This window comes from Kogia breviceps, chromosome 2, assembly GCF_026419965.1.
Source record: "Kogia breviceps isolate mKogBre1 chromosome 2, mKogBre1 haplotype 1, whole genome shotgun sequence".
Lineage (NCBI taxonomy): Eukaryota > Metazoa > Chordata > Mammalia > Artiodactyla > Physeteridae > Kogia > Kogia breviceps.
In genome coordinates, this window is record NC_081311.1 from 181,846,738 (window position 1) to 181,990,916 (window position 144,179).

Sequence of the window (144,179 nt, forward strand, 5' to 3'; positions counted from 1 at the left end):
TGGAAAAGATAAATATGTAGGCAAATAGAAATTAATATTGATTCTTCAAAATATTTACTGTAATATTTTGTAGATTTAAAAATATATATAAAACTAAAATTAATGGCAAAAATAATGCTTTGCAAAAGGAGATAATAAAATTAAAAGATTCTAGCAATGGCAAGGAAGTGGTAAAAATAATAGTCTGTTTTGACCATATAAATCAAGATTGTAATCTCTAGGGAAATCACTAAAAAATAGTAAAAGAATATATTCACAATAGAAAAAATGGAATAATAAAAATAGCTTGTTAATCCAATAAATCAAGAAAGGATAAAAAAATAAAGGAACAGGACACGTGAGCCAAACAGCAAACAAATAATAGAAAAGTAGATATTAAAATTATATCAATAATTACATTTAAGATAGGTTATATTCTCCAAATAAAGGAATAAGATTGCCAGGCTGGATAACATAATACAGATTCTCAAGTTCGTTATTTTTCTTTTTAACTCCAAGAACTACAAGCAAAGATGTTATTGGATCCCAACGTTGGAGGGTCTAGGTTCCATCACATTTGATGTAGTTGATCTAGGATTACAAAGTTGGGAGGTGAAATATATCTCTCAGCCCAGGAAAATGACATCGATCTGAACCAGGTTTAGTAAATGTTTAAAAGTTCACAGAATGCTGACTGTATCTGGCTGTTTGCATTTCTTTAAAACCTAATCTAAGGTATTATTATGTTTTACACACAGAGGAATCAATCAAGAATTCAAAATGTTTAGGTTTATCATGCTATTTTCTGTGAAATTCAACTACTACGTGCATGTTCATTAAGGGAAGTCATGTTTATGCCCACTCAAAAAAATTGAAAAACTACACTAAGAAAAAGATTTCCTGTCTCCCTTTGTATCTAGGAAGACTAAAGAGTTTCCTTGAAGGGGGTATCTATCCCTCACGGTGCTTCATCTGTCTTTTTTTTTTTTTTTTTTTTTTGTCTGCCTTGTGTCTTTGTTGCTGCGCTGGCTTTCTCTAGTTGCGGTGAGCGGGGGCTACTCTTCCCTGTGGTGTGTGGGCTTCTCATTGTGGTGGCTTCTCTTGTCACGGAGCATGGTCTCTAGGTGTGTGGGCTTCATTAATTGTGGTGCGTGAGCTCAGTAGTTGTGGCTTGCGGGCTCTAGAGCACAGGCTCAGTAGTTGTGGCACACAGGCTTAGTTGCTCTGCGGCATGGGGGTTCTTCCCGGACCAGGGCTTGAACCCGTGTCCCCTGCATTGGCAGGCGGATTCGTAACCACTGTGCCACCAGGGAAGCCCACATCTGTCACTTTTTTGACTGTTTCCTGGTCAGATCCAGCTCTGTCCAGGGGTAAGAACTGGGTTGTCTTCCAAAGGGAGCCAAGAGGCAGAAAGGAAGTTGAGAAGGGGGCTTAACTAACTCCTCTTGCTGATTTGGAAGGGTATCACAATCCCAGTTTTCCAGGTGTGAGCTGCCCCTACAATGACAAAGAGGCTGCTCACATATTCCTCCAGCTGACTTGGTAGCTGTCCAGGCCACAGCTCAACCCCACATGGCAGTCATGCTGCAGGGAGAGTAAGGATGTGCCTCTCCGGTTGTCCAGTTTGAAGCCTCTGCAGCCAGGACAAAACCCTCTCGAGACATTCTTCAAATTATAACTTTAAACAGAAGATGGGAGAAATAAGGCTACAAACATTGTTGGGCATTAAATTCAAAGGAAAGCCCAGTTGGTGTCTCAGAGAAAAGTGAACTTTGTCATGTCCATTCAATAGCCTCAATGTAGCAAAGTGAAAAATGGGTAGAGGATGAGGGGAGGAAGTCCAGCCCTTCTAAAAATGTTCAGTATCTTGATGACTATGGGTTAAAGGAATTAAAGAGACACGAGGAAGGCATTTCATTTCCCAGTGGCAGCTCCTCAGTGCTAGAACACCAGGAAAAATCACAAAGGATCTGTTTTTCTGAGTTTAGCAGGTGTGGCTCCTTACATGGAAATGATTGTGTGAATAAAACTGGATTATTCTGGTTAATGTCTGCATGCGTTATCTGAAATGTGAGCATTGTCTCACATATAAATTATTTTATTGTATGCTAATTTCTTAAAAATCAGTAATCCCTCTAACATAAAAATCATATGGTTTCATTTTGATTTGGTTGCTCAGGGAACATACCAAAATCTCGCAATGCCTCACAGATGTTGTCTTGAACAATAGTTATCTACAGGACCAAGGGGGAATATACACTTAGTTAGGCTTTCAGAATCTTCAGATTAATTAAATCTGCATGAGTGTGGGTTAATCATAGTTTATTCAAACATTATTGAATATTCATATGTGCCAGGTACTTTTACCTGTACGTTTTATTTTAAACCTCATTTTTAACTTTTTGGGTAGATTTTGTTATTTGAGTTTTACCAGGGAAGTAACTGAAGGTACAAGGGGTTATACTATCTGTTTAAGACCACACAGCAAGTAATAAGAATTTGAACCAGGGCTTCTGCTTCCAAGCCTAATGTTCTTTCTGCCATTTCTCTTATTTGTCCACAATTTTTGTATTTTTCATTATTGATAACCACAAATAACAGTAGAAATAATCCAGAAAGTGGTACTTCTACATATCTTTCCAGTCTCTGCCAGATGATTTCATTCCATGAATGGATTTCTTGGAAAATGAAATCTGAAATGCCAAAATGAGTTTATCATCACTGTAATGAGTTTATACTACAAAAGAATAATAATGATGATGATGATGAAATAGAATAAGGATGGGGCTTGAATTTAGGCAAGAAGCTCTCCTTTGGAATTTTCTTGGTTATTCTTAATTATCAAGGACCAGTAATTTATTTCGGGGGCAAGGCCAGGAAGCATGCAAATGTGTTTTGGCCTATGGGAAACTATGGGTGTTTATGATCATGTCATTTCATTCCTGTATGTGTGTGAGTGTGAGTCTCTGGGTACTCAACAAGATCATCAATTTAGCCCCATATGCCCAAGAGCTGATTGCAATGATGGTTAAGGCAGAAGGCCACTGGAAAAACAAACTGGAACAGCTGAAGGAAAGATAACTCAAGAGTCAGATTCTCCTGTAAAGTAGCAAGTGGATTTAGCATTCGTGAAAATTTCCAGTGCTGTTTGGAGTCCAGAGGGACCTAGGGTGTTCGTTCAGCTTGCCTCTACCACTTCCTGGCTCTGGCTGGAACATGCATTGACCTCTGACTCTGGCCTGGCACAGCACTGTACCATGTCGAGGTCTGTGCCCTCTGTCCTCATCTGCTCCTCTCAAAGATGCCCCTTCTATGCTGCTCCAACAGTGCCTGCCAATCATAATGCCAGGAAACATAGGCACCAGGCAGAGTGGGTTCAAAGAGACTGGCCAAGCAGAAGCCAAGGAAAGAGTCCGTTCCCTTGTGGGAAGAGAGGAGGGAAAGTCAGTGGGGCAGGATGGAGACAACAGATGGGAGCCTTTCAAAGGTGCCACTCCCTCCTTCCCACCTCCCCAGGGACCCACACCACCAACATGCACACAGATACTGGCCTTTTGTATGTTTTCCCAACTCTAACTAATTACATGGCTCAAAAGGTTCTCAGGAACCACTTAATCCCAGTTTAAAACAGTTTTAAAACTGGTTTAAAGCCTAGATTTTGATCCGGACCCTCCCACTCAATAGCCATGTGATTCTGGGAAAAAAATGTTAACCTCCCTGATCCTTAGTTTTATTTTCTCATATATAAAATGAGGATAATGGGTGTTCTGGATATACGTCACTTTTACTCTTCCAGTGTATCAATCAGAGTTCAGTGAGAAAGACAGAGTTACTGTAAGCGTTATAGGAATAAGGATTTTTTACTAAGAGATAGAGCCTACATAAATAGAGAAGGAGCCGAGGGGTGAAGAGGAGTGTCGGACGAATAGAGATTTGGCCACTAAGTGGTCTGCTTGAGTCAGTGGTGAAGGTGGACACGTCAGAGCTTGCAGGAGAATCTAAGAAGCAAAGTGCCCACAGCAGCAGAAGTGAGACCACTGATGGAGGCTTGAGGAGAGGGCTATGGAACCACTGTCTGGGGGTCCACAGCTAAGTGCTTGGTGGAGGCCAGGATCAAGAGTAGAGAAGACAAGATGGACAAATCTAGAACAAGCCAGGCTCCTCTGTGTCCATCCATGACTGTGTCCGGCAAATGACAACCTTTTAGGGGAGTGGCTTCTACTTAATTCTCTCCTCTTGAATCTTCCTCATTTTGGCTAACTCTAAACTGGTACCATAGGAAACGGTTTTGTGGGAACTTGGTATCCAGCCTTAGATGAATTGAATAATATCTCATAGTCTTTCCTCCTTCTTCTATAACTGCAAATTTGCTTTGGGAACTAGCTCTCTCATTCTCAGTCCTTGAGGTTTGAGGGGGCCTCACTCCACCACCATCCCTTTACCCTGTCTCAGCCTCCAGGGACTGGCGTGGGACTCAGTCCTGGCCAACAGAACACCATACACTTATGGCCATTGATAGGCTTGGGGATGGACTCAAGACCGAAGGATAGCTAACGAGATTCTCTTCTCAAAATTTGTCAGAGCTATGTGAGGAAACAATCCCTTTCTTCCATAGGACATAAGCCTCAAGCTACTAATGATCAACTAGCCACCAAGAGGGAGCCTGTCTGAGAACAGAGCTAACCCAGGGAAAACTGGGTCTAAAGAGTGAAAGTGAGACTAAGTCCTATTTACATCATTTAAATCAAATGTGTCTGGAAATTGAAACATGGCTGCATTCAAAGCCAAAAATAATGATGTGTAAAGTAGCTTGATTAAGGTCTTATCATTTGCAATTGAAAGGGTCCAGATTAATACAGTAGGGTTAATTGGGGATCAAATAAGCAAGAGCATGTCATACAGTAGTGTTCAATAAATATCAGCTATTATTAGTTATAATTGTTACTATTATTATTACTTACATAGATTTCCATTTCTAACCCTTCTATTTCTACCCCCTTTCTTCATGTTTATGTAAAGTTTGTTAAGTAAAGTTCTGTCCGAAGACATTAAACCATATAAAACTACCACGGAAGGTCCCTTTCCTTTTGTTTCTATAAGCTCAGGAGCCATGATTGACAGATGAAGAGACTAAACTAGAGTGAGTGCTTTTACAAAGAAACAGGAAAAGATCTTGAGTAGGAAACTTATCTCATCCTCCAATATTCTGCATCCTGTCATCCTTTCCATGACAGATTCTTCTTGACCCTGAAGATGTCTCTTCATGGCTCTCTGCCTCTGTCCTTTTCTCTATGTCACTACTTTCTCCACCAAGGAGTACAAGAGGAGAGGATAAGCTAACTCAAACCTCAAAAGGGTTTAGATTTCTTTGAAAAGAACACTATTAAGACTCCACTGCCCTTAGGGTACTCTGAGCAAGGATGGGAGAAGAAGGAGAAGCATTTGCAGGTTAAAAGACAGGTAAATGGTTCTTCATTATATTTTCTATTGGAATTGGGATTAGCTACACTGGAAAGGAATGGTTTAGTAACAACTGATTCCTGGCTCTTAAAAACATAAGAAATTAAGATGCACGGAAGAGTAGCCACCTGGTTGGTCAAATCATATAAAGTCCATAGGGTACACAGAATATAGGAGCTGTTCTCTGTCTCCATTGGGTGTTTTTTTTTTTTTTTTTAAACATCTTTATTAGAGTATAATTGCTTTACAATGCTCTGTCAGTTTCTGCTTTATAACAAAGTGAATCAGTTATACATATACATATGTCCCCATATCTCCTCCCTCTTGCATCTCACTCCCTCCCACACTCCCTATCCCACCCCTCTAGGTGGTCACAAAGCACCGAGCTGATCTCCCTGTGCTATGTGGCTGCTTCCCACTAGCTATCTATTTTACATTTGGTAGTGTATATACGTCCATGCCACTCTCTCACTTTGTCACAGCTTACACTTCCCCCTCCCCGTATCCTCAAGTCCATTCTCTAGTAGGTCTGCATCTTTATTCCCATCTTGCCCCTAGGTTCTTCTGACCATTTTCTTTTCTTTTCTTTTTTTTAGATTCCATATATATCTGTTAGCATATGGTATTTGTTTTTCTCTTTTTGACTTACTTCACTCTGTATGACAGTCTCTACGTCCATACAACTCACTACAAATAACTCAGTTTCTTTCCTTTTTGTGGCTGAGTAATATTCCATTGAATATATGCCACATCTTCTTTATCCATTCATCTGTTGATGGACACTTAGGTTGCTTCCATGTCCTGGCTATTGTAAATAGAGCTGCAATGAACATTTTGGTACATGACTCTTTTTGAATTATGGTTTGCTCAGGGTATATGCCCAGTAGTGGGATTGCTGGGTCATATGGTATTTCTATTTTTAGTTTTTTAAGGAACCTCCATACTGTTCTCCATAGTAGCTGTATCAATTTACATTCCCACCAACAGTGCAAGAGGGTACCCTTTTCTCCACACCCTCTCCAGCATTTATTGTTTGTAGATATTTTGATCATGGCCATTCTGACCAGTGTGAGATGATATCACATTGTAGTTTTGATTTGCATTTCTCTAATGATTAATGATGTTGAGCATTCTTTCATGTGTTTGTTGGCAATCTGTATATCTTCTTTGGAGAAATGTCTGTTTAGGTCTTCTGCCGATTTTTGGATTGGGTTGTTTGTTTCTTTGATATTGAGCTGCATGAGCTGCTTGTAGGTTTTGGAGATTAATCCTTTGTCAGTTGCTTCATTTGCAAATATGTTCTCCCATTCTGAGGGTTGTCTTTTCGTCTTGTTTCTGGTTTCCTTTGCTGTGCAAAAGCTTTTAAGTTTCATTAGGTCCCATTTGTTTATTTTTGTTTTTCTTTCCATTTCTCTAGGAGGTGGGTCAAAAAGGATCTTGCTGTGATTTATGTCATAGAGTTCTGCCTATGTTTTCCTCTAAGAGTTTGATGGTGTCTGGCCTTACATTTAGGTCTTTAATCCATTTTGAGTTTATTTTTGTGTATGGTGTTAGGGAGTGTTCTAATTTCATTCTTTTTCATGTAGCTGTCCATTTTTCCCAGCACCATTTATTGAACAGGCTCTCTTTTCTCCACTGTATATTCTTGCCCCATTTATCAAAGATAAGGTAACCATATGTGCATGGGTTTATCTCTGGGCTTTCTATCCTGTTCCATTGATCTATATTTCTGTTTTTGCACAAGTACTATACTGTCTTGATTACTGTAGCTTTGTAATATAGTCTGAAGTCAGGGAGCCTGATTCCTCCAGCTCCATTTTACTTTCTCAAGACTGCTTTGGCTATTCAGGATCTTTTATATTTCCATACAAATTGTGAAATTTTTTCATTCTAGTTCTGTGAAAAATGCCAGTGGTAGTTTGATAGGGATTGCATTGAATCTGTAGATTGCTTTGGGTAGTAGAGTCATTTTCACAATGTTGATTCTTCCAATCCAGGAACATGGTATATATCTCCAACTATTTGTATCATCTTTAATTTCTTTCATCAGTATCTTATAATTTTCTACATACAGGTCTTTTGTCTCCTTAGGTAGGTTTATTCCTAGATACTTTATTCTTTTGGTTGCAATGGTAAATGGGAGTGTTGTCTTAATCTCACTTTCAGATTTTTCCTCATTAGTGTATAGGAATGCAAGAGATTTCTGTGCTTTAATTTTGTATCCAGATACTTTACCAATTTCATTGACTAGCTCTAGTAGTTGTCTCGTAGTATCTTTAGGATTCTCTATGTATAGTATCATGTCATGTGCAAAGAGTGGCATCTTTCCTTCTTATTTTCTGATTTGGATTCCTTTTATTTCCTTTTCTTCTCTGATTGCTGTGGCTAAAACTTCCAAAACTATATTGAACAATAGTGGTGAGAGTGGGCAACCTTGTCTTGTTCCTGATCTTAGTGAATAAAATGGTTTCAGTTTTTCACCATTGAGGACGATGTTGGCTGTGGGTTTGTCATATATGATTTTATTATGTTGAGGAAAGTTTCCACTATGCCTACTTTCTGGAGGGTTTTTATGATAAATTGGTGTTGAATTTTGTTGAAAGCATTCTCTGCATGTACTGAGATGATCATATGTTTTTTTCTCCTTCAATTTGTTAATATGGTGTATCACATTGATTGATTTGCATATATTGAAGAATCCTTGCATTCCAGGAATAAACCCCACTTGATCATGGTGTATGATCTTTTTAATGTGCTGTTGGATTCTGTTGGCTAGTATTTTGTTGAGGATTTTTGCATCTATGTTCATCAGTGATATTGGCCTGTAGTTTTCTTTCTTTGTGACATCTTTGTCTGCTTTTGGTATCAGAGTGATGGTGGCCTCGTAGAATGAGTTTGGGAGTGTTCCTCCCTCTACTATATTTTGGAAGAGTTTGAGAAGGATAGGTGTTAGCTCTTCTCTAAATGTTTGATAGAATTTGCCTGTGAAGCCATCTGGTCTTGGGCTTTTGTTTGCTGAAAGATTTTTAATCAGAGTTTCAATTTCACTGCTTGTGATTGATCTGTTCGTATATTCTATTTCTTCCTGGTTCAGTGTCAGCAGGTTGTGCATTTCTAAGAATTTGTCCATTTCTTCCAGGTTGTCCATTTTATTGGCATATAGTTGCTTGTAGTAATCTCTCATGATCCTTTGTATTTCTGCAGTGTCAGTTATTACTTCTCCTTTTTCATTTCTAATTCTGTTGGTTTGAGTCTTCTCCCTTTTTTTCTTGATAAGTCTGGCTAATGGTTTATCAATTTTGTTTATCTTCTCAAAGAACCAGCTTTTAGTTTTATTGATCTTTGCTATCATTTCCTTCATTTCTTTTTCATTTATTTCTGCCCTGATCTTTATGATTTCTTTCCTTCTGCTAACTTTGGGTTGTTTTCGTTCTTCTTTCTCTAATTGCTTTAGGTGGAAGGTTAGGTTGTTTATTTGAGATGTTTCTTGTTTCTTAAGGTAGGCTTGGAATGCTATAAACCTCCCTCTTAGAATTGCTTTTGCTGCATACCATAGGTTTTGGGTAGTTGTGTTTTCATTTCCATTTGTTTCTAGGTATTATTTGATTTCCTCTTTGATTTCTTCAGTGACCTCTTGGTTATTAAGTAGTGTGTTGTTTAGCATCCATGTGTTTGTATTTCTTACAGATTTTTTCCTGTAATTGATATCTAGTCTCATAGCATTGTGGTCAGAAAAGATACTTGATATGATTTCAATTTTCTTAAATTTACCTAGGCTTGATTTGTGACCCAAGATATGATCTATCCTGGAGAATGTTCCATGAGCACTTGAGAAGAATGTGTGTTCTGTTGTTTCTGGATGGAATGTCCTATAAATATCAGTTAAGTCCATCTTGTTTAATGTATCATTTAAAGCTTGTGTTTCCTTATTTATTTTCATTTTGGATGATCTGTCCATTGGTGAAAGTGGGGTGTTAAAGTCACCTACTATGATTGTGTTACTGTCAATTTCCCCTTTTATGTCTGTTAGTATTTGCCTTATGTATTGAGGTGTTCCTATGTTGGGTGCATAAATATTTACAATTTTTATATCTTCTTCTTGGATTGATCCCTTGATCATTATGTAGTGTCCTCCTTTGTCTCTTGTAATAGTCTTTGTTTTAAAGTCTATTTTATCTGATATGAGAATTGCTACTCCAGCTTTCGTTTGATTCCCATTTGCATGGAATATCTTTTTCCATCCCCTCACTCTCAGTCTGTACGTGTCCCTAGGTCTCAAGTGGGTCTCTTGTAGACAGCATATATACAGGTCTTGTTTTTGTATCCATTCTACCAGTCTATATCTTTTGGTTGGAGCATTTAATACATTTACATTTAAGATAATTGTCTATATATATATATGTTCCTATTACCATTTACTTAATTGTTTTGCATTTATTATTGTAGGTCTTTTCCTTCTCTTGTGTTTCCTGCCCAGAGAAATTCCTTTAGCAGTTGTTGTAAAGCTGGTTTGGTGGTGCTGAATTCTGTTAGCTTTTGCTTGTCTGTAAAGGTTTTAATTTCTCCATCAAATCTGAATGAGATCCTTGCTGGGTAGAGTAATCTTGGTTGTAGGTTTTTCTCCTTCATCACTTTAAATATGTCCTGCCACTCCCTTCTGGCTTGCAGAGTTTCTGCTGAAAGATCAGCTGTTAACCTTATGGGGATTCCCTTATGTGTTATTTGTTGTTTTTCCCTTGCTGCTTTTAATATTTGTTCTTTGTATTTAATTTTTGATTGTTTGATTGATATGTGTCTTTGCATGTTTCTCCTTGAATTTATCCTGTATGGGACTCTCTGTGCTTCCTGAACTTAATTAACTATTTCCTTTCCCATATTAGGGAAGTTTTCAACTATAATCTCTTCAAATATTTTCTCAGTCCCTTTCTTTTTTTCTTCTTCTTCTGGGACCCCTATAATTCGAATGTTGGTGTGTTTAATGTTGTCCCAGAGGTCTCTGAGGCTGCCCTCAATTCTTTTCATTCTTTTTTCTTTATTCTGCTCTGCAATAATTATTTCCACTATTTTATCTTCCAGGTCACTTATCCGTTCTTCTGCCTCAGTTATTCTGCTATTGATCCCTTCTAGAGAATTTTAAATTTCATTTATTGTGTTGTTCATTTCTGTTTGTTTGCTGTTTAGTTCTTCTAGGTCCTTGTTAAATGTTTCTTGTATTTTCTCTATTCAATTTCCAAGATTTTTCATCTTTACTATCATTATTCTGAATTCTTTTTCAGGTAGACTGCCTATTTCCTCTTCATTTGTTAGGTCTGGTGGGTTTTTGCCTTGCTCCTTCATCTGCTATGTGTTTCTCTGTCTTCTCATTTTACTTAACTTACTGTGTTTGGGATCTCCTTTTTGCAGGCTGCAGGTTCATAGTTTCCATTGCTTCTGGTGTCTGTCCCCAGTGGCTAAGGTCGGTTCAGTGGGTTGTGTAGGCTTCCTGGTGGAGGGGGCTATTGCCTGTGTTCTGGTGGATGAGGCTGGATCTTGTCTTTCTGGTGGGCAGGTCCATGTCTGGTGATGTGTTTTTGGGTGTCTGTGGCCTTATTATGATTTTAGGCAGCCTCTGTGCTAATGGATGGGGTTGTGTTCCTGTTTTGCCAGTTGTTTGGCATGAGGCATCCTGCACTGTAGCTTGCTGGTCGTTGAGTGGAGCTGGGTTTTGGCGTTGAGATGGAGATCTCTGGGAGATTTTTGCCATTTGATCTTACATGGAGCTGTGAGGTCTCCTGTGGACCAGTGTCCTGAACTTGGCTCTCCCACTTCAGTGGCACAGCCCTGATGCCTGGCTGGAGCACCAAGAGCCTGTCCTCCACACGGCTCAGAATAAAAGGGAGAAAGAAAGAGAGAAAGAGAGAAAGAGAGGAAGAGAGGAAGAGAAAGAAAGAAAGAAAGAAAGAAAGAAAGAAAGAAAGAAAGAAAGAAAGAAAGAAAGAAAGAAAGAAAGAAAGAAAGAAAGAAAGAAAGAAAGAGAAAGAAAGAAAAAAATAAAGTAAAATAAAATAAAGTTAAAATAAAAAATAATTATTAAGAAAAAAAATTTTAAGTAATAAAAAAAAATTGGACAGACAGAACCCTAGGACAAATGGTAAAAGCAAAGTTATACAGACAAAATCTCACATAGACATACACAGTCACACTCACAAAAAAGAGAAAAAGGGAGTAATATATATATATCGTTGCTCCCAAAAGTCCACCTCCTCAATTTGGGATGCTTCGTTGTCTATTCAGGTTTTCCACAGATGCAGGTACATCAAGTTGATTGTTGAGATTTAATACACTGCTTCTGTGGCTGCTGGGAGAGATTTCCCTTTCTCTTCTTTGTTCGCACAGCTCCTGGGGTTCAGCTTTGGATTTGGACCTGCCTTGCGTGTAGGTCGCCTGAGGGCGTCTGTTCTTTGCTCAGATAAGATGGGGTTAAAGGAGCAGCTGATTCGGGGGCTCTGGCTCACTCAGGCCGGGGGGAGGGAGGGGTACGGATGCGGGGCGAGCCTGCGGCGGCAGAGGCCATGATGACATTGCACCAGCCTGAGGCATGCCGTGCGTTCTCCCAGGGAACTTGTCCCTGGATCACGGGACCCTGGCAGTGGTGGGCTGCACAGGCCCCCGGGAGGGGAGGTGTGGAAAATGACCTGTGCTCTCACACAGGCTTCTTGGTGGCGGCAGCAGCAGCCTTAGAGTCTCATGCCCATCTCTGGGGCTGAGGCTCGCGCCCATCTCTGGAGCTCCTTTAAGCAGCGCTCTTAATCCCCTCTCCTCGTGCACCAGGAAACAAAGAGGGAAGAAAAAGTCGGCAGCTCCAGACACTTTCCCAGACTTCCTCCCGGCTAGCCGTGGCGCACTAGCCCCCTTCAGGCAGTGTTCACGCCACCAACCCCAGTCCTCTACCTGGGATCCGACCTCCGAAGCCCGAGCCTCAGCTCCCAGCCCCCCACTCGTCCCAGCGGGTGAGCAGACAAGCCTCTCGGGCTGGTGAATGCCAGTCGGCACCCATCCTCTGTGCGGGAATCTCTCCGCTTTGCCCTCCGCACCCCTGTGGCTGCGCTCTCCTCCGCGGCTCTGAAGCTTCCCCCCTCTGCCACCCGCAGTCTCCGCCCGCAAAGGACCTTCCTAGTGTGTGGAAACCTTTCCTCCTTCACAGCTCCCTACCAGTGGTGCAGGTCCCGTCCCTATTCTTTGTCTCTGTTTTTTTCTTTTTTCTTTTGTCCTACCCAGGTACATGGGGCGTTTCTTGCCTTTCGGGAGGTCTGAGGTCTTCTGCCAGAGTTCAGTAGGTGTTCTGTAGGAGTTGTTCTACATGTAGATGTATTTCTGATGTATTTTGGGAGAGGAAGGTGATCTCCACGTCTTACTCTTCTGCCATGTTGAAGCTCCTCCCTCGCCACTGGGTTTTAAATAAGAAATGACTTAGCATACGATGTGAGCGTCAGAGTAATCATCTGCAAGGAATTCTAGATAGTGAGCAATTTAATAGCATTAGGTAAACAATGAAATTCACCAAAATACCTTTTCCTGAAAATGTTAGAAACTCAAGTACAATGACTTAGAAGCATGGAGGTGATGACTTTCAGAATCTAGTCCAGTACAAGAATACCTTTTTTTCCAAAACAGATAATCACTTTTCATGGGTCCAGGGATGTGAAGTAGTCATGGTTATTAGTACAGGGAAAGTATAGGAGACTTAAAATGCTCACTTCTTTTGCTTTCTAGCTGAGCATAAAGATTCTCTCTCTCATTCTGTTGTTATCCTCCACTCCCAGTTCCAACTATTTTAGACCCTTCCTCTAAATGGATCTCATAAAGTGACATTTTTTTAATGTTTACAGTAGATGTTCAGGCTAGTACTGATGTAGGTTTAGTACCAATTTTAGCTGTGCTTACCAGTGGGCTACCTGGAGACCCCACTTCCAAAGTCTATTTCCATGAGGCACTGAGAAGTCTCCTGTAAATGAATGAATTCATCAAAATGAATGAGTTGGGAGTAAGAAGTCTGGCCAAATGACCAAGCTCTGAAATTGCAGGGGAGAAAGGATTTTAAGTGCGGCGTGGTTTTTAAGGGCAGAGCTGACAATTCTTAGCAGGAGCCGAAGTGGTGCCCAGCACAGGTGGCAGTACTCAAAGGACCAGCAGTCCCCTGGAGAAGCAGTGAGAGTACTCAGTGGATCCTCTGTGGGAGTTCATCAGACTTGTTCAAGGGTACACATGAAATTATCAACTGGGAGCTATAGTTTGGGGGCGGTAGCAAAAAACAGTGAACTTGAGGTCACTATTGTTTTACACTCTGAGGGATGAAATCTAGAGAAACATGGGTTACACGTATATGTTGGACAACTCGTGTATTGTTACAGATCCCATCCATTTCAGCTCTTATTCCCCCATGGCTATGGTGACCAGTTCCCTGAAGATTTCATCAAGCTTCAGCCATGAATCACCTGATAGCGCCTCACCTCCTTGCTTCATGCCCTGAAGCTTCATTGATGTTACAGCTTGGGATGCCCGTGGCAATGCCTCAGCAGTTCTCATGCACAGCCCCAAAGATCTGGGGGGTTAATACTTGTGGGCGAAACTCTTGAAAATGGGAAACAAAAACTGATGGATAGATGTCCTTTTGCCCCCCCAGAGGACTAGTTCTAAAATGCATTTTATAAGGCTTCTCAGACAGCCCCACAGGCCAAGTACCTAGTCACCCCTAGTGCTTACCAACCCAATGATATATTTTGGATGGCCTGTCCCTCATGCCTGTAGCTTAGGATCAGATTCCTGAATAACCCACTCACACCGCTGCCTTATCTCAGATTCTGCTTTTGGGGAAACCCACAATAAGAATTTGACTTTTGAAGTTAAGCATTGTTTTCATTCTACAAAACTCTTTAAAACTGGGCCTTGAAGACGTATTACCATTGGTAGACAGTTTTGGTGTTCTTCCCCTTTTTCTACCACTACCTTTGGGCTTTGTCTGACGTTCATCATCCAGAGTTCCATGACATCTAGAGCCATTTCTGTTAGAAAAGTAGTTTCATCATGTTTTAAATGGTTCAGCAGATTGTATCATCAATTGGGAACCAACGGAATGCATTTGCAAGCCAAGAAAAAAATATTAGCCAATATGTGTCATAGAATATTATGCCTGGGATAAGGAAAAATATTTGCAAGTGACAATTAACAATACAGCCCCTCCCTGGTAATTTAGAGTTGGAACTAAAGCTTCTCTCTTCTTACAGGTCCTCCTTCTTGCAGATAAAGAATCTGAAGACAGGAAAGTTAAGTGAAGAGCTCAGGTATTCAGCTCCCTAACCCAGTGCTTATTTTTTGAACAGATACAAGAAGCCATGGGGTATGGATGAAGCCATAGGCTCATTTGTAGTTTCTCTGTTGAAGACAGTGAGGTTGATATAAATAAAGGCGTCAAACAAAAGAGGATACTGATTTATCAGCTCCTAGAATATAAGAGTTAGTTAGAAATCTAACCTCCTACTAAATCAAGAATCTATTAGGTGTGTATGTCTAATTTTTAAAATACCTACCTGTGTCAGTGAATCAAGTCAACTTCCATGCTAGTAGAATGCCATTACGGATAGACTGAGTTCATGAAATCAGATTCTTCTTGTCTCCATCCACCTCTATTGTATTTATCCTGCTTCCTGTCTGTTCTGTCCTTGCTTTTTGGTGACCCACTCAGGACATACCTTGCTCTTGGTCCTTGTACACCACTGCTGGCTTTACTGCCTATATCCCTCTTCTTGACACAGGACCCCTTAGGGCTGCTATCCCAGTAACAGGTGCCATTCGGGTTGGCTCAGTTCCCAGGCCTCACCCCTCTCTGGCCCTGGCCCTGGAGGACCAGAGAGGACAAACTCTCCCTACAATATGGCTAAAGGTGGCTGCAGAGCCTCCATCTGAGCTTTTGGTGCAGGGGAACATGCTACCTCACAAGACAGCTGTGTGCTCTGTTTAGAAATTGTTTCTTTCATTGCATGAGAATCTGCATCATTGTAGGTTTTGTGCATCGATTCTGGTTCAGCCTTAGAAATCAGTTAAGCCTGCTCCATGTGAAAGTTCTTGATAGTTCAAGGCATTTCTCAAATACATCCCCATTCTTCACCTCTCAAGACTAATATCATATCCCTGAGCCCGTCCAGATTCCGTATATGATAAAGGTTCTAAACCCTACACTGTCTTATCCACCTGCTCTGTGTTCCATCTCTGTCTGCCCTCCTAAGATACTGTACCCAGGGATGAATTTTTCCCTCCAGGTGACATCTGCCCTGGGCAGTCACCACGAGGTTATTACTTTTGGTTCACATGGAATCTGTGGGTTAAATAAATTCATAGATCTTTATTTCATGAACCAAATCCAAATTAAATCTCTTGCCCTAAATCATTTTTGGAACAAGGTGAGCAATAAGTAAATAAATACACAAGTGAATACAAAAAAATGTTTAAATGTGCTCAATATTTTCAGTCCCAGTTTGAACCAGACATAGCCCATGCTATACATTTTACTGAGAACACTTTATATGTTCAAATTATTAATATTATGATGTTATATTTCAAAAGTCCCCACAGTGTCACTGCCAGCTTCTTCACAAAGAACCCCGAAACCTTCATATTTCTGAAAATCTTAATTCTAATCACAATAGGCAGCCTAGAAAATGGCAAATCAGGATCATTTTAGGCTCCTGACTATAATTAAAATCCTGATTTTTATGGAACGGAATGGGGACTATTCACTCAAAATATTTTTTTGTGATAAAACAGGGAAAGTTAGTAACTTATTCAGAATTTTAGTAAAAAGAATGACATTTTGTTCGAAAAACAATGGCTGGTTCCTTTTTGCTTTCCTTATTTTTGAATTCTAGTGTGGTAAAGTCTAACACAAATGATGTGAAAGGATTCTATAAAACGAATTTATCACACTTATCTTGAAGAATTACCTTTTCTTACAAAATTGGGAAATGGACTGAACAGTAGCATTATGGAGCATCTACCAGGAGAAAGGCACAGAATGAGGCATGATGTCAATGGTTAAAAGTGTCTGTACTTAATCTCACAAAATGTGCATTTTATTAGAGGTGACACATATAAATGGAGATAAGACACTTCAACAGCCTGGATTTGATCATGAAGAGCTTGAGAGCATTTGGAGGAGAAAAGCAAATCTACAATGTTTGGATGAGTGTTCGGATAAGGGAAGGAAGTCACATAGGATAAATGACATCTAACTGGGCTCTGAAAGGGAGGCTAGAATTTAAATAGGAAACATTATGTACATATGGGGTTACCATGTACTTTCTCATGGAGGGGGGCTTCTGAGAACCCCCCACAGTGCTCCCTTTTCTGACCATCCCTATTAGGGAGCATGTCAATTTGACCTCATTCTGTTGAGGAGTAGACTAACAACAGAACCAGAACCAAGTCCAAGGAGAGAGGGTTGTATAGATGCCCACCTGCCCAGTTTCTGTAGTGAGATCCAAGTCACACAAGACTTCCATTTAATTCTTCATGCACTTGGGCTGTGAATTAATGCAAAAATTCCAGGAAATCCAGGTTTCAGGCCAAAAACTGAAGAGCAAAAGAGGATAGCCATGTGGGGAAAGAGTTCTAGACAAAGTAAATCTACATGGACAGGTGGTGATGAGCCTAATTACTCAGTTCTGTTCCATCTTCCCATAAAGGTAAAGATGTGTGTTCTTTTCCCTGGAATAGCCAAGATGATCTTGTCCTTAAATGAAATAATTCACACATGTGTGAGGGTAGCTGTAAATGAATTGCATGGGGGCTTTTGTTTCCTGTTGAAAAGGAAAGAAGAAGGTTTGTGTAAGTAGCAGATGGTGATGGAGAAGAAGATATGGTGTCTAGTACACTACCTGGCCTCATGGACCATGGCTAGCCAGGTTAGAGGCAAGTCCAAGGAAGCTACCACCAGAAGGGTCTCAGTAAGTACAGTTTTATGGAAATGTGTGACAGACAACTGGAGAGTGCGTCATTGTCCTACCTTGGCCAAGGCCATAGCACTACTCTTGACTGACAACCTAGGGTAATGGTCCCCTTGGCATAGACATTGACATTAACAAGGAGGTCAGTCTTAGTGATGGCAGAATTCAGATTCCTCTAAGTGGCTTTGGAAATTGAAGACAATGATCAGGCGAGCAGAGCAGGAGACAGAAAGTGACGGGGTTAAGTAGTGACTTGCAGTTGACAGATCGGTGAACACAAGAGTGAATTCCAGTGAGTACCCCAAGAAATACCTGAGGAGTTAAAAGCTGTGTATGAGCAGGCAGGAGTAAAAGCAGAAGATCTGTGTCATTACTGATCATGTGTCCCTTTTACAGTCTTGGAGAAAATCGTAACTTTCAATATTTTCTTTGGGGCCCAAACAATTCTCTCTTTAAAAATACCAGATTGGAGCAACACCAAGGTCCATGGGTGTTAAAGTAATTTCATGAGACTGAACTGACCACTGAGAGCCAACAGGACCCATTCACTCTTATATTCCCAGCACCTTAAAAGCCATGATTTTGTGATGTACTTGATAAACTCTGCATAGTTTGGACTGCAGGGGTGAAGCAATAAGAATTGTCTCTAAAATTTCCTGTCAGGTGAAGAGTAGCCATCCACCTTGTAGGTGGCTGATTGAGTCCCTATAATAAGATTTGTTCTGATGTTGAATTTTCACTCTGGTATCCAGCCATCCTGGTGTTTAGAGCCCTAGATGGATAACATTTCCTTCTGCAAATCCTAGATTCTCCACTGAGCTCTCTTTTTCCACACATATTCTTTTGGACCTTGATCAAAATTATGCTCCAGAATCTGAATCACCTGAGCAGGCAGTGGGGCCAATGGCAATAAGCTGGAAAGATGAAGTATATATTCAGGGGTGAGAACTGAAGGTGATGGAAATATCTGTAAAGTCATCTAACAGCTCAAACTATAGAGGAAGAATGTCTGGGAGTGAAAGGGAACTAGCCCCTTCATCTTTAAGCAAAGTCAGAGCACAGCCCCAGGAGCACGTATACGGAGAGTTGATTGGAATATGAGCTCTGGGAAGCATTGAGAATCCTAAGAAAATAGCCACCTGCTAACCTAAAATTAAAACTCCTCTGTTTAGCACCCAGTAGAGAGAGACAACCAGACTGATTCAAAGACAAAGGACCTTAAAGGTACCAACTAATGAAGTGAGTCAGGATGCACAAGACATCCATAAGATTTCCTGTGTTTATTACTTACATTATTCCTCTCTATTTACATATAATGCTTAGATTTTAAATACTTCCAATAATCAGAGTGTATATGGTTTTGGAGTTTTTTGGTTTGTTTCATTTTTTTAAAGAGAAGCAAAAAAGAGTGGAGCAGGTTGTGCTAGTTTACAGATGGTCCTGAAAAAGTAGGAATACTAAGAAATCCAAATTAAAAGAGTAAAGCAGGTTACATCCCTGAGGCCTTCCAGCACCTGAACTGTCCCAGTCAACAAGAGGCAAGTCTGTGTGCTTTCCAGTAGTAAGCTCTGCAATATTCCAGGCTGAAGTCAATGAGCAATGGAGTAAGGCAACAAGGAGAGAACAGAGAAGACAGGAAGATACAAAACCAGCTAAAGCCTAGGGACCAGCTTTCATCCATCTTTTAATATATGGTGCCGAGTGTACCACCTGGCATGTAGCAGAGGCTCTGTGTGAACTTTTCAACATCAGTAGGCTCTCAAGAATTTGGGGCAATGCTAATGCAAAAAAAAAAAAAAAAAAAAAAAAAGAAAAACATTTTTGTACTCTTATTTTTGTACTCTTTGTAGGTGAGGAGCTCTATTTTTCTTACTTGTATCTGACAATGAAGAATAATAGAAATGTAAATTCATTTATTGAGTTTTTCTGCATGGATTAGGTAGATTCCCAATAAGGTATCTGAAGTGTTTGCTAAAGGAATGAACAGATGAATGAATGAATAAATCAAGGAATGAATGAACAAAGAATGAATGAATCTTGTTCAACTTTTCCTGCATAGTATTGTAGCTAATGGAGTGGAAAGAGCACTAGATTTGGAATCAGAACCAGGGTTTCTCCTCTATTTATTCTTTCCACAAGTATTCATTGAGCATCTGGGTGTAACGTGGGCTCTCTGCTTCTACTACCATGACATGGTAGGATGCTGGAGCTAGAGTGCACACAAGACAAAGTTCCTTATTTGTGAAAAGGAAGGAAGACACATCATCAACATCATCATCATAAATCAATAATACTAGTCCAGATAGCACAAAGCTATCTGGGTTGGAATTGGAGAGACAGGTACTCTTTTATAAAGGAAGGTTAGGAAAGAATCCTTAAAGATGTGACATTTGAGCAGAAATATACATAATGAGAAGGAGCAAAATAAAGGTCTGGAGTAAGAGCATTTTAAGCAGAAAATACAGGAAGTGCAAAGGCCCTGAGGTAGAAATGAACCCAAGGTAGAAAAACAAAAGACTGTCCCACTGTGGCTGGGGCATATGCCAAAGAGGGGAGCAGAGTAAGACATAAGGTCAAAGTGGCAGGTATGGGCTTCCTTCTTTTATCTGACTGTGACTTTGGGCATAAAAGTAATAGCTAACAGTGTCACAAGTTTAGAACATGTCCATCACTGTTTGGACCATCTTATTTAATCCTCACAACAACCCAATAAAACAGTCAGGTGATATTCAAAGTATTTAATGAGTACATCATAACTACCAACCTGTCAGACAATGCCAGCCTCAACCACCACTCTGGCCATCTAGTACAGACTGGCTTGATATCAGGTACACTACCATGGCTCCTTTTGATAGGTGAGGAAACTGAGCTCAGAGATGGGGTAATCACCTCAAAATTACACAACTGACCATATTAACCCAAAATATATATGAAAATGGCAAGTAACCTACCTTTGATAAATGCTGCTTATAAGACTCAGAGAATTCTTATATAATGGGAAAATAGGTAACCTAGAGATTTACTATACACACAATGGAAGAAAGAGCACTGTGCTAGGAATATAAAATCATAGAACTACTCCTGGTACTGACACTAACTAGCTTTGAGACTTTGAGTAAACCACTTTACCTCTCTCATTCTCAGAAAACCTCTAGCATGGATACTAAATTCACATATTTCTAGGGCAGGAATTCTCAACTGGGGTCAATTTTGTTTCACAAGACACAACTGGATATTTTCAGTTTTCACAACTGGTTGGTGCAGGGGGGTGCTACTAGCATCTAATGGGCATTCCTAGAAGTTAGGGATGCTGTTAAACATCCTACAATTCACAGGACGGCCCTACTGCAAAAAATGATTAGTACTGAGGTTAAGAAACCCAGTTCTAGAGGCCAGACAGGTTACAGACACTGTGAGGAGTATCGGGTGTGGCATTAGGGAGTGGTGGAGACTAGAGCAAATTGCAAAATACATACACTCTTCTAAAGGCATTTCATATAAAAATATTTTAAACCTATGTAGACTAAAGAGAAGACATATGCAAGCCAATTTCAACCTGTGTGTGGCCTAACTGCAGCCCTGGTTACAATGTGCTTTTACAGGTAAAGATGGAAGTGTCTTCTAGTGATCCAGAAGTCTGTGTGTGTGTGTGTGTGTGTGTGTGTGTGTGTGTGTGTGTGTCTACACACAGGCACACACATATGTGTTCATATATATGCACTGGCAAAAAGATTTACTTTTAAGTGCTTTCCAAAGGGAGACCTTTCATCTCTCTTAGAATTGAGTCTCGGTTCTTTCACTTCTTTCCCGGGTCTATACTTTCCCCCTCCTTCAATTATACCAGCCCCTTCCTCTTATTCTGACTTTAGCAAGAGTGAAGTCCAGATGCTGCACGCCATCCACAAGAGAAACTTCTGGTTTCAGTTTTGATCTCTTCATGTTGTTTAAAGCCCCTGGGAAGGAGGTTCCTTAGCTCGCATCACTCCTGTAGCCTTTAGAGACAGACAGGCTAGAAAAGTCAGGCTGGCCCCACATTTACGATGTGCCCACGGAGTTATTTATGGTTTGTTTATCCACTCAGTGTGGAGCAGTTGTGGCCTATGACTTTCAGCTCCAGGGTGCATTAACAGCTTTTGGGGGGGAATTGGCAGTGTCAAACTATACAGTTGCACTGGGCTTTTCAGTCTCCCCGTGAAAAGCAAAGCCAGCATTAATCCCCAGACACTCAGGCATAGTAGCATTTCTAGAAAGACACCAATTACCCCATTGGCCAAGACACTGGGAGAAAGCCTGCAACAGGTGAGAAGCTGATGAAATTAGAAGAATGAAGTTCTCTGTTCATCGTTCTCAGTGATGGGAACAAGCGTGGCCAGCATAAAGCTACAGATATGGAATGTGAGACATCACCATGATTTCTGAGACAGGCAAACTAAAGGCGGATGGGGCATCAAGGTGAAGTCTCCGAGGTGCTAGGAGCATCAGTGCACACTGATGGAGGGTCAGAGCTGCACCAAGGAAGTATATTTCTGCAATGATGTGAATGAATGAATGAATGAAAGAAATATTTCCTCTGGGAACTTGGCACTTTAGTTTAAGTAGTTGTTTAACACCTCTATGTACAAACATCTTACTTGATATTCTGCAAGTACAAAGGTGAACCCATAGGCTACCTGTTCTCTATAGTTTATCAGGGGGATAAATGTGTTCATTTTCTATTGCTGTGTAATAAATTCCCATGGATCTAACAGCTTAAAACAACACACATTTATTATCTCACAGTTTTTGTGGGTCAGGAGTTCCAGCACAGCTTCTCTGGGTCCTCTGCTCAGGCCACTACCAGGCTGTAGGCAAGGTACTGGCTGGGCTGCTTTCTCATCTGACAACTAGACTAGGGAAGAATCCACTTCAAGCTCAATTAGGTTGTTGGAAGGATTCATTTCCTTTGTAATAGTGAGGGCCCCAGCTCTTTACTGTCTTTTGGTCCTTAGATCCTAGAGTTCACAGTTCCCTATCACGTGGCACTCTCCGTAAGCAGTTTACAACATGGTTATTTGCTTCCTTAAGGAGAAGGAGAATCTCTCTGTATAGTTTGTATAGTGTTCTAAGACAGATTCTTATATAATGAAACATAATCACAGGGATGACATTCTAGTACCTTTACCATGTAATGTAACCTAATCATGGGAGTGCTATCCCATCACCTTTGCTATATTCTGTTGGTTGGAAGCAAGTCATGGGCCCTGCTTACACTTGAGATTATCCACAAGGTGCAGATCCCTGGGGTCACCTTATGGTAGGTCTTCCATCCTCCACCTTGAAACCGCAAGGAGATCTCATTTCAGTAATTTGTTTCAGATTACTGGAGCCCACTCTCATTCTAAATATTTGGAAAATTCTTCTGTCTCGCTATATTATAATAAAATCTAATCTGTTACTAATTTAATAAAAGAAGAGCAATGTTCTCACTTAGCATGAGTTAGAACTCCATGCAATTCCAATTGTCAAGAACATAGCTTACAACATGTATATGTAGATATGCAGATATATCTCCATGTCTGATGCATGCAAAAGAATATCTTTAAGTGTTAATGTACAATAATAAAATGAATTCATGTACCTACATTCCAATTTAAGAGCTAGACCATTACCAACTCTATTTTATCTACCTGTGTACTTCTTCCTATCCCATACCAGAAGTAATCACTCTCTTACATTCAGTTGTTATAATTTTCTTGACTTTTTGATAATTTTATCAAAAAAAAACTTGTGCACTTTTGCTAAATTCTGAACATTATAAAAAAGGCAAGATATACCACAAAGTTTTCTACAGCTGGCTTTTTCCACTGAACATTATGTTTTTGAGACTGATTGTTGTTGCTTCACGTAGCTGTAGATCAATCATTTCCACTCGAACTATTCTGTTGTGCTGTGCAAAGAAGGCACAAATAAATATTCATTTTTAAATAAATATACATTAAGTTCTCTCCAGTTCTTACAATCATGAATAATGCTGTTGTGAACATTCTTACATGTCTTCCACTATCCTTATGTAAGAATATTGCTGGAATATACACCTAAAATTAAAATTACTGGATCTTACAGATTGCAAATATTCAACTTTACAAAGAACAACAAATTGTTTTCCATAGTAGTTGTATTAATGTAGACTCAACTTATGAGCGCCCTTTAATCTACTTTAACCCCACCAACACTTGGCGTTTCAAGACTTCTTGATATTGCCAACTGAGAAGCTTTAAAGGGTATAACTTTAGTTTGTATTGTCTTGGGTATCAATAAAGCTAAGAATTTTATATGCTTGTTTGCCATTTACAATTTCTTCTGTGAAAGTCTGGTTCAAATAATTGGCCTCTTTTTCTATTGTTTATATTTTGCTTACTGATTTGTAGCAGTTCTTCATATATTCCAGGGCTAAATATTTGTTAATTCCTGTGTCAATAAAATATCTTCTCATAATACATGACTTGTTTTTCACTTTCTTTGTAATATCCTTTAATAAAAAGAAATGTTTATTTTTGTTGTAGTCAAATATATCAATCATTTATTTGTGCTTAGGCTTTCTGTGTCACATTTAAGAAATCTTTTCCTAGCTCAAAGATTAGGGAAAACAAAGATTTTCTTTTATATTTTCAGTTTTTTAACTGAAAAATGATATAAATGAATGAAGAGAAAATATCATAAAGATGTCATTATTATCATCTTTGGTGATTTATATGTTCAGTGTAATTCACATTTCAAAAAAGTCCTAAATGACTCTTTAGAAACTTTGCACGATTATTCTAAAATTTATATGCAAGAACAAAGAGCTATGATTAACCAAGGCACTCCAAAATAAAAGCATACAATAATTGAACTTACCCTACCATACATCTATATGCATATTTATATACCAATATAATGACAGGTATCTATACCCAAATACATATATATTATACATATATATATCATATATATATACACATTGTTATATGTATATATAGACTATATCTAAATCTATGCATTTATATAGGTATATATCACATACACATAAATTATATATGTCAATATGTTTAAGAATATACTTGTACTTGTAAGGATATTTATATAACATAATTATATAAACCCATTTATACATAAGTATATATAAGACATATACATGTATAAACATATTAAACTCTATGGAATATGTGTTGGATTTCATCAAATGCTTTTTTGGCATCTATTGAGATAATTATATATATATGTTTCCTATGCTCAGTTCATGTAGTTAGTTACATTTATAGATATCAAGTGTGCAACCACTGTTGTTTTGTGGAATAAACTTAATTTTATTATGATGTATCATAGTTTTATATACCATTCAATTTATTTTGTTAATGTTTTGTTTAAACAATTCTGCAACCATATTTGTGAAATTAACTTGAATTTTCCTCTTTCCTTGTCTCCTTGTCTGATTTTGAAATCGAGAGTATACTGACCTCATACTGAATTGAGGAGAATTTTCTCTTATTTTATCTCTAAAAGAGTTTTCATAATATTGGCACAATCATTTTCCTTAATATTTTTTAAAACTAGGACTGACATTCAGTAAGTACACATCAGCATGCCTATACTGAATGTTTATGACTGGCATTGAACATGATTATTTGAGACACATACTATACTCATTGTTAATGATTTTAAATTATGACTTGCAAAACTAGCCTGTAAAATAATTTGGGTATGTTGTTTTCTTCACAGGATTATTGTTTTCTACAGACTGAATTTTATTAATTTTTATAGAACCCTTGAGGCTTTCTATTTCTTATTGAGTCAATTCTGATATTTTGGAAAAATTTATTTGCTTCATGTAAGTTTACAAATGTATTGCCACAAAATGTTTCATGCTATTTTCTCATTTTATATACCTCTGCTTTGTCTATACTTATGTTCCTTTTTTATTTCCAATATTTTTACTTGTGTCCTCTCTTTCTCAGTCAATCTTGGCACAGCTGTTTCTCTGAAACCATTAATAAAAGAAGTTGTGCTTTGTTGGTCTGTTTCTTTTATTTATTTCATTTGTTTTCCATTTCATTAATTTCTATTCTCATCTTTATTATTTCCTTTCTTCTACTTCCTATGATTTATTCTGTTTTCTTTTTTAATGCTTAAATTGATTCTTAGCTCATTAATTTTCAACTACTAAAGTTACTAAAAAGTAATTTTTCATCTTTTGTGATATAATTATGCTAGGCTGTAACTTTCCTTCTTAGTACCTTTTTCACTAGATGTTAAAGATTGTAAATGTATTTTCATTCTCATTTAGCTGTAAGGATTTTTAAAATATTATTGTTACTTCTTTTTTGACCCATAAGATATTTAGAACTTATAAAATTAACAAATATGGATGTATTTGAATTTATCTTTTGTTAATGACTCCTATCTTAACTTCACTCTGATCAGAGAACATGCCCTGTAGATATCTATGTATAAGACATCTCTTGAGACTTCTTATATTGCCTAGAATATTGTCAGTTTTTATAAATGTTTCAAATGTGCATCAAATGAATGTATACTGCTACTTTTTGGAAATGTCTTCTATCTTTTAAAATCAAGCTTGTTGATTTAATATTCTATATTTTTAATAAGATAACCATCACTATTAATAATATTATTTTACTTCTTGACCTATTAATAATTGAGAAATGTGTGTTGAAATCACTTGTGAAGACAGTAGATTTGTACTTTTCTCCCTGTAGATGTATCTTATTTTATTTATTTTAAGTATAGCTAACTAGATGTTTACAAGTTTATAATTGTTATTTAACAATTCTTATGAATTAAACCTTTTATTATTATGTAGTAACTCTTTTATTTAAAATGCCTTTTTATTTGCAGAATGATAAATATGATATATCATTTATATAAATTTTGAAAACACATAGATATGTTTATGAATATTATGGAAGAGGTTATTTAAATGAGATTTTTTTCTATTGTCCCAATTGTGACTATGTTCCTCAAGCTGAAAATATCCATCCATTCTAAAGAGCTTATATATGTGGCAAATCATCTTCTGTGGCTAAATCTGTGGCTAGTCTTAATTATTTTCTTTAAAGGTATCTTTTGGAGATCTGATGTACAGCACGGTGACAGTAGTTAACAAGATTGTAGTATATACTTGAAATTTGCTGAGGATAGATATTAAATCTTCTCAACACACATACACAAACTCACATACATACACACAAAATGGTAACTATGTAGAGGTAACGAATAGGTTGTCTAGCTTGATTATGGTGATCTTATATATATGCACATATATTTCTAAAATATACACAATTTTTACATGTTAAGGATATCTCAGTAAAGTTGTTTTAAAAAAGACACATACACAAAGATTGATAAATTCAACAACATAACATTTTTAAATGATTATATCTCAAAAGGTAACAATACCTTTTGTTTTCAGATGGCTATCAAAAAATTTTAGTATTTTTTTCTGCCATGTCTTTTTCCATTCTTTCACTTTCAGGCATTTCATCTCCTTATGTTTCAGATGAGTTTCTTCAAAAAGTATTCTTGGGCTTCCCTGGTGGCGCAGTGGTTGAGAATCCGCGTGCCGATGCAGGAGACACGGGTTCGTGCCCTGGTCTGGGAAGATCCCACATGCCGCGGAGCAACTAAGCCCGTGAGCCATGGCTGCTAGGCCTGCGCGTCCAGAGCCTGCGCTCCGCAACGGGAGAGGCCACAACAGTGAGAGGCCCGCGTACCGCAAAAAAAAAAGTATTCTTAAATATTTTTTAAACTCCAATAATTAAACTCTTTGTTTTTTAACAGTTGGGTTTCGTCCAGTCAGATTATTGAGATTATTAGTATGTTTGCATTTGTTTCTACCATCTTCTTTTTACTACTTATTTGTTCACTTTTTTATATTTTTATTTTTCTCTTCACCCTCTCACAACATTCTCATTCTGTCTTTACATCTCTTAACATACTTATTCTCCTTGTCCCTTTGTTTTTCACTGTGGGTAAATTGTTCATACATATATTCCAGTTCAGTAACAATCTCTCAGTTTGTGCCTCATATGTTGTTTTCCCATACAATGAGCATTTAATTTTGGCAATTTTATTTATTTTTTAAAAATTTTTTTGGTGCAGTGTGGTTATTTACTGAGACTAAGAGAAGTCAAAATAAAGCACAACTTACTAAAAGCTGATTGAGACCACAAATATCATAAAAAATGAGGAATTAAAGCAATATTTATATTCATTAACAGATTAACACTACTTTCATAATACTTTTACCCTGAAAATTTTGGCTGAAGGCTTATTGATTGCATCTTCCTGTGATAGCAATTTGTAAATCATTTTCTATAAAGAGAATTAAAACAGAAAAATGTTAGTTCTTCTACCAACGTAGACTGAATTTTTTATTGATAGTTTAGAAATGAGGTGGGGTTTTTTTTTATATTCTATTTATATCTTTTCCAAATCTGTCTGGTCATCTTTATCATCTCTTTTTGTTTGCTTATTCTATTTGAGACGTCCAATAAAGAAAACTGGATTTTTGTGCGGGGTATGGAGGGTATAATTTGTCTCTAAAATAGGACCTATTTATAATATCTCCTTTTCTTTCAAGTAATTTAGATGCTTTCTGATAAATTTTCACCACCCCACAGTTTTTACACATCCCAAACATAACATAAGGCATGACTCTCTGTGAATTATTATTAGCACTAATAACAATTCTTTAATAAACATAAAGTGCTGGAGCTCATGCCATTTTTCTTCCTCCTTGTTACAGAGTAGGTATTATTAGCCACTAGTTACCAGGTAAGTGGACTATTCTCCTGATGTCATTTATCTACAGAATTATTCTTTAATTTGCCCATAATTGCCCTTGGGCTAGCCTAAACCTAAGACAGATTGATGGCTCCCTGCTCTCCACCCCAACTGATTAGGCACCGTTCAGGTTACTGAGCTATGCTGTAGCTCAGATCTTATCCAGAAACCCAAGAGAACATCAATCAGCCCCACTCAGTGGCAGGACCCAAGGCTCCAGGAGTTTAACTTAGAAGTGATTATTGACAATTGAAAAAGTTGTTGTTGTTGTTTTTCCAAACTACCACCATGTTTACTCTGTTACTCAAGTTATCTCTCAAGCTGGACTTGCAGAATCATCAGAATAAGAGAATGTGACTGTGCTGCTGGTGATGGGAACATGAGAAGGAATTCTTTTCTCCACAGCCTACATTTCTCCACAGCCCTTTAAGAAAGCACTGTACTGAAGTTTCTCTTCACCTGACTACATCCCATTTGCTACTGATGACTCTTCCTCACTGTGTTGGACCCAGAAGGAATGAGAGCAAGTCCAGACAGTGACATCCATGGACAATCACTGAGTGCCCTTTCATCAATCCATACCTTTCACCCAGTGAGCGATCACCATACTTTATCTTTCTTTCTGATCCTGTATAGCAGCTGTTCAAGGGGTAGAAACTATCATAGTTTTTCAAAGTTTTACCAGGTACAAAAGCATTTTCCGTATATTATCTCATTTAATGCATACAACATCCCTATGAAATAGGTACTGTTAGGATTTCCATCTTACAGTAAGGCACTTCAAGCTTAAAAATATTCAGTTACTTGCCCAGGGTCACATAACTGGAAAATTGCAGAGCTAGGGTAAAGACAGCTGCTTTCTTGTTTTATATTATTTATCTTTACAACAACTCTGTGAAGCAGGTGCTGGTCTCATTGTACAGTGAGGAAACCAAAGCACAGAGAAGTTAGGTAACTTATGCAACATCACACAGCTAAATATGTGGCTGAGCAGAGAATGACACCAGAGCAGCTTGAGTGGGGAGATGATGCTCTTAACCACAGGTTATGCTGCTGTGTCTTCATCTGCCAATAAAACTAGAAGATGTGGTAAGAGTGTTGGTGCAACTCACTTTATTTTTATAGCCAACCAATGCTAATAAATTTCTGTTGCTGCCCAGCCCTCCGCCTGAGAATTGTATTTATATTAATATACACTTTCAGAGAATAATGTTATTGTAGAGTGAGAGTAAATAGTGGTGCAGTCTGGAAATGAAGTGAGATAGATAGAGAAATGTATTAGCATCAGAATTCAGGAGAACCTTCTTTGACATACAGTTGTGACTTGTTGTGTGTTCCTTTATGTGTTGAAGAGGGAAGTGTCCATTCTCTATTATTTAGAACAGGGTTTCTCAACTCTAGCACTATTGACATTTTGGACCAGATAATTCTGTTGTTTAGTAACATCCTCTGCATTGTAGAATATTTAGCAGCATCTCTGGCCTCTATCAACAATATGCCAATAACATTCCAGCCACCCCGGTTGTGGTAATCAAAACTATCTTTGGGAATTCCCTGGTGGCCAAATGGTTAGGACTCGGTATTTTCACTGCTGTGGCCCCAGGTTCAATCACTGGTCAGGGAACTAAGATCCCACAAGCCATGTGGTGGGGGAAAAAAAAATTTCCAGACATTGCCAAATGTCCCCTTTAGTCCCCTAAAATCACCCTTAGTTGAGAATCACTAATTTAGAGGATCTCAGAGAGCAAATATAAAATAATTCATCTGTCTCTAAAATTAGACACTGCCTGCACTGAGTTGGTTAGACTGAGCAAGAGACCCCAGGGAGGGGTCTTTAACTGGAGTGAGAGCTTATCCTGCACCAGAGCTAAGTCAGGCTCGGTATGCCCATGCCCTCTTCTTAGCAAGAAAAAGGAGATGAGGGAACTGACGGGACAGCCAGAGACCACAGGTGTGTTCTGAAGATTCAACTTCAAAGAAGCTAGAGTGTGTTGGAACAAGTGTTTAGTAATAGAAGGGGGAAAATGACACCTTTTATTTACTGAAATATCATACATTTATATCATTTAATCCTCATGATAACCCAATAAAGGAGGTATAGTGTATCATTTCTGTTTTATAGATTAGGAAAGGAATGTGAAAGATGCTGAAAGACTAACCCAAGATTAGAAGGTGAGGGAACTGGAACAGGACAGAATTGTCTGGCTCAAATGTCTATACTCCTTCCAATGTACCCTAAGGGTATAAAGAGAATTCTCCAGAGATGATGTGGAACTTTTAACATTACGCTGTCCTTTCATTCATTCATTCACCTAACAAAATATATGCACACCTACCCTATGCAGATACTATGGTACCCACCAAGGATACAAAGATAAATAAAATCGGATCCCAGCCTGACAGATCTTAGGTTAGTGAGAGAAAAATATATTTAAAAAATTACAATGCAGTGTGCTAAACACAGTGAAGAAGAAATGCATGCAGAGGCTGTTGTAAGAGGGAAACCTAATGCAGCCTTGGGATTGTGATGGGGAGGGTCTCAGGGAAGGCTTTATGGAAGAGATGGCATATGAGCTGGATCCAGGGATGTCAGGAGTTGAGATTTGTTCTAGGAAATGACAGAAATCCCATAATTTACCATTACAAATCAACTGCTACACATTGAAGTTTGCATCCAACAACAGAAAAGAGCACTAAAATTTTAAGTGAAAAGGAATGACGGAGTGTGTGGGCCGGGTCGTTTCCTTAGGGAAGTAGGAAGACTGATTGCTATTTTGTATTAGTCAGGGTTCTCCCAAGAAATAGAACCAATGAGAGAGAGGGAGAGAAAGAGAGAGAGAGAGAAAGTGAGATGGGGAAAGAAGGAAAATTTTAAGGAATTGCTCACATAATAATGGTGATTGGCAAATACAAAATCTGTGGTGGTGGGGGTGGATTTCAGCAGGCTGGACATGCAGGTAAAGGTTGATATAGCCGTCTTGAGTCTGAATTCCACAAGACTCAGCAGGTGGAGAAACTCAGGCAGAGTTTCTACTTTACAGCCTTGAGGCAGAATTTTCTCTTCTTTGGGAATCCTCAGTCTTTTCTCCTAAGGTCTGCAACTGATTGGATAAGTCCCACCCACATTATGGAGGGTAATCTGCTTTACTCAAAAGTCTATTAATATAAACATTAATCACATCCATCCACATCTAAACTGGTGTTTGACCAAACAACTAAGTACCATAGCCTAGCCAAGTTGACAGATTAAGTTAACCAGGCTACCACTAAATTTAGTTGCACATTTTAATACAGTCCTAGAGTCATAAATCCTAGCCTTAAATCAGGTCCCTGAAAGAGATTGAGGAATTCTTAAGGTTTTGGTGATTCAACACCCATTTTAAATACAAAGGAGTTTGCTTTTGAATGAACTTTAAGGTGAATTTTTTCATAAAATGATAAATTAAGTAGTGATATTTTAGTTTGAGGAAACAGTCATGTGTTTCTAATGTCATACACTAAAGAGTCTAGATTTGAGCTGTGTGTGTGCATGGACTTGTGTCTATTCATTCTTGTTTCTTAACTGACAAAAGGATGGAATGATTTCATTTAGGCCTAAGACACTAATATACAGGCAATAATGTACATGAAGAGAATTTGTTGATTATATCAGGACTATCATTTCGTCTTTGAACAGTGAATTTTCCAAGAAAGAAACCCCCTTGCAGAAGTCTATAAGATTATCTCCCTGGAGTTCACTGTCACTCTTTGATCTCTTCATTTTTTAAAAATGCATTTATAAGGAACATACCAAATTCTTAGCCAGAAATCTTTAATTTAGTAGCCAGTTAATTTGTTGTAGAATTCACACACTTTGAAAGGCAATGCATACAAAAAAATCTCTGATAAATCTAACTAAAATGAATCAGTCAGTAGGAAAAAAGAACTTTCCCCCCAAACTTCACCCTGACAGATAAGAGGGTGTCAGAAATCCATAAGAAATGGCAGGCATATCCAAACTAAGTTTGATGACAAAAGCAAGAATTTTGCTCTGGTTCTGTAAAATGATGGGGATAAGGGGTTGGAAAGAACATGATACATGATTCAGGTTTAAGAGAGAGCAATACAAATGTAAATTCAACCCTGCCACTGAATCTTTGCACCAGCTGAATAAATTCAGACTAGAAGCTGAATCAGCATCTTGCCTCTGATTAAAACCAATTGAAAGCACAAAGACAGGAAGAAGAAAACCTCAGAAGCTCTTTGGAAATGACAGATAAATTGATCAAGCATAACTGCAACCCTAAGATGAAACAGTTTTACTGATAATTACAACAGCCCAAAGAGTCCTTCCAGCTCACTTCAAATGGAAATACTTGTAATCAAAGAGTCAGGCTTTACTTAAGCCCAAAAGTGATTATTACTTCATTAATTATGGTCATGTCTGCTGTTTCATTGTGAGCACGTTTAATGTTTTCCCAAGAGCAGTACATTAGCTTCATTTCATCTTTAATCAGAATATCCCTTTCCAAGGATGTTCTCTGCAGCGTGGATCTAATAGCTCTATATGTCAAGCAGATTACCAACTTCAGCCCTGTGCTCAGCCTAACTTTATAGTTTAGAATGCAAAGTATAAGAAAACCTTCCCACTTGGCAATGAAATAAAAACAATTTTTTGTATCTATTTTAAAACAGATCAAGAGATAGGGTATAAATGTAAGTGAACGTATTTTTCTTGCACAGCCCGGTGATTAAAAGCATGGGTTTGGAATCCAGCCTGTCTGGGTTCAAAGACAGACCCGCCACTCAAAAAAGGCAGCTGCTCAACTTCCCTCAGCCTTTCTTATCTCTAACACAGGGATAATTACAGGGTTTGTTGTGAGGATTAAATGAGTTAAAACATGTAAAGGGCTTAGGACATGTCTGGCACATAGTAAGTGCTCAATAAATGTTAGTTCTTATTAATATCATGCTTACACTAAACATATGCCACCCACTTAGGGGTTAGACAAATGGGTTGAGTGCTTAATAGAAAAATCACCAGTCAGTCCACTGAGCCACTCATGTGCATCTGTTTAACAGGACCACCTTGTCTGTCCATTTATATGCATAGATAGAATTACATGGATAATGGCTGATGTCTATATTCTCTCCCAATTTGGCTATAAGCCCTTAGGAGACATTTTATCATCATGGTGTAGTGAAAATTATAAAGCTCTATTGACATCAGATAATACAGCTGATTAATGAGCCCATTCACATATATCCATTGGGAAGTGCCCGTGTGCCCAGAACCATGCTAACCATGGTAAAGCACAAAAAGAACCAGAAAACACTCTAAAGCCTTCCAGACATTGACAACTGGTTAGGGAGAAAAAGGCTTATCCTGAACTACTAAAAGATTAGGCTATTATGTGAATTATGTAATTACACACAGTTATACAATAAGGTAACATACCATAATGTGCTATTTGTGGGTTGACAACTTTCTACAAAGGAAAATGAGAGGTGATGAAGCTGGACTCGGGCCCCATGTGTTGGGAGTGGTGGATGTGCATACACACATTTACTCCATCCTCCCACTGTCAGGTAAAATCTCGTGGGCTCTACATCCCTGCCCATCCTTCTTTTCCAAGGAACTATTTAACTAGACAATTGTGGGAGGAAAGAAAAAAAAAGAAAATCTCCTTCCACGGCAAAATGGCATTCTGCAGGGATGTTGACAATTTCTTATCCGCTTCATCTTTGCATGTGGCTCCAGGGAGTTTCCTCCATGATTAGCAGGGATCCTGTAAGGGCCAGTAGGGCTGGAACAGTCTGCATCGTCCAGACAATGGCACCAAGCCCACACCCACCCTGACAGCATCCTGCAGCCGTGTGCTAACTCCCATTCCTCTCCTGTGTGTCCTGTGTTTCTTCCTGCCTTTCTCCACGGCCAGTAGAGGAAAGTGAATGTCACCCTTAAACTATGTGACACAGCATCACCGGGGAGTGGAGGTGAACTGTTTACACACCGTTGTTTCCCCTAACCAGGATTTTGTTCCTGGCCCTACCCTCTACGGTCACACCAGAGGGCACAGTATGGGCCTGGCTTGCAGCCTGGTGTACCTGTCTATCTCGGGGAGAGATCACATTTAGGCTTGGGCATGTTAGCTTTTCTATTTAAGCCAATTTGTTGGCAAGTCAGTGACCTAAGCAATTCAGGGAAGTTCATACAATAGCTTCTTCCTCGCCACTGCTCAGTAGCACTCTCTTCTCCTCCTCCAGCAAACAGCTCATCCTCTTTGCCTAAACATTTCTGCTCTGTAAGGAAAACCTACTCGGGCTGATCCGTCAGCTGTGGTTTTCAGTCACAGGGAGTGATGGACTGGACTGACTTCTTTTGTGTAAAATTCCTTGCTGAGTGACCTCACCTTTGAAGGAACTAGGTCATAAACTGCATTGACCCTTTTTCTGGTACTGCGGACCCGTTCTGAGCCCAAGACACTGTGCTAGGTGCTGAGTGAGGACTTAAAAAAATAAGTCGTGTATAATTCTTGTCCTCATGTTGATAAGAATTTAGATTTACTATGGGATTGGTAGGAAGTGGGGACAAGAATATCAATTATTTTAATGTAAGGCCGAAGCCCAGGTAGGTAACTCAGGAGAAGCTTTGAAAGGGAACCGTGTAAGCAAAAGCACAGATGCAGGAGAGGCCAGGGGTATTTGCAGGCCTATGAGCAGAAGTGGGTGGAGGCCATAGGTCACTGAAAAGCTGGTCACTTCACTCTTAGGTGAAGCAGAGAACTTCAGAGAACAGCTGCCAGCTGTCCCTCTCTTAGAGTTTTGAATCTTGCCCTCTCGAATACCACACTCAATGTGGGGCCCACTTCACATTCGTTTCTTGAAACTCAAGATGCAGAGTAACGCCCTGAAGAGTTGTCTCAGACACTAAGCCCCTGTGGTTTCTAAACATCAGAGAAGCATTACTTGGAAGGGAGAGATGCATGAGCTATTCACCCTGCCCATCAGCTCCTGGAAAGTAACATAATAAAGTTACTAGGCAGAGAGAGTCTCCTACAGAACAGCCAGTATACTTTTTCCTATCTCGCTAATGTTAAAAACTGGAAAACGATATCATTACTAAAACTATCAGTCATTAGAATGGGCTCCTTTGGGGACCAAGGAGCATTGAACAGTGTCAACAGAGGCCAAATCATTTTGTCAAAAATTCTTTGAAAGGGACCCTCTGCTAAGTGGCAGATTGGCTCCACTTGTGTTTCTAAATCCAAATCATGCTGTGGCCCAGAAAACTATTTATAGTCCATAACATGGATGACAGGAATGAAGAGGAGGAGAGAGGCAGAGAAAGAAAGAGATGAGCAGTCACTGAGGAAGCCAGGAAGGATGTAAGAAGGAAGAAGAGATTGCTCTTGCAACACGTGGGCCAGGAGTTAGAAGGTATTGAATGAGAATAACTCTGAATTCTAGCATTATGACTATCTTAAGCGAGCTCTTCATTTTTGTGACAAAAGTGTGTGTATTGCCATTTTGGTCATGAATTGGATAAGAGAACAGATTGTACTACCCTGGTTAGAAGGAGAGGGTTAAGGGTCAGCTTTAGGATGAGTGCACATCACCAACGACCTCCAAATACTGAGAGGAGGTGGTCCTAACGAGGGTCCTGGGTTGTGATAGCTGGCGTCACTGCCCAGCACCCTGAATTATAACAAGGGCTTGGAACCATGTCAAGTGCAAAAGAGATCTAGAAGGATTGTAGCTCTTGACCACCGATGAGCTATGGGACATTTCCCTTTGTAACAAAAACTGAACCAGTCAAATGAAAACTACCAGCCTGTTGAATGAGATAATTTATGTGACAGTGCCTTGAAGTAAATAAAAATCACTGTGCCGTAGTAAGGTATCATTATGCAAATCGAGGTATAATATGAGGTTCCTGATACCAGCGGTCTGGATACACTCCATCTTTACACACATGCTCTTTTGCATGTGGATATATTAGGGTAGCTGTACACTGAGAATAAAAGATCTTCCAGACCCTCTAGTATCTAGACAACTACTGTGTGGTCAGCAGAAACTAGAGTAGATGGGAGGGTAAAAATAAAGGATTTTGAATTATGCTTTACAGAATTTGGAGCTGTTCTGGGGCTTTCATTGGAATGGAAGAGGTGGCTATGTTGTAAATTCTGTAATTGATAATTTCATGTCTTTCTCTGCAAGCTTAACATGTACATAGAAGGTGCTCAGGCAATATTAGACCTACACATACAATGTATGAATCATTCAGTATGAGTGAGGTTGTGCTGTGATAACAATCCTTCCCCCCACACACACACAAATATCAGTAGCCTAAAACAATGAAGATTATTTCTCATTCATGCTACATATCCCTTGTGGCTTGGCTATAGGTTTTGTCCCATATAATCCTCACTGCAGGATTCAGCTCAATGAAGCAACCACCATCTAGGGTATTTTGGGTCCCTGTGGTAGAGGGAAAGAGAGCTCTGAATGCTTTCATACCAGCAATCAAATGCTTTACTTGGAAGTGACACATCACTAATATTCACAGCTCATTGGCCAACACTAGTCACATGGTACTATGAGTAGGATGGAGGGTTAGAGCAGTGATTCTCAACCAAGGGAGATTTTGCACCTCTAGGGGACATTTGGCAATGTCTGGAGACTTCCAATTGTCATTAACTTGGGAGAGGTGGGGGAGAGGTGGGAGGGTAATACTGGCATCTAGTGGGTAAAGGACAGGAATGCTACTGACATCTTACAATGAACAGGACAGTTACAACAGAAAAGAACCTGGTCCAAAATGTCTATAGTGTTGAGTTTAAGAAACCCTGGGTTATAGGGAGGCACATGATATCAAATTTTTAGGGAGAAATAAGCAGGGGGATATCAAAAAGGACATACTGAAAAATACATTTGTGATTAGGGGATGAAGTGGTATTTTCATAAGCAGAGGTAGAAGGCAGAGCATAGTAGAGACAGAAGCATAAACATAGCAGGGGAAGGAGTATAACAGATATTTGCAGAAAAGTAAAAGCTCATGCATAGGGAAGAAATATCAATAGAAATTGGAAAGGTGAGATGGAACTCAATTTTGGGAGATCTGGAATGCTAAGAATTTAAGTGCACAGGGCCTGGAACAAAGCAAAATAGTAAATGATCTCAGAGTATTTGTCTTGGAGCTGCCAACCCAGCTCACCAAGAATCATATGTTCACACATACATTAATTTCCTTTTTATCCAAGCATTCTGCATCAGTGTGATCTGTATATTGCCTTAGTCCTACCTCATCATTTGAAGAAGGGAAAACTAGGGCTCGTGGGACGAGGCCATTTGCCCATGGTCACTGGCACGTCAGTGACTGGGCTGGAACCATAATCTAATCTTAGCATGAGATCCAGTCTTTAGTCCAATTAAAATCACAGTCTAACTTTGTGTATATACTTGGGCCCTTGGGACCCCAAAACACAGCTCACCTTTTCTCCCTTCAGTTATCCTTTATTATCTTTCTTATGCTTACATAAAGAAGATTGCTGATAAATCTTCTTTACTACCTCCCTCAGTCTTACTTAGCACCCAAAATGTGCAAGGCCAAGTGTTCTTGTACAAACCAAATAGCATTTTCCAACTTAAAAAAAAAATAATGTCGTTGAGAAAAGAAGGTAGGAATAAATGGAAGAGTGGTGTTTGCCCTTTGGAGGCACTTTCAGAGAATCATGATTGGGCCAGACAGGTAACTCCCATTTCTAGCATCGCATATGGGCTCAACTTTAATGAAGAATTGAGATTTGGCTAAAAAGGCAAGTAACGTAATCTTAACAAGCATCCCAGGGATGGATCCAGTTGAAGCAGCTTGTGCACAGAACCAAACTTCTTTGACCCACAGAACATTTCACAACCAGAGAGCTCAGTTCTGGAATTTTTGTATTTCTTCTTCTCAAATGGGCAAAGAAATTGCATTCCCAAGACCATGCTGCTGCAACATAAAAGTTATTTATTCTCAAACAAAAGAATTAGGAAATGTGAACTTTAAGGCTTTAAAACTAGCATTAACTCATCTGCTGGAGACAGATGGTATTTAGTATTTTTCAATGAAGGGGCTGTTAAATGTGAAAACTTAATACATCTGGGATGAATCATCAGGGTGAGTTAATTCGCTAAAATCTTAGCTTTTGCATTTCCTGATTAGACTTTTTTCTCTCTTTGGTCTTTCAACCTGGCATCTGTGACCCTAACAATTTTCCCTTTAACACAATGGAAACACATTTTATTTTCCTTTATTTGCAGTCTCACCTAGGGTTATTCTAGGATATTGTCCCCAGGCTTGTTTCAAATGATGCTGAAACAATTTACAACAAAGACTTTAATAGCATATTTATATTGATAGCATAATATTTCTACTTAATAGCATATTTCTTTTCACCTCCTTCCACCCCTGCTTATTCCTACTAAGTGTTTATATGAGTCCCACCTAGAAGTTTTAGACTGGAGAGATAGGATTTTGGTTTTGGTTTTCTTTTTTTCTTAATGTGCCTCTTTGGTGTGCTGGATTTCTTATTAACTCTATGAAATAGAAATCCTCACCTTCATTTAATGTATTCAATAGATGTTTCTTAAAATTCTCATATATATGCATCCCTTTTGTAATTTCCATGACATTTGGGAAACTGTGAAGTTTCAGGATATTACCAGAAGAAAAAATGTTATTATGAGACATCCACAGATAACAGCTCCAGACTGTGGTACAAAACATTTCTTTTCTTTTCTCGTTGAGTTACCTATCAGTCCATAGAGTCCTCCCCCAGGGGACATCCTGAAATTCCATTTCTTTTGGGTGTCCCTCTTCTTCCTTTCCCTAAGGACCCCTCAGTCCTTTCAGTGACTCTGTCTATCCCCTGGCTTCACCCTGCAAGTGTGGTTGGTCAGATCCTTTCGGGGGAATCTTCTACTGAACCAACAAACATTACTCTTGCTAATATTTGTTGGAATGTAGAGGTGATCATGAATCTCATTTCTCTCACTTCATTTTGGAACCCACTGAAGCTTCGATGCAGGAGTCAGGTGATGGGGAGAGAAAAATATCAGCTTGATGGCTAATAAAACTACCTTGGAAAATATGGCCTGGATCCATGGTCACAAATGAGCTTCTCAACACTTTTTAATTCTCAGATCTAGACCTTAGGACCTATTCTCAATGGAGTGTGGGTCTGCAAAGAGAAGTCGTTTACCCAGTCTCGCTCTCACACACCCATTAGGTCCCAAATGTCAAGAAAGAAAGTCTGTCCTCTGGACAGCCTCTAGTAGTTAGTCACACCCGGCCTCTGACCCTCATGAGCTCAATAGGAGAGAAAGGGCAGAGGCAGAGCTATGAAAAAGAAAACTCAGAGGGACTGAGCCACATGTTTCTAAGTCCTAAAATCCAATTACACAATCACTTAAGACAAGGGTGGAGAAGGGGAGGAGAGTTCTTCCCTATTTTTCCTTTCTGAGTAGTGTAGTGGAAATGTTTTCCCCTTTTTGAACACATGAGGAGTGGAGAATGTCTCCTCTAACACCCTCAAGATTTTATTCTCTTAAACCATTGGGTTGTAATTGAACTCATGGTCGCCCAGGGGTTAGACTATTCCCTCAAGTTCTCTCATAGTGGTCCTGCTTCCACCTTGGTGAGGTCTCTCTCCTCATGTCAGTGTCCTGTCCTTTGGATAGATTCTTTGGATCATAATAGAGAATTTAACCTTAGATCTGGTGGGCTCTGAAATGAGTTAAACACCCTAGGCTGGAAATCCATTGTCTATTTTTTATCTCATCTCAAGTTGTCACTAGCCAAGATATGCCCAATATACTTCATCAGAAGTTATACAGCAAGTACAAGGAACAGCAATACAATCCAAAATACGATGTCAGCAGAATAAGAATGACTCAAACTTGAATTTGAACTGCCTCCCAGTATTAAACTCCTGGGGAGCAATTAAAGTCCAAAATTCAAATCCTCCTTTACATTATAATCCAAACAAATTAAAGGCTGACATTCTTAAATTAAAGACTGCAGAAATTGAAATCTAAATAATATCTTCTCCATTTGTGAAAAAAAAAATGTTGCTTTGTCACACATGGCAGGATTCTCAGATTCCTTAATAGAGTGTTCCTTCACATCTACGGCCTTTCACTGGAATAGGGGTGGTTTCTTTAGGGTCTTGGATTAATTAGCTAATTCTTAAGTATCCCACTTTTAAACATGTTAAGAAGAATTAATAGAAGTGGAATTATCATAGCATATACCAAATGGACTTGCAAACAAAACTACTTCTAGAGCAGGTATGCAAATACATACATACATGCATACATACACATATACATACATACATACATACATTTCCCAGAACCCAGTTTTAACTACAATTGAGAAGCATGTGACTGCTTCCAAAGACCTAATAGCAGCAGAGGAGGGGCAGAAATTATAGTAGCCAGAACAGTTTGGCTCACTTAAAAATAATTTCTAACTTCTCACTTCTCTTCCTTTGTAAGAGAAGCTAGATAGCTAACTACTTGATTTTCTTAGTCATCCTCCAGCCTGGATTATCTATGTGACACAAATCTGGCCAACACAGTACAACTGAATGTCTGAATAAATAAAGCCTCAAGTAAAACCTTTTGGCCCTCAGCCTTCTTCAAGCCTAAAGCACAGATGTGGAGTTGGGATCTCCTATAGTCATACCAGGAGAAGAGAAGATAATTTCTTTCATTTTGGATCAGCACAGAAGTCATCAAGGCAAAAATGTCAAGCACACTGTCAAAACTGATGAACCAGAGCTTAGGAGAAAGGGTAGGACTAAAACTGAAGACTTAAGTGTTCTCCCCACATAGGATGTAGTGGAAATCATGACAATGAATGAATCTGCCAAGGGAGAGAATGCAGACAGAGATGACTGTGGACCAGAAATTTGGGGATAATTTTCAGAATCATGTGAATGCGGTTATCACAGAAATCCAAAAGAGGAGAGACTTTCTAGATTGAAAAGATGAATATATTATTATCTCTGAGATACAGAGTGAGTGGAATTTTTCTTATACCTTTGGGTTTCTACCAATTTTTATTACTTCTGTAAGTAGTAAAAGCAATAAATTCTACTTTTAGAGAGTAGGTAACTAGTGTAACATACTAATGGAGGCAAACTGGTAATGTCAATGACTGATGAGTTTAAAAACTTAAAAAAGAACATTTCACTGGGCTTATTACTATGTTCAATATTCATTTGCTTATTCATTTAGAACTTTTCAATAAATATTTATGGACCACATGTTAAGTGTTAGGCACTGTTGTAGACATTTGGAATATATCTGTGGACAGACCATCAAAGATCCCTGCCCTCTTATTGCTTTCATCCTCCCTTCCCTTGTTAGGATGCAAGGTTACTTGGAATTTTTAACGCATCTTATATACCCAATGTCTTCAACTGGTGGAAGAATCACAGCAGCATGCTCTTCTAGTCAATTCAGTTTACTTAGCCAAGCTTCCAGTTCCTCCATTGCAGAATGCAAATGATTGTGCCCACTTTTCAGGGTGAGGAGTACAAATGGCATAGAGAAAGCCCTTCTTAAGTGCCTCAAAAGTTCACCGTGAATAGTATCAGCATAAACAATTATGAATTCACTAATGAATAAGAGAATAGAAATTTTGCATTCTAGGTTTTGATTCTAGTTTCAAAATTCACAGTATTTTCTTAGACTTCAGTTTTATTAACTAGAGACAGACAGACAGACAGACAGACAGACAGACAGACAGATAGATAGATAGATAGATAGATAGATAGATAGATAGATAGATAGATAGATAGAAAGATAGGAAGGATAGGGAGGGGATATGACTCAAGCCTTCATAAAATTTCCAAGTAAGCTCCCAAATATCATAGATAAATGAACTGTGTACCCAGAAACCATGGGTATTCTTATACAATCAGGAAATTTCCTTGAAGTCATATTTTCTTTTAATATTTCTGTAAATGTTTTAATATTTATTTTCATTTAACTATACCACTTCAAATGGTTTACCAAGAATTGATATTGATAATATCTATTGAGGATATTTTTAGTGTTTTTCCTAATGCTAAGTCCTTTTCCTGCATCAGCTCATTTTATATTCCCAATTGCCTTTAACTTGGGCATAATTATTATCCCCATTTTACAGGAAAAAGAAAAACAAAGGCTTACAGAAGTTGAGAAACTTGTCCAGGATTGTATAGCTAGGAAGTGGTGCAAGTGGGATTCAAACTTTGGCAGTCTAGCTTCAGGTCCACATCTAGGGTCTTAAGATGTGTCTTAGTTCACTGGTGGCTCCTTTTCCTACTCATACCCTCAAGACACCATGGTCCATCCTAGAGATATTCAGGAGTGCCATGTGAGAGCACCAATGCATGGTTTCTCCAATTCTACACCCTGCCCATTCATGGAGTGGTCATCCACCTTGCCTAAGATTGGAAGATGAAGGACCATAGTCTTTCCTAGCACATGTGTTCCAGATACTGAATTTTTCTAAAGGATACTAGAGTCTTTGTTTCACCGTAGTTTTGGCAAAATGAGTGGTGAGTTGGTTATGGATGAGGTGTTTCTAACTCAGTTCTATTCTTGCTGGGATGATTTACTTAATGTCTTCCTCATATTTTGTGGAGCAAATGGGAGTGAAAGAGTTGGGGTTGGGGGTGAGATGGGTGAAATGGATGGGGGGAGAGAAGGCAAGATTTACACTTAGACAGGACAGTGCCTTTAGCCTGCCTCACAATGGAGGCTATTCATCAAGGCCACCAGGGCCTCAGGGAAATGAAGTGTTTGGATTTGTAACATATTCCATCAGTCTATTTGCTGGTGAAACTTAAGCTGACACGGGAGAAACTGATCAAGTGTCTGCTGACCTGCTTCTAGCTCCTCTGACCCCAAACACAAGGTTCTGCTTTCTTTATGGGTTTCTAATCTCACTTCTCTATGTGTTTCCTCTTCACCTCTTTAAGGTTGGTAAAATGATGAGCTTCTTTCGATTTGATATTCTTTACCCAAGGAGATGGTGGCTGCCCTGACAGAATACTCAATTTTGAAATAAAAGCAGCAGATAAATCTAATTCAGAAGGAATACAGTGCACTTACAGAGACCTTATTCTTCATTCATACCAGTGTCCTGAGCAGCAGGAAAAGGGAATATATATCTTCAACTAGTATTTCCTGAGCATATATTTTGCCTCAGGATCTATAGACATAGCACTGAAAAAGTCACTTAAGGTCCCTACCCTCACAGTTTAAGGTCTGATGGGAGTGAGAAGTATTAAAACCACCTTGACATAGAGTTGAGGGATATGAAAAGTATGGGGATATATGTGACCCCAGAACAGGAAGGTGCATTTAACTCTGCTCAGGAGGGTGACTACCTAGCGTCCTTCGAAAATCCTCCTTTTTAGGACTTTTGTCCCAGGAAAATGCCACCTTACAATGAGACTTCTTATTTCTGATCCCCGTAACATTCTCTAAATCAATTGAAACTACAGCCTGCAGTTATAAACAAGATGATGTATCTCTCTTAAAGTGCAGTGGCCCCAAAACTGACTTTGAATTTGTTAGAGTGTGCTTGGCTTTAGCAATATAATATTTGAGAATGTTTGTGGTTATTTGTAAATGATGACTTAGCTCGTGAATCCTAGCTGCACTGGAAGAGTTCAACATCTGAGAGAAGCATCTGTTCCTGTCAAGGAGGATAAGCACTCACTGTTCATGTCATTGCTATTATCACTGATAGGACCTGTTGGAGAACCTGCTGAACTTCCCCCAACCAGGCAAGGTGAACCCGAGACCCTATGGTGACCTACAGGTACTGGGATGTCATATGTCTTTCCCTCTGAGTGGGTGTATTATACCTAGAGCTCTAAATTTCTTTTCCCACTGGCTAAGGACTTTCCATTCCCTCTGTACTAGGTCCACCAGAGGTGAGAGACAACAATAAAGCTTGCTTTTGTTTTGTTTAGAACTGATAAGTCTGTCTGTCCCCTCTGTAGAAAAGATGCACAGGTAGAGGAAAAGAACCTGCTATTAGTTCTACTTCCGGTTTTGTTTTGTTTTGTTTTTGGCCTTACTGTGTGGCATGCAGGATCTTATTTCCCCAACCAGGGATCAAAACCATGCCCCCTGCAATGGAAGCACAGAGTCTTAACCATTGATCACCATGGAAGTCCCATAGTTCTACTTCTGGAACTAGGAAATTTCTCTTTCTCTGGAGTTACAAAGTAAGAATCTAAGCAGTCTTCCTATAGGAAGGCAAGGTCAACTGAAGACTGGAAAGTGCCTGGCAAAGGTGTAGAAAGGATTGTTTTATGGAAGAGCATCTTGTATGAAGGCTCAGATCTCTGAAGCACAGAGATCACAGCACATGTAAGGTACTAAAGAGGGGTGAAGGCAGTTGTGGGGCAGGCTAAGGAAGTGAGGCTTGTAAACAATGTTAAAGAATTTAGAGTTTATCCCGATGTCAAGAGGAAGCCAATGACGAGTGTGAAGCAGAGGAAATATATGTTTGATTCACTTTTGAGAAATATTCTGGCTACAACATGGTGAAGGAACTGGAAGGGGACAGATTGGAGGTATATTGGAGACTGATTTGACAGCTGTGGCCGTTGCCCAGGAAAAGAGAACAGGAACCTGAATTAGGGTGGTGGTAGTGAGTATACAGTAAAATAGAAACATTCAAGAGATGTTGATGTCAGATGCCAGAATGACCTTGATAGATTTCAAGTATCTAGATGGTGAAGGAGAGAGAGAAGTCAAGGATGCTTACTGGGTGTCTACTGGCTTGAGCACCTAGAGTGATGATAGAATCGTTCACTATGTGCTATGGACTGAATGTTTGTGTTCCCTCCAAATCCATATGTTGAATCCCTGACCCCCAATGTGGTGGTATTCAGAGATGGGCTCCTTGGGAAGTAACTAAGTTTAGATGAGGTCATGATGGGCTTAGTACCCTAATAAGAAAAGGATGAGACACCAGTGCTTCCTCTCACCACCATGTGAAGACATAGCAACAAGGTGGCCGTCTGCAAGCCAGGAAGTGGGCTCTCACCAAACACCGAATCTGCTGGCACCTTGATCATGGACTTTTAGCCTCCAGAACTGTGAGAAATAAATGTCTGTTGTTTAAGCCATCCAGTCAAGGGTATTCTATTACAGCAGCCTGAACTGACCAAGACAGTGTGACGGGGAAGAGAAGGTAGAACAACTCCGATTTCAGACAGGAGCAGGTGCGGATGAGGGACTGTCAGATGTCCAAGTGGTTGAGTAGACATCAGGGGTCATATGAGAAGTCTAGGCTAAAGATATGGATTCTGGGCCATATCCCTACAGGAGGAATGTACAATCATAGCATGGATGAGGTGACCAGGGAGGTGGGGAAGGGTGAGAAGAGAAGAGCCTTAGTGACACCAACATTTAAGGGAGCAGAGACAGCTTTGCCCAACATGTTCACAGTCACTAAGGTCCAGAATGAGGAGGAGTCCAAAGGTCACTGAGCCATCGGCAGGTAACCTAAGTACATAATTCTGCCCCACAAGAACTTTAGCTTCTAGCCTAACCACAATGGTACCCTAAGGCAGCGGTCCTCAACCTTTTTGGCACCAGGGACCAGTTTCGTGGAAGACAATTTTTCCATGGTGGGGGTGGGTGAGGATGGTTCAGGCGGTAATGCGACGGATGGGGAACGATGGGGAGCGGCAGGTGAAGCTTCAGTCACTCACCCGCTGCTCACCTCCTGCAGTGCAGACCAGTAGTGGTCTGCAGCCCAGAGGTTAGGGACCACTGCCCTAAGGAACTGACATCTATGAAAAGGTCTGAGTTAGACCTGAGGTCTCCTGTATACATCATGTGGATTTTAAATGCCCTGCAGCTATGAAGTACTACACTGATAACAATGTTCACTGATTCAGGCTAACTATTATTCTCCCCCATTTTAAAAGTGGAGAAATTACATTCACAGAAATTACTTGGTTTGTCCCAGTGAAAATGGTAGCAACTGAAGTCATTCTGGGTCTTGGGATTTAGGCTTACTGCTCTAACCCTGTCCTTGTAAGTTACTATTTATTGCTCCTATATGTTTGTGTTAGTTTATTATTTTCTGAACCTGTGGGTCCTCTCCATTAGAACCCATAAGAGAAAAAGAGAAAAACCTTCAGCTGAAGACATGGAAAAATACAGCATGAGAGAATTTCTCAGAACCTTTCTTGAGACCTAAGATGCCCTTCTCTTGCCACCTTGGCCTGTCAGCTGTTGCTGAGTCCTGGAGAAAATGGGGTGTCTGAAACGCAAGCTGTGTTTGTCCCTGCTTCTGCCTCTTGTTTTCTATTTCTTCTTCACACCATCATGGATAATGAAAGGTGACTGGCTGTTTGGGTTTCCTTTCTCTCTGCCACTGTCATTTCTGTTTGCTGGGTCTCACACATTTTTAACATGAAGTTGTTGTGTTTGGGCTCTAATTTACCAGGCAGTGATAAATTCCAAGAAAAACCTATTCTTATTGAATTACTTTCTGAATGTTATGCAAACATATCTAAATTATGTGGCAGCCAATTCCGCTGTAAGCTCTGGTTTTGACTTCATGTTAATTCAAGTAGGAGAGAGAAAGAGAGAAATAAAAACCCAAAATGCTGAGATGCCATCTTTCATTCTCTAGGAGAATTCTTTTTTTAAGTCTACTGCTTTGATACAAAAGCTTAAGATCCCTTTCAGAACCCTGGGTAATCAAGGCCATGTTCCAGTCTTGGTACTCATCATGGAATACTGAGGGGGAAAGCTTCCCACTTCAGTTCTATAGAAGATGAAGAGCTGAAACATGTTGAGAGCTCATCACTGAATGTAGGGTGAGGCTATATTTCCCTTTTTGGAAAAGAATCAAACAGGACTTCTTTCAGTGAGTTCAGACATTAAATCTAAGCTGTCTTGTCCCAGGCAGCTTAAAAAAACAAGTAATAATGGTTATCTTCCACCTCTGTGCTCTACGTCACCAACTCCAAAAACCAAGCTCTAATTCCAAAGGAGACAATATATTTCTGATACCAGGGATGGATCTGTCCTTGTTCGATTTTCACATCTTCTAGCCAGAACGCCTCTTTTTTTATGGAATATTCTATGTCCCCAGGAGCCTCTGATGACTCTTATCACCACCATTGGGGCACTTTTCTGAAACTGAATACTGGATGGGAGAATGGACAGTCCTGAGGCAGAGTGCAGAGTCCTGAGCACATCATCCGAGCTCCAACTTCAGCCCGTACCTGAGCCAGGTCCACCCCTGGGCTCAGTAAATAAACCAGTAAAACTAAGAATCTCGACTACTGTGTGTTTCAAGTTTTAACATCTTCATCCAAAAAATTTTAAAGCTCAGTATACTGAGCTTTTAAAAATATTCCATGGATCTCTGAAATCCCCGAAAACATGTCTACCATACTCTTGTTCAAAATGTCATTATGTGCACAGCAGATGATTATATAGAACAGAATGAGTGAAGAAGAGAGACTCAAATTCCTGAATTAAAACTTTATTGCAATGGCCCCCATTGTCAAAGGATTCCAATCAAAACTCCTCCACCTGGCTCTACCGGCTGCCCATCTACATTTTCAGCCTTATCCCTCAACATCCCTTCACATTTCCTATTCCCTGGCCAGACCGAGCCCTGCACTCTTCTCCATACATCCTCAGTACTGTCCTTCTAGGTCCCTACAATCAGGATCTCCTTTTTGTGGGATGCCCTTTCCATCCAGACCCACCCCATATCTATATACCCCCCAATCCCACCCATCTGCAAAGTCTCAATAAGATCCAGCTTCTCCAAAAATCATCCCTCAACTTCCTGTCCCCAACACCACTTTTAGGGAACAACTCCTTCTCTAAATCCCCAAAGCCCTTTATTTGGACCTGACTTATGTTACTAGATTAAGTTCCCCTTATGCATCACCTGAGATTTTCCCCCACCCTCCATCCCCCCTCCCCCCACCAACACACACACACACAACGCTCAGGTGCTTCATGGGCCCTTGTTGACCCAGCTGCCACTGAAGCAAGCAGCTCTGTGTGGTCTTGGGCCAACTGCATATGAGCACAAAATGACAGTGACTTTTTTCAGGTCCATGTTCTGAACCTCTTGCTTTCCATTTTGACATATCCTTGTCGCGTCTGAAACATTAAACCCAGTGGGATATACATGAAGCTTTGACCAATGGGAAACAGGAGCAAGTGAATAACTTCCCCATCTACCATGCACTTCCCTGAGACCCAATAGTTCACAGGTCTCTAGGAAGACAGTCCTATGAGACTGAGAAATTAGAGACACTTATTACCCAGTGGTGTCCAGCTTGGTAAACATTCCCTTGTAATTGTTCTCCTTTCCTTTCCCATCCTCATTCCTCCTTTCCTGGGTTCTCACTCTCTGGTAAAAAGGTAGCACAATACTTTTTGTGGTTTCTGGTTCTGTTTTCTAGAGTACACAAACCTATCACTTTTTACTTTATAATACAGTTCCTTATGCACGTACCTTGGCCCTCCCTTAGTTGATGACATAATTATTGTAGGTATATTATATATTTTCCATCCATGTACTACAATATCTCAGATAAGTGCATGGAATACTATTGGTGCTCAAGAAATATCAGTGTTGTACTAAACAGACATTTCTCCAAAGTAGATAGACAGATGGCCAACAGTCAAATGAAAAGATGCTCAAGATCACTAATTATTAGAGAAATGCAAATCAAAACTATCAATACAATGAGGTACCACCCCACACCAGTCAGAATGACCATCATTAAAAAGTCTACAGATCATAAATTTTGGAGACGGTGTGGAGAAAAAGGAACCCTTTTACACTGTTGGTGGGAATGTAAATTAGTTCAGCCATATGATCCAGTAATCCTGCTCCTGGGCATATATCTGGAGAAAACTCTAATTCAAAAAGATACATGCACCCCAATGTTCACAGCAGCACCATTTACAGTAGTCAAGATATGAGAGCAACCTAATTGTCAACAGATGAATGGATAAAGAAAATATTATATATATATACACACAATGGACTATTACTCAACCATAAAAAGAATGAAATACTTCCATTTGCAGCAACATGGATAGACCTAGAGATTATCATATTAAATGAAGTCAGACAAAAACAAATATTATATGATATCACTTATATGTGGAATCTAAATAAATGAGACAAATGAACTTGTTTACAAAACAGAAATAGCCTCACACACATAGAAAACAGACTTATGGTTACCAAAGGGGATGAGGGGGCATAAATTAGGAGTTTGAGATTAACATATACATACTACTATATACAAAATACATAAATAACAAAGACCTACTGTAGAGCACAGGGAACTACATTCCATATCTTGTAACAACCTATAATGGAATAGAATCCAAAAAGTTATATATTATGTAATTTTATAATATATAAGCGATTCAGTTCCATTTTATATATATGTATATATTTAATAGAACAGAATCACTTTGCCGTACACCTGAAATTAACACAATATTGTAAATTAACTACACTTCAATTTTTTTTAATGGTTTAAAAAAAATGTCTGAGTTATTATGAATGACAACAGACTTTGGGAAATGTATTGTCAACAGAGACCTGAAGACCCTGAATGGCACACCCATTATGGAGGGATGTTTGTTCTTATATTATGACTTCTGTTCTCATGCCAATGGCTCGTTAATACAATCAAGGGCTGTTGGATGCACTGGAGCACATTTGATGAAGGAATACTTTCTTTCTTATCCCAGTAGAAGAGTGTGCCCAATGAGACAGAATACAGAAAATAATTAGGTCAGATTCTTTATCTGGAAGATAAGGTAGCAAGGCACTGGGAGAGCAACTGGTGTGACTTCCCTTAGATTTGTGAATGTAAAGCCAGAAGGCACCCATGGCTTTGGGGGACGAGTGTAAAAACAGTCTAATACTTTCTCACTTCCTCGCAACGAGTAGCATTGACATATATATGCTACCAAATGTAAAATAGATAGCTAGTGGGAAGCAGGTGCATAGCACAGGGAGATCAACTCCATGCTTTGTGACCACCTAGAGGGGTGGGATAGGGAGGGTGGGAGGGACGCCCAGGAGGGATGGGATATGGGGATATATGTATACGTACAGCTGACTCACTTTGTTATACAGCAGAAACTAACACACCATTGCAAAGCAATTATACTCTAATAAAGATGTTTAAAAAAAAAGACAGGCTAATACATTTCACAGTATGTGCAGAGGAGAAAGGCAAATTCATAAAGGGCTGAAGGGCTCCCTGGGAGAGAGACCTTATTACAACATATTATGGACTGAATATTGTGTGCCCCCCAAATTCATGTATTGAAATTCTAACCCCCAAAGTGATGGTATTAGGAGGTGGGGCTTTGGGGAGGTAATTAGATTATTAGGGTGTGCCTTCATAAATGGGATTAGTGCCTTTAGAAGAGACACAGAGAGCTTCCTCTATCTCAGCTCTCCACCTGTGCGGATACAATGAAAAGACAGCCCTCATCAGACACTGGATATGCCAGTGCCTTGATCTTGGACTTCTCTACCTCCAGAACTGCAAGAAATAAATATCTGTTGATTAAGCCACATGGACATGGTATTCTGTTATAATGGCCTGAACAGACCAACACAGAACATCAGGAGGATTGGGATGGTCCCAACTAAGATCTTCTAGAATGAAAGGAGATCATAACCCCAAAAGACAGAATTCACCCTGAATGAACTGGAAGCCCTTCTACCAACCCCTCACCCAGCACCACCACCACAATGACCTCACCACCTCACATTGTGGATCATTGTGGCTAGAACCTGGGTGTCCATGTGTGGCCTTGAAATTACTGGCAGTGTTCATATCTGGTCCACAAGGGCATGGCCACAGCCTTAGTATTCTGTATCAGGGCAGCTTTTAACAAAAACACTCATGGAAGGAACTGAAACAACATGCATCCACAAATGAACGGACTGTACACTCAAGTTCTCTCTCAGCCCTGTATCTGGAAACAGGACTGTGCACTTTGGACTATGTCCCTGGAGTTCTTGTATCTCAAGAGAGAAGTCTTCCTGCTAATGAGGACTCAAGCAGTTAATTGCAAATTAAAAGATGTGACCACATGCTTTAGGTGATAAAGTGGTTCCTCCTCGTCATTGCAGGACTTGCTAAGCCATCTCCAAGAAGTACACTCTGTTGACCACAGCTTTTCTACTGTACCAGGTGTAGCTGTGGCTTGTTGGAAAGTGTGAGCCATGCAGAGAAAAACAAAACAGGAGATGGGCAGAGGAGAGGAGATGAGTAACTGCACCTGTCAGAAAGTGAGACTAACCGTTAAGCATACATCAGCGGAAGCTCTGAGTTCTACGGAGAAAGACACCAGGGCAAGCATGAGGAATTGTTTGTCCTCAATCTCCCCTGGAGAAGGTAGCATTGATTGTTTGGGCCTGGTGGCCTGTATCACCTTCCAGCCAACATTGTTAAAGGTGCCTTCTCACACTTGGTGGTTAGCACAGGCATTTCACAACCCCTGACCTGCTACCTATCCTGCAGATAAAGGCAGCTCTAATTTTGCAAAATGCTATTTTTAAAACAACCAAATTGTTCCACATTGCCCCCACTGCAGCCCAGAGGCAGGAGCTGTTTGCCTCACCATGTCTTTGGCACCAAAGGACTTCGCTGTGGATGTCTTTTTTCTGCTGTCATAGCATCCTGATTAAGATTAATTATTCCAATTGAAGTGAGTCACTCAGAAAGGATGGGAAGGATAGAAGAGTGCAGTTTGCTTTTATTTTTTCTACTTCAATGTTTATTCTGAATGATCCAGAAGAATACAGAAGTGAAGCAAAGGAATTTAAAGTGTGGAACATGTAATAAGGGACATCAAGTGAAAAAGCTCTTATGGGCTCCATGTTTGTCTTCAGCTCAGTGACTTGCAGAAGAGCATGCACTTGGCTGGTAAGCTTGGAGGATGTGATGGCTCCCTGCCAGCTGGAGCCTTGACCTGAACTCTCAAAAACCCAGCTGACCTCATCCAGCTCCATCTACCCTAAATAACAAGGCTAGGAGACCCTCCCCTCAACAGACTCACATACATATACCCAACCACCCTCCAGATGTATATATTGGAACCTCAAAAGCCCTTTTTGGGTGGAGAAGTCATATATAACCAAGGAAGAAACTGAATAAGAGCAAGAAAATACATAACCTCTACACTCAAGACTGCACGAAGGTGAAATAAATATTATGTATAGAACAGCTTTGACTTATTGGGCATTAGTGCAAAGGTTTACTCTTTCTGAATCACTTCTCCAAGGCTCAGACTTGCATATCCCCTCTGAATATGTTCCCCAGGCTCTAAGACCACACCCCACAACTTGTCTGCCAAGCACGTCAGGCTGCTTTGTTGGTAAAGTGGGCCTAGATGAAGCAGCTCAGGCTACTTGGGAGTATTTATAGAATATTTATAGAGATTGCATCCAAACCCACGATCACTACTCTCATTCCAAATAGAAAAGATCTATCATCTATGCTTTTTCCTCCATCCTATTATCTTAACAAAAGGAGGAAAAGTTTGTCAATGAAGGAAATGTATGGCTTTGCCGATTTTGTGCATTCAGTAGGAATCAAGTTGTCAGGACCTGTTGGGAAGACAATTAGGCAAGGTGTCAAGAGACCAAAGCACACAGCATTCAGCCCAGAATATGGTATGTTTGACATCTATCGGAAAATGAGTGAAGTAACTTGGGTATGAATTCCAGACCACCAACTAACAAGTTGTGTGACCTTAGAAAAATTACTTCTATTTTCTGGGCCTCAGCGATTATCTAGTCCAACTTTCTCTGGTTTCAGGGGCTCTAATCTAGGGGATGGCATACCTGTTTTTGCTAAATCCAGGTTACTGGCAGATAACTCTGCAGCAGCTCACTACCCAAACAATTACTCATCTGAACTCCCTCTCTACCTCTCAGCCCCATAGATGCAACATGCCACACAATGATTGATGGTAAATCAAACACATGGTCTCTTTGGGAGGCTTGTGTGGCTACATCCTTAAGGTATAGAGAAGACACTTTTTTATCCCCAAACAAGAAACCAAGGAATGTTAACATAATTCTGTCTGCCCCAGTATTTGATATCTCCACCATAGTTATTCCTCTTACCCAACTGAGATTTATTCATTCTTAAAATCAATCTCTGTCTCTGTCTCTGTCTCTGTCTCTCTCTCATCTCTCTCTGGCTCTTGTTCTCACTTTTTGTCTCAAACTCAAAAAATTAGAAGGATTTCCAATTTTTTAGAATTATCCTTCTAAAAAATTAGAAGGATAAATTTGTCCATTTATCTAACTCTTGGCCAGAGTTAGATAAATGGACAAAATTCAGGTAACATTTGGTCATTCAGAAGGTCGAGCCTAGATAACTTCAGTCCCGTATTGTCCCATGATGCTTGTCCTACCAATCCATCCTTTTCTTCCCTGTGTCTCAGACCTACTTAAGAACTAGAGAATATCAGACAAAAAAATCTCAAGATCCATTGCAGCCTCTCTTCCTTTTAAGGATGAGGCAGCTGAGATTCAGAGGTTAACGTGACCTGTCAAAGTCACAAAGCCAGCATACCTCAGCCTTGTCTCCCAAACACCCTCCTGTATCTCTTCTACTACCCACAGGATTTCCCCAGTTTCTGCAGGGCCTTGGGCTTCCATTTCCAGCTGAAACTATTTTGGCAACAGTCTTTGCTAGTAACCAACTCAAGCTTCCCTGAAATGAAAGATCAGGAGGTTAAGCTTAAGCACGGAAGATGGTCAAGGGATCCACAGAGAAATAAAGGGCCCAGGAGGGAGGCCATTGTCACCCAAATGTTCCCCTAAAAGGCCAGTGCACACTGGGTATTTTACTTTGTTTTGCTTCTTTTTTGTTGAACTTCCCATCATTCGTGCCCAACTTAATTTTGTGTGGGAAAGAGATGGCCAAGGATCTGGAAAGGCAGAGAAGATATTTTATTGGCCAGAAATTGGCGAGGCCTTATATTCCTGCTTCATCAGTATGCCTATCAGTATGCCTCACCTGTCGGTTGGAGATGGGTCTTCACCTTCTGGCTCCTTGTGACCCCTGTAAATTCACTTTTTAAAATTTTTACAGAGCAGTTTATGGGCTGCACAGAGGGGGAAGCTGGGGAATCTGTTGTCAGGGGATGCATTGAGCAATGAGCCGTCTTCTCGGTGTTCTTTCTCTTCCTTCCCTCTGTGAGTCTTGTAAATGAGCATTTAGACCCTCTGGGAAAGATGAAAAAGGCCTCTTTGGGAACAAGGCATGAAAAAGCAGAAGGGTCATGAAGAGGCCTTCAGGAAAATCTGAGACACTGGTCTGTCTCTAATCAACTTGGTTATTCAGGGAGCAGGAGGACATTTAGCAGATCATCTTCACGGCCCACTCTGAACTGTCCAACCTATGAGGGGAAGGGAAATGTGTGACCTGATGATTTAAGCCAGAACTTCTCAACATGTTTAACAGCTCACATTTTGAAAGGAGTGCTTTGGGAGGAATGTGGTGGAATCTAAAGAAGTATAAGTTGGAGCATTCTCTAAGTCTCTCGAGTTACTACCCAGGGTATCATACTCTACAAATAACAACCCCCATAGCAGCCAGATAGTCACTTAGAGATGATAACTGATAGAGACCAGCAAAGATGTAACAGAGAACTGACGTTGAACTTGAGAAAAATGTTATATGTAGGCCAGTTTAGTAAGGGGTAGTGTAAGTTGCTAGAATTTTATTTATCAATAGAGCAAAGTTTGGGAAAAGGACTAGGAGTTTTTCTAAGTGTCCTCATCTTTTTCAAGCTTGAGAATCCCATGAGAAGGGAAGGTTAGAACAACTGAAGAGTCATCGTTATTATCATCATCATCATTTTCCTGCCTCTTATTGGACAATTATTAAAAGCTTTTTGGATGCCAAGTATCTTATAAGTGCTTTAATACATTATCATACATCATCTCTCTTGAGATAAGGTATGGTTATCTGACTCTTACAGATCATGAGAATGGGAGAGGTCTCTCTCTCTCTCTCATACCCTGCAAAGGGGTGGCAAAGAGAAGAAACCTCAACCTCTTCCAAGGTCTAAATTCAGTCTCTACAAGTGAGAAAACAGACTCTCAGATGAATTCAGCTCCTATTCAGGTGTTCAGATTCTCCCTTCTTCCTAAAGAATAAATCAGTTCATGCTAAAGCATGGAAGCTCCAAAGGGAAAGAAAAGAAAAACATGACTTTTAGAAGAAAAAAAAAATTAGACCTATGGTTCCACAATGAATTTGGGAAGATCCTGATGATGATGGTTTGAATCCCTCTCCGTGCTTCTTTACTGCGATGTCTCTGTTTAGTTTAGGAAGACTTCCAGGAAAAGCCCCAGGCGATTCATGGAATCTTCTACATTTACTCCATCTTCTCATGGCCCTGAATCCTTGGGAAGGTATTATGCATGGAACTGGAGAGAATTTGAACCCTGTGGGTGGTAGAGTGGCAGAGAGGTGGTCTTGTGTCTACATGTGCAGAGTACTACCAACAGCAGCTCTCCACTTAGCCTAACAGGCCTGAGAGGTGGGGGTAGTATCTCTTCTCTCTACTCTCCCTTGATTTCTGTTACTAAACCCCCTTGAGTTTTCCTAGTATGTATCCACTACCAGAGGCGGGGTGGTTATGTTTTATGCCTAAGGAAAGTGAAGAGAGAAGAAAAAAATATATGACCATAAAAGCAAACTGGAAAAACTGGAAGTGGAAAAATTCTACTAAGGAAACATACAATATGATTAAAGCAATTTAGATTCTTTTGGGAAGAGGTGAGTGTGAGGGGGTGGATGGTGACGCTGACAAACAGCACATACTTGGAGCCTCCAAAAGAGCAGGAAACCAGACTCTTTTCAAGGGCAGGGGTGATGCATTTAGAGAAACAACACCCCAGGATTGTCATCGGCAGCCCTGCTACAGACACAGCAAGGCATGGTGCGGGAACCCATGTACTTTCAAATTCGCAAATCCCTTGGATTATAAGGAATTTTATTTGCCTTTGGAGTGGACCAGCCTTATACACCATAAACATTTCATTCAGGCATTAAGTTTTGGACACTTCCTCTCATTTCCTCAGCACTACTCCTGCTGAGAGCTTACCTTCCATCCACTTTCTTTGGCTGAGCCTGATACAGTTAAACTACGATCTCCAGTTGCCCAAGGCTGCCAATGTCTTTTCATATACCACTTTTTCTCTAATTCCTCCTCAGGTTTAAATACAGATGCTCTGGTGTTGCCAGCAGAATAATGACTCCCCAAAGATGTCCACATCTCCCAAAACCTATGAATACGTTACCTTACGTATCAAAAGGGACTTTGCCAATGTGATTCAATTAAGGACCTTGAGATGGTAAGATTATCATGGGTGATTCAGGTGGGTCTAATGTAATCACAAGGGACCCTTAAAGATGGGAGAGAAAGGCGGAAGAGACAGAGAAGGAGATGTGATGATGGAAGCGGAGGTCAAGCGTTATTTCCTCTGGGGAACGTATTGTGTCTTCCTTTCCGAGGTCAAATCTTTTCATACAGCCTCCCTTTGTACCATACACTTCTTCTTCACAGCAATCACCATCACAACTGTGGATGAGTTTGTGTGACCATTTGATTAATGTCTGTGTCTTTTATTAGCACACATGAAGGCAGGGACTATGCCAGATTTTGCTGCCTTCTGAAGTCCCAGCCCACACCAGGCACTCAATAAATATTTATTGAATAAATGAGCAAATGAAAGGGTGAACAGGATCTAAACCTCCTATGGTTCTGAGTATTCTTTAGTGTGGGTGAAAACACAGCAGTCCGTGAGGTATCCCACAGATTTTCTCTTTGTTTTCTGTTTTCCTACCTTGCTCCAACCAGAATATTTATCTTTACATATGGTCTTAATACATTTCTGCTGCGAGAACAGCAGTATCTGTAATTCCAATCAATGGCTCAAGGAGTTTGTAGCGAGGGAAGATTTCCTTTTTCTAGTTTATGATTTGTATTCAGATTATTCTGATTTTAACTCTTGACCCAATTGCTCCACCAGTGTACAATGATCTCTGTTGTTAGACTGGAGATCTCCTGTTGCTTTCCTCTCCTCTGAATGTGAAAGATCATCCACTTATTCCAAGACCGAGGTCCCAAGCCCAGTTTTGCAATACCCCAGGGGGATCCCATTTTCAAATTAGCAGAAGAAACTTTGTTGAAATTCACTTCAACCTTGGTTTTCTCCTGCATATATTTTTAAAGAAAGTTGTGAAGTGATTGCAAAAAATAAGAGATTATAAATACTGAAAAGGCAGATACACTCAACTCAGAGCATTATTGCATACCAACTATGTATAAACCTCTGAAATAAGGTCTTTTTCCAGCACTCTCCTATTCCCCAACAATTGATTGCTTCTGTCTATAGGGCACAGCTAGAACATCTGCACATTTGACCCTCACAACTTGCCTGGGAGGGAGAAAAGGCAGGTGTTACTAATCTATTCAAGTATAGAAGTCACAAAGTAATTGCTCACTCTCTGTTTACCTGGGCATTTCATCTTTGTTTCCTGGTGCTTCTCATGCTGCCTAACACATAATTGTCTTGGGTAAGTAATTTTTGAAGGAGTAAGTGAATGCCTGGCTTCTTTTTAATAGGAGCATTTTTGATTGACTTGCTCAGCATTACCCAGTTACCAGATGAAGGGCTGTGGACTTGCAATCCAGCCATCTGGATTCAGTGCCCTTTCCTCTCTGCAGGCTAGGAGTGCATTCCTCCTGAGGGGTGAGGGATAGTGGGGACAGGATGTTTAAAACTGTTTTGTATTTGAAGAGTCCTACATGAACAGTGGACACATGGTGGGGAGTTTAAGTCTCTCAAGGCAAAGAAAAGTAAGCACAGAAGTCAGAAATCACTCAGTTTATTCCATCAAGCATCAGGAAAAAATGTAGATAGACAACAGACACAAATAAAGGAACAGCGATGCCTGGAATCTTCTCCCCACCCCAGCTGTGCCCTGCAAACCAGAGAGAACCCCCCAAACCAAGCAAGTTGGGCACACTCCTGACATGGCATTCAGTCCAACCCAGAGGATTTTATAGCCCTCAGGATGTTTAAAGAAGCAAAAGACCTGGAGGACATGTATTTCTGGCTCATTAAAGAAACTTTATTTTAAAATATTTAACATTGCTTTATTAAAGGAGAACAGGCAGGATATAAGCTCTATAAACTTTCTGAGGAGAGAACATTGCTAGCATTCCAAATGGAGAAATTATTGCCTTGTGTGAGAACCAAGCCTTTAGCCTATTTCACTTTACAGGTGGCTGCATATGAAATATTTTTCTTACAAGATCGTAATGCATAATGAGTTTTGAAAATTAAAATTGTAGGTGAACTTTTCTTGCTGCTTCATTACTATATCAGTTAGGGAGGAGGTTTGTGGTTAATTCTCAGGACAGGTTTACCCAAGGCATACCTTATGCTACATGGAATGTCAGCTCGGGGTACCCTGTCCTGCAGAGATAAGCTTTCTTCTCTGATTTTCAGGGACTAGGGTAAGAGTACCAATGAAGGCTCCTGGACTGATCCTTTTCTCTTTCATCCCAAGCTCCATCCAGCACCAGGAGGGGCTCACACGTGTGAATATGGACATCCTAGGGTCTAACACCCAACTTCCATCCACATCCTTGCAAACCAAATTCCTTGGCCACTCCTCTGGCCCAGAAATATACACACTGGTGAGGTGTTCTCTCCAGAGGGACCTGGGCAAGAGGCCTGTGCAGGCTTAGGAAGCCAGCTTGGGATGAATAGGATAGGGGATTCCAGGTCCCATGAATCCAGATGGGTATGGGTTCCAGATGTGCATATCCCCAACTCTGCAAACTCCTTACTCCACAGGGAGGGACACCACTGGAGGAGAGCCAGAAAGGGGGCCTCCGAAGTGCAGAGCCCAGAAGAGCGAACCTGGCTGCCTCCATCTAGGCTAGTGCTAATCAATTTTAGGAAAACTTCACTTAAACTCCCCCAAAGCTCCCAGCATAACATCTGTTATTTTCTCCGGGTTTGTGTATTCATGGTCCCCTGCTCTGGCTAATCTCCTGGCAAGTACTACTTCTGTTTCACCTCACACTAATCCAAATTTGAAATGCCACCACTTGACACATTTTTAGGAAAAAATATTCTCATGTCAAACATCTTATTTTTAGTCAATTCTACTGAAGACTTGGGTGTCGAACAGTTCTCTTTTTATCTCTGCTTCCTCCTCTTTCCAAGGAACAAAATGAATTCTATTCTTATCATCAGAAAAAGGGTTGAGAGAATGTGTGTAATGAGATTGTAATACATGTATGTCTATACACAAACACACATGTAACTAAATTTCAATAGAAGCAAAACAGACACACGGGGTTCAGCTGAGGCACATTAATGACAGAATAAATGACTAAAGGTCTGCAGGGCACAGAGGGTCCCCGGGGCTCCGATTCCTAAGTTCTAAGTCCTAGTTAGAGTTGAGTTTCCCTTGGATACCACAAAATGTTTCTGATAAGTGTTGGGCCACAAATAAAACAGCATATGTGACTATAATTTCCATGCTCTTTTTCACCCAAAGCCACAAGTTCACTAGGTACACAGGTAGATCGTATCATGGTTTAGCGCATACCTACTGCCTCCCCTACCCACTCCATGGGAGGAGTATCTCTCTCTGATGCTACTTTTCATCCCAAGAAGAACATTCCTCACTTAGCCACTATTCTGAGGATCTGGAGAAACATAGAGTAGACAAAATTAACGTATAGCTGGCACCAAGCCCAGTTTAGATCAAATGATCCCCAGACAACTTACAGACACATGAATAAGAAATAAATGCTTACTTTTGTATACCACTGAGCCTTGGGGTGGTTTGTCACACAGAATATATATACATATGCATGTGTGTGTATATACATATCTACACACACTTTTTTGTATAAGATAGATAGATAGATAGATGATAGAGAGATACAGAGAGAGATACAGAGATATAGGTACAGGTATCTTATACAGGAACAGAATCTGCCACCTTCCAAGATATTGCAAGTAACAGTTTTACCGAATGTTTCTCCACTGAATAAGAGAGTCACCAAGAAGTTTCCTTGCTGTGTAACACTTAACCTGGAAGCCAAAGGTGCACATTGTAGGTTTGCTGTTGCACTCCAGTTCTGGTACCAATATTTTTATTAGCCAGCTTTAGTCATTTATGATGCAGCAATAAACTACCCCAAAATCTCAGTAGCTTACAACAACAAAGTCTTATTTCTCACTGACCTTCATGGCAGCTGTAGCTCTTTTCCATGGATCCTCTTAATTCTGAGATCCTGGCTGAAGGAGAAGCCCCTCCCTGGAACATATTATTCTTGCAAAAGAAGGAAAAGAGCAACAGAACCTGGCAATGCCTTTTATGACTTCTGCTCAAACGTAGCCTACATTTTTGCTCACATCTCACGTGGCAAATACAAGTCACATGGCCAAAGTTAAGCTGTGGGGTGGGTATGCGTAACCCTCTCAAATAGATCGAGATTAACGAATTGAGAACAGCAGCCCTACAATAATGAACAACCTCTTCATCATCCTCCAGGAAGCAGCTCAAAATGTCATCTCCTCAGTATCACTCTGAGAACATCTCCCAGTCCTCTGTGTCCTACAGCATATTACAACATTGAGATGTGTGAAAAAATACCTTCAGGACAATGTACTGTCTCCCCTGGTACTTAGTGAGCCCTTTGAGGGCAGGGACTATCCTTTATTTTATTCTATTTCCCCAGTACTTAGCATAGTCCTTGAGACTTCATTTATTTCTATCTTAATGCTTCCTTTAAAAAATTATATAATAATACTTGGAACCAATTATGAGATCCAAAAGATGTTAGGAGAAATGGATACAGGAAGAGAGGGAGGAAGACCAGAAATTGAGTCTTGCACTTTTTAAAGTCGTTATCTAGATCTAGATCCAGATCCAGATATAGATATAGGTGTAGGTATAGATATAAAATACATATACAAGGATAAATATAGAGTAGACAAATGAATTTATAAACCTAAATTTTGGGAACCATGCCTGGGGTGGAGATACAAATTTGGGGGTCATCAGCATACAGATGATATTTAAAGCTCTGAGACTTGGTGATATCACCTAGGGAGAAAGAAAAGATGTTTATCATGTTTCCCATTGCTTATCTCAGTTCCTAACCTGCCTGAAGCCAGAACTTCAACTGTTTCTTTGGACGGGTTGATTGGTATCTCTTGAATGGGTCTCCTCCACCCAAGAAGTCAATCTTGAGTGACCACAGTTATCTCATTGAGATGGGAGTATATACTCAGTCTCAAAGCTCAGATTTCATCCTCTTTGTACCCTTAGGCTTACCTCAGCATTGGGTTGGTCTATATTCTAGAAGGACCATTAAAGGACATTCCCTTCACCCTTGGACTCCTGCTGTATGTGTCATCCCCACATAAGTCTGTCACTTCTTTCCCTCCTCCTCTCCCATTTATCATGTTGGTAGAAGGGCAAACTTGTATTGAATGTGTAATAAGTGTCAGGAATGATAATGTATGCTTTGCAGATGCTATCTCATTCCATCCTCACCACAAAACTGGTAAGGTAAACATTGACCCAATTTACTGATGTCATAGCTGAATTTCAGAGAAGTTAGGTAATGTGACTACATCACAGCTAGTAAGGAGCAGGACTCTTGAATGGTACTTCAGTGAAGAGTCCCCATCTCTATACAAACCACTGAGCTGCCTTAAAAACAAGAAAGGAGCTGGTACTTGGGAGCTGATACTCGTACTTTGCAGATAAAGAAACATGCACGAAAGATAGATAGATAGATAGATAGATAGATAGATAGATAGATAGATAGATAGATGATAGGTAGATTGATAGATAGATGGCATATAGATAGATGAGGATAGAGATATATAGAAATATTTGGAATTTTTAAAAACTCAGTACATAGTTCCCTACCTTCTTAAATAGATAATGAACAACATAGTTTAAACTTTCCTTCATACGTGTATTTTATGCCCATTCTATGCTCAGCATTGTGTCAAGAGCAGTGTTTTAAATTTATTTCAAATTAACTTTTGTCCTCTAAAAGTCTCAAGTGTTTGTAATCTAGTTGAAGAGGAATAAGAAAGTTCCAAGTATTCCCATACATAGACATTAAGAAAGATCATATTAAGAGGAATAGACAATTCTTTTTAAATGTTGAAGACTTTCTAATTTGCACGACATTTCCCCATGCATTATTTCATTTGATCCTCACAATAATAAACTCTATTTTACAGGTGAAGACACTGAGGCTTGGACATTTTTAATACTTTTTGAAGATTACACAATGAGTACAATGCTAAAGCTGAGAAATAAAACCTAGGGTGTCATCTAATGTTCTCACTAATACTGTGATGTTAACTCAGCACAAGTAAAAACTCTCTTATTCTTTAAGACTTTCAGGGAAAGAGATAGCACTCCCTCCTTCCATCACCCAGGATGCCAGCTCCTTAGGAGATATTGAGTCTTGGTGTTCGTTTCTGTTAAGCTGGGCTTTTGGATTCGGCTGGGGGATGCCTGAGGGAGAGGGTGGCAGGTGAGAGAATGTGTCTGCTTTGCAGCTCTTGACAGCCCTGGAGAGGTAGCATTTTCTAAAAGAATGCCGGGTTCTCAGAAACACTATTGATAATAAGGTTGCTCATTTCTACAATACTGTAACCAGATATTCTAGGAAAACAGACCTGGTTCCAGGAGGGCAGCCGTGGTGTTTGGGTTTAAGTTTTGAGGTGGTTGTTCAAGATGAGCTTTCAGCTGGCCTGCCGACCTGCCATTGGACTGAAACAAGCCTGCACAATCAGGCCATTGTGCTAACGGAGAAATCTCAGGGCTCCTTGGAGCCTAAACCTGGCACATACTAAAATGGTCTTTTCACCTCCTGGGACTCTGGTGAGAATGAAGTGTATGCATGCATGCGTGTGTTTTAAATCAGATGAAACCAGCTCAGAGATTACGCAGAATCCCCTCTAGCCTCAGTAAGCCTTGGAGAACAATGCAAATGCATTTGGACTGAAGAAGAAGATCTGAGGCCAACGGGAAACAGGGTGGCACAGAGCAATTTCTCAGCCTTGGCGAGGGTGCAATTTTCCAGGAGGCAGAGTTTCAATTTGTGTGTCTCCCACGGGCTGGGCAGGGGCCCCACAGAGTAATAAATGAAGACTCACATACCACGGACAAGCCTCTATTTCTGCTTAGAGAGTCACAGATTCAGAACTGAGCAGGTCATCAATAGGCTGTCCAGCCCAACCCCCTACTTCCTGGACCACTTTCTTTCCATCATACCTCTCACCCTGTATCTATTTTCTTCATATTGAATGAGACTGGAAATGAATGCTTACTACATTTAATTATATGCCAGGTGTTTCACTTAATTTATGATGGGAACGACACAGAATGACAATAGCTAACATTTATGGAAAGCCTACTAGGTGCAAGCATGGGTCTAAGTGTTGGATACGTACTAACTTATATTTAATTCTCACGTAGACCCAAGTGGTAGGCTTGGTAAGTATCATCATTTTACAGATGAGGAGACAGAGGCACAGAGAAAGACTCTTGGCTAGTAAGTAGAGGAACTGGGTTTCTGCCCTTCACTCCAGATGCCTCCACTTAACACCAAGCCAAGGCTCCAGGCTGGATCCAAACAAGGTTCTCCACCCCCAACATGGCACATGGCCTCTCCCTGAGGTCATTCTGTTAAGGTTTATTCTTCTTCTTCCATCTGCTATCCCTCCTCCAAGGGGCAGAGCCAAAGATGACCATCTACTCTAGAGCTTGTCAAAATCCCTGAAGACCACCATCTCTTAACATTACACTACCAAGGACTTTAAAACCCTATCCACACTTAAAAGTTCACCAACTCATATGTGTAGCTGATCCACTTTGCTGTACAGCAGAAACTGAGGCAACATTGTAAATCAACTACACTCCAATAAAAATTAATTTTAAAAAAAGTTCACCAACTCTAGTGAGTCAGTTGACATCTGGTAGTGATAACATTGGTTCTACCATTGAAAATTAAGATGTGTTGTACACAACAGTTCTATTTGGTCTGGGTTCTTTTTTACATTGGTGCTTATTATTCTAAAGAACTGAATTATTAAATTAATGACTTATTAAAGTCATTTCTTCAGGAGCTATGAATGTTAACTGGTAAAACGTGAACCCAGTTCTTGAGATGATGATGAGTTGGAGTTAAAGAAGAAAAGATCTTTCCAAAATGCAGTCTTGGTCAGAGTAACCTCTAGCTTACAACATACCTGTTTTTTTTTTTTTTTTTTTTTTTTAACATTTTAAGATCTTGTTTTTTACTGTCTTGCTACTTTCTGCACCCTCACCCTGGAGATTCCAAGCACAGAATCTCAGTTGCACAATTCTTCCTGGGGAGACTGAAAACCACTCTCTGAATACACTTTCTCGGACCTCCAACTCCATCCCCTCTACCTGGCTAAGTCCTGCTAATCTTTAAAAACGTCATCACCTCCTCCAGGATACCTTCTCCAGAGAATTTCTTGGAGGTCAGGCACACTTCCTGGAGGTTCCCACCATATCCTGAGCCTACTCCTCATAGCACCCATCTCCTCAGACTGCTGTTGCTAGATTCCTCTTAGCTATTTGAATTCCTTGAGGCAAAGACTGCATTTCTTTTACTCTGTATCTTCAGAGTCTGACATCGTTCCTGGTACATAGCAGATACTCAGAAAGTACTTGGTGAGTTAATGATTCATGTTTATAAATCCACTACTTAAATGTTTTTAAGGCTTTAAAGGGACTAAGGTATATGGACCAGGCACCCTAGGTCAAATATGATATTTACAATGATTCACAAGGAGGGGCTCCATTAAACTAATCAGGATGAATATCTTAAGTCTATTCTTTGTTTTTATTTTAGTTTTTCATACTAGGCAGATGTTTATTGGGATCACGTTTTGGAGTACCATGGTATAATGTTCAGCAACATAAAAAACAGAACTAAATTTAAACATTTAGAAGGCAGAAATTAAGACTGATTGTAGGTCACACCAAGGTGCAGGCATGTCGAATGTACATTGAGAAAGAGTGCAAACACTGAGCCATTATATAAATAGATGATATCTGTGTCTCTTATATAGTTATAGATAGGTAGGTAGATACAGTTTATCGTTACATATAATACAGAGGAAAGCCTTGAACTTAGTTTTAACATTGGAAACAGTGACAATAATTAGCAAACTCATGAATCAGAGCCAGGTTTATATAATTCCTGACAATTATAATCACATATTTGTTTGAATGGGGTTCTTACAGTTTATTACACTTACTGCCCCCCTCCAGAGTGTGGATTTAGGTTTTAAAAGCTCTTGTTAACTTTTGGAGACTCCTCTGGTCTAGCTATTATTTCTTTTCTTTGATTCCTTACTGACTATTCTCTATTTTTACACTTTCATGTGCAGAGTTAGTGCATCCATGGGGAAGGGGACCAAGACAGGACTGAATCCAGACAGAAAAGGGACAGAAAGTTTTCACACCATTCTTTCTGGAAGCAGGAAACTAGAAGTAGAAAGGGATTGTGTGTGTGTGTGTGTGTGTGTGTGTGTGTGTGTGTGTGTGTGTGTGTGTGTGTAGAAGAGAGAAGAAAATCCAGGATCAGTAAGCCCATACCCCCCTCCCTCTACCTCTCTGGCCTTGAAAATTCTATCTGAAATACAGCTGGCATTCACTTCTTATACACTGAGCCCCATGACCTTGGCTGGTACCCAAGTCTAAACTGCATCTATGGCATCCAAATAGCTACTTTGGTGTTGAGGAAGAAAGGGAAGGCAGGTTGGAATTAAGGAATGGGAAGAAAAAAACTGCAAAAGTTAGATTTCCTGCCAGGTGGCTTCCAAATCATCCAGCAGCTTTATTCAAGGCTTTGAAGTCTTGAGCCAACAGTTCTAGATCTGTTATATTTACCCTGCAGTCTCCAAAAACAAAAGATGACTGTGTTCCTTGAAGTCAATCTCACCCGCATTTCAGGATGACAGATGGGAGAGTCTGGAAGAGACTTATTGGATGACCTGGAACTCCTCAAAGTCCTCAGTAAGTTTCTGTTATGCCTCAGTCTGTCTGTCTGTCTGTCTCTCTGTCTCTCTCTCCTCTCTCCCCTTCCCTCTCACTAACCTTGCTCTATTTCCACTATCAATTCCTGTCCCCCCAAGCCAATCACCTGTTGCATTATTCATCAGGTATGTCAAGAACTCACCCTGATACAGCAATAGCTAACTAAACTCTAAATCCCTTTAGCCTAGTGGATGAATTCTGCCACTTATACCCATGGACTAAACAAATAATAATATAGAGCCAATTCTGTGTGTGAGGCAGAATCTCTATCCAATTATGAACTTATCTAGGATAGACCTTTGTGCAGGGGAAATAGGTGATAGGTGAATATAAAATTCTGAAGCTAAAACTTTCTCAGGAGCAAAAGACTATCCCAATCCAGCCTTGACGGATACTTCTCACTTACCTTTCTCCCTTGCTATCACCCATCCATCTTTGTCCCTCCAAACCCTACTCATCTTTTAAGATTCTCTAAAGGTCACCACCACCACACTCACTCAACAAATATATATTGAAAATCTACCATGTGTCAGGCACTGTTCCAGGTTTGAATTAAACAATGTCCTTGCCCTGTTGGAGTTCAAGTTCAGATGGAAGGGATAAAGAATAAATGCATAAATATAATAAATAGTATGTCAGGTGGTGAACCATGCTAAAGCAAGATGAGCAAGATAGAGAGAGTGGGGAACAGAGGCATTATTTGTTGTGTGGGCAGAGACCTGAAGGAGATGAAGGAACAAAGAGGCTGTATGAGAGAAGAGCCTTCCAGTAGAGGAAACTGCCAGAGCAAAGGCCCTGTGGTAGAAGAGGAAACAGCAGCAAGGCAGATTGTTTGGGCCATGGGGGAGAGAGGTAGGAAATGAGGAGAGAGAAAGACAGCAAGAAGCTGGCTCACAGAGGGCCTTGGGAGGCCTTTGACTTTAACTCTGGGTGAGACGGGAACCACTGGAGTTTTTAGCAAATAAGTGACACGGTCTGACTCCTGTCAGACTTTGAGCTGCTCTGTTGAGAATAGACAATTTAAGGGGAAGAGCTGAAACAGCAGGACAAGAGTCTTTTTTCATTCATCCAGAAAAGATAATGGTGGCTTAGACCAGTGTGATGATGGTAGAGATTGAATTCTGGATATGTTTTTAAGGTAGGGCCAACTGATATAATTGCTGATGGATTTGGATGTGAAGAATAAGAGAAAATGAGATGTCAAGGATAACTTCTCAGTTTTTGGCTTGAACAACTGGAAAGACTCTTCCTTCCTCTGTGCCCCAAGTACTTTTATTAATATCAATATTATAAAACTCTAATAACAGTTGTTCATGTGTGTATCTCTCCCACTGGGTGCACTGTCTCTTAACTTTCAGGTCTTAATATGCTGAAACTCTAATGAAAGTTATGGACTCTTGCCCGTGAGGGGAAAAACACACATATACAAATTCATACAAATATTTGTATTTAATTTCAAAAGGTTTATTTATGTCCTGAAGCTCATCCATGTGTCCCTGAGTTGTTCATGGATCCAGGATTTGAAAACCCAGGTACTAGGTTTATTTATTCTTTTAATTCATTATTATTGAGTACCTGGGACTCTGAAGACATTGAGGATCTGATGGTGACCAAACATAGGTGGTATCCCTTTTTATGAAGATCACAATTTGATGTGGGAAATAGACAAGATGCTAGTAAGCAAATAAACAAGTAAATAATTATAACTTTTGAGAGGAACTATGGGGGAAAAAATAGCAAGGGGGTGTAATCTGCTACTATAGGGTATAGTAGAACAGGGTTTAATCAGGAAACAGAAGTCATCCAGGCATCATAAACAGAGGGAATTAAATAGAAGGAGTTGTTGTACACATGACGGAAAGAAGAGAGGACAATGAAAGTCATCAGACATTAGCAACATAGGGAGTCCACTGTCACCCCCAGGGCTGAGGGTCAAGGGGAAGAGGTGGTAAAACCAGAGCCTGGAAGCCAGGACTACCTGCAAGCTAGAATCATAAAAAGGGTGCTGCCCATGGGAATCAGGACTTGAAGCTAGGGCTTATCTATTAGAGATGCCAACCAAGATAGAGCATGAGAGAGAAAGGTACCCTGGCTTCTCCCTCTCTCTCATACCCCAGTGTTCTACTAGTGCCTCCCCTTGGTCAAATCTGGCTAGAGCCAGTTCCCTTGGTTCAGAGTGGAACAGGAAAAGAACAGGGATGGATCAATCAGATGAGAGAGCAATCAGGCAAGTGACTGACACCTACTAGAAAGAGCAGTCAAGTAAGCTACTTGGAGAAGCCAAAATTTAAGTTGAAACAAGCTAAATCAGAAGATGACTACCAAAGGAGGAGAGTATTCCCAGCAAAGTGAACTGCAATGGAAAGTTCCTGAAGTGGTAAAGAACTCTGCCTTTTTGTGGGTGGTGGAGCCTCACCTAAGGCCAATCTGGCTGTTCACTGCTATAGCATTCTCTAGACAATCAGAGGAGGTTAGCCATATGGCTGCTCTTCCACAACCATGTGCCAGGTGGCATATTGCAAAGGAAGCAAGCCTCAAACCAAATTCTGCCAGGTGCCCAAACATTTATTATTGAGAACACTGAAAGATAGCCACACAACTTGCTCTGTCCTTTGGGGCACCCCACAAATACCTTGTCTGAAATGTGAACCCTGAGGTAGAGGCATATTCTGACAGCAAGAATTTTCTGTCGAGGTCCTCCCCTAAGTGGAGGCACACAGGTTAAATGGAGCTCTAGAACAAGCAGGTCATTTAGAAAGTGCTGGTTACTAGGCTTGCTAGGTTCTTATAATTTACGCAAAGGTGGAGGTGTTATACAACCTTCCAGCCAATCACATATCTTGAACACCACTCATTTCATCACTGAAAAGTTATTTGCAACATTGTTTATAATAATTAATATATCCTTTAATGCAGATTTAGAAATTGATATTTAAAGCAACTGCTGAGGCCATTTCTAGAGCATGGCATTTTTATTAGGGTGATTTAAATATTGCCTAACTGCCCCCTAGAGTGTAGATGGAAGCTAAGCTGCATGGTCAGTTAACATGTACATCACACAGTTTATACGGAAAGTTAACTAGAGACAATGAAACAGATGGCATGACAGGCACCCAGTATGGCTCAAGTTTTGCTAGCAAAGAGGGGAGTAGATCAAGATCAGGCTGCTTGAGTGGGAAGGGGCTAAACCTCATAAGCCACCTTAAAGAATTTGCATTTATTTCAAACTGCACTGAAAGATTTAAAACAAAGAGGTAACATAATCCGATTTGGTTTTTAAGAGCTCATGCTGGTGCTTTGGAAAGAATGGGTCATAGAGGAGGGAGAGTAGAACCAGAACATTCTAGAAGTTCAGATAGAAGTGATAGCATCCACCCAGCTTGATGGCAGTGCGGATGGAGAAAAGTAAGCTGTATTTTGGAGATAGAGACACAAGAATGATGACTGGATGAGAGTCTGGAATGGCAGTGAGGGAGAGTTTGGAATCAAGGATGACTCTGAGTTTTAGCTAATGTACCTAATTATAGAATGGTATATTTTACTAAGATGGAGGAGACTAAGAGGAAAATATTTCATAATAGAGTGCAAAAAATAAGGTAAAAGAAGGATTCCACTGTGTACTTAAAAACAGGGAATATGAGCTGGTCTTATTTATCTGTGTGTCCACCAGCATGACCTTGGTGGGTGCTTAGTGCATGCCTGAGGAATTGAAAAGCACAGATATGCTACTATTTGTGTCATTTATCTCAGTGTTTAACCTCTCACTCCCCCCTTCCCCTTTATCTTACTCCCCACCCCACCCCCTTCTTCCCTTCTTCTTCTCCTTCTCCTCCTTCTTCTTCTTCTTCTTCTCTCTCTCTCTCTCTCTCTCTCTCTCTCTCTCTCTCTCTCTCTCTCTCTCTCTCTCTCTCTCTCTCTCTCTCTCTCTCCAATTCCAGATGGTGGGCCAAATAATCAAAGACAAGATGAATCAATAACATGATACACTTTAGATGGAAATAAAGATTCTCTAAGTCATGAGGACTTGACTTGAGTTGGCAGGGTGATATCAATAAGGAATTAAAAGGAAATGAGCTCACTGATCAAGTGTGGAGTCTGGATAAAAAGATGTAGACCACGAGTTCCCTTGTCTCTGAGATGGCCTTCCATTGCACGTGAAGTTTCCACCAGTTCTTTGCAACTCTGATAGATGACACCATCACAAATGTTACCATCCCTGTGGGTGGATGTGATGATGGTTTCCTCAACTGTAAGATGAAGGGGTTGGATAATCCCAAAGACTTGAAAGGCTCCTCTCAGATCCATCACATCTACCTTTATTTGCAAATGTCTTCAAGAGAACCAGCAATACAACAGCACCAACTGTGGAGACTTCTCTGGTAAGGCTTCACGCAGTAGACTGAATAGCACCAGACCTTTCTGTAAAAATAAAAGAGGTTGGGGAGAGGCAGAAAAGGATCTGTATTGGACTTCCCTGGTGGGAAGAAGAAGCCGCCTGCCAATTCAGGGGACAAGGGTTTGATACCTGGCCCAGGAATATCCCACATACCACGGCGCAACAAAGTCTGTGCACCACGACTACTGAGCCTACATGCCACAACTACTAAAGCCCGTGCACCTAGAGCCCGTGCTCCGCAACAAGAGAAGACACCACAACGAAGTGTAGGTCTCGCGAGCTGCAACTAGAGAAAGCTCGCACGCAGCAACAAAGACCCAATGGAGCCAAAAATAAATTTTAAATAAATAAACACACAACCCAATTAAATAAAAAGATGTATATTTATATATCATTTCTGCAGATGGAGAAAACTCTTATTCTTGCTTTCATTTGGAAAAATATTACACTCTTTTTTCTGTATTTCTTTATAGTTCACCAAAGAAAAGAGAGAAGAGTACTCTATGGTTTATTTAATTCTGAAGCACAGTTTAAGAGTTTTCAAGAAAGAAAAACCTACTGAAAGCCTCAAAAGTAAATTAAAGTAAAAAAAAAGTATCCATGCTAGTCTCATAACAGCAGATTTCCCAGAGCTGTTCACCATATTAAATTATATATAGCACCTTTTGCCTAAGAAGGGAAATAGATACAGTTCTTTACCAGAAAGAAAACTTTACCCTGAGCAGATTATGCATATTCATGTAGCCCAGACCACCTAACAAAATATGTTATCATATTCCTCCATTAAATCATTAATCTATCCATAGTTAAAATTGAGTCCAATTTGGTCCCAAGCCTCCTGAGAGCCAATGCAAAACAAACACAGAGTAGGCTACAAAATATTAAATATGACAAAGAAGGAGGCATATCATTTTAGAACGACAGTAAATATCTCCTTTAAATAGTGTGCGGCTGCGAGGAGCAGTGAACGATTTGGCAGCAGTCAGTAACCTTCTCACTCTTGCCTCTGCTGTCTGTGACACTTCATATGGCTGTGTTCTTCACCGAAAGTCAAGGGCAGCCTGTTAGAACACAATTCATTGAAGGGTTAGGGCAAAACAGACCTTGGGCGGTGCCACTGAACCCAAGGATAAAAACAAAAGACCTAGAATGTCTGATACAGAGGCTATGATCCATATGTGACTTGAAATGTGACTGGTCTGAATTGAAATGGGCCATAAGCATAAAATACACACCAAATTCTGAAACCTTTATCCAACAAAAAAAGAAAAAAATATCTCAACATTTTTAAAATTAGCTATGTGTTGAAAAGATATTTTGGATGTATTGGGTTAAATAAAATATATGATTAAAATTAATTTTACCTGCTTATTTTACTTTTAAAAAAATATTGCTACTAGCAATTTTGAAATCATAAAATTGTCTCATATTTGTGCCTTGCGTTGTATTAATACCAATGGAAGCTGCCAAGCTAGAGGGATGATCTTGCCACTTTACCTTGGATGTGTTGCTTTCTCTCCCCACCCATCTCTTTCCTTATCTGTAAACTGAGGAATCCTGGTACCCATTTCCAAGGGTTAAGTGGACTGGCTTGTATAAAGTGCCTAACATGTTGCCTGACACATTGTAGGAGGACACAGTCTTCCTTCCCTACTTCTCAGCCCAGAAGCCTACCTTTGGGGCTGAAAGTGGGAAAATGACAGTATCCGGCTTCTAAATAACAATAGTCCTGCAAAAAGATCTGCCTGTAAACCTCCTTCCCCGAGGCCTGGGGCTATTTTCTCTGCCTTGAGGCAGTGCAGTACTCTGTGATTTCAGGGTCTCAAGACAGATAACTCTGGCCCCTGCAGAATAGCCAGCATGATGACAGAGAGGGCCTGTTTATAGAAAAGAGGGTTAGAACACTACTCAGGGATTTTGTTTAAAATTCTTTTTGTAACCACACAGCTCTCTGTTTGGGTTTGCTGTTCTCATTAAATAAATATCTGGAGAGTCTTTAGGGATCATCTCAGATATGTGTGACCAGGGTTTTTAAGATAATGAACCACACTCTTGAGTCAAACTCAGTGGATTCCCAATTCAGCCTTTATGAGTCATTGAAGGATGGTCAAGAGGGGTCGGCAAGGGATGCAATGAAGTTCTTCCCAACGAGACCAAGAGAAAGGGACCCTTATAAAGTTACATGCAAGGTTCCTACCCACCAGTTCCTTGCATAAATTTCTGACAGACAGTGTTTAGGTCAGTGAGAAGGCGCAGGGAGGAGGAGAAAGACAAGACGTATGATCTGAAAGGACAGAATTGGAGGGAACGAGAACATCTTGTTAACTTGAAGTCTGCCTGAGACTCTGCTTCATGGTTTGAGTGAACATGTGCCAATTATTTACGATTAGCACAGAAACATAAATTTATACGTTTTTTAAAAATACTTTGAAATGCTGATGATGCAGGAATATTTGGTGATCTAAATTTCACCCTCAGCAAATCTAAGTCACTTTTAACTCAAACATTCCTGAAAAGAGATAGAGGAAATAGGGAAAAATACTTGGGGTAAAAGGAGTCTTGCTTTTTTAATTAATAAACTTTAGTTTTCAGAATAGTTTGAAGTTTATAAAAAATTGAACAGAAAGTACAGTTCCCATATATTCCTGCCCTCCCTCTATTTTTAACACCTTTGCATTAGTGTGGTACATTTGAAAATATTAATACACTATTTTTAACTAAAGTCCATAGCTTACATTAGGGTTCACTCTGTGCTGTACAGTTCTATGTGTTTTAATACATGCACATGTCCTTTTCCCCTAATACAATAGGATACAGAATAGTTTCACTGTCTTAAAAATTCCCTGTGCTTCACCTATCATTCTTCTCCTCTTCCCCTACTCCAAAACCACTGATCTTTTTACTATCTCTACAGTTTTGCCTTTTCTAAAATGTCATATAGTTAGAATCGTACAGTTTGTAGCCTTTTCAGACTGGCTTCTTTCACTTAACTATAAGTACTTAACAGTTCCTCCAGGAGGTCTCTTTGGTAAAAGATCAAGAAAATAGTGCCTTTCAAGAGAGAGGAGGAGCATGAGAATAAATACAAGGAAAATTTTAGGCTGCGCTATTGTTTTTGGCTCCCAGTATCTGAGAGACATACAGGACAAACTCACTCTGGAAGAGTAGATCCCAGGATAAAAAGTAACGTTGGCATGTGGTGAAAGGTATGAGCACAGATAAACACAGTACACACCATAGGAAAATAGGGCTGGGGAGCAGGGGAACCTTGAGTTTGTCCACAAAGAATATAATCCAGTTGTCCAACAAGATGGTAGGTACAATTTCTCCTGGAGGCAGGAATATGAGATGACACCACTTAGAGTTATTACTCTATTACATTGTTTTTTTCTTGTCTAGTTTAATTCAATTTTCAATCATTGATTCAAAAGGATAACTTGGCTCTACCATGAGTCAAACTGATTTATTTACTTTTCTAGACAGTTTTTTGTCCATTGCTAGCTTTTTCTAGAACCACATACTCTAGCTCATTTCATTAGAGGATCCTCACTGTAACACAGAGGGATCTGCCTTACATATATCCTAAAGACACAAACCTGAAATAATAGTAACATTTTCTTAAACAAAATTTAATTTGGAGTTTTTCATGTCACAGAATCCTGACCAGGCCAATGTCAATAGAAGACATGGGTGAAGGAGACCTTTGGGCTGGAGAGTAGTGCAGCCTGTGAATAGGAAGAGCTGTGGACACCTGTCCTACCACCAAACTACTGTCCCTCCTTGAAGACAGCAGTCCTCAGGAAAAGGCCATCAGTTAACTACAAACTAATAGCTATTCTTCTGAACTTCTGGGTCACTCAGTATCAGTTAAATGGAAGATCCAGGAATCTGACCTGACTGGTAGCACCATTCACGCCCTCAACCTCTACTGCAGTCTTTGATGGTCACTCCAGGAGAAAATCTCACTCTCCAAAGGGTCTTTGCCTAAGTGAGCCAGTGACACACACTCAGATCTCCTCTGAACAACATGGTCAGGAAACCATGGACTAAAGGGGTAAAACGTTTCCAACCTTCACCCATTCAGAGTAGTGTCAAATTTGGAGGAAGAGGCAGGCCATCACACCAAACATCGTCAGTGAAATCAAATATCCTGGCAGTGGGAGGAAACAGAATTTATCAGGGCTCACCTCAAGAAGAATACTGTACGTGCTTAGAAGGTATATTAAGGCAACTAGGGGCAAGGAGGTGAGATCCTCCTTCCTCCAAGGGTTAGGCTTAAGGAACCCTAGATACTTGTTAAGTAAGGAAGATGAGTCCATTTAACTTCAGGTCTTTGATTTGTTGACTGGAATATGAAAGTCTGGGACTAGAGTGGAGTTACCATGGACAAGAGAAAGGGTTTGTATGACCCCACCTGGGGTCCCTCTTCTCCAACTCCCCCACCCTCACATCACTCAGTCTTCTCTTTAAATGAAGTGTGAACAGCGTTGGAAGGAGTATCAAATTATTATCTCACTCAGAGGACCTAATCAATTTATCCATTTTCCCAGGATTCCTTAATGTCTGTTCAATCCTGAATGAAGTCAAGGTCCCACATCAAGATCCATCTCCTTGAAAGGCAATGCCTTCCTATGCAGGTGGCAACAACCTGAAGTCAACGGTTTGCTTATTCTACTTCCTCCATTTGGAATTTTTCTCTTTCTGTCCTCCATATCTGCCTGTCTAAGCTCTATCTATCCTTTAAGATCCAGCTCAAATGCATCTCCCCCAGCAGGCCTTCTCTGGAATTAATTCATCCCTTCTTTGTATACTCACAATTACTTATATGCAGAAACAAGGGAAGTATGATGAGACTTTAGAACAAGGTACAATGCGCTATCTCTCACTAAAATGTAAGTTCATGAACATCAACAACGTCTTTCTTTCTGTCTTTATGTAGGACTCAGTCTAGGTACCAAAGGCCACACACAGAAGGTACTAGATAAACATTTGATACTATTATTGCTGTTGATTCAGGGGCTACCTAGATTGCCATCCATTCTCCAAACTTATCCTTTAGGAGCAAAACAATGGTCCACTTCTCTGTGATCCATATCAGACTCCAAGAAGCCCCTGTGTGATATGAGGAGTTCCAGAGAGCCCTGCCCTAGAGAATGCCTACTACTAGATCATGGAGTTGATGTCTGGCTAGCATTCATCTTTCTTCTGGTAACAGCACTCTGGTTTGCCTTTGCAAACACGCCTACCCACACTTAATCCACGTGGTTTAGATGGTGCTAACTCCACATCCCAGTTGTAGGGGTAGAAACATGACCCAGATCTAGCCAGGATTTCATCCCCTTGGACACAGTGTTTACTTCTGAGTTGCCCACAAGACCCAAGCCAGGTCATTGAGATGCAGCCCTGGGACTTTTGCTGGAAATTTTGGGACAAAAGGGCTCTTCTTTCATGGTTCTTGGCTCTGAGATGTGAGTCTAGGGCTTCCAACAGTCATTCCATCACCTCATGGCTAGGGCCTGCCAGAGAGTAATCCTAACATGAGAAGCAGAAGAAAGCTGACATAGGGTGTCAGGTAGAGATAAAATATAGGAAGCAATATGGGACAAACTTATATTTAAAAAATTGTGGTTTTTTTTCTGTCTCTAAAATCAAATCTAACTAGGTGTCCTGTATTTTTATTTACTAAATATGACAACCCAAGCAGCAGGAAGCCTGGGTCTTGGTGACCAATTTTGAACCTCTCCATTACTCTACACCTCTGAACTTTTCAGCTATATTACCTTCTTGTTTTTGCTTAAATTAGTTCGAGCTTGGTTGCAACATAAAATTTCCTCACTAATGTAGAAGTTCTGCCATTTTAAAGACCCATAGGAGTTCTTTTCAAAAAGAAAATATTCTTAGGAAAAAGTCGTAGGCCAGAGAGATTAACAGCAGGACAAGAAATTTTTGCCAGCTGTTTAGGACATGAAAGGTACTCAGATTAGGTAATACCTTATGCCTGGGGGTAGTAGAAAATAAGCCAGTGAAAGACCACATAGCCTAGGACTATAGGCTGCATGGGCTGAGATCAAAAGTGTGTTACCATCGCCAGTGTAATCAGTCCTGAGCATTCCTGCTTGTCCTCCAAAAAACACTTCACCTCCAAAGACTGTACCCCTACCTTAACTTCTGGGCTATTTACAGGGAACAAGAGCAGACTTAAATCTCCAACACCAGCCCCAAGTGATGGAAAGAAGCCAAAATGTTCTTGCAGTTTAAGGGGGTAGGAGGAAGAAAGAGAGGGGAGGAAGAAGAAAGATTATTTTCAAAACAGCCCCTGTCACTTGCCATCACCACCTAGGGGAAAGACAAACTGAGGGCAGTCTGGGTGGGAGAGCAAACAGAAAAGTGTCTCTCTGGCACCTGGAAGCAAGCAATCTGATCCGAGGGCCCCAGAGACAGAGCTTGAGGACAGAGCTTTTGGGGGTGGGGAAGGGCAATGAGCTGTGCAGATTCCAAAGCCTTCCCTGCCCTGCCCTGTCTCTGGGCGCCAGCGTGTCAAGTCGCTGCAAACAAACAGCATGGGGAAGGCTGCCAGGAGAAATGACAGGGGTGTTTGTGAGTTCAGTAGGTTTGCACGGACCAGTCTGGGCAGGGCCACTGAAGAGCTCCCCCTTCTTTACTTGGATTTCTGCTGTGTTAGCCAGTGCCTTAATTAAGCGACTTCTGTATTGGGGTGCTGGGCTTGGTGGTCATTTTAATTCACTTGACAATAACTTTTTTGATCTTCTTGCACTGTGTTTTGGAAAAAGAAGTCAAAACTAGTATCATAATTAGAGGAACGGGAAACAGATGTGGATCCCCTTAGATCACACAGGACATCAGTGCAGAGGAAGAAAGATCTTTGCATGTGTGCCATCATTCCCAAGGCAGGACCTTCTCCTCTCCAGTAGTCAACATGGCAGCTGACAGGTCAACAACGGGGAACCCAGTTTGTAACAGTTCTCTACAATTAAGTACAACAGAATCAAGTTTTTATTATTGTTTTCAAAAACTAAAAGTTGTACCGATGGAGATAATATCGAACCCCTCAATTAATAAAGAGGGCACTAAAGGCTTTGTCAATAGGGTGTTTCATTCAAGTTTGGGCAAGTTCAGGAAATGTCACCATTTATTATTGATTTTGGTATTCTGCATAGCCTGTATTTGTGTGGTTCTTTGAATTCTCCTTCAAACCAGTTGTAACTTCTTGCTGGTTCCCTCATTAATTATTGAATGATATAAGATCTTTCATATGTGTTCTTTTTATAATGTCCGAGAATTGTAGCTTTACTCTTTAACAATGACTTAGCTAGAGAGAAAGCACAGGACCCAATGCACCTATGTTACAAGATACTCACCATCAAGGCAGATTTTTCTCCAAATTATGAAAAAAATAAAAGCTTTGCTTCTGCATCATTACATAGTATTTTCTGCACCCTTATCCTCTTAAGGTGAACCTCATTCCTAGTCCTCTCATTCTCCTCATTCTTCTCCCTGCTAACCCATTCAAACAACCCTCATCCCTTCCCTGGAAAAATCGGTTTTATGTAAAAGCTCATACTTGTCCCTAATCAAGTGTAACTGAGAGATACGCATTAACGAGTGTCCTTTCCTACAGAACTTTTCTAGCATGTTGCCAGGAGACAAAGCCTGAAGTTTAAGAAAATAATTTCTAAAGGTTGAGATTTCTAGGAGGAAATCTCAGACCGTTCTGTGGAAAAGAATAAAAGCTTTTCAGAGGCCCTGAAATTAGAATTTGTTATTCTGCCTAGGCCCTCCTCTACCCCCTGTGAAAAAAAGAATATATTTTGAGTAATAACCTTGAGATGGGCTGTTTACCTATGGAACAATGGCAAGTTATGGAGAATAATTCTGAAGGATAGGGTCCTTGCTGCTAGAAGAATTTTATTTGAAGTATAACACTATCTTGAACAATCAAGTAACAGACACAGAATACACACGTGGAGTACACAAAGTGAAAAAAAATCTTCTATTACATAATTCACCATGACCATATATTGGGTATGAATGTGGAGAATGGCTGCACAGCAGCATCAACTTTCCATTGCCACCCCTCTGGGTTACACATCACTGTGTAACCTGCCCACTCACACTCTGATATACAGTTAAATTGCTGAGACAGGCTTTGGGGCTTGCACCAGAAGCCCTCAGAATGCAGTGGCATTGTAGATCAGACTCACCTTCCACCAAGTTTAAATGGGGGAAACTGTCTATAAAGAGACTTCCAGGGGTCTCAGACCAGAACCAGCCTGTGAGTATCCAATCTGGGGTCTTAGATGTGATGAGCTGTAGCCAACAAGAACTCAGTCACCAACGGTTTCCAGATCTATCCAGAGTTATGACTCCATTTACTCCCTTCATCTCATTGCTGCCAACACACCCACAGACCTTGTGCAGGACTGTCAGTCTATGGGAAAGAGCCAAAAATTCCTTCATCTGGGGCTCTGCCTCCACAACTCTGAGAACTAAGTGCTAGAGATGATCTTTCAGAACCCATCAGCCAATCTTTAAAAAGAACCTATAACTGAATGGCAACCACGTGGTTTGACCTTCAACCCTCCACTACCTCTGCCCTCACACCCTCAATTTCCAAATATGGACAGAGTTCATGTGACACTTCTGAAACACACATGGTTGTACAATCATCTTTAAACTACATCACCTGACAATGATTTAGTCTAATTCCATCAGAGAGCAAAGGGCAGACCAAGAGCTGCTTGATTGTGCTGTTGTCAGAACAAGAACTAGAACACAGAGCTGGAAGTATTAAGAAACTCATTCATCTGGAAGTCTCTGTCTCTAGTTCCTGTCCTGTTTACCTCATTTAAAAATGAAATAATTTAGGATGATGTATATAAAAGTGCCTTAAGAATAAAAATATGGAGCATCTATTACATACTGATCAAATGCTTTATATGAATTATCATATCTAATTCTTTAAGCTGAGGCTCAGATAAGTTCAGAAATTTGCCCACAAACACATATATATATCCCCCAAGCTATGTGCCTGGTTTGCTCACCCTGATAGCTGATCTAATGCCCTCAGCTTTAGTTCTGGCTCTCTAGTTTAATATATCTAAATGAGATTTAAAACAACTCCACAGCGTCCCAACACAAACTTCTTCACATGCCTCCACACTCCCAGAAAAAACAACTGCCAACAAGGAGGGAGTGATTCAATGACAAGGTGGGTGGCATTGTGTGAATAAGAAGGAACAAGGCTCTTGCCCAAAGGGCATTTATACTCCACTAGCTCCAAGGCCTGCAGACTCACTTCCTTTCAAACACCACCCATTAAATAAAATGTGTCACCCTGCGTGAGTCCCACCAATTCTGAGTCTTTATTTCCCAACCAGGCTGAAACAGTGGGTATTTAATTATTATTTTTATTACTTCCTGTATGTCAGCTCTTTGATGGATGTTTTCAAACACATAAGCTCATTTAACACATTAGTAGAGACATGCAAAATATTACCCCCATTCTGTTGATATGAAAACTGAGTGCAGTAGAGATCCAACCTTGTATATTCTACATCCCTGATCAGAGCCACTAACTAAGATGCAGAAGGCAATGAAAAACCTGGCTTCTTTTCCACTTGGTCTAGGTGTTGACAACATGTGTATCTTGGTCGATGGCCAACCTATTTGACCTGAGTGCCCTCCTGGTTACTGAAGGAAGTTTCTACATGACTGTAGTTCCCTAAGCAGGTTGCACAGCATTTCTGACCCTTTCTAACAAGCTGATGTCACTTCTCTGAGTGATGCTTTGTGGTATATGAGAGGGCTATATCACATAACATTTAGGCATCTATTATTTCACTACGTAAGTCTTAGGCTAAAAGGAATTTCAGGGGTCATTTAATAAAATAATATCATGCATTGAATATTTGAGGCTTTATAACACTTCACCATTTCTAAGCACTTTTACGTGCATTAGTTCATTTGATCCTCACGACTCTAGAAATTGTGTAGGAACAAACTTGAAGAGTTTTATAAGGATTCAATGGTAAAAGGTATAAGCACCTAGCATAATGCCTGGCATATAATACATGCTTGATAAATTTCACCTTTTATTACTGTTAACGCTTTGAAATTGGTAGGCAATGTGGTCCATTTTCTATCACACTCTCAAGGATCTTCAGAGGATGGAGAATCCTGAGTTTTCTTGACCTCTCCTTGCCCTTCAATTTGTTTTCTTTGCTTGTTTCCAGGTGATAGGTAAAACACATGTTGTTATGTACTAGCATTCTCTAGTCAGACTTGCATCACATTAGGATAAGAAATTTCTCTCCAGCCCGAAAACTCGGGAAGGTCCAGAGTTTTCATGGCTGACAGATCTGAGAAGTTGACATTGGGGTCTGTTGCTCATGATGGCCTTTGGAATATTCAACCAGCAGCTTTATAGCATTGGGTCAGGTTGGACAATGGGGTATTCTGCTGGAAAGAGCTCTCAACTGGGATCTAGGAGCCAGAATTGAAAGGCTTCATCTTCCTCTACTGAGTCACTGAAGCCTTCCCTGCACGAGTTCTTGCCTCTTCAAAACAACCTGCTTCTGCTTCATTCATGTATAATTATAAAGTTTCACTGCATGAAGCTGAAACACCCCAGTATGTGACCTAATTTGAGGATAGGGTTTTTGCAAAAGCAATCAAGTTAAAATGCGGTTATGAGGGTGGGCCCCAATCCTATATGACAGGTGTCCTTTATAAAAAGGGGAAATTTGGACACAGAAACACATATAAAGGGAAGACAGTGTGAAGAGACACAGAAAAAAGATGGCCATCTACAAGCCAAGGAGAGAAACTTGGAAGAGATTCTTCCCATACAGCCCCCAGAAGGAACCGATCCTGCAGACACCTTGATCTTGGATTTCTAGCCTATAGAACTGTGAGAAAATAAATTTCTGTTGTTTAAGGAACTCAATCTGTAGTACTCTGTTATGGCAGCCCTAGCATGAATGGAAGCAGGAGTGTCTTCCTAGCTCACAGAAGCCAGGGTTTCTGGGAACTGAAAACACAGACCCTCTCTTTATTATGACCTGAAGCACAAGCTGCTAAAAAAGAGCCACATCTGGTGAACAGGCTTCCATGATCAAGTTGAGTACTATTGATGCAGAAGGTTTTAAGACTCCTTCTCCTACTTCCTTCCCCAATATGCACTTTTCTTAGCCAAGAACATAAATGAATAATGACATGTATACTATGGAAAGTTCTGTGGGTTTTACTCTTTCACCATGGATCTGCCATATGTTTATCTGCATACAGATGTTGGAACTTTATTTTCTGATCAATTATGAGCTCCCAAACAAAGCTCCCAGCACAAGAAAACTTAGAGATGCTCTAATCTCACCGTTTCGTTTTCTAGGTAAGGATACAGGGACCCAGAAAGCAAAAAAAAGAGAAAGCAATTCAGCAGATTGATAGACCCTGGCCGATGTCCTAACTCCAAGTCCAAGGTTTCATCATATACATCATATTGGTTTTCCTTCACAGAAATACATTTTAGTATGGGAAATCTGATTAAATTCTCCCTTACCTTGTATAGGATTCCCTTTATTTACTCCCTCTTTGGTGGTTAAGGAAAAAGATAAGGCCTTGCCCTAGAATGAGGGACTCTGAGGTCATCTAACACCTCTACAATATTTTTATCAAGTGGTTTGCCAGTCTCTGATTAAACACTTTCAAAGATGAGAAACTTACTATTTCATTTCAGACAGCTCTAATGATGAGAAATTCCTTAAAAGTGAACCAAAAACATGTCAGGATCAAGAAGGCAGGGACTTAAAAAAAAAAAAAAAAAAAGTTACTTAGCTTGAGCTGATACCCAGGGCTTTTGGTTTGCCAAAGTCTCTGCGATGATTGCAATGGTAACATTGGTTCAGATGACACCTCCCTTCTATGGGGACAACTCCCTTCAGGGTGGTAGGACTTGGTGCCCAGCTACCTCAGAGGACACTAAAAATGTCCAGTCTTTTGGGAAACAAGACTTTAAAAGAGTGACGAGGAGTAGTGACTTCAATTTCAAAAACTCTGCAAAGTGTGTTGAGTTGAAGAGTGGGATCCTGCCATAAGGAGAAGCATTAGCTTATTTGTGAGGAGAAAGTAAGGAGGCACCCAGGTCATAGTTGTGGCCTGCTCAGGTCTGTTCCATCCTACATGCTGAAAGCTGCCCCTGATCCTGGCCACTGGCCCTTGAGGGAGCGCCACTGCAGGAGACGAGGCGTGGGGGAAGGGCAACGGATCAGGTGACATTTTATAGCTCTTCCACCCAGAGAATTTCTCATGGGTACCATCCTGTCCCTCCTTTACCAATAGTCATTGATGGTCATGCATGGATGGAGCGCTAAATACCTTAAGGGTAGCTTGCTGAAGTCGGGAAACCTGGTCTTATAGTCCCAGCCTTGTGAGCTAGGACAAGTCACTGAATTTCCATGGATATTGTGTTTCTTCTTGGTCTAATGAGAAGACTGAAGTTAGAAGAGAGCATGGCATTCTATAGGGATGCACGTATAAATATGTCCACTTCCACCCATTCAGTCCCCTTCCATTCAGGGGAAATTCCTGATAGACAAGTTAGAGAGAATAAAACAAATTCTGGGTTGGAATAAAACAAAATTCTTCACTAGGAAAAGCTGGTTTGGACTGTTACTTTTAACAGTAAATAACTGCTACCATATATTGAGTGATTACTGAAGTGCCAGGCTCTGCTCATCTCATTTAACCCTCCCAAGTTCCTGTGTCCATCAAGAGATGAATGTATAAAAAAGATGTGGTGTGTATATGTATATATACATTATATTTTTTTGTTTGTGTGTGTATATATATATGTATATATATATATAATGGAAAATTACTCAGCCCTAAAAAGAATGAAATTCTGCCATTTGCAGCAACATGGATGGACTGGATGGACCTAGAGAATATTATGCTTAGTGAAATGTCAGGCAAAGAAAGATAAATACTGTATGATATCACTATATGTGGAATCTATAAAATAATACACACAAATGTATATAGCAAAACAGAAACAGTCTCACAGAAAACAAACTAGTGGTTACCAGAGGGGAGAAGGGAAGGGGAAGGGGCAAGTTAGGGGTATGGGATTAACAGATACAAATTGGTGTGTATAAAACAGATAAGCAACAAGGATATACTGTATAGCACAGGAAATCATAGCCATTATCTCCTAATAAACGTTAATGGAGTACAATCTGTAAAAATACTGAATGACTATGCTATACACTTGAAACTAATATAATATTGTAAATCAACCATATTTCAATTTTAAAAATAAAATAAAAATAGAGGGCGAAAAAAACAATGTTTCATGTTTTGCAAGAATATATACAAATAATACACATTAAACATATGAGGAATGATTGCCTATGGAAATTTGGTGTGTAGGCAGAGAGGAATGAATGAATGAAGGTAGGGACATAGCAGGATGTAAAGAAAAATATTGTCAAAGTCCCTTCCAAAAAGTAATAGCGTTTACGTTAAAACCTACAGTATAAGAGAGTGGTCATTTTTCCATACCATTTCCAGTAGTGGATGTTATTGAACTTTAAAGTAATTTTTCCAAGCTGATGGTTATTATTAAACCTAAATTTTTTTTCAGTCTGAAACTTGGGATTGCATTTTTCCATGATGAGTGGGGTTGAGCTATTCCTTTGTCTTGTTTTGTAACTCAGGATACTATCCACACCAGAAATGTGTTTTGCTCCTCAGGGGGTTGACAGACCTAATAGGACAGCGTCTTAGATCAACAGGTCTTCTGCTATCCACAAGAATGCCACATGGCCAGTGACCACATAATCCAGAATGAAAATGAGTGTAGGTGCTATGGTCACCTCCAAGTCCTCTCTGCAGCTTTGAGGTCACTGGCTAATGACTAGTGACCCCCCAGTCTTTCCAAACCAGGAGCCCATCTGTGCTTGGTTGGTAACCTCAGCTGCATGTTCAGAGCATTTCCAACACTGTTTCACATTCATTCACACTTAATGCATCAAAAAGCACTGCTCTCTCTGCACTGAGTTAATGTTGTGGAGCTGTTTCCATGAGCCCTTTTTGTTTAGCTGGGCTTTTTTTAAACCTTCCCTTCCACCTCTCCTCCACCTCTTTTTTTTTTTTTTTTTGCTTTTCTTGGAAGAAGTTGATTCTTTGCCAAAACTAAATGAAACTCCAGCTCCAAGTTCAACTCAGAATTTACTAGCTGATAAATTAGAAGTGGGGTATGCGTTGTGAAGGTGGGAGGAAAGTGGATGGGGGAGGCAGACTTTCCTTTGGGAGCAAGTTCAAACTTGGAATCAGAAGCTATTAAAGTGTCTGATTTGTGCTGAATCGTATGGGGCGGGAGTCAGGGGATGATGCTGGCTACCTGCCAGCCACACACACTGCCCAGGTTGATGGACGAGCCTCCAAAGGAACTTCAACAGGATTATAATTTCACCAACATTTGAAATATATCATGAGAAGCCACGTGCATGACACTGAGGCAAGCCACACCTCCGGGGTCTCTTGTGTTCATCTTTCTAACCGGCACCTGAGTTTTCATCTTTCTTTCCTGGCCCCCAGACTCTCATTCAATTTCTTACCCAAATTTAACCCACTATGATCCTTCCTCTCTCCCTTCCCTCCCTCCTCCAGCTGAGTCTTTCTAGAAACTTCTTATTCAACAAGAGGTGAAGTGGAACCATGGAGAAGGCTCTAAGCTTGGATGAGTTGAGAGGAGACTCTTTCCTAAGAAGATGATGATACTAACTCATCTAACATTGAAAGCAGTCTTATAAGGTAGATAATGTTATCTCTATTCTTATAAAGAATCAAAGCACAAAGAACTTAAGCAACTTCTCCCAGATAACAGAGCTAGTGAGTGCAGAGCTGGAATTCGAATCTAGGATGTTTGTGCTCTTAGCCTACAACTTCTGCCCCTCTTTCAAGCTCTCTCATCTCAGCATGGAAGTGCTCATCATCTCCCAAAGAATACCTTCTCTCTCATGTTCCTGAGCCTTGGCGTTTGCAGTTCTCTTAAAAGGCAGAGAAGTGGAGCAAAGAGCAGGTCATTCCAGGTCTCTAGTTCCTTCCATGCCATTTCCTTGCTCAAATTCTACTTCAAAGATCATCCAAACATTCAGTCACTGCCTTTTCTCTCCCAACACTTTATTATGGAAAATTTCAAGCATGAAACACCCATGTACGTGCACCCAGGTATGTACCCACCATCTAGATTCTACAATGAAGATTTTGCTGTTTTTTCATCATATCTATCTCTTCATACCTTTATTCATCTACACGATCCATCTAATTTTTTGGTGCACTTCAAAGTAAGTTGTAAGCGTTATCACATTATGCCTCTAACACTTCTGTGTTCCCCTCCTTTTTACTTTATGCAAAATAAGAATCACAGCTAACAATTATTGAGTGTTTACCCTGTCAGGCACTGTGCCAAGCACCTTCTGTGCATTACATAATTTGATTCTATTGGTAATCATATGAGACAGGTGCAATTACCACACTCATTTTACAGATGAGAGGAACTGAATTATAGAGAACAATGGCTGCAGCCAACATTTATTTAATGCTATGGAGCATGGGCCATGCCAAGTGCTTGTCATCCATTTTCTCATTTAATCCTTACAACAACCATATAAGGTAAATGTTATTCCAGATGAGGAAACTGAGACTTGGAGACTAACGTTCTGTAACCTGTTAAGCATTAGAACCTGGGTTTGAATTCATTCTGACTCCACTTGCTCCCATCTGCCCACATCCTACTGTCACATCTCTTTTTCCTACTGCATTTTAGATTTTTGCCTCCATTTATGTTTTGCACCAGACCATGGCCTCTCACAGGAAAGAGTCACATTTTAGTCTTCTTAGTCTCAGGTCCTCAGTCTGATACAAATAGGTCCTTTTAAATGTTTCCTGAATGGATTCATAACAATGAATAGTAGTAACTGAAAGCCCCATGTCTTAGAACGAGTAAAGTATTGCTAAGTTCATGACTAGTCTAGAAAAAGCAATGGAAATCTTGAAAGCTGATTCAGATGCTTCTGCTGGTCCCCTGAAGCTTTCTTTACACCAGTAGAACCTGCGACTCATCAAAGGCTCCCCACTTCATGCAGTCTGGGTGACCTGAAGAATGGGCTGGTAGCCTGGGCCATACGAGTGCTCTTGTTTGCCCAGGCTGGAGCACACATCTGTGATCTTTGATTCACTGCACATCTTTTATGTGTCCCATACATGGAGGACACCAGGCTACATGCTGGAGAGGACATAAAGGTAAAACATGCAAAGAATTACTTAAGAGTTCCTACTCTAAGCAGGGCACAGTAAAGACAAGAACACTCAACACTAGAACAAAGGCTATGATTGGGTACTTCCTAAGAAAGAGACAAGTCTAATTTTAAAGGACTTCCAAGGAAGGACAAATCAGATTCTGGCATGGGGAAGAGACTCGGGGAAGGGCCTGATCAAGAAATTTTGTCATTTGGGATGGGCACAGTTTTCAACAAGCAGAAGCATGGCAGAAATGAGAGCGTAAGAGTGGGAAATACAGTCCTGTGATGCTCCAATTGCCAATCAGGTTGAAAACAGACCCAGGAAGGCCAAGTTATCCCATGCAGGGTTAGAAAACAGACAATGCTGATGCCAAACTCAATCGCCACGTATGTTTATTACTAAGCACAGCAATACCATGGACATAGTGGTGACCGCAAACCTGACTTTCAGGTAGAAGCTCATGCAGCAGGTTGCCCAGGATCCTACCTAGTATTGAGATGCAACGAAAGGCACAGTGTGGGAAGAGAAGATCCTGAAGGACCACCTCAAATGTTATGTTCCAGGCACCAAACACAGGATGTTCAAAGTTCTTTACTATATATAACACTTCACTTGATGCCCATAACAAGATGTGAGAGCTGTTATTAGTCCCAGCTTTTCAAATGAGGAAACTGAGGCTAAGAAAGCCTGATGACTCACCCAAGGTCAGATGACCCGGGAGAGACAAACCATTGATTCCAAATCCAGTGTTCTAGGAGTTAACTCTCAGGAGGGAATAGGAAGATCATGGTTTTGGAAATGGTTAGGGCACGCCAGAGATAACTTCCTTTCTCCAAATCTGAGTACTTCACAGTCAGTCTGTGTTATTAACTGCCTCTTGTGGGGTTATAGAGTAAAAAAAAAAGTCTAAGAATTTTGAAAAGTTAGTCAAGCCTGATATTGGGCAAAACTAGCCACTCAAATGGAGTTTACTCAAGAATAATGCTTTGTGGTTACAAGTGCTGGCTCTGAAAGCAAATTGCCTGGTTTTGAATCCTATCTTACTACCTACTGGCTGTGTGACCTTGCATAATGACTTCACCTCTCTGTGCTTCAGTTTCCACATTTGTATAATGAAGATAATAATTGTACCTACACCTGCAGCTATTGTTAGGATTAAATGCTATTTTACATATAAAGAAGCCTAGGATAGGGACTAGGTACATAATAATTGTCCTACAAAAGTAACTTGATGTGTCATTTATATCCAATTTTACAACTTTTATTTAGGCACTTTAAGGTTTCAAAGAATGGAGACCTGTTCAGATGACCTCAGAGGACTGAGGTTCATTATAAAGATATGTGGCATAAACGAAGTCCAGGAAACTCCACAGCTGCATGACCAGGCCTCAGAGATCTGGGAAATCATTCTTGACCTTTAAGGCTATTGCAGCCATAACAGGTCATATGACCAAACTTTGTTTGTCTGCTTGTCGCCAACTTTACTGCATGCTCCTCACTTTTTCTCCTTTCCATCTTTTCCTCCTTTTGTCAGTTGAATAAATTGTGTTCCTCAGGCCATGGTTATTCTCTATCTCACTTATTTACTTTATCCCCTTTCCTGCATCCTAATCTTTTTTTCCCCCACCCCTTAAGCAACCACTATGATTTGCATTTAGCGTGTATCTTTTGGTTTGTACCTGTTCTTGTAAAACATGCATTTTTTTAAATGCATGTACTTTTCATCTTGAAAAATGCTACTTTGTTATATATCTCTTTCCTTTTCTTATTTTTTTCACCCTTCACCATTTATAAGTTCATCCATATTATTAGAAGCTCCTCTGGGCTGTTCATCTCACGTTGCTTAGTTCTCCATGACATATACCGACCATACGTTGCCTATCTAATCTCCGCTGGTGCATTCCCAGATTGCTGCCAATTGCCAGTCACTACAAACAACACTGTAAAGAACATCTCCACGCACATTCCATTATGGGCCTTTGTGAACCCTTGGGAAATAATGAGTAGCATCCTTTTTAATTTGACTAAGTTTTGTCAGATTTGCTCTGTTTCTGGCAGCACCCTCAACAGCAGTACATAAATCCACTCCAAATCATTGGCACCTTGCAGCTTCCTAACTTTGAATAAATGGCTTCTCAGTCATTCTCCAATTTCCACAATTCTGCTTCTTTCAGTTGCTGCTTCTGCTTTAATCCCCCACCCGCCCCAACCCTGCTCCCTTGCACTGCAGCTACCTGCTCTTGTTCTTTCTCTAATCTCCTGCACACTCTGCATGGTTACTTCTTACTCATGGCTTCTATAGCTTTCAGGAGCAATAGTGTCTCTTGGCCTCCTTGTCTTTCTGTTTTACCTTCAAATACACTGACTGGGCCCCTCAGTCATTATCCAGTCTGGTGCACTTCTGTGTAGCAGAGTTCTGTCCCTGGCCACCTCTCTGACTATCATTGGCTCAGACATCTACCCCTGGTCCAATCGGATGTCTCCATGGTTCTGAGAGTCAGCTGGTATATACCTTATTGACCTCTAGGAAAGGGAATATCTGTTGCAGACTCTTTCCATTGATGAGGGCTATGGATATGGCAGGCATTCAGAGTTTCATGGACTGCCCAGTATACATATTGATTTGATATCTTATTAAATTATTCAAAATTTACCAATTTTGATGTGAGGTAGCTGCAATTATTCAGGTAGATCATAAATCTCAAAGGATATTTTATATGTAAACACAGTGGGAAATAATCTTCTAGTTCCCCTTTGTTTATCTTGGATCCCTCTTTTTCTTCTCCTTACATTCCTTCTTCCAACCCATACATATGTTATTAGAGAAACCCTGTCAATCCAAAGGACATATTATTCCCACTGCCTGGAACATTTTTCCCTAACTCTCTTTTTGGCCTGGCTAAAACAACTCCATTCTTGAGCAGAATTAAATTTCACTTCTCCAATAAGATCTTTACTGACTTTTACTCTGGACTAAATTCTTCTGCTGGATGTCCCCATCCCCTTCCATCACACACATCACGTTTTATTATAATTTAGTGTTGTTTTACCCTACAAGATATGAGCAACCTGAGGATATGGATTGTACCTGTCCTGTTCATTGATGCATTTCTTTTGCTTAAAAAAGTACTTTGCATCTAGTATGTGTTCAAAAATATATTGGGGTGATTTTGTTGAATGATAGAGCAACAACATTTCCAGGGACTGGGTTTAAATCCCAGTTCAGTTATCAGGTCTGGGACAAATTGTTGTTCCCGTATTATCTACCACACAAAGCTTTATGTATGAAAATGATTTTTCACAGTGTAAGCGTCTACATAATTATGGCAAGGGCACTGGATGGGTAAAGAACATTAGATAATGTTATGTTTATTAAGAGGAACATAACTGCCAATTACTTGAGTAAGAGAATTAATACTCTGACCCCACTGTCATTTCATGAAACAAGGGGACCCTGGAGATTGTCTTGTCTAGATACTTTGTTTTAGTGGAAAATAAATTAACCAAGAATCTATGACTAGTCACTTGGCTATATACCAACAGGGCTAAGAAAAGGGGTCTTCTAGTGCTGTCTCTCACATATCCCAAGGCATGTGCCCTTGTGGGAGGAAGCACCATCCAGCTACACGTGGTCTCTGAATGCTTACAGCAGTCAAACAGCCTCCTCTTTGGCTGCTGCCAAGCCGACCTTGGATTCCAGCTTCCCACAAGCCATTATTTCTTAGAATCACAGACTCATCAAATTCTCTAGTTTGTTTTTTTTTTTTTTTCTTTCCTCTGTGCCTCTTACTGATCCAGTTCTTCCCACTGACCTATGAAGGAGTAGCAAGAAGAGATACACGTACTGGGTCAGAGCTTTCATGTGCTATGATCTAATATGTACTCCACTTCCTGCTACCCCACATCAGATGGCTGTGGAAATATCTGGGGCATTCAAATGCTAGACCTCTGATTTCCAGGCAAAGTGAAGTTGTTCCCCAACATACACATGGCTTCCCAGTAGGAAGAATTATAATACTTATATTTTTTGCAGTGGCTATAGGAATTAGAAGCAGTAACAAAAAATAATCCTAATAAGGAGTCCTTTGTGCCCAGCTGTTGTAAAACAGGGTTTTTCACAAGTACTTACTCTCTCTGCAGAATGAAGCATTGAAGTGCAAAAGTTTACCCCAAGCATGCCCACTGCTTTTCTTTAAACCTTCCAAAAGACACACAAGCCTCTTATTTTTCAATGCCCATCTGGCTATAAATTGCAATCGACATTAATTTATGAAAACAAATGACACCAGCCTACTCCATAATATTTTGAAATGGGAGAATTAGACAGGGCAATAAAGCAGGAATAAAATAAAAACACTCACTCAGACCCCATAGCTGCCCTGGAAATATTCCAAGCCACACAAAGACCCTGAGTATCTCTATTCCAATACATTTTGCTTTTGCAAAGTTACAGCTATTTGATCACAAGACATGAAATTAGCTCTTTGTCACAGAGAGTGGCAGGAAATTAAGCACATCCAAGTCTTTCCCCCTGTGACTGGAATCACCATTCCATCTGCAGAGTATACATCAATGGTGATAACCACAGAGAGAAAAGAAATTGGATCAACAACACTGGCTGATGATGTAGCTAGTGGTTTAATCCATTTTCTCTAGGACCCGCAGGACTTATTTTGTTCCTGGGACTATTATCCAAGATTTGGGGCATGGAACTCTAAGGAAAGTCAAGAGCGTGGTTTATAAGCATGAGGAAGGAATTGAGGCAATTTTGACCTCTTTATTATGACATCTTTATTTTTTGGCATTAAGGAGACAAAATGTCAATACATTGTGCCAACCAAGATACCATGAGAATGATGTGAAGAGAAAGGGCTTCACAATGTGTCTATGACTCTACACAAGGCAGCTGACCTCTCTGGGTCTCTGTTTCTTTGGATGCATGAACCTTTTGCTTCTGAGTTTTTCAGTCATGAACATCAAAGGTAGTAAAACACACATATACACACAACAAGAATATTTGGAGCTCTGGGAGACAATCAGTTGGCATAACTTTAAAAACCATTTTCATTTTAAAAGGCTACATTTAACATAAAACATTTAGATGGAGGCTGGAATAGGGGCTACAGACTCTTCCTCTAGACTCTGCCGCATTGAGAGAAAAGATACAAGGTTCATGAGACCCAAATGAGGATCAAAGGACCAGACTGCTTATTGGTGAAGAAGGATGTACCCAATCACTCTGTGAAAGTAGGATTTGTAGACAACTTTGGAGAATAGGACTGAGACCTTAAGCTTAATGGGGCTTCTTATTCCAGCTACCCAAATCTTGGTCCTAGGAGCCATCTGTTTAAACAGCTGATCTGTGAGTCTGACCTGAATCCACCTTCCAGCTAGTTTCAAGGACCACAGGCTTGTCTCTACACCCTGGCACAGCTAGAAAACAGAGAAAGGATGGAGAGCCTCTTTTCCCCCTCCATACTGGGAGACTTTGCTCAGGGGAACTTACCACATGGAGTTTACCACAAGGAGAAGATCCAAGGCCATGAACCCTCAATTCCTATGAGAAAATACAGAAACAATACCATGTGTAAACTGTGGGCAACATTTAACACAGTCACTCCACCCACTAGTAAATGTAGTTCAGTGAAGGTCAAGCCCTCACCAGTCAACTTCACTATCCACGCCCACCCCCTTTAGGGAAGAGCAAATAGGCAGATGGAGGGATAAGATGGAAGTATTATATTCCTTCTCTAAGAGACAAAGAGCAAACATAGGGAGAGGAATAAAATAGTTTCTTCTCTCAGCTATCAGGAAGGATTTTCTAACTGAAGAAATGGAGAAAACAGGAACAACCAGAAAAAGAAACTTTAGAAAGAACTTTCCTCAGAATATTTAAAGACTAGGAGAGAACCATATCATTCTGCACTTGAGAACAGAGACATATCAAGTGGAACAAAATTCCTAATTTCCCCTCTTGAAATGCCTTCATGGTGAGATTTCTCTGATTGATCCCATCTTACAGTCTTCTTGGTTGGTCCTGAAGGATGGACAATAATTATGAAAGCCGAGTTCTCCCTGATCTTCTTCTGGAAGGTGAAGTGATGGCCTAAGGCACCTGTGATATAGAGCCTGAGAGCAGGGTCCTCACCATTAGGGGAGAAGATAGAATGTTATCTAGACTTTCCCAAGACTGACATAAGAGAAATATACAAAATGTGAATCATTTGCTTGAGGACAGCATTGGAAGAACCGATGAAAGCTCAGAGAATGCAAGGGGGAGAAAAAAATTACAGGAAAAGATTTCCAGAGATACAGAGAACAATTCCTCAGTGAGCCAGCTTGGAAGAAAACAATTTAAAGGAAGCACATCTTCAGTCTGTCTTTAACAGATGTTTATTAACTCACTGTGGTCCTGGAGACAGCTGTGGCTGAATAGGGAACATTTTCCAACACAGATCCTTTGTGGTGAAAAAGAATAAAGTTGAAAATGGATGGCACCAGACTGTCCATGATTTATCATTTTAGTCTTTTCACGAAGAATCAAAGAGCCCCATTCATGGAGGCTAGAGCAAAGGAAAAGGCAAAGAAATATATTTGCTATGAATCAGTTATTTGAGGTCAATCTGGAAAGTTTCTTTAGAGTTAAAAAAAAACCCAACATTTCAAACAAATAAAGAATAATAATCTGGTGATCTCTCATGGCAAACTTTCAAGAATAAAGAATTTAATTTATTAAGGATGTACAGCAGCACATTCTAAGGATGGAGCAATATCTCAACAACTTAATAGGGATAGAATTACTGGGAGAGCAAGCTTTCTCCAGAGGTTATTTTGTCCTTTACCCTGACTCTAACATGAGCAGTAGTCAAACCAAATATGGAAGTCCTCAGTCCTTATGGCTATTACTTGTTCCTGTACTTTGTAGTATTTGGAAGTAGCATGCTTCAATGATAAAATGTAGGCCAATTTTTCTTTCACCTCTTGCCTCTTCTCAGATTCTTTTTCCTTCTCTCCTGTTTCACAGCTTTTTTACTTGTTTTGCCTATGCCTACAGTGCTTCAACAAAGCTTCAACTCTATTTGGCTGATACCTTCTTACCTTTCTGGTCTTGGGTGGAATGTCAACTTCTCCAGGAAGTCTCCCCTTATGGCCTCATCTAAAGTAAAGATGATCTCTTATTATTTTCTATCTCATTGCTCTGTTTATTTACATCATAATAATTATCAAATTATCACATTTTTATAATTACCAGATCATTAAATAGGAACTTAAAAGGGAAATTAGAAAGTATTTTGAACTGCATGAAAATCAAAATTTGTGGTATGTCACTAAAGTAGTTCTTAGGAGGAAATATATAATACCAAACACCAACATTAGAGAAATAAAATAAAATCTCAAATAAATTACTTCAGTTTCCACCATAAGAAATTGTAAAAAGAAGAGCAAATTAAACATCAAATAAGTAAAAGAATGGAAATAATAAAGATCAAAGAAGAAATCAATGAAATGGAAAGGAGTAAATTATTAGAAAAATAAATGAACTGATGAAATAATAGGTAGTTCTTTAAAAACACCAATAGAATTGATCAGCCGATAACCAGATCAGGAAAAATCAGAGAAAGAAAGAGAGAGAGAGAGAAGGTATGAATTTTCAATATCAGGAATGAGAGATGGCATTATTACAGATTCTACAAAAATGAAAAGAATAATAGGGGAATATTATGTACAACTTTATGCCAATAATTTGACAACCTAAATGACATGGATAAATTTCTTGAAAGACACAAACTATCAATGCTCACTCAAGAAAAAACAGGTCACATTAACAGGTATAGCCCTATATCTAATAAAGAAACTGAATTTGTAGTTAAAAATCTTCCCACAAAGAAAACTTAGATGCCATCATTGGTGAATTAATTTTAGGAAGAAATAATACCAATTCTAGGGACTCCCCTGGCAGTCCAGTGGTTAAGACTCTGCACTTCCACTGCAGGGGTAGTGGGTTAGATCTCTGGTCGGGTAACTAAGATCCCACATGCCTCGCACCTCAGCTAAAAAAAAAGTTACCAATTCTATACAAACAATCCCAGAGACTTAAACAGGAGAGACTATTTTCCAAATCTTTCTATGAAGCCAGAATTACCCTGATACAAAAACCATACAAAGACATTATAGAAGAAGAAAACTCCAGACTAACAGCCATCATGAACATAGATGCAAAGCTTCTAGACAACATTTTAGTAAACCAAGTCCAACAATATGTATAAAGAATATGGCACATGACAAAACAGGGGGTTTATTCCAGGAATACAAGTTTTGATAAACATTTGATAATAAATCAATGTAATTCTCTATATTAGCAAGCTGAAAGAAAAAAATGATCATCCTAATAGATACAATAAAGCATTTGACAAAATCCAATATCTGGTTCGGCCCAAAAATTAAAATTAAAACACTCACATACCTTTCGGCAAGTTAAGGATAGAAGGGAACAGCCTCAATCATACTTAATTGTGGAAGAATAAATATTTTCCCCCTAAGATCAGGTACAAGCAAATGGTATCTGCTCTCACCATTTTTATTTAACAGAGTACTGCAGCTTTCAGTCAGGAAAATTAGGCAAAAACAAGAAAAAAAAATCTATATTAGAAAAAAGTAAAACTTACTTCAGTTACAGATTCCATGATTGTCTGGGTATAAAATCAGATGAAATCTCCAAAAAAATCAATTGTATTTCTGTATCCTAGCAAGGAACAATTGGAAATTGATATTAAAAACAATATTACTCACAATTTTGAAAAATCAAATAGTTATGCATAATTCTGACAAAAGATGTGAAATACCTATACCCTGAAAACAATAAAACATTGCTGAGAGAAATTAAAGAAGACCTAAAGAAATGGAGAGATATATTTTGTTCATGGATTGGAACATATATTGTTAAGATATCAATTTTCCACATACTGATCTACAGATTCAATGCAATACTGATCAAAATTTCAGCAGGTTTTTTATTTGACAATATGACAAGCTGATTCTAAAATTCATATGAAAATTCAAAAAACCTAGAAAAATAAAAGGAAGTTTGAAAAATAAAAGCAAAGTTGGGTGTCTGGCACTACTAGACTTTAAAACTTATTATAAGAACTACCGTAATAAAGACAGCATAATACTGGCATCAAGATCAATAAACAAATCAAGGGAAAGGAAGAAAGAGTTCAAAAATAGACCCAGACAGACATGCACATTTGATTTTCATTTCTTTACCAAGGTGCAGAGATGAGTTAATATAGAAAGGGTAAGCATCAAAAAAAAAATGCTGGAATAACCAAAGATATCGATATGCCAAAGGATGATCTTCAATTCATATCTCACACCATATGCAAATATTAACACAAAATGGATCGTAGAATGTAGAATTTATACCATAAAACCTATAGAAGACAACATAGGAGAAAATTTCTGTGAACTTGGATTAGGCAAAAATGTCTGTTACTACACTTAAAGCATAATACATAAAAGGAAAATATTAATACATTGAACTTCATCAAAAACTTCTGCTCTTCAAACATCACTGATAAGAGAATGAAAAGACAAACATAGCCTGGGAGGAAATTTTTGCAAAAAATATATCTGATAAAGAAGTTGTGTCTAGAATTTATAACGAACTCTCAAAATTCAATAAGAAGAAAGCAAAAAAAAACAAACAAAAAAACCCCCAACAACAATAAAAACAGGCAAAAGATTTAAACAGACACTCACTACAGAAAATGTATGATTGGCAAATAAGCACATGAAAAGATGCTTACATCATTGTTTATTAAGGACATGCAAGTTGAACGACAATGAGATACTGTTGCACATTTACTGGAATCACTAACATTTAATACATTGACTCATACCAAGTAGTGGAAAGGGTCTGGGGCAATGTAACTTTCATATATTGTTGGTAGCAATGCAAAATGGTATATCCACTTTGGAAAACAATTTAAGAGTTTCTTAAAAGGTTAAATATACACTTATCATAAAACCCAGCAATCTTCACACAAAAAAACCTATATATGGCAGCTTGTTTTATAATTGTCCCAAACTGGAAATGATCCAGATGTCCTTCATCCGCTTAATGGTTAAACAAAATATGATATATCTTGTACATATAGTGGTAATAAAAAAGAATTAATTATCAATATAATCTATGACATAGATGAATCTCAAAATAATTGTTCTGAGTGAAAGAAACCAAACCCCTCAAAAAAGATGCAACAATAAGGTAGAAGAATATCCAGTGCTCTACCCCAACCAGCCAATGGGATTCAGATATAATTTTTGTTTGTCAGTTATACCCATGGTATGTAACACGTAGAAGATGTCAGAACCCATACCACTTGATTATGCCTGCAGACACTAGCTTATTTTCTGGTGTGCATTTTAGGATCATATCCTTTTATTTGCCATCACTTGGGTAACTGACATTTCTTTGGACACCTCCCTCCCCTTTCTACCACTGCCATCACAAGGCAATCTCCAGAGTTGTAACTCAGAACTTGGGAGCTGCTAGACCCATGCTCTGGGAAGATTAGGCATTCTGTGATACTACCCTTGAGTTGCAACTATGATGTTTCTAGCTGGAAGTGGGAAAAACTTAATCATATAAGATGATCCCCAAGAGAGTACCCATGCCAGAAACCTCAAAGGTCATATTCTCCAGAAACATAGCCTTGTCCTATATCCTGACTCATTCATCTCCCTTACTGTTTCCTGAGAATTTGAAGCATGGAGAGCTGCTCTTGCCCAGTGTGGACAAATAAGGTAGGTATATGACAGGTGAAACACATGTTCATCTTATGCTCTATGTTATGCTTCTCTCTTACCACTCCAGATTGGCCTATGGGTTGTTTTCTTCATAGCTTCTAAAACCAGGATTGACTTCTAATTATATTTTTTAATCTTCTACTTAACAATTTTATGACTAGTTTTCTGGTTAAAATCCCCAATTAAATCCATCCCAGGAGAATCGATTCTGTGGTCTGCCTTTATGGTCAACATCTCCCGTTCCATCTGTCACATTCTGATGAGGGGATCCAGCCACCCATCATTGGTCCAGAGTCTTCCATGCTGCTCTGCACCCTCCCTCTCAGGTCTACCTGAGTTGCAGGAGTTGCACACCCATAGGGATTGGAGAATTCTTAGAACCAGCTTACTCATAGGAATTCTTTATACTTCTTCCAGTCCAAACAGCTGCATGTAAAGTACATATTCTTAAAAGGGTTATCATTGGCTAGGTCATCTGTCTCCAAAATCCTCTCCCAGGAGTCTCCAGTCCCTATCACCTCCATCTAATTCAACTCACTGGCATCGTTGCCTACCCTAAACCATGAGTGGGAAAGTGAGAGTGGGAATTTCTGGGCCAGGAACCATAGCCTAAGTGAATGGGAGAAGGATTTGAATACATCCTGTTGGCATCTCAGAGAGAGTCAATTAACCCCTGAGGAACCAGAAATACTAGATAGTCCTATGACATTTCAGTAATGCCAACATAGCAATTTGTATTAGTGCCACATACTTATTGAAGAAGGAAGTGAGTGCAGAGGGACAAAGAAAAGAAAACAAAGAAATAGGTGGGGAAGGCAGGATGCTAGCTTCTCTTTTTCTGCCTTCCTGGACTGTTTGGAAACCAAGAGTCCTAAGAAAGTTTAGTCATGACTCTCCAGCTTTGCCCATCGCTGGACTCCTTCTGGGTTACCACTGCCAAATATATGAAAATTTTTGAAATTATTTTTATGGAAATATGGCCAAAAGTTTCAGGGAAACAGACAAGTTTCTAAGAAGTTGGACTTCAAGAAAGGGTTCAGTGTGAGTAGAAAGGAATATTTTAAACAAATATGGTGCTAAGACCTTGACTATATTCAGGAATGATTAACAGCATTTAAGAATTGGTGAGAAAGATACCAAGGGGTATAAAGTTGTTTATTTAAAAGATGAAACAAAGTTTCTGAAGAGTTGATAAAGAACTACCCTGTTTTGATAGAATGATTCTCTTTTTCCTTTTTTTCTCTTTTTCATTTTCATTTTAATAATGTATATGGCACTGTAATCCACTCCCATTAACTTTCCAGACTGCAGTGGTCAAACATCTCAACCATGGGTTCAGGATTCCATTTGCTTTTTGGCAGCAGTGTAGCCCAAATGGAGGTTTACCTCTTACAGTGATGGCCAAAGGTCCTGAAAAACCATAGAGAAACCATACAAACCAGCTATCCTTCCATTTGTATCTCTTTCCTTGATGACTAGAATCTCTGCATTAGCATGCAATGAGCACAGCTATAAAGATGGACTTCACCACTTTTCCTCTACTTATCTCACCTCCAGCCACATGGTTTTTCTACTGTGTAAGATTTCATTCTAGTATACCCTTTGGACCTGACATTCCTAGGTATCAAACATCCTGTGTTTTAGGTTTTTCTATCCCTACTTTATTTCAAATCTAAGAGTATGCCATAAATAAAACAGAGTAAGATTCCTCAGGTAATGTTTATTTTATCTACTAATCAGTGGCTTCCTAACTTTGTTAGAACAAGCCATCTAAAGAGCTTGCTACAGGAGAAGGAACATAAAAGGCAAATTAGAGAAAGCAAGTGAACATTCAGGAACATTCCAGGGGTCTCCCTGGAATGACCCTCAGACACAGAATATTAGAATTTGGAAAGAACTTGAAATTATGGTTTGACTCCTGCCAGTTTCACTGGTTGTGGAGCTAGCCAGGTAAGCCTGGACACCATTTGCACTCTCTAAGTGAGAGTGACAGAGCCAGATCTGGGACCCAAGTTTTCTGATACCTTCCTTCCATGAAGACTTCCAAATTACATTACTTAGATGCTTGTTCACTCTTGAATGCAAATGGAGAAATACAAGCTTTGTTTCCATCTGGGATGAGCATTATACCCTTTATTCAAAGTGTTCTCAGCCCTAACAGCTGCAGCTATGAGTGGTCAGGTCACCTTTAGAGGGCCACTGGGAGAGAGACCCCAAATCAATCATATGACATCCACTAGCAGCTCTGAAACCTCCAAGGAGCAGCAAACCTCTTGGGAGAAATCAGCACTAACCATTGGTTTCACTTTTCTAGAAACAGGTTTTCTATCTCAAGGTTTTCAGCCCCAAACCCCAATCTCAGCTCTGGAAAATCAGGTCTTCCTTAAAGAGCCAGCTCTTGACCTTACTCACTAAGGCCTAGAGAGCTCTTCATTCGTCATGGAAAATTTCCTAGGCAAAAGGAATGCAGTTATCTTAATTCTACCCTTATGTTTATAGGATTTTTTCCTGGGGATTTCTACTTTTAATTGAAAATAGAGAAAGAGGAAGAAAAGAAAATCTTTGAAGAACACACTTTATAGCTCCCTGTACCCAGGTATCCACCACCTCAAGCAACCAGGATTGTGTGGTCAGATCATTTCCAGAGAGTACTCTCCTCTCCCGAAGGCCCACCAGTTTCAGCCTGCTAGACCTGCCTTGAAATTCTTCTAGTTCTCAGGATGTTAGCTGGACTTTGAAAAGGCAGGCTGCAGAACTATTGAGGAAAAGACAAGAGAAAATAGGAATTAACATGACAACAGCAATTTAAGTTATACAATTGGCAAAAGTTTGCCAAGGAAGATTTTGAGTGATAGAATAGAGTTTTAAGTCTCCATGAATAGTTTAAGATTTAGGTCAAGCCAGGGGTAGAATAAAATAAAAATAAAAATAAGTCAAATATTGGAGATACTCATCTAATTCATTTTCCCATCTGTGAATAATCTGGCATGCAGGCTAAGGAGAGAGTTTGTGCAAGGCAAATACTCTGAAGGGATGTTTTTTCCCTCTGGTTCTCTATGCTGTCCTTCCTTTTGGATTTTGTCCCTCGGTACGAAGAACCATAACACCCTCATGTCCTAAACATGTTTTTAGATTAGTCACTTTCTAGCACTTGCTCTCCTTTTCAAGCTCAACTTCTGACCTTTGAAATCTGAGGCTTTCTGTCATCCTTATTTAATACACCCCAGCTTCTCTCTTTTGACCTGTCTGTCCATGTCTCAGACTTACCTTTCCACCATCTTAGCCCTCAATCCCCTAGAACCAGCCCCAACCTGAGATGATGAGATAAGCCAAGCCTGCTTTCTGAGCCCTCAAATTTCCCCAGCCCCAATCTCCTGTTGTTTGGGGGATTTAATGACCTACCTTATATTAATGTATGAATCCCCAGCATCTTCATGGACAAGACTGCCTTTCCCAGGATCTAGGGTCCTGTTCTGTGGAATTCCCTATGTTTTTCTTCCTCAGGAATCTGTTAATAGGTAAGAATTTGAAAAAAATTTAGACCCAGTCATGAGTGCCTGAAAAGTAACCTCATAACTTGACAGAGTTCTAAGAATAACAATGTAGTTTTCAATTCTGTAATCTCATATAATTCTCACAGTCATCCTGTGAGGTAGCATAGAGACATATTACAGATAGCTGTGGCCCCAGGTGAAAAAGGAATTGTCTAAGGTGATGTCAATAGCTTTTCATCTCAGAGTAAAAACCAATGTCCTCAGCATGGCCTTCAAGGACCTATGTGATCTGTCCTATATCTTTCTCTCCAACCTCATTTCCCACCACTCTCTGACTCTTCATTGATTTTTTTATACTTTCTGTTAATATATAATTTTCCAAAGTTTAAAAATGTCATTCTAATAAATATATAAAATCAAGATATCAAATATTTTATTCAACTCACTAATTAATGAGAGAACCAGTAAGCTCTTAAGATTGGTTCAAAACAGAATTTTAAGAACAGAGATATATGTATACATATACTGTCAGAAATATTGAAGTGAATTTGTTAATAGATGCAAAACTGGCTAATATTGTATGATACAATAAAGTGTAATGTTTGAATCAATAAAATTGACATGCATTTATCCAGGAGAGTACTCAGATTGCTAAAATCAGGAATGAAAGAAGATACATCACTACAAATCTTATATAAATAAAAAGATTTATAAAGGAATACTATGAACAACTGTATACCAACAAACTAGATAACTTACATGGAATGGATAAATCCCTAGAAATACACAAATTAAAGAAACTTCCTCAAGAGATACAGAAAATATGAATAGATCTATAACAAGAAAAACAATTGAAATAGTAATTTTAAAACTTACCAAATATTCAAAGAATTAATAGCAATCCTTCAGAACCCTTCCAAAAAATACTAAAATAGAGAACATTTCTCAATTCAACATTTGAGTCCCATTATTACTAGGTCTTTACACATGAAGACACCATAAGAAAATAAAACAACAGACAAATATCCCTTATGAATATTGACACCAAAAATCACAACAGCAACTCAACAAAACACTGGCAAATCAAATCAAGTAACATAAAAAATATTCCCTTACAAATCTCTTTATATATATAAGATTTGTAGTGATGTCTCTTCTTTCATTCCTGATTTTAGCAAGCTGAGTACTCTCCATAAATGCATGTCAACTTTATTGATTCAAACATTATACTTTGTTGTCTCATACAATATCAGCCAGTTTTTCATCTATTAACAAATTTACTTCAATATTTCTGACAGTTAACATAAAAAACATACACCAAGACCAAGAGGGACTTCTCTCAGAAATGCAAGATTAGTTTAACATCTGAAAATCACTTAATGTAATGCATACCGTATTAATAGAATAAAGGACAAAGCCATATGGTCCTCTCAATGGACATAGAAAAAAGTATTTGATGAAAATTTAACACTCTACATGATTAAAAATACTCAGCAAACCAGAAAGAAAGGAACTCCCTTAATGTGATAATGACCACCTATGGAAAACCCACAGTTATCATATTTAATACTAAAAGACTGAATGCTTTCACCATAAAATCAGGAACAAGACAAGAAGGCCCACTCCTGCAACTTCTTCAACATCATAATGAAAGTTCTAGCCAGGGAAATTAGACAAAAACAGGGCAGGCCTGGGGGAAGGCACCCAGATTGGAAAGGAGGATGTAAAACTCTCCTTGCATATAGCATGATATTGTGTATAGAAACTCTTAAGAAATCCACTAAAAACTATTAAAACTGATAAATGAGTTCAGCAAGGTTGCAGGATTCAAGATCAATATACAAAATTCTCTTGTATTTCTATACACTAACAGTGAAAATTTTGAAAATGAAATTAAGAATTCAATTCTATTTACAATAGTATCAAAAATAATAAAAATACTTAGTAAACATTTAATAAAAACAAGATAGCGGCTTCCCTGGTGGTGCAGTGGTTGAGAGTCCGCCTGCCGATGCAGGGGACACGGGTTCGAGCCCTGGTCTGGGAGGGTCCCACATGCCACAGAGTGGCTGGGCCTGTGAGCCATGACTGCTGAGCCTGCACGTCCGGAGCCTGTGCTCTGCAAAGGGAAAGGCCACAACAGTGAGAGGACCACGTACCGCAAAAAAAAAAAAAAAAAAAGACATACACGGAAAATTACAAAATATCATTGAAAGAGATTGAGGAACATGTAAATAAATGGGAAGATATTCCATGGTCACCCATCAGACAACGTACTATTGTTAAGATGACTTTACTCCCCAGTTTGATCTACATATTTGAAACTATTATTATCAAGATACCAGATGCCTTTTTACAAAAATTGACAAGCTAATCCTCAAATTCATATAGAAATGTAAGGAACCAAAAAAAGTTAAAACAATCTTGAAAAAGAAGGCCAAAATTAGAGAACTCATTTTCCAATTTCAAAACGTGCTCTGAAGCTATAGTAACAAAGAAAGTATGAGAATGGAACAAGAATAGACATATTGATCCATGAAATAGGCCTGAGATTCCATAAATAAACCCATAAATTTATGATCAATTGATGTTCAACAACGATGCAAAAACAATTCAGTGGGGAAAGAACAGTCTTTTTAACAATTGGTGGAGGGCCCACTGAATATCCACAAGCAAAACAATGAATTTGGACCTTTACCACACAACATAACACAAAATTAACTCAAAATGGACCTTATATCTAAATGTAAGAGCTAAAATACTAAAACTCTTAGAAGAAACCATAAGAGTAAACCTTCATGATCTTGGGTCAGACAATGGTTTCTTTGAAATAACACCAAAAGCACAAGAACAAAAGAAAAAACTAGATAAATTAAACTTAAAATTAAAAAGTTTTATTCTGCAAAAAATACCATCAAGAAAGTGAAAGACAATTCTCATAATGGGAGAAAATAGTTGTAAGTCATATATTTGATAAGGGACTTTTTTTCCAGAATATATACACATACATTCTTGTTTTAAATTGAAGTATAGTTGATGTACAATATTATAAGTTTCAGGTGTACAACATAATAATCCACAATTTTAAAGACTATATTTCAATTAAAAATGTTGGCTATAGTCTCTATGTTGTACAATATATCTTTGTAACTTATTTATTTTATACATAGTAGTTTGTCCATGTTGTTCCAAATGGCAAAATTTTCATTCTTTTTTATGGCTGAGTATTATTCCATTGTGTATATATATATATATATATATATATATATATATATATATATATATATATATATATACCACATATTCTTTATCTTGGACACTTAGGTGGCTTCCATATCTCGGCAATTATAAATAATGCTGCTCTGAACATTGGTGTGCATGTAATTTTTTAAATTAGTGTTTTTGTTTTTTGGTGGCATATACCCCGGAGTAGAATTTCTGAGTCATATGTTAGTTCTATTTTTAGTTTTTTAGGCATCCTCCATATTGTTTTCCACAGTGGCCACACCAATGTACATTCCCACCAACAGCACAAGGGTTCCCTTTTCTCCATATCCTTGCCAACATTTGTTATTTGATTACAGATGATAGCCATTCTGAGAGGTGTGAAGTGATATCTCATTGTGGTTTTAATTTGCATTTCTATGATGTATTAATTTCATTATTTTACATGTAGCTGTCCAGTTATCCCAGGACCACTTATTGGAGAGCATGTCTTTTCTCCATTGTGTATTACTGCCTTCTTTGTCATAGATTAAATGATCATCAGAATATACATTCTTAAAATTCAATAGTAAAAGACAAAATTTTTAATGGGTAAAAGTTTTAAACAGACATTGCTCCAAGAAAAAGTATTAAAATGGTTAAGTACATGGAATGATGTTTAACATCATTAATCCTTAGGGAAATGCAAATTAAAATCACAATGCAATATCACCTCACAACAGCTAAAATGGCTATAGTTAAAATGATGGATGATAATAAGTGTTGACAAGAATGTGGATATATTAGAATCCTTGTACACTGAGGAAATATAAAATGACACAACTATTCTGAAAACAGTTTGATAGTGCCTCAAAATATTAAACATGGACCTACCATATGACCCAGCAATTCCACTGCTAAGTATACACCCAAAAGAAATTAAAACATACACTCACACAAAAACTTATTTGTGAATGTTTATAGAAATATTACTTATACTATCCAAAAAGTAGAAAAAAATCCAAATACCCATCAACTAATGAAGAGATCAACAAAATGTGTTATATCCATACAATTGAGTATTATTTATCAATAAACAATGAAATATTAATACACATTACAACATGGATAAAACTTGAAAATATTATGCTAACATGTAGTTGCAAAAACCATAAGTTGTATGATTACATTTATATGAAATTTGCAGAATAGGCAAATCTATAAAGACAGAAAGTAGATGAGTCTTTGCTTAGGGCTCCTAGGGGGAAAGGCAATGATGGAAGGGAATACGGAATATCTGTTAATGGAGTTTCTTTAGAAGGTGGACAAAAATTAGACTGTAGTGATATTTGTACAACTCTGTAAATATACATATTTTTAAAATTGAATAGTAAACTTTAAAAGAGTGAGTTGTATGGTATAAAACATTTTATCTCAATAAAGCTGCTTGTTTGGGGCCATCTTTTCTATAGGGTAGAATTCAGTTGTATCTGTACTGGACAAAATTCATTATACTGCGTTGGAAAGAATCACTTGCATCACTCTCAGTTTTCTACAAGTTGAATTCTGCCTCTACAGAATTATAAAATAACTTGGGCAATAGGAATTCAGTCAGAGGGGAATATCTCAGTATAATCAGATAATCTCCAGAAAATACCCTAGACAATTCCCAGATCTCTGCTGAAAGGATACTCAGTATTATCTTGCCCATTTCCAAATCTTGGACAATTTTTTCTGACATGCCCTTGAAAACTCCAAGCATGTTCCTACCACAAGGCCTTTCCAGTTCTATTCCCTCTGCTTCAATCTCTCTTCATACATATTATTACCTGGCTTATTTCCTCTTCTCCTTCTGGTCTCTACTCAATTATTACCTTCCAGAGAGAGCTTCCCTAGAGTACATACATTAGTTATTTACTGCTATTTAACAAATCATCCCCAAAAGCTCTGGCTTCAAGCAACAAATATTTAGTATCTCACAGTTTTTCTCAGTCAGGAATCCAGGAGCAGCTTATCTGGGTGGTCTGGCTTAGGGTCTCTCATTCGGTTGCAGTCAGGATGTTGGCAGGGACTGCAGTCGTCCAAAGGTTTGACCGAGGCTGGAGAATTGGTTTCCAAGATGACTCCTTTACATGGCTGTTGGCAGGAGGCCTCAGGTCTTTGCCACATGAGCTTCTTAAGCTGCTTGAGTGTCCTCACAACATGACAACTAACTCCCCCCAGAGCAAATAATCCAAGAAAAACCAGTGGAAGACACAATGACTTTATTATTCAAAGTCATACCCTCTCACTTCAACTTCATTCTACTTTTTAGAAGTGAGCCATTAAGTCCAGCCCCTACTCAAGAGGAGGGAAATTAGGCTTCACCTATAGGAGAGAGTATAAAAGAATTTGTGGACATATTTTAAAGCACCGTAACACACTCTTACACAAACATACCCTCTTGTACGGTACTCTCTATTGCCTTATTCAATTTTTGTTTTCTTCATAATATTTAATATGATTACACTATATGTTTATGTGGTAATTATTCACTTACCCACTACAATGTAAGACCTGTGGAAACAGGAAATTTGCACTATCCTACACTGAAAACTCAGCACCTAGAATAGGACTAGGCAGATAGTAGCTCAATGACTATTTTGTTTCCTAAATAAATGAAAGTGTGGATGAGGTTTTAAGTTACAGGAGGAAACTCAGGCTTGGAAACTAGGTGTTATGACTCCTAACCTGGTATGTTTCCCAATATTTTATCTTAGAGGAATTCTACTGATGAAATGTAACTTAAACTGTGGTTTGTGGGAAGAAAAAGAAAAACCCTCCCAGTCCTCTATGAATTCACTCCAACTGATGCCTCGTCCACTCTTTCTAGATCCAAGACAAACCCTGCTGACCAAAATTGAGGAAAGTCTTTCTCTGCTCCATACACACAAAAACAGTCCCATCTTTTAAGAGTCAGTGAGGGGGCTTGGTCGGGGCCAGGGACCATGAAAATGTCTCTGTTAGCCCCACATTTCCTCCCGCACGTATAAAGAGAATGTTGGGGAAGCACTGAAGCAACCTTAGAGCCCAGGGTTGAGCACAAGCATTGCATCTGGCTTTAGGAGTAAGAGATCTTGAACACTACCTTACATATTCACTTTGGTTTATTCAGGATTTAACAGCATTTCTGAAGCCAAACGTTGATGCTGCCTAGCTCTGCAGAATAAAGAAATCCACATGCAATTAGGAAGCAGACTGTGATGGAAAGTACACAGGATTGGTAGTGCACTGCTAATTTGCTGGAAGTCTGATTTTCCATACCTGTAAAATGACAGGTGCAATTGGAGAGAGCATAGATAAGTTCAAATTCCTATTCACGTTTTAAAATTCATATAAAGTTCAGAGATGTCTTAATATCCCTTAAATAGTCTTTTTCAGCTTCTAACCAGAAATTTCAACAAAGATCAGCACAGGATGCACTTGCATTTCTCTCTCCCTTCCTTAGCAGCCTCTAGACTGTAGGAAGATGGGACCACATGCGCGCGCACACACACACACACACACACACACACACACACACACACACACAAAGTATATGAAAGGAAAAAAGTCATTTCATCATAATTTTTGTAGAAGAAAGGTGATGGGAGACATTGAAGACCAACTGTGTCCATTCATATTGTATGACACGAGGCAATATGAGGCAAATGCCAACACTGGGAAGCTGGAGAATGAAAGGAGGGTGTTATTTCAAAAATGATGGTGAATTCACCAGCTCTCAGCAGGTGTACCATCTCACCATTATCCTTGGTGTCACTTTAGTGAAGCTTCTAAATTAAGACAAAAGGAGTCCGGGTCCTCGGGACAACAGCAAGCTTCAAGAGTCACCTCACTGAGCCTGGAATTCTGGTTGAAGACATGGTGATGAACGTGTGATAAGAACAAGAAATTGATATTCACCATCTAGTTAATCTGCAGCAGGAAAAACAAGTGTTTTAAAATCTCCTGTCAATGTTATCTGCCTCTGCTGCGTGGAAGAGTGGCACCCCAAAACTACGTGTCGATAAAATAAAAACAATGACCACTCTGTGTAAGCCTTGGCTCCAGGCAACTCCCTTCCCTGCTGTGACAGCAGAAGGAAACGACACGAGACCGTCTCCCTTGGGAAAGTCTGGGAAATCAGATCCTGGCTAAAGGTTTGGGGTCCTAGGGCTGTCACACTGCAATCAAAATCTCCTTTAGCAGGATGGAGGAGGAGGAAGAAGAAAAAGGTTATTGGGAGGTGGGGAATGAGAGAAAGGGCAGAAAATTCAGATTTTTACTTTGGGGCCTGTGATATTTTCAAGCTGACAAATAAACAAATATGAGAACTAAGAAAGCTCTCAGAGATGTAGTCCAATGCCCTCATGTTTTAGATGAAGAAATGGCAAAGAGGTTAAAGGATTTATTCATAGTCATGTTAGTGGGAAGATCAGGTAAGGAAACTATTGTTAGAGTTGCAGACAGGACTGAAAGGGTCTGAAGAATACAAGAAACAACTGAGAACCAAGTCAAGATGCTGGCTTCAACTGGTTTCTACAAACAGTGTAAGGAGGAGTACAGCAAGGTTGGAATCTAGGATGTTGGTAGATTGCTGACTTGGAGACTGAGTGCATCAACTGTGTGACTTAATAAGATGGGAGACACAGGAGAGGGAACAGGTCATGAATATGAGACTCTGTTTCCTATTTGAGAGGGAAATTCAGTTGCAATGTCCATTAGTCTGTTAGGCTTAGAGCTCTGGAGAGGTTCTGATTTGAGGGACAATACCATGTAATGGAAGTCACAGAAGTGGATGAATTCTTTGAGAACAAATTTGTAAAAGGGGGAGGAGAGCCCAGCACTTGAAGAACACTGGTGCTTGGGAGGCAGAGAGAGAAGAAAAGAAATGAGAAAACAGGAGATGCCAAAGGGGTAGGGGAGAACCTGGAGTGGGAGTGGGAGAGCTGAAAGCAGCTCACTCCAGCATCCAAGGATTGTTGGGCCCATGTGTGCATGACCAGGCTCTAGGAACTTTTGTTCTTTCCTAGTTTGTCTGTCCTTTCCTGGTCAGAATGAGGCAGGAAAATCTTCGATCCATTTGCTGTGTTTTGTCCTCCTAGACTTCCTGGTATGATGAAATTGCGAGAATCCTGATACAAAGCCACAGTTCCTAGATGTAACTCAGGGTGGGTGCCTCTAGACTCAGCCTCCACAAAGAGGTTTCCCTTAATGCCCCATTGACCCCACCTTAGGTGTCCTACACTGAGGGTCTTGTGTGCAGATGTGTATCTTCTGGTCAGGTAGATGCTCCATCAATATCTGTGAAATCACAACCACCTAGACTGTCTCCTGTTTAGCAGACATAGATAGAGATTTGCAGAAAAGATGAGAGGAGAAAGGGAGAAGAGAAAGAGTAGAGAAAATGGATAAAGAAGAGTAAGAAAAAAGCAGTTAAAACCAACATTTAAATAGAAGTCTGTGCTTTCAAAGAGGCAGTGTCTCTCTGAATTCTGCAAAGTGTCATTAGCAAATAGGCAATAAGCTTCCACTATGTCTCCTCAACTGAGGTTGAAACAGGAAATACTTATTTCCAAAGAATCTAAAACCGGTAGGTTTCTCAAGTCAAGAAATATAGACAATGAGATGAATAGGTCAGGACTTCAAAGGAGCCCTACAAATCGATGAACTAGGAGTCAATGGATGTAGGAGAAAGCACAAGGGTAAGAGTAAAGATACCTAAGTTCTAAATTTGGTACTGTCACGAATGAGCTGTGGGCCTATGGATATCTCTGTTCAAGAAATATTTCCTGAGCAAATAGATGATCAAAGCTCTATGTCAGATCCCTCAACAAGCAATGACACGTAAGACATCATCCCTACTGAGGTGAAGCTCTTTGATATCAAACGAAGAACATAATACTATTGGGAATCAAGAAAAGGGAGTAAAGATTTGAATCCCAGGAAAAGAAAAATGGGTTTTGAAAAATAAATATGATCTTCAGAGTGGGTAGTTAATATAACTATTTTAGGCAACAGCAATTTCAGGAGAGAAAGCACAGAACAGAGAAAATATAAAGACTTGTGAGGAAACCCTAAGCATCCATTTTCACTAGACAATTTTCATTTGATCAAGATAGGACTGGTGATCCATTGAAGGTCTTTTGTTACCTGTGAGATTTTTGCAATTGAAGTTTTGTCTTATGAAAATCAAGTTATCCTAGACACTGCTAACCCATGAAGTGGGAGACACTGAATCTGAAAGACCATTCAGGAAGCTGTTTCATCCACTTTTCTATGAGCCTCTCTTCCTTCAACTATGTGAATCATCTAAGGGAGGATTGTAGCACCTAGTATCCTAGGTCTCCAGTCTGTTCTAACATCCTACTCATAAATTTAACTAGATGTAGGCAAATCAAGAACTAACAGGAAATTCTCAGGAGAGGTAAGTGCCGCATTGGATAAAGGTGCTAAAAGAAGATTTTGCCACTAATTGCATGTACGTGTTGTTACTTTTTAAGTAATTGAATGTTTCTCAGTATTTCTCAGACTAAGTTAACATTTTTAGCATTCCTTAAGTGCAGAAATCTTGTCTTATTCGTTTTTGACCTTCCCAGTGTTTGGTGTCAAATAGGAACATATGAATGTCCTACGAATGAACGAACTCAAGGGACTTAATGTTAACCCTATTACAAAAAACAAGCATAAATACCCAAGTGTTTGGTATAACAAAGTTTGAGACCAAACATCCAGTTCCTTCATGCTTCTCTTGGGAGGCTATTTTCCCTGATTATCCCCACCTTCACCTGCACTGGCTGCTCCAAGTTCTGGTTTCTCCAACACATTTTAAGAATAAGTAGACATTCTTGATGCTAACTGTTCATTTTTTAAAAATAAAAAGTTGTACAAAGTATGCAGGCAAGCACAGAGGTATTCATTGATCTCAAGAAGTCGGGACTGTCCCAGTGTAATTATCCCCATTACTTTCCACTGTGGGTTCCCAGACGGGTTGGACAGGGCTCAGTATTCTTCAGTTTATTCCATATTTTGCCCTGCCACCTCCTCAGGAGGTATGGAAAATGAGAACATCCAGCCTGGAACCTCAGGTCTGTGGACTGTGTATTTCCCCCACATCCAATATTCATCCTTAAAAGGGTCTTCTCTGCCAAGGACCCATCCTCTTGATTTCAGCTCAACAATCTTGACTGCTCTGGCAGGACCTGCTCACATCAAGCTTGGATGCAGTGGTGTGTTAGGGGAAGAGGAGGATTAAATACTTCTTGTTTCTTCTTGCCCTCCCTGAAACACTCAACTGAACTCTAACATTTAGTTTGGGGAAAAATTTTATCCTGAAGCCATCTGGCGAGACAGAGGAAATTTTTTTTATATTCTGCTTTCCTTGGGAGTACTGGGCCAAGATAGACTCATGTTTGTCCCACAAAGAGGAGATGACAGTGGATTCTGGGGATATCTCATTGTAGGGCAGCGAGGTCAAGGGAAAAAGAGGATGGAAAAGTAGGATGTTGGTCTGTTTCCACTCATCACCAGATTGGAGACTTCCTTATACACCAGCCTCTAAGGTCTCTCTTTCCACATGGGTAAATTTAGAGTAAGACCCACATATATCACCCCAGTTTAGTGAGTCCAGGAGAGGAATAGTGAAAGTTTAAGCAGCACTGATGTGGAAATCATGATCAATAGACTTCTCTATTAACAGACTCTTGACTGAGTTTTATAGATTGATTTGTTTATCTAGTTTAGGGCACTCTGATCCATCTAAATGACTCCTAAACTGATTTGATCCAAGGTATACAGCACCATCATTCTGCATCTCCTTTCTCTCACATTTCTCACTTCTATAGAACACAACATATTTCAGTATATAACTGCACATCAAATAAAATTTAATTGGGGGTACATGGTATCTAATCAAACTTTGAGTCCTTGGCTAGGCACTTGGAATGTATGAAGCAAGAGTTTGGCTAAACATTTTTATATAACACTACAGAGCAAAATGTAGTAGTACCAATAAGGAATTTGGGTAAGTCTTTGAAGCTTCTTATCCTGAGCTACCTTCACCTGTAGCGAAGAGAGAACACCCATTAGTGGATCACTTAGGTGGTGACAAAGAGACTGGGTACTACTTTGCTTTCACACCTTATTAGTGGCCTTTCTGTGTCTGAGCTGTGGGTAGAAGTTGCCATGGCATCATGGCAAGTCCTGCTACTCTGAAGATGCTACTATATCACCCTTACATATTCTTTTTATTTTAGTAAATTTATATACATATATATAATCTCCTCTTCTGTCTTGGTGGGAAGCTCATTTTGTGATATAGCAAAATGAGTCAACTGGAGTGTCCATTAAATTACCAATAAGATACACAAATAGGCTGGGTTGTTACTTCATCTCTAGGAAAAGGGAAATGGTCCTGAATTAGAGACTAGGTGCAGAAGAAATCAGGTCAGATACCCTGAGACCAGGGAAACACAAACATAACATGGATTTCTATTTTCTGTTTCAGGTATAGTTCCAAGCAAATGTGTTTTTTCTACTTTACATCCCAAACTCAGGTAATGAGATAGGAAAATTTAATGTAACTTAATAAGACAGTTGAAGAGAATAGGGTCTTTCAGTCTGGTTCCCCATTGCTGGACCTTCATCCCAGCTAAGCCACCACAAACCATAAAGGAAAAGTCTTGAGATGTCAGATAATTGGGTCTAGGCATATGTCACTTCTCCTTGTTTTACTTACTCCTGGCTGCATAACACAGAGAAGATTGCTACTCTCTGGAACTTTCTATCTATAAAATTATACTAAATTATATTACAACCAACGACTGACGTACTAGAGGGCAAGAGAGTGGATTTCAGCACCTCAACACCCCCGTGCTATATTTGGGTTGCTCAACCTAAAGGTCATGACGCATAACTCTGGTCACAGAGCATAGTTTGTGTGGCTACAACTTCCTGCTGTGCCTCCAGCCCAAGGCCAGGAAATCTCCCTTCTGTTCTTTGTTGATTTTTTGTTTGCATGTGTTGTTTGTTTTCTTCTTTGTAGGTTATGAGGAGTTGGGGTAAAAGAGGAAGCCTGGTGATCTAGAGACCTTGAGGGAACTGGATTTCAGTTATGAGTCTGAGCACTTAGTCACACCAGATACAAGTGTGATTTGGGTTTTGATGGGTGAGGAAGAGTGTGTCTGGCAAGAAAGGAGGAACAGACAAAGCAGAGAGGGTAACGTAGGATGACAGGCAAAAGAATGGACACTCCTAAGGGTCCTAGGACCCCTGTAGAGGGTCCAGACCTGCATAGATCCCTACAATTAGGAGCTGGCACCAGTAAGGGAATTTACAAGGGGCAGCTGGTCCTTCAGTCCAGAGACTTCCTGTTATGGTCTGGCAGCCAAGTTCATGTGGGTTCTCCAGGTGAGGACATTGAGAGCTGCTGTCCAAGTGGCTGTGGAAAGCACGGCTGGCAGACCCCCCAGATTCCCACGATTTCACCACTGTCCCTGGTATGTTGGCTAGGCCTGCCTCACTCTTTCCCCTCCTTCTGACTCTCAGAAAGGGATGCCAGCTTGTCTGTCCTGTCTGGGAGACTTCCACTGTGTTTCTGAGAAATGCTGGCTATTGAGAAGCACCTCCAGGCCTTTGGTCCTCCTCTGGTTCAGCCTAGCTACAGGAAGGCTGCTTGTTCCCTGTTTGCACCTTGACAGTAGAGAACCCACTCACCTGCTTCTCCAGTCTCCTCTCCCACCCCCTCTCAAAGCTTACTCAGCCTAGGCTGGAGCACCCACCTAAATTTGCCAGGGCCAGGACCATTCAATTCAGAAACAAGGGGATGGATAACGTTGTAATTTCTGAGACCTTGACCTCTCTGAAAATTTCATTGTGTGTCTTTGCTGAGTCATGTCTAACCTTCCTGGTCCCCATTTTTCCTCACTTTCAGTACTTCTGCCCCCTTTGTCGGGCCCTCATTCCATTGAACTCTGACACCACAGTGTCCCCTGGGAACAAATGCACTGGAACACTGTTGTCCCCACCCTCCCCCCCACACACACACACAAACCCTTATGAAATCTACAGGGAAAAGTCATTGGCTCTCAATTACTTCTCAAGACACTTATTTCTTCTTCCTTTTTAAGAAAATTATGTTACTACTATAGAAAAGAATACACAGTCTTTATTTTTAAAATCACACAACAGTGAAAAGTACAAAAGAAGTAAAAAAAAAAAAAAAAAAAAAGCCTCCTCAGTATTTCATCATTGAAATAGCCCTTATCAAATATTAGGTAAGAATCATTCCTCTCAATGTATGGAGATAAGTATAATTTTTTTAAAATGAGATCTTATTACTTTTTACTTTTAAAAAATCAAAAGGATAATTTTGCTTCAATGTAGAAGAAGAAAAAGGCTATTATGAAACTTAAGGAATTGCTGAATAGCAGAAAAATGTTTCTTTTCCACATAAGACATTAATTCCTAAAAGAACCATCTTTGTTTAGAGGGGTGGAAAAAAGGAGTTGCTAAACTTTATGATATGAGAATTACTGTCTTTTAAAACTTTTATTTATTTTAGACTGTGGCTTTTCAGGCTAGAGCTTGTATTTTACATGTGTCTTTAAGCTATGTTCTTTAAAAATAAAATCAGAACTCACCAAGTGTTTTAACTATTATTTACATTTCTGCTTTGAAACTTTTGCATTGTGCTTGATGTATAAGTAGCACTAAAACTCCCCTGGCAGAGAGCTACCCAGTAAGAGAAAAGTGTAAGGAAGAGACTAGAAAGATCAGATCTCTGGAGAAAACCCAACAGAAGGAAGGTAGTCTGGCTTTCTGCCTAATTCCCCTTTTCTTTTAGTAATAACAGTCTAATAACTTGCTTTAGCCAGGTTTCTAGAAAATTAGTCTCCTCACAAAAAACCTGCCCTGTACCATGCACAGGCATGTTAATATTAAAATATTAACCCTTATTTTATTGACATTTATTTATTTATGTATGTTTGTATAAAAATACCTAAAAACTGGAGTAGGTAGGTGTCAGAGTAAGTAAGTTAAAAAGTGTTCAGGGCTTCCCTGGTGGTGCAGTGGTTGAGAGGCCGCCTACCGATGCAGGGGACACGGGTTCGTGCCCCGGTCCGGGAAGATCCCACATGCAGTAGAGCGGCTGGGCCGTGAGCCATGGCCGCTGAGCCTGCGCGTCCGGAGCCTGTGCTCCGCAACGGGAGAGGCCACAACAGTGAGAGGCCCGCGTACCGCAAAAAAAAAAAAGTGTTCAGTGCCAGAGCAGTACTGAGTTCAAAACACCACAGCTACACAGGTCTTCCAACCTTTACTCACATCTCTCTCTCTCTTAATATTTCAGGAGGTTTAAGAAAATAAAGCGAGATTGCTTTTAAAGTCCTCATCTTCTCCTGTTCTTTACCATCTCAAACTCCCTGACCCTCGTGCTTTCCAGCCTCAGGAGAACTTTCCCTTTCGTCCACACCACTTGATCCCGCCATCTTTGTCTCTCAATCCTCTCTCCGCCATTTCTCAGGTGTTGTCATGACCCCTGCTGCGTGCAGCTCCTTCTTTCTCAAGAATGTGCTTGCCCTTTCTCTTATCAGAGAGAGAAGGGAGGGGAGAAGAGCAGACAACATCTAAATGTCCTCTCACAGGAGGAGTGAGGCAGAGTCCTAAACCCCACCATGCTGGTGAGTTGTGTCTAGTCGCACTAGCTTTGTGGCCGGACTCTTGGGATAGGTGGTAACAAAGGGTGGGAGACAGACTGCAACCTTCTCATCTCTCTCTTGTTGATTTCTCTACTCCTGGGAGCAGAAAGAGTGGGAAGTTAAATATGTGGCAATGGGGTCACCTTTTAATTAGCGTCCCCAAATATCGGAAAGAGTAGATTTTCCCCGCATTGACAAGCTTGGAGTAATAGTCTATTTAAAGATTGTTTTCTATGTTAGACCAAGGTTTCTTTGTTAATGATTCTGAGTTTGATTCCTGTGTCTCTCTCTGTGTGTGTGTGTGTGTGTGTGTGTGTGTGTGTGTGTGTGTGTGTGTGTGTAGTAGGGCTTTCAGTGGGGGTTGAATGGAATAAGAAAAAGAGGAAAACAATGAAAAGTATGTATCAGGTGCTTTTAAAAAAATCAATGCGAACAAAAACAGCAAAGGGATGTCTGTGGCCAGTAGGCTGGCTGTGAGCAGAGCTGGAGAGAAGGCACTGCCTGCAGGGGCCCGCGTAGCAACAGAGCTCTGATTGGCTAGAGCTGTGCAAATAGGCCCTGAGCTAGGGCTGTGAGTCCCGCTCCTGAAGGCAGCTGAACTGGAGCAGGTCCAAGCAGGCCCTGCGAGGCTGTGCTCCAGAGCGATCCAGAGTACAGCTGCTGGCTGACTGCAGTTGTGAGTCCTCATAGCATTTGGCGTTGTTAGCCCAGCACTTACCACGACAGCCTACTGACTCTGCCTGTTGCCCCTGCCTCCCATGGGTTGGACTTGTGTCCTCACAGACCATAAACTATTTGAGACAGGGTTTTACCTACCATGATAACACAGGCAGAGAATGTCTCTGAAAGAAAATCGACCAGGGTGTCAGGAGGTGCCTGGCTTCTAGTTCTACACCAGGTATTAATTACTGTATACTCTATCACTAACACAGGATTCACAACAGCTCAAGTAGATAGAAACAATTATCCCATTTTCCAGATGAGGGAACTGAGTCAGAGAGATGTCCAGGGATATACAGTCTATAACTGTGTGGGGCCCATGTGGATGCTCAAATATCTGCTGGTTGACAGTAGCTCGGTGGACGATTAGCTAACAAAGTCTTCTGGCCGATTTTGGCCTGAAATGAAAGCATTAGGATGAGTCAGTAGTTCCTATTATTTAAATAAAATACCAGGAGAAAAGATGGAACAAACCTGAATATTTTCAGTGGAAAATTAATAAATAATATGTGATAGATTCACAAATTAAATACTTGCAAGCCGTTTAAAAAGAATGAACTGGGCATACATGCATAAAAAGAATAAATTTCAAAAACATTGTTAACTGAAAAAATAACAAGTTGTAAAACAATTCACATGATATGAATCATTTAGGGAAAATTTTTAAACATATAAAGCAATGCTGTCTATTGTCTGATATGTAAACCTGTAATAAGCTAATACAAACATGGACCAGAATGATACACATCAAATTCTTTTTTTTTTATTGGCGTATAGTTGATTTATACACATCAAATTGTTGATAGTGGCTGTCTCTGGAGAGAAAGGGAGGGGACTGGGATAGGAAAGAAGAATAAAGTCCAGTAGTTTTCAACTTTAACTGTAAGATCATTTATACACACACACATATTTAAAAACTATCTGAAGGCAAAGTGACAGCAAGTAAACATTTCAAATAGGCGTGGGTAGATGTATGTGTATATTATATTACCTCTTAATATATCGTTCTGAATTTAAAAAAACAAAACAAAACAGGAGAGTCTTTTCCGCAGGCATCTTCATTCATGCCACCCTGCACATATGACGCCTAGAAATTAATCCATGGGGCGATTGATCCTGGGAACCTCCTATAGTACCATGAGGCAGAGTAAGAGATGAAGATGTGTGTGCTATGTTGGAATTAAAAGAAAGTACGAGCAGTCAAGAGTCCTGTATTTCAGAGAGAAAAGAAACTGGAAGAAATCTTAAAGATGTTACTAAATGCTGTCTGATCTCCTCCCCCTTCCCTTCCCTTCTCAGCCAGAAAGCAGCCTTTATTAAGCTCCTTGCCTGTACAGGGATCCAGCTGACCTCAAGGGTCTATATATGTTAATGTAATTGCTACATTTTTCTAAATATTTCAAAAGCAATGTACACTTATCCGTGAAAGCAAGTTCTCATTCTTTGCACCGTGTTTGCCTTTATGTCTCAGAAAATAAGAAAGGGCAAAGAACATCTGAGGTGGGAAGAGAGTAGAGGAATGTTCCAAACACACTGTACCCTGAAGACCAGAGTGGAAGGGAAATTACCTGCACGTCCCAAGTGGGAGAAAAGAAAGATAGAAGTAGGGCAAAGACATCAGACTCGCATGTCCTTATTTTCCACTCCTGGGATGAACCGCAAGGCCAGAGGAGACACGGTGGAAACTTTTAGGTAGGTATGGAAGGAACCTGAGAACATTTGGGGTAGGGGACCAGGGCCACCATTCCCCATGCACAGCCTGGAGGAGCATGTGAGCCTCTTGGCAGAACTGCTCACAAAACCATAGTCAGTGTGTCCTGGCCAATAGCTTAGCAGTGCAGCAGGGAAGTGCCTAGGTAGGCAAGCCCATAGCATTCTCTTTCTCCCACTACCCAGACCCTGGTGGTGAGCAGTGTACCCAGGAATTTACAAATGCTCCAGAGAGAGGCCAAGGAGGTGCTGAGAAGGCTAACAGGGTTGAGAAGGTGCCACATTGGCCCCATAGGCCACTTGAGACCAAGGGTCACCAATCCAGGGACCAGTCCAGACCATCCACACCACAGTGGAGAGTAGTGGGAATCCATGATATCATTTTGGCTCAGAACACCCTCCTTTTCTTCTCCCATGAAGTCTCCTTAACTTCCCCTTAACCTCCAGGTGCCACCCCGGAGAGGCACAGTGGAAGGAGAAGTCCAAACAGCTCTGAGTCTCTCTGGGATAAGTGTTACTTAACTGGAGGAGACTGAGCTATCATTAGGTGGCAAGGTTGTGTTCCCATAAGCCCGTGCCATGGGGACTCACATAAGATCAGTCATAGAAGAATTTTAAAAGCTACATGGGTCACATTTCCTTTGTATATTTGAGTGCAGTGTGAATCAATTGGTAACCAGGATACCTAGTTCAGTTTTGTCCTCTATCACAGAATAAATATCAGAGATCCTAATCAAGGGAAGCACATAGAAAGGAGACCTTTCTAGGGCTATTTAGGAATTTAAATTCTCCGTGTTTGTTTCATTGCCTCTTTAAAGCCTCAATTATTGTGAAAACATTAATTTTGTTTGTTTGTGTTAACTCAATGTTATGGCTCAAAAGGTTGTGGTAGAAGATATGGAGTTTAAATTTGGAATAGGGACTATGGTTAATAGATATAAATAGAAATATGTTTTTCACTGTGTACATGCATACACATATCCACACGCAGAATACACAAATGAACCAGATGTGTGCTCTGACACTAAGCTGCTGGGAAATTACCTGGAATATAGGGTCAGCAAGAGCCTGAGTCCAAAATTAAGCAGGCAGTTAATGAGCTCAGCATAATGAGCTGGCATCCCTGTAATTCTTTGCTGAAATGAAATGTAAAATAGGGCCTAAAAGAAGCTTGGCTCTAAGCAGGTAAAGTTTCATCATTTGCCTGGTCTCAGGGGGCTCTCTCTTGCAAAGGCAGCGAGCCCACCCAGATGGGACAAGCTTTGCAAACTCAAGCATCCTTGCCTGTGGTGGGTGTGGAGACCATGACCCAATCCCCTTGCTGCAGGGGATGTTCTAGCACACGATCTGCCCCCACCCCTTTCACTGACCTGGGCTGTGGGAGCTCCAGGCCATCAGATGAGCGCCTTTCTCAGTTCTGACCCATGGGCTGTCCTAAACTGAACTCTGCTCAGCTCCATCCTTGCTGCTCTCTGCTCCCTGCAGAGTGAGCCCGCCCCTTGCTGGCTCAGCCTTCCCCTGCAATATTTGGTTTAAGTTACTTCTTTGAACTTTGCTCTCATTATTTTTGGACCATCATTTAGTCTGGAAGATTTTCTTGCCACGGGTTCCTTCTGTTCTCCCTCCTTTTCACTCTCTTGGATGTGCTTCCCAAGGCCTCTTTTCACAGTTCCTTTGGGGTGGTTTTTATTACTTTCATGCATCTTAATTTAAGTAGGAAGCATTGTCATCTCCCCTGAACCCCCAGATTCCTGCTTGTTTAATTGTTACAGGAGTTGTTCAGTTTAAAGCGCTGGGGGGACTCTGCTTCTCCTGCAGCTCATGACCCAGTTCATGGAATGGCCTTTTCTAGTTTGGTGTGTGAGAAACGAAGTTCCACTGTCATCCCATGCTCCCACACCCCACTCCCTACTCTCAGGGACAGAAATATAGATCTGGGGCTGCCCTTCAATGGTCAAAGATCCAATGGCACAATGTCTTTCTCTCCCCCATGTTAAATAGAAAGACTTTAATATGGTAGTTGAATTGATTTAGGTGCTTTGAGCTTCAAGAATACATCTCAACTGGTTTGAACAATTAAAAAAACATTATCTCCCATAATAAAAGCCCCTGGGCAGGGAAATTCCAAGGTTGGCTAAGTCAGAGCTCAGTGACATCAACAAGGTTCTGGTTCTTACCTTCTTTCTGGTCTACAACCCTCACTGTATGATCTCATCCTTGGACTAACTCAGCTACTGGAGTCTACTGCAGTCTTACCCAGATAACACAATGCCTAACTAGCTGTGAATTTTTGCAGGTTACTTTGTCTCTCTGGACCTTTATTTTCTCATCCAAAATAGCAATAATTAATAACAACCCCCTATATAGTGATTATATGCCAACCAGTCTTCTAAGCCTTCACATATGTCTCTACACTTAATCTACACACAATGCAGTGAGGTAGGTACTGTGATTTTTCTCACTTTAAAATGAGGAAGCTAAGGCACAGAAAAGCTAAGTGAGCTGCCACAGTCACACAGCTCATAAGGAGCAAAGCTGTGATCTAAGTCTTTAGAGTTCATGACCTAACTATGCATTTTTCTGCCTCTCAATGAAACAGTCAATAAAAATATTGTTTACCTGTTCATGGCTGAACATGATTAAATAAGATAATACAAGTCAAGCATTTAACAGAGTGACAAGAACATAACAAGGACTCAGTGAACACTAGGTAAAAAGTCTACAGTCACCTCACATGTATGGTTGAGAGAGTTAAATAACCCCTTACTGGTTTTCCCTTAGACCAAACCACTCTCTGTGTTACTTCTTGTTTTAAACTGACCCTTAGTTTACTTGTAACTCACTCCTTATACTTTCCTAGCTCTTAACAGACTGAGGCAAAAACCTCGGTGAGTACAAAGTTACTTGATCTACGGACTCAGCATGTATCTACATGGATGTGATCTTGGGAATCCTTTGCAAGTCTTTTCTAGAGTGTAAGGAAATCCCCCATTGCCATCAAACCATACTGGTCTTAAACCTGTTTCTGCAGCCATATAGTTCTACATTTCATTTGTTTCTCCTTAAAAATCATGAGATATTGGGACTTCCCTGGCAGTCCAATGGTTAAGACTCTGCGCTTCCACCGCAGGGGGCACAGGTTCTATCCCTGGTCAGGGGACTAATATCCTGTATGCCAAGATCCCACATGCCATGCAATGCAGCAAAAAAAAACAAAAAAACAAACAAAAAAAAACTTAAAAATACATCATGAGATATTTCATGATAGAGAAAATCATAAAGAATGATAAAACATACACACACTTGCACCATCACATGTACTTTTTAAACGTTAATATCATTGTGTATTTCAGGCCTTTTAAAAAATAAATAAAACATTAAAGGTACAGCTGACGCCCCCTTCCCTCCTTACCTTCTCCTTTTTGGTAACCACTCTCTTAAATATATGTTTCCCACCTGCACAGGTTTTTATATTTTTAGTATACTTTTGTACAAAACATTTATTATTATTTTGTGTGTTTGGTAACTTTAAAGATAAGTGGTATCACAATGTATGTAAAATTCCAGAGCTTCCTTTTTTTTTTTTTTTAATTTGCGGTACGCGGGCCTCTCACTGTTGTGGCCTCTCCCGTTGCGGAGCACAGGCTCTGGACGCGCAGGCTCAGCGGCCATGGCTCACGGGCCCAGCCGTTCCGCGGCACGTGGGATCTTCCCGGACCGGGGCACAAACCTGTGTCTCCTGCATCGGCAGGCGGACTCTCAACCACTGCGCCACCAGGGAAGCCCCGAGGAGCTTGCTTTTTTAAAAAATCAATATTTACTTTCACTAATTTTGCATTTGCTCTTTTCATGCTTCTTTTTAAAATCCTCATTTTTTTCTCCTTCCCTGCCTTCAGTTGTATTAATATAGCTGTAGCTATTCTTCCCTCCTCCACCACCTTTTCTCCACTTGGCTTCTGGTCTAGAAGTTAGGTTGTATTTCTGCTATTCTAATGGTCACTCATACATTTTTAATACACATACTTAATATACACAGTTTTTATAGGATCTAAATTTGCTCATTATCTCTAGCACCCTCTCAAACAAGACAAGGATGTCAGTGTCTTCTAACTGCTCAGCACTCCCACCACCAACATTCTTTGGTGCTTATTATCTAGACTTACATCCCCATTTTTTTAATGCAAAATTTATTTTTACACTGTTAGTAATTAATGGACTTACTGAAATACTTTACAACTCTTTCTATCTTGTTTCCAATTCTTCCCTCTAATTTCACTTTTCTCCTTTTTGAACTACATACATGGATCCATGAGTAGTAAATTTCCTTGTTCTTTATGTAGCTGAATGTGTCCTTGTTTTGCCCTCACAGTTGAATAATAATTTAGGTGGGTATGGAATTCTAGGTTAACTTTTTTTCCTTAGTGCTTTGAAGATATTAACTCAGTTGTATAGAGGTCTCATGTGGCGTGGCTGTTGACCATTCTTTCATCAATCTTATTGTTATTCCTTTGTAGGTCAACTTTTAGTATTTATTTCTTATGTTCTACAGTTTCACTACTGCAGAAATAGATGTGATTTCACTTTTATTTGTTCTGTTTGCACTTTATGTGAACTTTTGACCTAAGGATTCATGACTTTATTTCTCAAAATTTGTATCATTCTCTGTATTTTTCTTTTCCTGGAACTCCTAATCAGACATATGTTGTAGCTTCTCAATCCATTTTCCATGCCTCTTAACTGTCTGTCATATGTTTGTATATATTTGTTTATTTCCCTGTGTTGTATATTTCCATTGTATTAGTCAGTTTTCCAGAGAAATGGAATCAATAGCATGTAGATAGATAAATAGATAGATAGATAGATAGATAGATAGATAGATAGATAGATAGATAGATAGATAGAGAAAGAGAGATTATAAGGATTTGGTTCACACAATTATAGAGACTGGTAAATCCAAATCTGCGGTGTGAGCCAGCAGGCTTGAGATCCAGAAGAGCCAATGGTGCAGAGAAAGTCCAAGGGAGAGTCTGCTGGAGAATTCCCTCTTACTTGGGAGAGGGTTGAATTTTTTTCTTCTATGCAAGCCTTCAAGTGACTAGATAAGGCCCACCCACATTATAGGGGACAATTTGCTTTCCTCTACTGATTAAAATGTTAATCTCATTCAAAATCACTCTCACAGAAGCATACAGAATACTTTTGACTAAATATCTGGACACCTCATGGCCCAGTCAAGTGGACACATAAAATTAACCATCACACCAATTTACATACTCTCTTCTTGACAGTACCTAGCTAACAGTTTATTCCATTTATTGAGTAATTTTTTTCAATATTATAAAATGCTATAATTTTAGTATCACAGTATACTATTGTTTAAATATCCTCTTACATGCATCTAATTTTTGCTTCTTTCATCATTCTTTGTTTTATCTTTCAGTTTTTTTCTTATTATTGTTATCACTCCTTTATCTCTTTGACAATCCTAAACAGACTTACTTTTAAATCATTTCAGATTGTTCTATTATTTTAATTTAACCTGAGGTTAATTTATTTTTCTATTTTTTATTTTCTTTGCTACCTATCTTAATATTCCTCACGTATTTCAGAACTTTGGTTTACAGATTCACCTTGTATGAGTCCATTTCAGAACCAGGTTATATATGGGCAGCTTGGAATTTCCATCTTTGTGTGAAATTAGGGTTATTACAGATTCAATCTTCAACCCAGTAGGTGTCTTGACCCAGGTCTTAACTCAGTTCTGTCTTATCCTGCTTCCCTAGGCATGTAGTTTTATATAAGCTATAGACTCAGGCTGCTGAATTTTCTCCAGCCTCTTTATGACTTGATAACCAAAGCAGAGATAAGGCTCTTTATACTCATTATTACACTAGCTGTATTGAATATGCAGCTGTCTCTGCCCATTTTTTTGACCTGTGGCTTCACTGGGCTGGAGATTCAGCCACATCTACATGTCTGGTATTTTATTGATTACTGTGATGTGTCCAAGCAGAGTGAAGGCCTCAAGATGTGAACCAACAATACCATTTAGAATAAAATTCCCCCATTTCTATTGTTTTTCAAGCTCTGTTTTTACAGTTTTTCTAGTGTGTTTACTCCATGTTCTCAGCATTCTCTGGAGCCTTATAATGAAACCAGAGCCTTTAATCACCTCCCCACCTTTTTCAGTCAAGTCCCCACAAGAAACAGATGACATACTCAAATGGGGTAATTCAGAAGAGTTTAATAAAGGGACTACTTTCATGGGTGTGGTCAGAGTTAAGGAAAATCAGAAGGGCTTGGTGAAGCTCCCAAGAGTAGCAACAGCAGGAACCCAATACCACCTTAGGCTTGAAGCAAAGAGAAAGGAAGCAGTTAACAGAACTAGTAGAAAGTTAGAGCTATAGCTATAGGAGAGAGCTGCTTGGCAAGAGTTGTGTCCTTTAATAGAGAATCATGGTCCACTGCCAAACCTTAGCCAGGCAAGGATAGGGGCAAGGGAGCAGATATCCCACACTCCTTCTCCCTGTCTCTGATCTCCTGTTGGTGCTTCCCATTGGCCAGACCCAACTGGAAGCCAGATCGCAAGGGGCCCCTTAACATAGTCACAAAAGGTCAGCCTATGAAGGCACACAGCAGGGTAGAAAAGGGTAAAGAGTGGATCTGGATGTGGTAAATAGAGAATATATAAAATATCAAGTCACCTCCATCTTAAAAATACCTAAATAAGTCTTCTTCCTTTTTCACGTATCCCTCTTTAGCTACTGCCTTTGTGCCCTTTTTCTTTCACAAGTCATTTCTTGAAGGAGTTGTCTGAATGCACTGTTTACAATTTATTCTCATTCACTGTCAACTTTCTATAGTCCAGTTTATGACTTTATAAACCCTGAAATTTCTCTCAAAGAAATTACTGATTTCCTGCTGAATTATAAACTCAATCCAAACTTCTCAACTCTTAATGACTTCATTGAGGCACTTCTTTCCAAAAGTCCCCTCCCCTCTTGGTTTCTGTGTGACTACTTTCTCCCAGCCCTTCTTTTATGGGACTGAAATGGCAGCACGTAGGAGAAGCAGCTACCTGGGCTGAAGAAGCAGCATCTTTGTAAGACCTGAAGGCTCCAAGGCAGTGGAGCCAGCCATGGCTAGAGGTGTGGTGGAGGGGTGAGGGTAAAGAACACGTCCCAGCAGAAGAAACAGGATAAGTGATGGCCATGACTTATTTTTTGCCATCAGTAGCTATACAGTTGACCACCCAGCTCTACAATGTCCCTCTTCAGAATGGGAAAAGCTAAAGTGATCTGGAAGGAATGTAATTTTCCATAGCAAAGACATATAGTATCTGACAGAGGTATCTGTTTTGCTTTTTTTTTTTTTCTTATTAGACTATAGTTGGTTTACAATGTTGTGTTAGTTTCAGGTGTACAGTAAAGTGAATCAGTTAGACATATATCCACTCTTTTTCAGATTCTTTTCCCATATAGGCCATTACAGAGTATTGAGTAGAGTTCCCTGTGCTATACAGAGTTGTCTGTTTTAAAAAATACATAAATCCTAGCCTTCCATCAACACTCTGTTCATTTGATGTCACCTCTTCACCCAGACCCCTGCTTCTTCCTTTCAGAACCTCTGAAGCTGTATCAGCTGACAGCACCCTGTCCTGTAGGACATCAAAACTGCGGCATCCTAAGCAAAGACAGGGCGGTCACGAAGTCCTGCAACCCCATGTTGCCCCTTCATTCCTCTAACATGTGAGAGAGGTGAGAAGAGAGAAATAGGGTAGAAGAAGAAGATGTGCTGAAGACTGAGCAAGCAGGTGGAATTCAAAGTCCTCTTTTTTTCCAAATTAAAGAGACCTATTCTCTGCCAGGGCTTCTAGGCCCTGATAGAGCAATAAATCAAACACAAGCATTCATCTCCTTGCAAATGGGACCCACCTCCCCACTTTGGAGCACAGACAGAATACAGTTGAGAGGCCCAATGGAAAAGCTGAGTATGGCTCAGCAGACCCACATAGGCCTTTGCCTCTAGATCCCCTTGAGTTCCCTCCCCGGGAGTGCTTGGCAAATCTACGAGGCTGTCCAAGGAATGCAGCCGTCTCAATCATTCATTACCAAGCCTCAAAACCACCGGGCAGGAAGAGCAGACAGAGAGAGCTGGGTAGGATCTGTCTCTGATGAGGTTTGGAAACAGGAGATGCCCCTGACTAGGCAGGCTGAATTGATGTGGTCTGGCCTAGGGGCAAGGGAATGGACAGAATGACCTTCACAGCTCTCGACCCAGCCCAGTGGGTCTATGGAAAGAGACGTTTGATTCATTCTCGGGCTCTACACAAGTAACACTGAAATATTCCTAGACAGTTGCCAGGAGAGTCAATGGTTGGTGAAACAAAGATCCAAGAGCCAAGATTCCGGGTTTCAAGCCATTCCCTACAGCTCCCTTATGTGTTTTCCTTTGTCTGTTTGCTGATTCCTCTTCTCATAAACTGTAAGACCCCTGAGGGCAGAGGCTCTTTCCCCTTTCTGCCCCCTCCCGCCAAGCTGTGCTGGGTTGCCTTAAGAAGAAGAGTTACTGTCTGACTCAAGGTCATTTCTCTGAGTCGCAGCTTGATCAGGAGTGGCAAGAATGATGATGAGGAATAAAGCCTGGGATTATGATGATTACTCATTTACGGTCTTCCTATTTATATTCCACTCTGATGTCCACTAAAGAGAAAAGGGATTAGTAAAAAAAAAAAAAAAAAAAAAAAAAAAAAAAATGGCAGCTTGCCATCCCAGACTCAGAAAATCAAATCTCTTACCTAGAAGAAAATTTCATCAAATAAGAAGGTTAAGTACAGACCCAAAATCTGGTTCCCACACACATCTGGGCACATTGGTACCCTGTTGAGGTAGCTCTGTGCAGACAGACAGATACTTTGGAGAGGTCTCTGGAATTAGTCAAGCAGAGAAAGTCAGAGAGAGAGAATCAAGAAAACTCTCCCACAGGATGAATTTTTGAGTATGGATTTGTGGATGAGGGGGAAAGTCATAAGGAGATGCCAAGATAGTTCTCTGCAGGTTGTGATGATGCGCAGTGAATGGAATGAATGCATGGAGGCTGAGGCATGCAGACAAGGACCAGGAAGCATTTTAGGAGAGCTGCAAATGGTGGGAGGTGGGTACATGGTGAAATTGGGCTGGGGAAGTAAGGGTGTGGAGAGAGCTCGTAGAGCTCACACTGAAGAGATTGGGTTTAATACAAGGGGACATGTGCAGCCAAGTTGGAAATCCACCCAAACATCTGTGGAGGCATGCAAGAAGTTATGGTTTCTCAAGGAGAATCATGGGGACTCTGCCTGAGGGTTTCCATTGCAGGTAGATCAAGGGAAGAAGGAGAAATGCTTTCTCAAAAGAGCTCAATCAGGCGGAGGTGGGATTAGCCGCCAGCAAGTGAGAGCGTGCACCTCTAATCAAGATTTTAAAAGAGATCTCCCCAATCCTAGAAAAGCAACCAAAAAAAAAAAAAAAAAAACAAAACACACTCTTTGGGTGGGAATGGATATAAAAAGCCTTGCTTTAACATCTGTGAGTTACATCTGATAACTCAAGTGTGCAGAAGAGAACACTGGGAAGGAAGGGGGTTAGAGGAAAGTCACTGCATGACGTCCTTTATTGTACTGGGCACCTAAGACTAAGAGCTGGTGTGAGGGCTGGTCCTTGCTGTTTGATGGCTGCCCTATACCCACAGCACAGGCAACCCATGGTATGGAACAGGCTCATTTCAAAATCCCATTTTCTCCAGTCTGCTTTAGTTCTACAAGCAACTTTTTGATGTCTATGTCAAGCCAGACACAGTTTTGGGTACTGGGAAGCACCAGGATGGATATATCTGCCCTAGAAGAGATGCTTGCATTCTAACAAGAAAATGGAAACTAAACAAGTAAATATACAAAGATAAGATCACTTCCACTGGTGCCAATTACTATGAAGGAAATAAAACATCTAGACTGAGCAGGGAAAGAAGTGGCCTTGCTAGGAGTGCCGGGCAGCATGGGAGCTGGGGGGATGGGCAAAGACCTGCCCAAGTAGGTGTTGTTTGTGCAGAGACTGGAATAGCACTAACTGAACAGCCAAAGGACATAAGGAGAAGCTTCCTGGAAGAAGAAGCAGGCTCCTCAAAGCCTTAACCTGAGGCTGGGATTTATAAAAAGCAAATTAATAAGATGATAGTCACTGCTAAGTGCTCAGTGTCCAAAGAGTGAAGGCTGTGTCTAAGATGTCACACATACAGATGGAAACGGAGGAGAGAAAAGTAAGATTGAATGCTTCAATGGGACTTAACAATAGTCAAGATTAAGAGAGAGACAAAAAGAACAGGACAGCCGGTGAGCAGCATGTTTCCTGTGTGTGAAACTCTCCTAGTTAATTAGCTTGGGCTTATGGAGCCTGTAAGAGTGTGGTCACCGAGCTCATGCTTGAATACTGCTCTGGGGGACTGAATTCCAAGACCCTGAGCACAGCTGAATCTGTCTCCAGGAAAGCAGTTTAGAGGAGCAGAGAGAAAAACACAGTGAGCAAATGCCTGGGGCCTCCCCCTCTCCAAGGTGGTGATCACTGCCCGTGCTTTCAAGGTCTGTTTTTCCACAAGATGGTCAGAGCCTCAAGGCACATGGCTACACTCAGTGCGTGTCCACAGTGTAGCCATTGTGGCCACAAGGAAGAGAGCAGGAATTCTCTTCACACCCTCAACCATTGTTATTATTTTAAATAAAGAAGATAGAAAGATGGCTGGCCCTGAATACAACTCATTTCTAAGATTTCTGAGCTCCAGGCCTGGCTGTCCCACCAACTCTCCATATTTCTTTCCCCCTGTGCATTTTAGTTTACTGTATGTAAAGCTAGGAGACTGGCAGTTGATTTCTAAGGGCTCTTCCAGCTCTGACAGTCTCATAAAATATAGAAGGTGTATTATTAGAGGAGATACATGGGAACTCTTAGCAGCTACAGCAGAACAACATCAAAAACCAAAAGGAGCAGGGAGATCAGATACATTGGTTTCGAAAGTATTTGGCTGCAAGTAACAGATAATGTAACAACAATAGCTTAAGTTAAAAGGGGTTTATTTTTTCTCTTATAACAATGAGCTGAATTCTTCTAACACAGGGTCTATGCTGAGTAGGAAAGAAGTAAAGTTGGGCCAGAGGGGATTGGTTATCAACTAGTGTACTTGAGAGAACAAAGATATGCGATGCCATCCAAGACTCCACTCAAGTAGTAGAGCAAGAGAAAAGGAAAACAAGTTGTGGTCAATAAGGGGAGTAAGTGGTTTCAATATCAGAGGAAGAGTTCTGGGAGATAAGAACACTCAGAGGGTGGTTTGAGAAGGGCTTGCTGAAGTGCAGTGAGAGGGACAGGACGCTAATGATTACTCTTCTGGGCCTTGATCCTTTCTCAGCACCCCCTGGAGACCCCACCTCCTGACTCGTCCCAGCACACCCCCTTTCTGCTTTACCCAACAAATCCCATCTACAACAATAAGAAACAAGAAGTGAGAAGTGGTGAGAGCAAAGGAGCAAAGGCACCAGTAACAGCCTGCCCTGAATGTCAGGTACCCAGCTGGCAGATGTAAAGCTGAGAAGGAAAGCAGGCTGGCAGAATTGAATGTTGGTACCTCTCAGGGGATGGCAAAATTGCAACTGGTTTGCAAGCAAGAGTGAGGAGCAGGGAGAATTCACCTCACTGTTCAGGGACACCAAATAAGCAAACCCAGCTGCTCCCTTCCTGCTGAGGGCTTCTCTGTGCTCCAAGGACCAGTTTCATCCTGGCTATGAGAAGCTCTTCAGTGTCCGTCTGTCATGACTTGTCATGACTGCCATACCATGATGGGCTTCAATGGCCATTTCTCCTGCTTTTCTCTCTTTGGAGATCTTAACTGCCCCTGCCTCTGTCACTCCAACTATTGAATGCCACCAATATCACAATTTTTTAGAGAGCTCCAAATAGGATAGCTTACTCTCAGCATTAGAGTAACCCTAAAATACGAGGATGTAGAATATAAATTCCATGAACCTTCATAAATCATTAGCCCGCTGGAAAAAAAAGCATCATAAGGGCCAGATTTTGCTCTTTGCTCACTGCTGATTCTCAATAATAGGATCAAGGCCTGACACATAGTAGGCACCTAGCTAATATTTCTTGAGTGTTTTTTTTTTATATTGGGGTATAGTTGATTAACAATGTTGTGTTAGTTTCAGGGGTACAGAAAAGTGATTCAGTTATAAATATACATGTATCCATTCTTTTCCAAATTCTTTTCCCATTTAGGTTGTTACATAATACTGAGCAGAGTCCCCTGTGCTATACAGTAGGTCCTTGTTGGTTGAATATGAGCAGCTGTGTCAGAATATATTTGTGTGTCACTCCAGTGTTACACCCCATAATATTGCTCCCTGTCAATAATCAGTCAGCCTGCCAAAGGCCAGTTACCTTGACCCTTTCCTGCCTCAGGTGAAGTTTCTATCCATTCAGGGTAAAGGGAGATCTCTTGCTCTTCAGGACCCCAATGTCCGAGGAACCTTACCATTTATAGAAGTTGTCCTGATTCTCCCAGAACCCCACAGGTTCTCAGGAGCCCAGCATCCAACATTCAAGCACAATGCTTCCCTCTGGGGCCTGGAAGACAGCCACGCTTGCCCCCTGGAGGTCAGAATGGTTTCAGAGCCTTCCAGAAGCCAGCTCCCGAGTTATTTATTCTCCAGCCTCTTCTCTTCTGCCACTCACATGTGCTTTGCACAAACACTTTGGTCATGACTCATTTTATGAGGCAGGAAGGGATCAAGGAAGGAGGGAGCCAAGGGTCCCAAGTCTCCAGTGACTGGGCAACCCAGGAGGAAGTGAAATCCAGGCAAATAAGCATCATCTCCTCCCAGCACTCCCACTCCCCCTTTTCCTCATGGAAACAAAGTGGATATGAGGTGAAACATCTGCTTTGCTTTGGGTAGACTTCATTTGTCTTTTCTCTCTCTCCTCAGCTTTAACCCTCCCTCTACCATGGAGAAGCTGTCGTGTCCTCCACACTTAATCCATCTCCCTGGGGATAACCAAGGCAGTCTCCTTGAGGGGTGTTCTCCTGTTTACAGACTACCTGGGATGACTTGTCCCTCCTCCTCTCTTTGGCTACCGTGTGTCTGAACTGAGCTCAGAGAATTAAACAATGTCTGCTCACTTCATTCATTCAACAATTGTCTACTGGAAGCAAAGTACATGTCCAGCACCGTGCTAGCTGGAGACACAGTGACAAACAGATCAGACGTAGTATTTTGGTAGATTATATCCCTGTGCAGGGGACAGGGGAAGGAGTAAACCCATAAATAAATGTCATCACATCCTGTGGTCAGTGCTTAATTAGGCAATATCTAGAGTTTTGTGAAAGGTAATAATGGGGTCAAAGTCACGGAAGGTCAAGGGAGGTCATGGAAGGCCAAGAATGTCACATAAGGCTTTTCTGGAGAGAAGACATTTAAACTGAGATATCAAAGATAACATGGAGATAGAAATAGTTGGAAAGAAAGACGTGAAGAGGACTTTGAGAAGAAAACACAAAAAGAAACGACTTTAAGGGAACGAAAAGAGTTTCGAGTTTTCTAAGAATTGTATAAAAAATAAAAAATTATGTTGACATAAAACAGAGCATCTGGTGCTTGGTGAGTGAGGCAGAAGACAGTGACAGAAGGCAGGCAGCCTGGAGAGGAGCTTAGATTTTATTCTAGGTGCACTGGGAAATCACTGAAGAGCTCTGAGGAAGGTCACATGTACCGTCAGAGAAATCCCTGTATCATCTTAGAGTGACTCAGATCCAACCCAGAGCCAGCCCTCAACCTCCATTCTCAATTCCCACCCCCACTCCCAGTTCCAGCGACCAGAGGGAGTTACTATCATGTTGAATTATTTCACAGATTCTTTACTCCTCTGATAGAGGCAATAAAGAGATACAGTTTAAATCAGTCCATTTGGCAACCTCTGAGAAAATGGAAAATTTGGTCAATGATCAACACTCAGCAAAAATGAGATTTTTGAATTATTGTTAGAAGCTTCAGTGATTCAGCCTCTCCCTGTTCCCCATGACTCTGAATAATCTCAAATTCGTTACAGGACGGTACAGGCCTTCTTAGGCCAGAGGATGTTTGGCAGATATTTCTACTCTGGGTGGTTACAAAATCAACTTCTAATAACAACTCAGACCTCTTGGGGTCAGAGGCTCATACTACACCCAGATATGCAGAGAAAGTGTGGCTTCTTCATGTTTCTATAACTGATATGATCGTCCCCAGATGCCCACGTGTGTTGAGAAAAGAAAAAAGTAAATGTAATCCAATTGGGTCATTTCCGTCAAATGCAGTAATTTAAATAATGCTTTTAAGTAAAATGCTCAGGTTCTCAAACTTTGACTTTTTTTTATTGAAGTGTAGTTGATTTACAATACTGTGTTATTTTCAGGTGTACAGCACAGAGATTCAGTTATACAGATATATGTATATATCAGTATTCTTTTTTCTATTATTTTCCATTATAGTTTATTATAAGATATTGAATATAGTTCCCAGTGTTATACAATAAATCCTTGTTATTTATCTATTTTATATATGGTAGTGTGCATCTGTTAATCCCATACTCCCAATTGATTCCTCCACCCCCCTTCCTTTTCGGTAACCATAAGTTTGTCTTCTACGTCTGCAAGTCTGTTTCTGTATTATAAATAAGCTCATTTGTACTATAATTTAGATTTCACATATAAGTGGTATCTTATAATATTTGTCTTTCTCTGTCTGACTTACTTCACTTAGTATGATAATCCCTAGGTCCATCTCAGACTTTGACTTTGTTACTCTCCTGTCCTTTCCTTTCCCAGTATGGTTTTTATGCATATGAGCATAGCTTATTATGTCCAGAAATCAGTGGGAAGAGAAGAGGTTCTTGAATCCACATGGTGTCCCCTGAATCCTTGTTGACCATTGCTATAGAAAAGGACCTTTTAGGAAGATTGTTTTATCCTGGGAGATCTGCTGACTTTGGCTATTCAGGGCATTAGCTGGTAGAGCTCATGGTTTAATCTTTCAGCCCACAATCTCTCCCTGTTTGGCCTGGCCCTACCTGGGCTCCTGCCGTCTCTATGGATATTGCTGACGTCTAGCTGGAACTTCCTCTGGTTTTGACTCAGGTGACGCATTCCATAGCTACAAGTCTCTTTAGCTCTGTTGCTTAAATCCACTTCCATTCCCTCAGTAAGCTCCTTTTCAGCCTCTTAGCCAATTTCTCATTCCCACTTGCAAGCCTGAAGGTTCACATCCTGCTCATGTTACACAGGAATCCAGGACATCTTGAGAGAACAAAATCCAGGCTTTCTCTCTCCCAAACTGAGGGGCATCAACAGTTTGATTTTGTTGTGGCCACCCCCAGGTTGGTGCTTTTCAGGTGAGCCCCTCCAAAAGACAGGGCAGATGTTCTGCTGCCTTCAAACTTTATTAAATCTAGATACTTGGGATGCCTAAATCCTTGCCCCACCTACCATCCCATCTCCTGCTCAGCATCTCCCTTCTCTTCTCTCTTTTTCTTCATTTCTTTTTTTCCAGAGTCCCTTGCAGAGCAAACACAGGTGGTCATTTTCTATTCTATAAATTCCTTCAATCCCAGTTACCTATCTTAGAATCTTACAGGATTCTTTACTTGTGTTCCTCCCTTTGTATCATCATCTGTGGCATAAGTTTGAATAATGAGTGCAATCTAAAAACTGTATCTATTGGATCTTGAACCTTGAAGCATTTTCTTTGAAGTGGCGACAGACAACTTCTGCTCTTTCTCTGTAGGTCCAAATACATTATCAAGTCTAGAGGAAATAATATTTTGCAAATCTGATTTATTGGTTTTCAGTATTCATATAACCATTGAGAAAAAAGGTTTTTTTAAGTCGTATGACTACAAAATGGCATGCAAATATTAAAAATCTGCAAATTTTAGAAGGATGGTGTACTTGACAAATGCTGGAAGGTAGGGAGGGTGGTCAGAGAAAGGTGGAAGGAAGTGGCTGCATGCTGAATTCCTTGTACATTTGGGGGAAATGAAAATACATCCTAATTTTTTCAATGACGAAATAGAGGTTTTCATAAATTGTTAAAAGTAATAAATATACCTAATGGAGGCATTACTAGAAATAGGCTAAATTTCTCATCTATGACAGTATCAGAACATGCTATTTAAGGCTAAAAAAATCAAAAAAATAGAGGTAAAAACATGTAATTTACATTTATGGAGATAACTAGCAGAAGCTCTAAAAATAGAAAACACTCTAAATGTTTACCTCTGAGGAGTAGGACTGGTGTAGGGAAAATTCGTTTTACTTTTCATTTTTCACATTTCTCTGCATGATTTATTCCCCACTGAGAACATCCTCATGGAGAGATAATAATTGACACAGGTCCCAAAGATTGAAACCATAGGAGACAGGAGGTGGGTGTTATGGGGGCTGAGGTAGGCTGTCCTCAGACACAGAGGATTGGTCTTGAGGAGTGTGCACTGCAGTGTTCTAAACACTCTTGGAAAGTTGTTGCCCAACAACATTACACTTCAATTATTTTTACTATCCTCCACCTCAAGTCTCCTAATCACACAAAGAAACTCACCTAGGAAAGGTCTGGAGTTGGCAGAGTGAAGACAGCTTGAAGGGGGCTAGTGCGCCACGGCTGGCCGGGAGGGAGTTCGGGAGAAGTCTGGAGCTGCCACAGAGGCAAGAGACCTTTTCCTCCCTCTTTGCTGCCTGGGCGCGAGGAGAGGGGATTAAGTGCGCCGCTTAAATGAGCCCCAGAAGCGGGCGCGGAGCTGCCGAAGAGACAAGAGACTTTTTCTTGCCTCTTTGCTTCCTCGGGTGTGAGGTGAGGGGAATAAGAGCACCGCGTAGAGGAATTCCAGAAACGGGCGCGAGCCGCGGCTGTCGGCACGGACAGTAGAGACGGGTGTCGGACGCTAAGGTTGCTGCTGCCACCACCAAGAGGCCTGTGTGTGAGCACAGGTCACTCTCCACACCGGCCCTCCCGGGAGCCCGTGCAGTCCGCCACTGCCGGGGTCCCGGGATCCAGGGACAGCTTCCCTGGGAGCACGCACGGCACGCCTTGGGCCTGTGCAGCGTCACGTCGGCCTCTGCCGCCGCGGACTCGCCCCGCCCCCGTGCCACTCCCTCCCCCCAGCCTGAGTGAGCTGGAGCCCCCGAATCAACTGCTCCTTTAACATCGTCCTGTCTGAGTGAAGGGCAGTCGCCCTCGGACAACCTACACGCAGAGGCGGGACCAAGTCCAAAGCTGGACCCCAGGAGCTGTGCGAACAGAGAGGAGAGGGGGAGGTCTCTCCCAGCAGCCTCAGAAGCGGCGGATTAAAGCTCCACAATCAACTTTAAGTGCCCTGCATCTGTTGAAAACCTGAATAGACAACGAATCATCCCAAGTTGAGGAGGTGGACTTTCGGAGCAAGATATACTATTATTTCCCCCTTTTTTTTCTTTTTGTGAGTGTGTATGTGTGTGCTGCTGTGTGAGATTTTGTCTGTATAGCTTTGCTTTCACCATTTGTCCTAGGGTTAGACCGACCTATTTTTCTGTTTTTTTTTTTTTAAAGGAAATTTTTCTTCTTAATAATTATTTTTTATTTTAATAACTATACTTTATACTACTCTGTCTTCTCCCTTTCTTTCTTCCTTTCTTCCTTCCTTTCTTCCCTCCTTCCCTCCTTTCTTCCTTCCTTCCCCCCTTCTTTCCTCCCTTCCTCTCTTCCTTCCTCCCTTTCTTCCTCTGCACCTTCCTTCCTTCCTTTCTTGCTTCCTTCCTTCATTTCTTCCTTCCTTTCTTCCTTCCTTCCCTCCCTCCCTCCTTCCTTCCTTTTCTTTCCTTTCTATTTATTCTACCTTTTATTTTGAGCCGTGTGGATTAAAGGTTCTTGGCGCCCCAGCCAGGCACCAGGGCGGTGTCCCTGAGGTGGGAGAACCAACCTCAAGACACTAGTCCACAAGAGACCTCCCAGCTCCACGTAATATCAGACGGCGAAAATCTCCCAGAGATCTCCATCTCAACACCAAGACCCAGCTTCACTCAAGGACCAGCAAAGAACAGTGCTGGACACCCTATCCCCAACAAAGAGCAAGACAGGTCTACAGCCCCATCCATTAGCAGAGAGGCTGCCTAAAATCATAATAAGGTTACCAACATCCCCAAACACACCACCAGACGAGGACCTGCCCACCAGAAAGACAAGATCCAGCCTCATCCACCAGAACAGAGGCACTAGTCCCCCCAACCAGGGAATCTACTCAACCCACTGAACAAACCTTAGCCACTGGGAACAGCCACCAAAAACAACAGGAACTACGAACCTGCAGCGTGCAAAAAGGAGACCCCAAACACAGTAAGATAAGCGAAATGAGAAGACAGAAAAACACACAACAGATGAAGGAGCAAGATAAAAACACACCAGACCTAACAGATGAAGAGGTAATAGCCAATCTACCTGAAAGAGAATTTAGAATAATGATGGTGAAGATGATGCAAAATCTTGGAAATAGAATAGACAATTTGCAAGAAACAGTTAACAGGGACCTAGAAGAAATAAAGAGGAAGCAAGAAACGATGAGCAACACAATAAATGAAATGAAAAATACTCTAGATGGGATCAATAGCAGAATAACTGAGGCAGAAGGATGGATAAGTGACCTGGAAGATAAAATAGTGGAAATAACTACTGCAGAGCAGAAGAAAGAAAAAAGAATGAAAAGAACTGAGGACAGTCTCAGAGACCTCTGGGACAACATTAAACGCACCAACATTCGAATTATAGGGGTCCCAGAAGAAGAAGAGAAAAAGAAAGGGACTGAGAAAATATTTGAAGAGATTATAGTTGAAAACTTCCCTAATATAGGAAAGGAAATAGTCAATCAAGTCCAGGAAGCACAGAGAGTTCCATACAGGATAAACCCAAAGAGAAACACGCCAAGACACATAATAATCAAACTGTCAAAAATTAAATACAAAGAAAACATATTAAAAGCAGCAAGGGAAAAACAACAAATAACACACAAGGGAATCCCCATAAGATTAACATCTGATCTTTCAGCAGAAACTCTACAAGCCAGAAGGGAGTGGCAGGACATATTTAAAGTGATGAAGGAAAAAAACCTACAACCAAGATTACTCTACCCAGCAAGGATCTCATTCAGATTTGATGGAGAAATTAAAACCTTTACAGACAAGCAAAAGCTGAGAGAGTTCAGCACCACCAAACCAGCTCTATAACAAATCCTAAAGGAACTTCTCTAGGCAAGAAACACAAGAGAAGGAAAAGACCTACAAGAACAACCCGAAACAATTAAGTAAATGGTAATAGGAACATACATATCGATAATTACCTTAAATGTAAATGGATTAAATGCTCCCACCAAAAGACACAGACTGGCTGAATGGATACAAAAACAAGACCCATATATATGCTGTGACAAGAGACCCACTTCAGACCTAGGGACACATACAGACTGAAAGTAAGGGGATGGAAAAAGATATTCCATGCAAATGGAAATCAGAAGAAAGCTGGAGTAGCAATTCTCATATCAGACAAAATAGACTTTAAAATAAAGACTATTACAAGAGACAAAGAAGGACACTATATAATGATCAAGGGATTGATCCATGAAGAAGATATAAGAATTGTAAATATTTATGCACCCAACATAGGAACACCTCAATACATAAGGCAAATACTAACAGACATAAAAGGGGAAATCGACAGTAACACAATTATAATGGGGGACTTTAACACCCCACTTTCACCAATGGACAGATCATCCAAAATGAAAATAAATAAGGAAACACAAGCTTTAAATGATACATTACACAAGATGGACTTAATTGATATTTATAGGACATTCCATCCAAAAACAACAGAATACACATTTTTCTCAAGTGCTCATGGAACATTCTCCAGGATTGATCATATATTGGGTCACAAATCTAGCCTTGGCAAATTTAAGAAAATTGAAATCGTATCAAGTATCTTTTCCGACCACAATGCTATGAGACTAGATATCAATTACAGGAAAAGATCTGTAAAAAATACAAACACATGGAGGCTAAACAATACACTACTTAATAACGAAGTGATCACTGAAGAAATCAAAGAGGAAATCAAAAAATACTTAGAAACAAATGACAATGGAGACACAACGACCCAAAACCTATGGGATACAGCAAAAGCAGTTCTAAGAGGCAAGTTTATAGCAATACAATCATACCTTAAGAAACAGGAAACATCTCGAATAAACAACCTAACTTTGCACTTAAAGCAATTAGAGAAAGAAGAACAAAAAACCCCCAAATTTAGCAGAAGGAAAGAAATCATAAAGATCAGATCAGAAATAAATGAAAAAGAAGTGAAGGAAACAATAGCAAAGATCAATAAAACTAAAAGCTGGTTCTTTGAGAAGATAAGTAAAATTGATAAACCATTAGCCAGACTCATCAAGAATAAAAGGGAGAAGACTCAAATCAATAGAATTAGAAATGAAAAAGGAGATGTAACAGCTGACACTGCAGAAATACAAAAGATTATTAGAGATTACTACAAGCAACTGTATGCCAATAAAATGGACAACCTGGAAGAAATGGACAAATTCTTAGAAATGCACAACCTGCCGAGACTGAACCAGGAAGAAATAGAAAATATGAACAGACCAATCACAAGCACTGAAATTGAAACTGTGATTAAAAATCGTCCAGCAAACAAAAGCCCAGGACCAGATGGCTTCACAGGCGAATTCTATCAAACATTTAGAGAAGAGCTAACACCTATCCTTCTCAAACTCTTCCAACAGATAGCAGAGGGAGGAACACTCCCAAACTCATTCTATGAGGCCAACATCACCCTGATACCAAAACCAGACAAAGACGTCACAAAGAAAGAAAACTACAGGCCAATATCACTGATGAACATAGATGCAAAAATCCTCAACAAAATATTAGCAAACAGAATCCAACAGCACATTAAAAGGATCATACACCATGATCAAGTGGGGTTTATCCCAGGAATGCAAGGATTCTTCAATATACGCAAATCAATCAACGTGATACACCATATCAACAAACTGAAGGAGAAAAACCATATGATCATCTCAATAGATGCAGAGAAAGCTTTTAACAAAATTCAACACTCATTTATGATAAAAACCTTGCAGAAAGTAGGCATACAGGGAACTTTCCTCAACATAATAAAGGCCATATATGACAAACCCACAGCTAGCATTGTTCTCAATGGTGAAAAACTGAAACCATTTCCACTAAGATCAGGAACAAGACAAGGTTGCCCACTCTCACCACTCTTATTCAACATAGTTTTGGAAGTTCTAGCCACAGCAATCAGAGAAGAAAAAGAAATAAAAGGAATCCAAATAGGAAAAGAAGAAATAAAGCTGTCACTGTTTGCAGATGACATGATACTATACATAGAGAATCCTAAGGATGCTACCAGAAAACTACTAGAGCTAATCAATGAATTTGGTAAAGTTGCAGGATACAAAATTAATGCACAGAAATCTCTGGCATTCTTATACACTAATGATGAAAAATCTGAGAGTGAAATTAAGAAAACACTCCCATTTACCATTGCAACAAAAAGAATAAAATATCTAGGAACAAACCTACCTAAGGAGACAAAAGACTTGTATGCAGAAAACTATAAGACACTTATGAAAGAAATTAAAGATGATACAAATAGGTGAAGAAATATACCATGTTCTTGGATTGGAAGAATCAACATTGTGAAAATGACTATACTACCCAAAGCAATCTACCGATTCAATGCAATCCCTATCAAATTACCACTGCCATTTTTTACAGAACTAGAACAAAAAATTTCACAATTTGTATGGAAACACAAAAGACCCCGAATAGCCAAAGCAATCTTGAGAACGAGAAATGGAGCTGGAGGAATTAGGCTCCCTGACTTCAGACTCTACTACAAGGCTACAGTAATCAAGACAATATGGTACTGGCACAAAAACAGAAATATAGATCAATGGAACAGGATAGAGAGCCCAGAGATAAACCCACACACATATGGTCACCTTATCTTTGATAAAGGAGGGAAGGATATACAGTGGAGAAAAGACAGCCTCTTCAATAAGTGGTGCTGGGAAAACTGGACAGCTACATGTAAAAGTATGAAATTAGAACAATCCCTAACACCACACACAAAAATAAACTCAAAATGGGTTAAAGACCTAAATGTAAGGCCAGACACTATCAAACTCTTAGAGGAAAACATAGGCAGAACACTATATGACATAAATCACAGCAAGATCCTTTTTGACCCATCTCCTAGAGAAATGGAAATAAAAACACAAATAAACAAATGGGACCTAATGAAACTTAAAAGCTTTTGCACAGCAAAGGATACTATAAACAAGACCAAAAGACAACCCTCAGAATGGGAGAAAATATTTGCAAATGAAGCAACTGACAAAGGATTAATTTCCAAAATTTATAAGCAACTCATGCAGCTCAATAACAAAAAAACAAACAACCCAATCCAAAAATGGGCAGAAGAACTAAATAGACATTTCTCCAAAGAAGATATACAGATTGCTAACAAACACATGAAAGAATGCTCAACCTCATTAATCATTAGAGAAATGCAAATCAAAACTACAATGAGATATCATCTCACACCGGTCAGATTGGCCACCATCAAAAACTCTAGAAACAATAAATGCTGGAGAGGGTGTGGAGAAAAGGGAACCCTCTTGCACTGCTGGTGGGAATGTAAATTGATACAGCCGCTATGGAGAACAGTATGGAGGTTCCTTAAAAAACTACAAATAGAACTACCATACGACCCAGCAATCCCACTACTGGGCATATACCCTGAGAAAACCATAATTCAGAAAGACTCATGTACCAAAATGTTCATTGCAGCTCTATTTACAATAGCCAGGACATGGAAGCAACCTAAGTGTCCATCAACAGATGAATGGATAAAGAAGATGTGGCACATATATACAATGGAATATTACTCAGCCATAAAAAGAAATGAAACTGAGTGATTTATAATGAGGTGGATGGACCTGGAGTCTGTCATACAGAGTGAAGTAAGTCAGAAGGAGAAAAACAAATACCGTATGCTAACACATATATATGGACTCTAAGGGGAAAAAAATGTCATGAAGAGATCAGTGGCAGGACGGGAATAAAACACAGACTTACTCGAAAAAAAAAAAAAAAAAAGTAACCAGACAATAACAGATAGTTTAAGACAGACACTTAACCAATTGAAGAATCAGGTGCACTCGGCTGTTGAAGAAATGGATGGACTAGATGATCTTGAAAATAGTATGTTGTATTACAATCAAGCAGTCATCCTGTATCATGCCCGACAGTATACAGAAGCCATATCCGTTGGTGAAAAACTTTATCAGTTCATTTCAGAACCTTTTGAAGAAAAATTTGCCCAAGCAGTGTGTTTTTTGCTCGTAGACCTGTATATATTAACCTACCAAGCTGAGAAAGCTTTACATCTTCTTGCTGTTCTAGAAAAAATGATTTCACAGGGCAACAATAACAAAAATGGAAAGAATGAGACTGGTAATTACAGCAACAAAGATGAGTCTAATCATAAAGCTGAAAGTGGAGCTCTAATAGAAGCTGCAAAGTCAAAGATACTATTTTTGTGTTGAAGTATGTGTAGGAGGACAAGGGACTTTACTGGCCGGCCATAGTTTAAAGCTAGTTAAAGCTGTTACAAGTTTGAAGTTTCCCTCCTTTTTTCCTTCTGATTTTCCCCAATCTGATTTTGAATTCTCAAATCTGGTGCACCTTAAATTATAATAATGGTACCATTTTAATTTCTTCAGTTTCTGTTACTGATAATAGTTTGGTTTTTTATAAGCATTGGGATTTTGGGAAGTTTGCATTGTCTTATTCTTATCAACCGGTTATTACTTGTGTTACACCCTCATATGCCTTGCTAATAGGAGATTTACAGATTGAGTTTACTTCTGGTTCCTTAGGATATAATATAACTTGTCAGAATTGTATTTTTAGTACTTGCATTCTGCCTATGAAAGGAACTTTTTCTGTTATGATGTTAAAACAACCTTCCTATGTAATGCTGCCTGTAAATATTTCTGAACCATGGTATCATAGTACTATCATGCAAGCTTGGCTAGAATTATCTGAAGTTTTAAAAAGACCTAAACGATTCATTGGAATATTAATATGTAGCATATTAGCCTTAGCCGCTTTAACAGCCACAGCCGCTACCGCCGGTTTAGCATTAAGTAAAACTGTACAACAAGCACGTTATGTTAATCAATTGTCTAAAAATACCAGTATTGCATTAGCATTACAAAGTCATATTGATACTCAACTAAAAACTGAGGTTGATGAGTTAAAAAATGCTCTCATAGGTTTAGGAGACCAAATTATGGCTTTAAAATTGAAAATGCGTTTGATTTGCCATGCTAAATATACTTGGATTTGTGTGACTCAACACGCTTATAATGAAACTGACTGGGATTGGAACAAAGTAAAAATGCACTTTTTAAGTGTATGGACTGATGGACACATTAGTTTGGACATACAGAAACTTAATGCGGAAATACAAGCAATTCAAGAAGCTCATCTACAAGAAGACGGGCCCCAACAATTAATTCAAGGACTCTTGGATCAGCTTCAACGGTTAAACCCAATGCATTGGTTTCAAAATGGACTCACAGGATTGATTACCGTGGGGTCATGTGTATTGTTGATGTTAATTGCCTTACCTTGTTTATTACGCTTTGTTGGCCGTCTCGCTGCTCTTCGTCAGGAGGTGTATGGGTTGAAATTGCATTATCAAGCTTTAAAAAATAAAAGAGGGGGAAATGTGGCGAGCATTGCCCTCTGAGGAAGGCGCCATTAAGACCCTCATAAGCCTCAGGGCCCGATTGGACTCTCCTTGGTATGCATCCTGGACTTTATGGTATGAACGTAAAAAAGGAGATGGCCTTTGGCCAAATCACTCCAGGGACCTGCTCAGTTACTGGGAGTCCCTGGTTGTTCCCTAAAGCTAGGAAGAGCAATCCTGGAGGGGAAATTGGTGCCTTTGAGGGAGAAGCTGAGAAGCCAATCAACCAGCTGATGCCGATAAGGCGTGACTAAGCCGAGAAGCCAATGAACCAGCTGATGCCGATAAGGCGTGACTAAGCCGAGAAGCCAATCAACCAGCTGATGCCAATAAGATGATGACTAAGCAAATTCCCTGCTTTAGGGGTATATATACGGCTATGCTTTGT

The 144,179-nt window shown here is 40.0% G+C and overlaps 1 long non-coding RNA gene across 1 annotated transcript; it reads right to left on the bottom strand.

Annotated features, from left to right (window-relative positions):
- Positions 1-12,822: 12,822 nt before the first annotated feature.
- LOC136793619 (uncharacterized) lies at positions 12,823-93,631 on the bottom strand. The gene is made up of 3 exons (XR_010839202.1): positions 93,600-93,631; positions 92,701-92,751; positions 12,823-12,865 (listed from the first exon to the last, which is right to left on the bottom strand). It is a non-coding gene; the product is annotated as an uncharacterized lncRNA (long non-coding RNA).
- Positions 93,632-144,179: the final 50,548 nt, after the last annotated feature.